Source organism: Ovis canadensis, chromosome 13, assembly GCF_042477335.2.
Source record: "Ovis canadensis isolate MfBH-ARS-UI-01 breed Bighorn chromosome 13, ARS-UI_OviCan_v2, whole genome shotgun sequence".
Lineage (NCBI taxonomy): Eukaryota > Metazoa > Chordata > Mammalia > Artiodactyla > Bovidae > Ovis > Ovis canadensis.
The window spans coordinates 58,752,636-58,896,814 of NC_091257.1; the positions used below are offsets into that span (position 1 = coordinate 58,752,636).

General features: G+C 42.4%; 4 protein-coding genes across 34 annotated transcripts in view; 3 read left to right on the forward strand and 1 right to left on the reverse strand.

Moving 5' to 3' along the window:
• Window positions 1-9,533, forward strand: part of LOC138417528 (dihydrodiol dehydrogenase 3-like) — a 20,698-nt gene extending 11,165 nt beyond the window's left edge. For 8 of the 10 annotated variants that reach the window (XM_069547903.1, XM_069547897.1, XM_069547900.1 and 5 more), the window contains 4 exons: window positions 3,776-3,885; window positions 4,771-4,936; window positions 7,434-7,516; window positions 9,386-9,533. In XM_069547903.1, the coding sequence (XP_069404004.1) occupies window positions 3,776-3,885; window positions 4,771-4,936; window positions 7,434-7,516; window positions 9,386-9,428 (402 nt within the window). In that variant the 3' untranslated portion in view covers window positions 9,429-9,533. The remainder of the gene's footprint in view (window positions 1-3,775; window positions 3,886-4,770; window positions 4,937-7,433; window positions 7,517-9,385) is intronic. The other 2 variants (XR_011248185.1, XM_069547905.1) reach the window with 2 other exon arrangements.
• Window positions 9,534-13,118: 3,585 nt separating this feature from the next.
• On the forward strand, window positions 13,119-59,650 carry LOC138417531 (aldo-keto reductase family 1 member C4-like). Of its 8 annotated transcripts, none has more exons than XM_069547924.1 (9): window positions 13,128-13,268; window positions 37,772-37,911; window positions 39,919-40,086; window positions 42,083-42,199; window positions 43,148-43,225; window positions 47,807-47,972; window positions 48,556-48,638; window positions 52,448-52,554; window positions 58,138-59,650. In XM_069547924.1, the coding sequence occupies exons 2-6, from the start codon at window positions 37,828-37,830 to the stop codon at window positions 47,861-47,863; spliced, it is 504 nt and encodes a 167-aa protein (XP_069404025.1). In that variant the 5' UTR covers window positions 13,128-13,268; window positions 37,772-37,827; the 3' UTR covers window positions 47,864-47,972; window positions 48,556-48,638; window positions 52,448-52,554; window positions 58,138-59,650. The 8 variants fall into 8 exon arrangements, with proteins under 8 accessions (XP_069404024.1, XP_069404019.1, XP_069404025.1 ...); XM_069547925.1 differs by lacking the exon at window positions 58,138-59,650 and adding an exon at window positions 43,969-44,233 and having other exon boundaries at window positions 52,448-52,677; XM_069547926.1 differs by lacking the exon at window positions 58,138-59,650 and adding an exon at window positions 43,969-44,233 and having other exon boundaries at window positions 13,208-13,290; window positions 52,448-52,677.
• On the reverse strand, window positions 58,680-83,539 carry AKR1E2 (aldo-keto reductase family 1 member E2). 11 transcript variants are annotated; one of them, XM_069547912.1, is made up of 12 exons: window positions 83,457-83,539; window positions 72,532-72,657; window positions 72,081-72,173; window positions 66,447-66,614; window positions 65,662-65,778; window positions 64,750-64,827; window positions 63,114-63,236; window positions 61,185-61,282; window positions 60,735-60,807; window positions 60,358-60,442; window positions 59,309-59,390; window positions 58,680-59,036 (listed from the first exon to the last, which is right to left on the reverse strand). In XM_069547912.1, the coding sequence occupies exons 3-12, from the start codon at window positions 72,114-72,116 to the stop codon at window positions 58,994-58,996; spliced, it is 903 nt and encodes a 300-aa protein (XP_069404013.1). In that variant the 5' UTR covers window positions 72,117-72,173; window positions 72,532-72,657; window positions 83,457-83,539; the 3' UTR covers window positions 58,680-58,993. The 11 variants fall into 11 exon arrangements, with proteins under 11 accessions (XP_069404013.1, XP_069404016.1, XP_069404012.1 ...); XM_069547915.1 differs by having other exon boundaries at window positions 59,309-59,391; window positions 60,413-60,442; window positions 83,348-83,494; XM_069547911.1 differs by having other exon boundaries at window positions 83,348-83,494.
• LOC138417532 (malignant T-cell-amplified sequence 1) lies at window positions 69,877-113,320 on the forward strand. Of its 5 annotated transcripts, none has more exons than XR_011248188.1 (6): window positions 69,893-70,098; window positions 74,791-74,873; window positions 79,825-79,928; window positions 106,326-106,385; window positions 107,141-107,288; window positions 108,556-109,389. XR_011248188.1 is itself a non-coding variant. In XM_069547927.1 (3 exons), the coding sequence occupies exon 3, from the start codon at window positions 83,660-83,662 to the stop codon at window positions 84,203-84,205; it is 546 nt and encodes a 181-aa protein (XP_069404028.1). In that variant the 5' UTR covers window positions 69,903-70,098; window positions 74,791-74,873; window positions 79,825-83,659; the 3' UTR covers window positions 84,206-84,349. The 5 variants fall into 5 exon arrangements, 1 of the variants encoding a protein (XP_069404028.1); XR_011248190.1 differs by lacking the exons at window positions 74,791-74,873; window positions 79,825-79,928 and adding exons at window positions 112,745-112,901; window positions 113,266-113,320 and having other exon boundaries at window positions 69,935-70,098; window positions 108,556-108,694; XR_011248187.1 differs by lacking the exons at window positions 74,791-74,873; window positions 79,825-79,928 and having other exon boundaries at window positions 69,877-70,098.
• Window positions 113,321-144,179: the final 30,859 nt, after the last annotated feature.

Here is a 144,179-nt window from a genome sequence, read left to right on the forward strand (position 1 = left end):
GCTGTCTAGAGACATTTTAATGTCTAGCACATTTTAATATGCTGTCTAGATTGGTCATAACTTTCCTTCCAAGGAGTAAGCATATTTTAACTTCATGGCTGCAGTCACCATCTGTAGTGAATTTGGAGCCCAAAAAAATAAAGTCTGACACTGTTTCCATTGTTTCCCCATCTATTTCCCATGAAGTGATGGGGCCGGATGCCACGATCTTCGTTTTCTGAATGTTGAGCTTTAAGCCAACTTTTTCACTCTTCTCTTTCACTTTCATCAGGAGGCTTTTTAGTTCCTCTTCACTTTCTGCCATAAGGTTGGTGTCATCTGCATATCTGAGGTTACTGATATTTCTCCCAGCAATCTTGATTCCAGCTTGTGCTTCCTCCAGCCCAGAGTTTCTCAGGATGTACTCTGTGTATAAGTTAAATAAGCAGGTGACAATATTCAGCCTTGATGTACTCCTTTTCCTATTAGGAACCAGTCTGTTGTCCTATGTCCAGTTCTAACTATTGCTTCCTGATCTGCATACAGGTTTCTCAAGAGGCAGGTCAGGTGGTCTGGTATTCCCATCTCTTTCAGAATCTTCCACAGTTTGTTGTGATCCACACAGTCAAAGGCTTTGGCATAGTCAATAAAGCAGAAATAGATGTTTTTCTGAAGCTCTTTTGCTTTTTTGATGATCCAGCAGATGTTGGCAATTTGATCTCTGGTTCCTCTGCCTTTGCTAAAACCAGCTTGGACATCTGGAGGTTCACGGTTCACGTACTGCTAAAGCCTGGCTTGGAGAATTTTGAGCATTACTTTGCTAGCGTGTGAGATGAGTGCAATTTGCAGTAGTTTGAGCATTCTTTGGCATTGCCTTTCTTTGGGATTGTAATGAAAACTGACCTTTTCCAGTCCTGTGACCACTGTTGAGTTTTCCAGATTTGCTGACATATTGAGTGCAGCACTTTCACAGCATCATCTTTCAGGATTTGAAATAGCTCATCTGGAATTCCATCACCTCCACTAGCTTTGTTCATAGTGATGCTTTCTAAGGCCCACTTGACTTCACATTCCAGGATGTCTGGCTCTAGGTGAGTGATCACACCATCATGATTATCTAGGTCAGAAGCTCTTTTTTTGTACCTTTCTTCTGTGTATTCTTGCCACCTCTTCTTAATATCTTCTGCTTCTGTTAGGTCCAGACCATTTCTGTCCTTTATTGTGCTCATCTTTGCATGAAATATTCCCTTGGTATCTCTGATTTTCCTGAAGTGATCTCTAGTCTTTCCCATTCTGTTGTTTTCCTCTATTTCTTTGCACTGATCGCTGAGGAAGGCTTTCTTATCTCTTCTTGCTATTCTTTGGAACTCTGCATTCAGATGCTTATATCTTTCCTTTTCTCTTTTGCTTTTCATTTTTCTTTTCACAGCTATTTGAAAGGCCTCCTCAGACAACCATTTTGCTTTTTCACATTTCTTTTCCATGGGGATGGTCTTGATCTGTGTCTCCTGTACAATGTCAGAAACCTCTCTCTACAGTTCATCAGGCACTCTGTCTGTCAGATCTAGTCCCTTAAATCTATTTCTCACTTCCACTGTTTAATCATAAGGGATTAAATTTAGGTCATACCTGAATGGTCTTGGCTAACTCAGTGAAACTAAGCCATGCTGTGTGGGGCCACCCAGGATGGGCAGGTCATGGTGGAGAGGTCTGACAGAATGTGGTCCACTGGAGAAGGGAATGGCAAACTACTTCAGTATTCTTGCCTTGAGAACAGTATGAAAAGGCAAAATGATAGGATACTGAAAGAGGAACTCTCCAGGTTGGTAGGTGCCAATATGCTACTGGACATCAGTGGAGAAATAACTGCAGAAAGAAGGAAGGGATGGAACCAAAGCAAAAACAATACCCTGTTGTGGATGTGACTGGTGATAGAAGCAAGGTCCCTGGAGAAAGGATAGGTTACCCACTCCAATATTCTTGGGCTTCCCTGGTGGCTCAGATGGTAAAGAATCTGCCTGCAATGCAGGAGACCTGGGTTTGATCCCTGGTTGGAAAGATCCCCTGGAGGATGGCATGGCAACCCACTCCAGTATTCTTGTCTGGAGAATCCCCATGGACAGGGGATCCTGGCAAGTTACAGTCCGTGGGGTCACAAGGGGTTGGACATGACTGCACAACTAAGCACAGCACAGCATATATGTATAATCAATATTCTAAATTAAAAGGGCTTCAAAACTATTGTGATTTTAGCATTAATTTTGCCTCCAAGTTTTCATTGTGAAAATTTTCAGATATTAGAAAATTAAGGGTACGGTCAAGGACACCCATATTTTCCCTCTTGTATGCAAAATGTTTCACATTTTGCCACATTGGCAGATGTGTATGTGTGTGTGTGTGTTCATATATATGTATATTTACATGTGTAATATTAGGTTGAACTGATCTCATTGTGGCTCACATGTTCACTCTGAGTCATGTATCTCAAGCTCTTTTAATCTGTCATAGTCACTCAATTATAATTTTTAACCATGATATCCAAACAATTTTTTGACAAATATAATAGACTTATCAGACTATCATCTTGTATTGTTAATTTGTTTCTCAATTCCTGTAAATTAACAGATAGACCTGAACCCCTTACTCATGTTCATAAATTTATACATTTTGGGCATATGTCCTTTGCATGCTGTTCCCCTCACATGGCACCCAGCAGGAAGCACGTGATGACCAGCTATCCCACTGTGATGATGGTATTTTTGTTCTCCTAGTAAAGCTACTGGTAGCTAGATTTTTAATTTGGAAATGTGTATTTCCCATGTTGAAATTGCCTAGTCATCTACTGGATAATAATTGTCATCAAAGGAATTTCAGTTTCCCCCAAGTTTTCATATAATGGTTGACAATCCATCAATGATGTTCACCTGAATTAATTATTTTTCTAGGACAATTTTCAATATTTTCAATGTAAGCACTTTTTAATCTTCTTACCTGACATTTTATTGTAAAAATAAAATTCCCTCACTAAGTCAGGATAAAATGCACCTATTCCCATAAGACAGAAGGCAATGGCACCCCACTCCAGTACTCTTGCCTGGAAAATCCCACGGACAGTGGAGCCTGGTGGGCTGCTGTCGATGGGGTTGCATAGAGTCAGACATGACTGAAGCGACTTAGCAGCAGCAGCAGCAGCAGCATTCCTATAAGACAAATCAAAAATGTCCTTTCTTCCCTTTAATTGTCAGTTTCTGAGAAAGGAGTTTTCATAATAATCATCCGTAGACGGAAACGTTTTTGCTCTTTCTCTCTCTCTCAGGGATTTTTGTTGACACTGTGTGCTACATTTGCTCTCATTCATGATTCCCTTTGGTGTTAAAATCTACTCAGATGTTACCAATGGGAACCCATCAATCTGGTTCTTTTGTCCTGCAGACATTTATTCATGTATCTTGGAGCAAATTCTTGCTTTTTGCAAGAATTGATGTCCAAGGCTCAAACAGTTGTTTTCTTGTCCCAGATCTGGAGTTAGGTATGTCCCCTGGTAATGTATTTAGTAACTGAGTTCTGGTCCCTAGGGTTGCTTGTTCTCAGGAATGTTATTACTTTTTCTGCTTTCAGGAATAGAGATATAATATGTATTTCTTAAAAAAATTACCTGATATTGATATTTTCAGTTCCAATTTAGTGTTCCATAGTTTATTTTTTCTTTAGATGTTTTAAACTTTTTGCCTTTCTCTGTCATATTGATATCACCTTCCTACATAACCTGACACTCTTCTATGTTGGCATTCTGCAGGTAGAATGTCACCCTTATCTCAATCAGAACAAACTGTTGGAGTTCTGCAAGTCACATGATATTGTTCTTGTTGCTTATGGTGCTCTGGGATCCCAACGATTGAAAAATTGGTAATGAACACTAATAAGACAACAGAGAGTTTACCTAAAATTCAATTTTTCATGGAATATGTTTTGTTATATTGTACTCAGTGCTCTCAACTGGCAGGCGGTAGAGAGGGGAAATGGAAGAGCCTTCTCTTTTGTCTTCTCATCACCCAGCCAATTATTTTTTACATTATATGTGTCTTGTTGTAGATTAATCAATAACAAGTGACTGCATTAAAATCTATATATAATCCCCCAGTTGAGATCTAAGACATAAGCTTAAGACATGATTTACTTACTAATGAACACATTGCTAGTAAAAGACTCTAAGCTTCCCTTACCTTATGCCGAAAGTCAGGATAATAAACCTCCCAGGTCAATGACGATCAAAAAAAAAAAAAAAAAGACAATTTGAATAATTTTTTTAAACATCTGTACAAGTACTGCACACTGTAAATAGTGATGAAAAGAATAGTTACTATGAGACTACTCAATTTTTATCAATACTGAGAAAGTTAAACTAAAAAGTATCCCAGTCTTTTCCTTCTCCTTTTGTGCTCTTGTACTTACTTTGGGGCTATGATTGGAGAGGAAAACCAACCCCTGAAATGTACAAGAACAAAACCACAGCTGTGGAAGCATTGATCTCATTTCAGTATACACCCAGGTGACCAGGAGAGCTTTGTAAACACAGATTGGGAAGTGACAGAGTCGAGTTTCTGATTCAGTTTGTCTTCAGCTAAGCCATGGGATTTCTAATAAGACTCCGGGTGAAACCGATGCTGCTGGTCCCTGGACCACACTTTGAGAAGCACTGGTCTAGAGTGGACCTACTTGGTCTGTTTGAAAAGCCTCTTAGAAACTGAGTACTCACTCTCAGCTCCTCAGGATTTCTTAATTTCCTTCCAGGGTGAACCCGAACTACCCTATTCTTTTGGAGGACCCGGTTCTTTGTGCCATTGCCAAAAAGCACAAGCAAACCCCAGCTCTGGTTGCCCTTCGCTACCAGATACAACGTGGGGTTGTGGTTCTGGCCAAGAGTTACAGCAGGAAGCGGATCAAAGAGAACATGCAGGTGATGCGTGGGGCTGTGGGCAGAGGGCTCCTAAGCAATATCCTTCATGAGGGTCATTTTTGTCCAGCTCTCAGATTAATTTTGCGTCAAAATGAGTTACCTGTTTTTTCCTGTGCATGAATGCCTTGTGTGTGTTTCCAGTGGTTTTCCCCTCCTGATGTGGCAACAGGAGAGGTGGCATGGCTGGAGAGGGTTAAGGTTGCACAGAAAGTAGAGATTTTAGATCCAGCATTACATCTGGAACTTATTCTGTCAGCTTGTGCAAATGACATCTTATTTTCTTTGTTTTCAATTGACAAAATGGCATTATGTGATTTTCTTAAACTGTTTAGACTGCTCTAACAAAATACCACAGATTGAGTGGCTTAGAAAAAAAATTGAAATGCATTCCTCACAGTTCTAAAGCTGAAAGACTGGAGCCAGGGTGCCTGGGTGATCAGGTGAGGGCTCTCCTCCAGGTCACAGGCTTCTCCTTGTATCTTAACACGGTGGAGTGGGCAACAGAGCTCTCTGAGGTCTCTCATATGAATATGATACTGTTCAAGTCTCGTTCACAAAAGCTCCACTGTCATGAACTAATCACCCCTCAGAAGCTCCCTTTCTAGCACCATCACAGTGGGGGTAAGGTTAACAACATATGAGCTTGGGGACACACGAGTGAGAGCAGCCATCCTGAACCAATTCATCCTGGTTTTATTTTACATTTCTCTGAATATTAATGTAGTTTCATTTTCATGCATTTCAGTTTCTGCCTTTGTGACATTCCTATTTATGACTTTGTACATTTTCATTAGATTGCATGTCTTTTTATTTTTATATTATACCATTAGTCTAGCTGTACAGGAAATCGCCCCCATTTAAGGGTTTAAGGCAGAGATCGTTTACGCATCTCTCTATTCTGTGGTTTCACAATCAACCTGCACTCAGCTAAGCTGTTGTCTTCTTGGCTGAGCTCTTTTGGGCATTTGCAGTTCAGTGCAGAGCTGCTCGGCACTTCTGCTTTAGCAGGTGGATGAGGCTATTGTAAGAGGAGACTGCATGCATCTCTGTATATATATTTTCATATATATTTGGCTAGACTGTTGTCAACCTACTTGGTCTTTATCTCATCACAGTGCTATTAGCCCTGGTCAGTGAGTGGGGAAAAATCCTCTTCCTGTCTGGGCTCAGATCTGACTCACCACTCCAGGGAAATATCACTGTTCAGTGGAAGTTACAGGTCAAACTAACTCAGTGAAAGTGAAGTAGCTCAGTTGTGTCCGACTCTTTGCGACCCCATGGGCTGTAGCCTACCAGGCTCCTCTGCCCATGGGATTTTCCAGGCAATAGTCCTGGAGTGGATTGCCATTTCCTTCTCCAGGGGATCTTCCCAACCCAGGGATTGAACCTGTGTCTCCCACATTGTAGACAGACGCTTTACTGTCTGAGCCACCAGGGAACTCCAAGTCAAGGGTAAGGGAAATGTTCCCTAATAAACTGGTTTTTTGTTTCCACTCAAATGCCGATCTGTAATACACTTAAACTTATTTTTGACTATGACATGAAAAGGTATATACATATTGTTAAACAGAAATCTATGTGTCAGTATTTTCCCACAGATTTTCACTGTCAACTCTGTCATATATCAAATGTCCATAAGTACATTTCTGGCCTCTCTCTGTTCTATTTAACTATTTACTTCTCTATACTACTTTATTATAGTGGAAAATAAGCTTGTTTTAAATAACATTCTTTTTTTCCCTTCAAGTATGTCTTCACTGCTCTTGACTAGCTGTTCTTTGATATAAAATTTAGTATCAATCTACCAACTTCCGCAAAAGAATAGCTGTTTAAGACTTTGATTCACATTGCATTTCTCACTTTGGAGAAAATTGATTTCTCTACAAAACTGACATTTCCATTTTGTGACTATGATATGCATTTTTAATTATTCAAGTATTCTTTAATATTTTAAATGCATTTCATAACTTTCTCACAGAGACATGTACATAATCAATGTTTTAGATATATTCATAGGTAATGAATAAGTTTGCTATCAGATTCTTGATTAGGTTTTCACAGGGGGATCCTCTTTTCCATACTTGCTTAAGCTCTATGCTGTGTCATATTTTAGGGGATGTTAACAAGGAAGAAAGCAGTCTAGTGTTCGGTCAAGTGCACGTATTTTGTCCAGGTTGTCCAACAGTGCCTTTGTTTGCAAAAAAGTTGATTTTTGTTTGCTTGTCTTCTGTCAAAAGAAATTCACGTGGAAAGATAAGGGATTGATGCCTTGCAGCCTGTGTGTGTGTGTCTGTCTGAGAACTGGAGTAGAAAAGTAGAGGTTGTAGAAAGAAGTGAGAACTCTGCAGAGGGTCCCAGGTTGTTCACCTGGATGCTGAAGACAGACACGGCTTCTCTGTCTCCTCTTCTTGTCTCCATCCAGCTGGAAAGTCCTCCAGTCCCCGGGGGAGGCCAGCTTCTTAGGGAAGAAGTCAATGTGATTCTTCCTTTATTCCAGGTTCTCGACTTTGAATTGACTCCGGAAGACATGAAAGCAATTGATGGCCTCAACAGTAACATACGATATTATGATTTAGTCTTGTAAGTGACTTGTGTATATTTCACACATACACTGTTTTTTGTAGCAGGCAGGTCAGTAGGGGAACTAAGCTTTTTAAAAGCTTAATTCTCAGAAGACAGTCCTGGTTTCCAGAGTAGGTGTAAACCTGGGGCTTCATGCAGACCTCAGACCAAAGGTTTCCTCCACGGCTCCATCTCTGACCAACAGAAATGTGACTAGGGCCCAGGACAGCCCATAAATAAAATCCCCAGATTTGACATGGTTTTGAATTCACTACTTTGTGCCCCTAATCCCTGTGACTGATGTATCTCCTCTCAGGGTCCAGGAATCCAGTAGACACAGAGGGAACAGTGCCTGCAGCCCACTATTCTTTTAGGGACCTGTGAACATATTTTATCTTTAAACTTTTTATAAAATTGGGAGGAAATGATTAATAGTGACTATTAATAATGAATCCAGCTTGGACTACATCTGTATTTATCCTAACACAATTGTAAAATATATTGTTGATATTTTTTATGGAGCAAAGTCTCATGAAAGGCAGAATGCATCAGTACTGAGAGGTCACATGGCCCTGCCTCCACTCCCTTCCCTAAGTGTCTGGTGAATTTTCTCCCGAATGGGCCTTTCTTTACCAAGACACCATCCATTTCTTTCAAATAGATCTCTTCTTTGGCCTTTTCCCCCTATTAAAAATCCCATGTCCTCATCCTTATAATCTCACAAAACTGAATTACAAGGCAATCATGAGCTTAACTGACCCTCCAGTGAGCGATGGCCATGTCCTTAGCAGGACACACCCAGGTAAGATCGTCTGGGTCTCTCTGGTTTCTTGAGTAAAGACTCACTCCAGTGTTGCCTTTGTTCATCAGGGATCATCCCCTAGGAAGCCCATAACTCCTTGACTTTGACTTAGTCACTAACATGAAATTCCAGCTGCCTAATTACTGCAGCAAGATGTCAAGATTGAAGACAAAGAAGGGTAATCAAACAGAGATATTAGAAGAGAGTTTAGAGAGAAGGTAATACAGATTATTAGTCAAAGGAAGATTTAGTTTTAAATGAAAGATGTCAAAACTTTGTCTCCTGTTTGTAAAGCTATATCATGATTCTGAAAAAGGATATTACAAATGAAAACAAAAAGATGGAAATTTACTTTTCTGTACTCAAAAACTTTTCAGCATACTTCTCTGTTCATCTTCATCAGGCTGTCAGTGCCTGGCCTTACTCATGTTTGTGGGTTTAAGTCAACAGCATAACTCTTGGCATATGGAATCACTCAGAATGTGCTCTCTAATGAAATAAATTGAAAGGAATGAATTTAGGAAGAAAAGTAAAAACATAGGGAAAAAAAGGAAAGCAGCAGTAATACTAGTTATTAATTAACCACTGTTTTAATCCTTTGTAAATTAAGAAAATAGTCATCTCACTTCATCAGTATTGTTGCTTATACGTCCATGACATCTCAAGAGATCAGAAGTTTCTTAATGGAATGCCTTCTGTTTTGGGGGGTGCTCAGTACTTACTCATTGAATGGATGTGTTAAAAAGATCTGCACAATTGTTACTGAGATCATCATCATCACCACCCAGGACCAAATGTTCCACCTAGGGCTGAAATGACCTTAATATTTTAGCTGTAGTTCTCAGACCTTCTTATAAACTGTAATTCCAATCAAGGTAAATATCACTGTGATGTTTATATTGCTTGTGACTGTGGTAATCACACACGCAGGCACTGTTCACACATGGACCGGGTACCTGGGGTAGAAGGTGGGATGTGATTGTAGACTGAGATGTTTAGGCTATCTTGGCTACATACACAGAGAAGCACTCTCCTTGGCCATGTGATACAGAATTAATAAATTAACATCCCTCCTTCTCTTTCAGCCTTGCTGATCACCCTGACTATCCATTTTCCGAAGAGTACTGATTGTGAGCGATCCATCATGGTTTTATCAGAATTTACTGATTTTCGGGGTATGGAGAGAGTTGTTATGATTGGTGGAGCTAATTAAAAACTGTGTCTCTAGTTTAAGTCTTCTTGCTTTTTGTGTATGTGAAACAATAAAGACTTCAAAGTGAGGATGCTTGGGAGGGGATTAAAAAGCAGAGTTGGAGACTTCCCTGGTGATCCAATGGTTAAGAATCCATGCTTCCACTGCAGGGGGCATAGGTTTGATCCCTGGTTGGGTAACTAGATTCCCCTGCTGGGTTGTGCAACAACAATAACAAATAAAATACCACTATATATAGAGTAACTCTTCCTGCAAAAAATTTGAAGAGTAGCAGAAGAGTAGTGGCTCTTCTACACTTGAGGCCATCAAGAAAGAACTCACACAGTCTAGCTGGCATGTAGGAGAAGAAATCTAGTTAAGACCCACACCCCTAGCAGGTAACACAGAAGAGGAGAAGTACCAACAGGCTCAGAGATTGTCCTTAAAGATCGAGGGGTATAAGACCCATGTTAGGAACCTCAGGTCTGAGGACGGGCCCTGGGAAGATGAGCCCCTTTGACTCATTTGAAACCTTGTGGGGCTTTACCAGAGGGTGCAAGAAGCCAAGACTCTACTTTGCTTGAGTGTGTGCACATGTAACTGCTCTCAAGTCCATGGGGCACTGCCTGATGCTCTGACAAGCCTGCAGGACCACCTCAGTCCAGGCCATCCCCCCTGCACAGGCTCCTCCTCCAGCCGCTCTTGCTTGTCACTGATGCCTCTACTGAGGGGGATATGGCCATCAACCATCACAGGCACTGGGGAAAGTGGGGCCAACTCAGAAGCATGACTATGAACAAAGCTAGTGGAGGCGATGGAATTCCAGTTGAGCTGTTTCAAATCCTGAAAGATGATGTTGTGAAAGCGCTACACTCAATATGCCAGCAAATCTGGAAAACTCAACAGTGGCCACGGGACTGGAAAAGGTCAGTTTTCATTCCAATCCCAAAGAAAGGTAATGTCAAAGAATGCTCAAATTACTGCACAATTGCACTCATCTCACATGCTAGCAAAGTAATCCTCAAAATTCTCCAAGCCAGGCTTCAGCAATACTTGAACCGTGAATATCGAGATGTTCAAGCTGGTCTTCGAAAAGGCAGAGGAACCAGAGATCATACTGTCAACATCTGCTGGATCATCAAAAAAGCAAGAGAGTTCCAGAAAAACATCTATTTCTGCTTTATTGACTATGCCAAAGTCTTTGACTGTGTGGATCACAATAAACTATGGAAAATTCTCAAAGAGACGGGAATACCACACCACCTTGACCTGCTTCTTAAGAAACCTATATGCAGGTTAGGAAGCAAGAGTTAGAACTGGACATGGAACAACAGACTTGTTCCAAATAGGAAAAGGAGTACATCAAAGCTGTATATTGTCACCCTGCTTATTTAACATATGTACAGAGTACATCATGAGAAATGCTGGGCTGAAAGAAGCACAAGCTGGAATCAAGATTGTCGGGAGAAATATCAATAACCTCAGATATGCAGATGACACCACCCTTATGGAAGAAAGTGAGGAGGAACTGAAAAGCCTCTTGATGAAGGTGAAAGAAGAGAGTGAAAAAGTTGGCTTAAAGCTCAACATTCAGAAAACTAAGATCATGACATCTGGTCCCATCACTTCATGGCAAATAGATGGGAAAACAGTGGAAACAGAGTCAGACTTTATTTTGGGGGGCTCCAAAATCACTGCAGATGGTGACTGCAGCCATGAAATTAAAAGACACTTACTCCTTGGAAGGAAAGTTATGACCAACCTACATAGTATATTGAAAAGCAGAGACATTACTTTGCCAACAAAGGTCCATCTAGTCAAGGCTATGGTTTTTCCTGTGGTCATGTATGGATGTGAGAGTTGGACTGTGACGAAAGCTGAGTGCCGAAGAATTGATGATTTTGAACTGTGGTTTTGGAGAAGACTCTTGAGGGTCCCTTGGACTGCAAGGAGATCCAACCAGTCCATCCTAAAGGAGATCAGTCCTGGGTGTTCATTGGAAGGACTGATGTTGAAGCTGAAACTCCAATCCTTTGGCCACCTCATGCAAAGAGTTGACTTATTGGAAAAGACCTTGATGCTGGGAAGGATTGGGGGCAGGAGAAGAAGGGGACGTCAGAGGATGAGATGGCTGGATGGCATTACCTACACGATGGACGTGAGTCTGAGTGAACTCTGGGAGTTGGTGATGGACAGGGAGGCCTGGCGTGCTCTGATTCATGGGGTTGCAAGGAGACGGATATGACTGAGTGACTGAACTGAAATGAATTGAACTTTTTTTTTTTAATTTTCATTTTTACTTTATTTTTCTTTACAATACTTTATTGGTTTTGCCACACATTGACATGAATCCACCACGGGTGTACATGCGTTCCCAAACATGAACCCCCCTCCCACCTCCCTCCCCATAACATCTCTCTGGGTCATCCCTGTGCACCAGCCCCAAGCATGCTGTATCCTGCATCAGACATAGACTGGCAATTTGTTTCTTACATGATAGTATACATGTTTCAATGCCATTCTCCCAAATCATCCCACCCTCTCCCTCTCCCTCTAAGTCCAAAAGTCCACTCTACACATCTGTGTCTCTTTTGCTGTTTCACATACAGGGTTATCATTACCATCTTTCTAAATTCCATATATATGTATTAGTATACTGTATTTGTGTTTTTCTTTCTGGCTTACTTCACTCTGTATAATCAGCTCCAATTTCATCCATCTCATTAGGACTGATTCAAATGTATTCTTTTTAATGGCTGAATAGTACTCCATTGTGTATATGTACCACAGCTTTCTTATCCATTCATCTGCTGATGGACATCTAGGTTGTTTCCATGTCCTGGCTATTATAAACAGTGCTGCAATGAACATTGGGGTACATGTGTCTCTGTCAATTCTGGTTTCCTTGGTGTGTATTAACTGAACTCTTAAGGGGGCCTGTTCTTCTCCAAGGTTGTTCTGAGTAATTATCTCTTAAATGGCTGGGTAAGGAATTCTGGAGATCGGCCAGAGGCTGAATGGGCTGGGAGCTGGGCACAATCAACCTTAATGTCCATTTTTTTGCCTTCCAGTGAAAGAGTTCTTTTTTTTGCATAGAATACTGGGGAGGGCCTGGAGGGGAGTTTTAACTCCAGGCTATTTTGAGCCATGTGGACGACAGAGGATGAGATGGCTGGATGGCATCACTGACTCGATGGACGCGAGTCTGAGTGAACTCCGGGAGTTGGTGATGGACAGGGAGGCCTGGCTTGCTGCGATTCATGGGGTCACAAAGAATCGGACATGACTAAGTGACTGAACTGAACTGAACTGAACTTTCCTTCGTTTCAGACCCTAAGGAATGTATACAAAAAGAGAAAGAGAGGTGGGCATTGCTAATGCTCAGGGCTTCTTGGTGCTGATAAATGAGGGTCAGAGGTTCGTGGTCTGAGAAGAAGTCTAAGGCCTGTAGTGTTGATTTTCTATTCTAGCTGTCAGGGTCTCCAGTAAAAGAACAATCTTGACTTGATCTCAGGAAATGGCTCAGATTCGGTCTTGGAGGAATCCCTGGAAAAGATTAAACAAACAAGGTTCAAAGGTGAGTAGAAGGATGATAAAAATTAATGTTCCGAGAAGGCATAAAACCCAAGGCATCCAGTTCCAATCTGTTAAGCATGACTGCCAGAAGTTGTTTAATCTCTGGCAGATTCATGAGGCTCGATCTGGAAGGTTTTTTGTACCTCCTTGGGCAATAAAGGACTAGTGGCATAGAAACAACAGGATTCATCTGGAAAAAGGTACAGACCTCCCTTCTCTATAGTGAGTAGATCTAATCTCCTTCAATTTTGTAAAACTATGGACACCAAGGAATCAAGTTGATTTTGGATAGTTATTAGGCCTTGAGCTATTTCCTGGAGGCCGTCTGATAGGTCCTTAGAGAGTGTCTGATAGTTTTGGATGGAGGTGGTTAAGCCAGCAGTTCCTTTTCCAATTTCAGCCACTATTCCTATTCCTACTAAGAGGGGATTGAAATGAATGGCTCGTTTTATTCACTTGTGGATGAGAGGAATAGGCAAGGGCTGATCACTGAGGGCTATTAAAATGTTTGGGTTGGCATATACCAGGGTGCAGGTCCCGGTCCAATTAGTAGGTAGAGAGAGGTATGTAGACATCCCACCCAGGAAAAATAGGCCAGGTGTCATAATACAACAGCTGAAGTCAATGGTGAAAAGGAGTCGGGGGGCAGGGGAGGGGGGGGGGTTTATCGTTTGTCCAGGGATGCTTACAGACCCCACTAAAGTGACCCCAATAATGGGAGAAGTGGAGGAATATGTTGAGGGAAACCACCCTGAAAATGTTAAAGAGTGTCCTGTAGTACCAGAAACATTATATATAGCCTTTCCAGTGGCAGAGGTGGAGGTATGGTCGCACATGGAGTTAGGGATTGTGTCCATGGTCATATGAACTGTTTCGGGAATTTCTGGATATGCAAAAAGGAGCTGGTTGTAACAGTGTTACTCTGTGGGCCATAGGGCCTCCTATTGGACATTTCACATTGAAGGAGAAAAGTTCGGTGAGTAAAGATATTAAGAGTATGTCTAAATTTCGGACTTGGTCACTAGTGTGAAGATATTTAAGATATGAGACAAATAAAGGCTCTCCAAAGTATGAGTGGTGTAGGGACATTTTACCTGTGGTCCAGTTAAGGATGGATGTGGAGAAGGATGAATCTCACAGAGGAATTACGAATAAACATATCCAGCAGTCTTTAGCCAATTGTGGGTTAGAAGCATTGAGAAGCTACTGCTGTTGCTAAGTCGCTTCAGTCGTGTCCGACTCTGTGTGACCCCATAGATGGCAGCCCACCAGGCTCCCCTGTCCCTGGGATTCTCCAGGCAAGAACACTGGAGTGGGTTGCCATTTACTTCTCCAATGCATGGCAGTGAAAAATGAAAGTGAAGTTGCTCAGTCGTGTTCGACTCTTAGTGACCCCATGGACTGCAGCCTACCAGGCTCCTCCATCCAAGGGATTTTCCAGGCAGGAGTACTGGAATGGGTTTCCATTGCCTTCTCCGGCATTGAGAAGGGTATAGGTTAAATTAAGGGTTTGGAATAGATAGCTGAGGTTAGGATGTTGAAGGAGTTCGTGGGTCAGAGGAAGAAGGGAGGATAAGAAGAAGATATTAAACAACATTTGGGGAAGTGAGCATAAGATAGATTACTATGGAAAAGAATTGGATTTCAGGGGGAGGGAAAGATGGCGGAGGAATAGGACAGGAAGACCACTTTCTCCCTCACAAATTCCTCAAAAGAACATTTCAACGCCGAGCAAACTCCACAAAACAACTTCTGTAGGCTGTCAGGGGACATCAGGCAACCAGAAAAGCAGACCATTGTCTTCAAAAACAGGTAGGAAAAAATATAAAAGATGAAAAAGGAGACAAAGGAGGTGGGGAGGGAGCTCTGTCCCTGGAAGGGAAGCCCATCCCGGGAAGGGAATTTTAAGAAGAGAGGTTTCCAAACACCAGGAAACACTCTCCCTGCCGAGTCTGTGGCGAGCCTTGGAAACACAGAGGGCAACATAACAGGAAGGAAAAATAGATAAATAATTAAAACCAAGAGATTACAAGCCCAACAGTAACTCCCCCAGCGGAAAAGCAGCACAGACGCCTGCATCCGCCATTGGGAAGTGGGGGCAGGGCAGGGACGCGCGGGAGGCGCGGGCTGCAGTGCTTTGTAAGAATCGGGCAGAAACGCCCCACGCGCAACCAGAACGATCTAACTTGGGCTAGCAAACCAGACTGTGGGATAGCTACCACGCGAAAAGCTCGAACTTAAGACCCCGCCAGGACCGAGCACAGAACAAAGGACGGAACGGGAAAAGCCGGCTGCAGACCATCCCCACCGGGGACAGGCAGCCAGAGCCGTAAGGACTGGAAAGGGGCAATTGCAGACCCGGAGAGACTTTACTTACCTCACTGCAAGCAGGCTCCTTTGCTAAGACTTCTGGGGGTGCTGGACAGTCACAGTCTGCCTCACGGGGTGCGCCAGTGGTCCACCCAGAAAGCTGAGTAGCAGTGGCAGAAAAGGTGACAAGCTGCGGCGATTGCACTCGCCAAACTCCTGAGCTACTCGGACCTGGGAAGGGCACAAAGCGCAGTCCCAGCCGAATCTGTGCCTCTGAGGGCTGCCTGAGCGCCGAACCTGAGCGGCTTGGACCGGGGAAGTGCACGCAGCCTAGGGCCGGCCCCAGACGGTTCCCGGCTGAGCATCGTAGAGCCGGAGCAGTTTGTGCGCCTCGAGAAAGGACAGGTCAAGCGGGGCAGAGATACTAGGTGCACACGACAGTGCTATTTGTTTGCAGCATCCCCCCTCCCCACAGCGCGACTGAACTAGTGAGCCTAAAAAACCAGCAAACAGAAGAAGTTAAACAGAGGGAACCACCTTGGAAGTGATCCCACACGGCCCATAACACCAGAGAAGGGCCAGAAATATTTTTACTATTTTTAAAATCATTCCTTTTTTTTTTTTTGCTTTTTTGTTTTTTGTTTCTTTTTTTTTTTTCTAACTTTTTTTAATTGTTAAGTCTTCTGTTTCTCCTCTAATTTTTATTTCTATAACCTATTACTACTATTTAAAAAAAAAAGACTTTTTTTTTTTTTTTAAGGCAAACACCATATATAGTCCTTGGATGGTTGTTGGTGGTTTTTTTTTTGTTTGTTTGTTTTTTGTTTTTTAATAATTCTTTTTTTTCTTTCTTCCTTTTTCCTTCTGCTTTTCTTTAATATTGTATCTTTGAAAATCCAACCTCTAGTCTAGATTTTTAATCTTTGCTCTTGAGTTTTTGTTGTCAATTTTGTACATTTAAAAACCCAAACTTCACTACCCAAGCTTACCTGACAGCGAGATTACTGGCTTGACCACTCTCCTCCTCTGGACTCTCCTTTTTCTCCACCAGGTGGCCTCTGTCTCTTTTCTCCCCTATCTCTTCTCTATCCAACTCTGTGGATCTCTGTGTGTTCCAGACGGTGAAGAACACCTAAGGAACTGGTTACTGGCAGGATTTGTCTCTCTCCTACTCATTCCTCTCTCTTATCCTCCTGGTCACCTCTGTCTACTTCTTCCCTCTCCTCTTCCCCGTATAACTCTGTAAATACCTCTGAGCGGTCCAGACTATAGAGCGCACATAAGGAAGTGACTACTGGCTAGCTTACTCTCTCCTCTTTTGATCTCACCGCATCTCATTCCAGTTACCTCTAACTACCCCCTCCATCTTCTCTTCTCCTTGTAACTCAGTGAACCTCTCTGAGTGTCCCTCAATGTGGAGAAACTTTTCATCTCTAACCTATATGTTTTATCATGGGTGCTGCATAGATGGAGAAGTCTAGAGGCTACTGTAAAAATAAAACTGAAAACCAGAAGCAGGAGGCTTAAATCCAAAGCCTGAAAACATTAGAGAACTCTTGAATTCAGGGAACATTAAGCAATAGGAGCTCATCAAATGCCTTCATACCTACACCGAAACCAAGCTCCACCCAAGGGCCAACAAGTTCCAAAACAAGACATACCATGCAAATTCTCCAGCAACACAGGAACACTCCCCTGAGCTTCAATATACAGGCAACTCAAAATTATCCCCAAACCTTTGATGTCTCATAACCCATTACGGGTCATTCCACTGCACTCCAGAGAGAAGAAACCCAGCTCCACCCACCGAAACTCCAACACAAGCCTCCCTAACCAGGAAATCTTGACAAGCCACTGATAGAACCCCACCCAAAGTGAGGAAGCTCCATAATAAAGAGAACTCCACAAATTACCAGACTATAAAAAGGCCACCCCAAACGCAGCAATATAACCGAGATGAAGAGACAGAGGAATACTCAGCAGGTAAAGGAACAGGAGAGTTGCCCACCAAACCAAACAAAAGAGGAAGAAGTAGGGAATCTACCGGAGAAGGAATTCTGAATATTGATAGTGAAAATGATCCAAAATCTTGAAATCAAAATGGAATCACAGATAAATAGCCTAGAGACAAGGATTGAGAAGATGCAAGAAAGGTTTAACAAGGACCTAGAAGAAATAAAAAAGAGTCAAAATATAATGAATAATGCAATAAATGAGCTCAGAAACACTCTGGAGGCAACAAATAGTAGAATAACGGAGGCAGAAGATAGGATTAGTGAAATAGAAGATAGAATGGTAGAAATAAATGAATCAGAGAGGAAACAAGAAAAACGAATTAAAAGAAATGAAGACAATCTCAGAGACCTCCAGGACAATATGAAACGCTCCAACATTCGAATTATAGGAGTCCCAGAAGAAGACAGAAAGAAAGATCATGAGAAAATCCTTGAGGAGATAATAGTTGAAAACTTCCCTAAAATGCGGAAGGAAATAATCACCCAAGTCCAAGAAACACAGAGAGTTCCAAATAGGATAAACCCAAGGTGAAACACCCCAAGACACATACTAATCAAATTAACAAAGATCAAACACAAAGAACAAATATTAAAAGCAGCAAGGGAAAAACAACAAATAACACACAAGGAGATTCCCATAAGGATAACAGCTGATCTTTCAATAGAAACTCTTCAGGCCAGGAGGGAATGGCAAGACATACTTAAAGTGATGAAAGACAATAACCTACAGCCCAGATTACTGTACCCAGCAAGGATCTCATTCAAATATGAAGGAGAAATCAAAAGCTTTACAGACAAGCAAAAGCTGAGAGAATTCAGCACCACCAAACCAGCTCTCCAACAAATTCTAAAGGATATCCTCTAGACAGGAAACACGAAAAGGGTGTATAAACCCGAACCCAAAACAATAAAGTAAATGGTAACGGGATCATACTTATCAATAATTACCTTAAACGTAAATGGGTTGAACGCCCCAACCAAAAGACAAAGACTGGCCGAATGGATACAAAAACAAGACCCCTCTATATGCTGCTTACAAGAGACCCACCTCAAAACAAGGGACACATACAGACTGAAAGTGAAGGCCTGGAAAAAGATATACCACGCAAATAGAGACCAAAAGAAAGCAGGAGTGGCAATACTCATATGTGATAAAATAGACTTTAAAACAAAGGCTGTGAAAAGAGACAAAGAAGGCCACTACATAATGATCAAAGGAACAATCCAAGAAGAAGATATAACAATTATAAATATATATGCACCCAATATAGGAGCACCGTAATATGTAAGACAAATGCTAACAAGTATGAAAGGGGAAATCAACAATAACACAATAATAGTGGGAGACTTTAATACCCCACTCACACCTATGGACAGATCAACTAAACAGAAAATTAACAAAGAAACGCAAACTTTAAATGATGCATTAGATCAGTTAGACCTAATTGATATCTATAGGACATTTCACCCCAAAACAATGAATTTCACCTTTTTTTCAAGTGCTCATGGAACCTTCTCCAGGATAGATCACATCATGGGCCATAAATCTAAACTTGATAAATTCAAAAAAATCGAAATCATTCCAAGCATCTTTTCTGACCATAATGCATTAAGATTAGACCTCAATTACAGGAGAAAAACTATTAAAAATTCCAACATATGGAGGTTGAACAACACACTTCTGAATAACCAACAAATCACAGAAGAAATCAAAAAAGAAATCAAAATATGCATAGAAACTAATGAAAATGAAAACACAACAACCCAAAACCTGTGGGACACTATAAAAGCAGTGATAAGGGGAAGGTTCATAGCAATACAGGCATACCTCAAGAAACAAGAAAAAAAGTCAAATAAATAACCTAACTCTACAACTAAAGCAACTAGAAAAGGAAGAAATGGAGAACCCCAGAGTTAGTAGAAGGAAAGAAATATTAAAAATTAGGGCAGAAATTAATGCAAAATAAACAAAAGAGACCATAGCAAAAATCAACAAAGCCAAAAGCTGGTTCTTTGAAAGGATAAATAAAATTGACAAACCATTAGCCAGACTCATCAAGAAGCAAAGAGAGAAAAATCAAATCAATAAAATTAGAAATGAAAATGGAGAGATCACAACAGACAACACAGAAATACAAAGGATCATAAGAGACTACTATCAGCAGTTGTATGCCAATAAAATGGACAATGTGGAAGAAATGGACAAATTCTTATAGAAGTACAACTTTCCAAAACTGAACCAGGAAGAAATAGAAAATCTTAACAGACCATCACAAGCACGGAAATTGAAACTGTAATCAGAAATCTTCCAGTAAACAAAAGCCCAGGTCCAGACGGCTTCACAGCTGAATTCTACCAAAAATTTCGAGAAGAGCTAACACCTATCCTCCTCAAACTCTTCCAGAAAATTGCAAAGGAAGGTAAACTTCCAAACTCATTCTATGAGGCCACCATTACCCTAATACCAAAACCTGACAAAGATGTCACAAAAAAGGAAAATTACAGGCCAATATCACTGATGAACAAAGATGCAAAAATCCTCAACAAAATTCTAGCAATCAGAATCCAACAACACATTAAAAAGATCATACACCATGACCAAGTGGGCTTTATCCCAGGGATGCAAGGATTCTTCAATATCCGCAAATCAATCAATGTAATTCACCACATTAACAAATTGAAAAATAAAAACCATATGATTATCTCAATAGATGCAGAGAAGGCCTTTGACAAAATTCAACATCCATTTATGATAAAAACTCTCCAGAAAGCAGGAATAGAAGGAATATACCTCAACATAATAAAAGCTATATATGACAAACCCACAGCAAACATTATCCTCAATGGTGAAAAATTGAAAGCATTTCCCCTAAAGTCAGGAACAAGACAAGGGTGCCCACTTTCACCGCTACTATTCAACATAGTTCTGGAAGTTTTGGCCACAGCAATCAGAGCAGAAAAAGAAATAAAAGGAATCCAAATTGGAAAAGAAGAAGTAAAACTCTCACTGTTTGCAGATGACATGATCCTCTACATGGAAAACCCTAAAGACTCCACCAGAAAATTACTAGAGCTCATCAATGAATATAGTAAAGTTGCAGGATATAAAATCAACACACAGAAATCCCTTGCATTCCTATACACTAATAATGAGAAAGTAGAAAAAGAAATTAAGGAAACAATTCCATTCACCATTGCAACGAAAAGAATAAAATACTTGGGAATATATCTACCTAAGGAAACTAAAGACCTATATATAGAAAACTATAAAACACTGATGAAAGAAATCAAAGAGGACACTAATAGATGGAGAAATATACCATGTTCGTGGATCAGAAGAATCAATATAGTGAAAATGAGTATACTACCCAAAGCAATTTACAAATTCAATGCAATCCCTATCAAGCTACCAGCCACATTTTTCACAGAACTAGAACAAATAATTTCAGATTTGTATGGAAATACAAAAAACCTCGAATAGCCAAAGCAATCTTGAGAAAGAAGAATGGAACTGGAGGAATCAACTTGCCTGACTTCAGGCTCTACTACAAAGCCACAATCATCAAGACAGTATGGTACTGGCACAAAGACAGACATATAGATCAATGGAACAAAATAAAAAGCCCAGAGATAAATCCACACACATATGGACACCTTATCTTTGACAAAGGAGGCAAGAATATACAATGGAGTAAAGACAATCTCTTTAAACAAGTGGTGCTGGGAAAACTGGTCAACCACTTGTAAAAGAATGAAACTAGATCACTTTCTAACACCGCACACAAAAATAAACTCAAAATGGATTAAAGATCTAAATGTAAGACCAGAAACTATAAAACTCCTAGAGGAGAACATAGGCAAAACACTCTCCGACATAAATCACAGCAGGATCCTCTATGATCCACCTCCCAGAACTCTGGAAATAAAAGCAAAAATAAACAAATGGGATCTAATTAAAATTAAAACTTCTCACAACAAAGGAAAATATAAGCAAGGTGAAAAGACAGCCTTCTGAATGGGAGACAATAATAGCAAATGAAGCAACTGACAAACAACTAATCTCAAAAATATACAAGCAACTTATGCAGCTCAATTCCAGAAAAATAAACGACCCAATCAAAAAATGGGCCAAAGAACTAAATAGACATTTCTCCAAAGAAGACATACGGATGGCTAACAAACACATGAAAAGATGCTCAACATCACTCATTATTAGAGAAATGCAAATCAAAACCACAATGAGGTACCACTTCACACCAGTCGGAATGGCTGCGATCCAAAAATCTGCAAGCAATAAATGCTGGAGAGGGTGTGGAGAAAAGGGAACCCTCCTACACTGTTGGTGGGAATGCAAACTAGTACAGCCCCGATGGAGAACAGTGTGGAGATTCCTTAAAAAATTGCAAATAGGACTGCCTTATGACCCAGCAATCCCACTGCTGGGCATACACACCGAGGAAACCAGAATTGAAAGAGACACATGTACCCCAATGTTCATCGCAGCACTGTTTATAATAGCCAGGACATGGAAACAACCTAGATGTCCATCAGCAGATGAATGGATAAGAAAGCTGTGGTACATATACACAATGGAGTGTTACTCAGCCGTTAAAAAGAATTCATTTGAATCAGTTCTGATGAGATGGATGAAACTGGAGCCAATTATACAGAGTGAAGTAAGCCAGAAAGAAAAGCACCAATACAGTATACTAACACATATATATGGAATTTAGGAAGATGGCAATGACGACCCTGTATGCATGACAGGAAAAAAGACACAGATATGTATAATGGACTTTTGGACTCAGAGGGAGAGGGAGAGGGTGGGATGATTTGGGAGAATGGCATTCTAACACGTATACTATCATGTAAGAATTGAATCGCCAGTCTATGTCTGACGCAGGGTGCAGCATGCTTGGGGCTGGTGCATGGGGATGACCCAGAGAGATGTTGTGGGGAGGGAGGTGGGAGGGGGGTTCATGTTTGGGAACACATGTAAGAATTAAAGATTTTAAATTTTAAAAAATAAAAAAACTAACAAAAATAAACAAAAACAAAACCAAAAAAAGAATTGGATTTCCAAGGGATAAAAGTTATAAAACGTTTCTTGTAGCTACAGGGTGGAGGTGTAATCTTCAATGTGTTCAAGCTTGGATCCTTGAAGGCTCGAGACCCAGATATCTGTTAGAAGTTGCTCCAGGAATAATTGAAGCTGTGAAACCGACAGGCTCATCCATCGCCAGTTGAGGCTGGTGGAAGCCGTGAGAACTTTAGAGTTGTAGGGCCTGTGTGAGAAACTTGATAAGTATTAGTCTGGCAAGCATTTTCATCATTGGGCCGCATAACCATTTTTAACCTGGTGGTGTGTACCCAAGGGGTGATTTCTTTCAATTTTGTAGTGGTAGGGGTCAGCAGAATTACCGTGCAGGGTCCTTGCCATTTTGGGGTTAGATCTGAGTAGGACTGAACTGTCATATAGACCTTGTCTCCTGTTTGAAGGGATGGGTATGGAAGATTGGGTTTCTGTCGAGGGAGTAAGTTATCCATATGTTGCCAAAGGGCATCTCCTATCTGGGCAAGTAAAGGAGAAGGAAGGTGGGAAGGCAGTTTGGGCTGTTCTGGGAATGGGGAAGACCCAAAGGTATTATGGACCTCCCATACATGGCCTTGAATGGACTGATATTTAGGCTTTTTTTTTTTTTTTTTGGTAAGGCCCAGATCTTTAGAGGACTAAAGTGAGGAGTTTAGTCTAGTCTTGATGGAGATGAATCATTAATTTGGTCTGAGGTTTTTTTTAGGACTCGGTTGCCTCTCTCAACCTTACCAGAAGACCAGGGATGATAAGGAATGTGAAACCTCCAAGGAACTTGAAGGGCTTGTGGAATATTTTGGGTGATTTGAGATGTGAACTTGGGCCTGTTGTCAGACCGGAGGGAGGAAGGCACTCCAGGCCTGGGGAGGATTTCAATAAGAATAAGCTGAGCCACAGTAGGAGCTTGTTTGTCAGTAGACAGGAAAGCTTCAATCTATCAAGAAAATGTATGTATGAAGACTAGGAGAAATTTAACCCTTTTTATAGGTGGCATGTGGGTGAAATCTACCTGCCAGTCTTATGCGGGAAGATGTCCACAATTTGGTGGGGGGGGAAAGGAGGGGGGCAAATGTTAGAATTAGGATTTGTCTGCTGACAAATGGTACAAGTTTGAGTCAGATTAATTAAATAAGCCACATCGTCCTTAGTTAATTCAATAAAGTTCTGAAGGAAAGTCTTAAGTACTTTTGTAGAGGGGTGCAAAAGGGAATGCAAATATCAAAGTAATGGGCGGACGTTAGGCTCATCTATTTGGGCCATAGTAAAGACAGGACTAACAGAGGCAGCCTGCTAACAGAGCTGCTTTGTTTGGGATCTGCTATATTGTTATAAAAGGAGATAGGACTATGTCACTGATGTCCCGGGCAATATATTACAGCAGCTTGGTTTGGGAGCTGAGCCGCATGGAGGAGTTCAGAAATAAAAGAAGCATTGAGAATAGTTGTGCCCTTCTGAGTGACGAATCCCCTCTCCCTCCAGATTATAATGTTAAAATGTAATGTGTTATATTTGGAGTCAGTGTAAATGTTTATGTTTTGGTCTTTGGCTAGGGTCAAATCTTGTGTAAAGGCTATCAGTTCAGCCTGTTGTGAGGATGTGTGAGCTGGGAGTGTGGCTGACTTGATGAGGCAAGGAGGGATAACTTTGTCGGGCTGTCCCTGGACTATAGCGTGAAGTGGAGTGAGTGAAGTCGCTCAGTTGTGTCTGACTCTTTGCAACCCCATGGATTGTAGCCTACCAGGTTCCTCCATCCATGGGATTTTCCAGGCAAGAATACTGGAGTGGGTTGCCATTGCCTTCTCCTCTCCCGCATTGTAGGCAGACGCTTTACCGTCTGAGCCACCAGGGAAGCTCGGGCTATAGTGGATCCAGCCCCAAATAGGGCTTGTTTCTGGGCACTGTTTCTAGGATGGGACTGTGGGGTCAGGAAGGGGCTGATCAGTTATATATTCAAATGGATAAGTGTCATATCTAAGGTCTGAACACGGTCATGAGATAGGTGTTCTGCTTCTGGATCTGTTGTAGGGATTAAGCTAGCAGGATTAAGAGGTCTAAAAGGCATAAAAGAAAGGAATGGGTTGAGGAGGTATGCCTGGAGGCTTTGTAGTCAAGCAGGGGGCAGAGGAAAGGAAAGCCCAATGAGAGAATAAATCTTTGAAGGAATGAGGAGAGTATATATTTAGAGGAGAATTTCAGGTTAGCTTTTGGGCCTCAGGTGTTAAGAGGGTGGTTGCAGCTAAGACCTGGAGACAAGGTGGCCATCTGAGCATGATGAGATCTAGTTTTTTAAATAAGTAAGCTAGAGGCCCCCATGTGTCTCCCCCTTTTATGCACAGAATCCCTAAGGCATATCCTTGCAGAGAATACAAAAAGTAAAAAAGGCTTGGTGTAATTGGGTAAGTAAAGAGAAGGGGCCTGTCGTAAATGTTTGATAAGAGTCTGAATTAGGGTGTGGAGAGAGGTGGGGGTCAATAGGGTTCATCTAAGTTTTCTCAAGTAGCTTGGTAGAGAGATTTTGTGTGGAGGGCAAATATTGGGACACATATTTGGAAGAAGTTTAAGAGACCTAATAGAGGAAGAAGTTCTCTTGGTTTGGGCCTGGAGGTCTGTGTCAAGGCTTGAAGTGTCTGAGCTGGGATTATTTTGGGTGTTGGTGTGAGAAGTAACCTCATGTAATTGACAATGTTGGAAGCAATTTGTGCTTTGGAGAGTGAGGCTCTGTAGCCCCAGTTGCCTAGGGCATTTAATACCTTTGCAATGTGGACTAGGCAGTTATGGTGAGAGGAACTACATAACAAAAAATCGTCTCCATATTGGAGTAAGGTAGTAGAGCCTAGGTCTAACGTTTGTCAGTCCCTTTGAAGGGCTTCACCGAAAAAAATGAGGGCTATCTCTAAACACTTGTGGTAAAATAGTCCAAGTTAATTGTTCAGATTGATATGTGTCTGGATCCGTCCAGGTGAAGGCAAATAGGGGCTGTGAGGAATGATGTAGAGGTATAGTAAAGAAAGCATCTTTGAGGTCTAATACCAGGAAATAGAGTTGTCAGGGGGAATATGTGAGAGAAGGGTGTAGGTGTTAGTGACCACGAAGTATATGAGTATAATGGCCTCTGATCTTGCGAAGATCTTGAACTAGATATCAGGAGTGGGGTCCCTTTTTGACTGCCAGTATAGGAGTATTATGAGGAGGATAGATAGGCAGCAAAAGGCCAGCTTTAAGCAGTCGGGAGATTATTGGTTTAAGTCTCCGTCGGGATTCTGCAGTCAGGGTATGTTGAGTTTGGGTAATTTCTTGAGAGGGATTTTTAAGAAAGACCTGTATGGGAGAATGGTGTTGGGCTACCGACAGGGCTTCAGTGTCCCAGACCTGAGGATCTATCAGGGGAAGTTCGGGGGCAGGTTTTGGGAGTGAGGGCTGGCCAGGGGTTTGGGTGCCATTTGGATGCAAAGAATTGATATGGGATCTAAGAATGGGAGGTTTGTAACAGTTTGTAGCTTAGCCAGAAGATCACATCCCATCAATGCCATTGGGCAATGAGGAACTACTATATAAGAATATGTTAGTGTTGTTTTGTCAAAGGAACAAAGGAGAGGAGGGGTTATTTTGGGATAAAAAGGGATGCCTGAGACCCCCTTCGATGGCCACTTCTGAAGGTTGGAGAGGGCCCTTAAAGGAGGTTAAAAGTGAAAAGGCCACTCCAGTGTCTATTAGGAATGAGACTTTGTGTCCAGCCACTGTGCCAATTACCAGAAGCTCTGAGTCCATCTGTATGGGGTGGACTTGGGGTCTGGAGCTTGGGCTCCATCACTGGAATAACTCAGGCACAATTGGATCATCTTTCACTTCATCCGAGGAACCATGGTCTGGGTTGCCGAGGCTTGCTTGAGTCTCTCTCCTGGCCCATTGTTGTTGGGCCTGGGATGGACCCCGAGATTTGGTGGGTAGTGTCTGAAAACAATCTATTTTCCAGTGGCCCCATTGTTTATAGGTGGGGCAGGGTTTGGTGGGTGGCTGGGGATTTGGGCAAGACCTAGCCCAGTGTCTGGTTTGGTTATATCTAAAGTAGGGGCCTGGAGGGTTAGGTCCCATACAGGTGGGCTGAGGTTGATGGGCCAAAGGGGTTGAATTTTTTTCTTGGATAGCTGCAACAAATAAAGCATATTTGGCCTTTCTTTCCTTTTCTTTTTCTTTTTTTCGCTTCTTCCTCCCTATTGTTGAAAACTTTAAAGGTTATTTCTAGGAGATCTCACTGAGGGATTTCAGGGCTCTTCTCTAACTGGCCTAGTTTCAGTGACTATTGGGGGCTGACTGGCTTATGAACTGGACGTGTAGGTACAGAAGTCCAGTGGGGGTGGAAATATCTAGATTAGTGTATTTTTGGACTGCCTCAGTAAGCCATGAAAGAAAAACGGCAGGATTTTGATCTTTTTCTTGAGTCACTTCCCTAATCTTATCGTAGTTAACATGAATGTGAGAGCTTTTTAGCATTCCTTCTAGTAAACAGGTGATCATATGATGCAGGTACTGGATGCCGGCATCACCTGCTTGATGTGTCCACCCTGGCTCAGTTAAGGGGACTGCATCATCAGCCACCGGATTAGTCCTGTCTTGGTTATGGAGCTCATCAGCATGAGTCTGGGCTGCCTGCCATATCCATTTGTTTTCATCAGGGGTTAAAGTGGCATTTAGGATGTAATAAAGATCTTCTAGGTTAAATGATATGCTTGTGTAAGTTGGAGGAATTCTTTTTTGTATCTGGTAGGATTTTCTGAAAAGGATCCCAATTTTTCCTCAATTTGGTTCATATCAGAAATTGAGAAAGGCACATGAACCCGTGCAGGGCCCTCTGGTCCCACTACCACTCTGAGAGGAAACATGTGGTTGCTTCAGGTCCTGGCCAATGGAGGGGGGATGGAAATCTCTTTTGGGGTTTCAGACTGTTTTGGAGGAGGAAGGGCTAGAGGATGGGGTCTCGTCTCTGGAAGCTTTCTCTCTGGGCAGTAGGGAGGAGGCTCATCTGCCAAGTCAAAATCGGGAGCTGGTGGTTTACAGGGCCTTTGGGGGGCTTTAGATTTGGATTCTTTTGTAATGGAGGGGGAGAGAGAGCAGAGGAGGATTTGATAGGTAGAACAGTCCTTGCAGAGAGAAGGACTGCTTCTAAGGTCCCAGAAGGCTTGAATATATGGGACCCCTGACCATTTGCCATTCCATTTGAGGAAGTTAGTGAGATCTGATAAAATATTGAAATCGAAAGTCCTGAACTCAGGCAAGTGGTTTTGGTTATCCAGTTTGTACTGAGACTGAGTTTGAGGGCAAAGTGGCTCAAGTTTATGAACCTTGAGATTGGTCAAGAATAGAGGTTTGAGGTTTCATTTTATGCAGGCCAAGGGAGAGTGGGACGGATTGGCTTGACCCCATAGCAAATGGCTAGCGACTGTCTGGTGGAGAGAAAAGGGTCGTCACCTAATCTTTTAACTAGGCAAAGAAAGAGAGGCTCTGAAGGAGGGAGAGGCATCCTCCACGTACCTCCCCAGAGGGCCTTTTGGCCAGAGGGTTCTTTGGGAACCCAGAAAAGAGGATAGTCTATGGCGCCCTGGAGTACCATCAGAGTTTACTTGGGCTACTGGGTCAGGCGAGAATTCATGGTGGATGGAGTGAGGTCGAATGGCAAAAGGCCTCTGTCCTGGCATTGGTCGGTCTCTTGGAAAAGAAAGTGTAGAGAAAAGAGGGAGGGAGAGAGAGAGAGAGAGAGAGAGAGAGAGAGAGAGAGAGAGAGAGAGAGAGAGAGAGAGGGAGAGACCAGTATTCCTCAGGTTACGTGGAAAACCAATAAAGCCCTCACATAGGACTTGTACCACTCACGAAGGCACAGGGCATCCTCTCGAGGAGATCTTGAAAGTCCGGATGGGAAAGTGAGCTCGGCAGGCTTCCACACTCCAAAGAGCTGGCTGTGGAGAATGAGAAGGACACAACCTCCGTGGTTTCGGCACCAAAAAATGTAGGGTAAGGGAGTTAGAGAAAGTGAGGTTCAGAAAAAGAACCAGACTGGCACTTTACAGAAACAGATCACCTCTAATGAGGCAAGAAGGGGCAGCAGTCAGATTAGTGAGCTGCTGCACTAACCCAAGAAGAGACTAAGTATATATAGGCATATATGTGGAAATCTACTGTCTTAAGGGGGTCTGTTCTTTTCCAAGGTTGTTTGGAGTACTTATCTCTTAAATGTCTGGGCAAGGAATTCTGGAGATCAGCCAGAGGATGGACGGGCTGGGAGCTGGTCACAATCAACCTTAAAGTCCATTTTTTTCCTTTGGGTGAGAGAATTCTTTGTTTTGCATAGAATGGTGAGGAGGACCTGGACGGGAGTTTTAACTCCAGGTGATATTGAGCCGTGTAACTTTCCTTCACAGCTGAGTGCTGGATGAGAAACACTGCACCTGGGTTTTGGCTCATACTCTTGTTACTGCTTGGAAACTTATCTTGAGTAGAAAATATATTATGATTTGTAGGAAAAAGCTGCACTCTTATAGGGCAAGGTCTAAGTTCTTGGTCCTTGTTACTGTATTTTAATGGGAATATAACTTCAGTGCTTGGACTTAAGAGGGGCTAGTGGACAAGTCTCTATACTGGAAGCCAGAAAGTTTTCTGTTCATTGTGACTCTAGAGTGTACAGTTGTATGACCAGGGACTGGTCCTTAATTTTTGAGTCCCACTTTTATCCTCTGGAAATACAAAAAGAAATATTCTTGGACACTTTACCAAAGAAGATACTCAGCTGGAAAATATGCATATGAAAAGTATGTGTCATTTGGACTTGCAAACTAAAAAAAAAAAAAAACAAACTATTAGGTTCTCCTACGTACTTCTCAGAATGGCTAGACTCAAAGCAGTGACGACATTGAATGTTGTGATAGAATCTCCCTTTATGAGTCCTGGGAATGTAAAATGGGGTTTCTTACAAAACTAAACATACTCTTAGTAAGAGATCCAGCGATTGTGCTTTTGGATATTTACACAAATAAGCTGAAAACTTATGTCCACACAAAATCTTGCACATGAATGGTTATGCTAGTCTTACTAATTGCTGTTTAGTCACTAAGTTGTGTCCAACTCTTTGTGACTCCTTGACTGTAGCCAACCAGGCTCCTCTGTCCACAGGATTTCCCAGGCAAGAATACTGGGTGGATTGCCACTTCCTTCTCTAGGGAATCTTCCTGACCCAGGGACTGAACCTGAGTCCTGCTTGGTGGGTGAATTCTTTACCACTGAGCCACCCAAGTTATAAATATAGAGATTCATTGGATACAGAGACATAATTTTATCCATCAGTAAAATCTTATTCAGTGATAAGAAATAAACTATCAGGATATGAAAAGCCATGGAGGAAAATTAAATGCATATTGCTATGTGAAAAAAGCAACCTTAAAAATCTACATGCTATATGTATGATTCCAACTGTATAACATTCTGGAAAAAGCAAAATATAAAGAGAGTAAAAAGATCAATGTTGCCAGGGATTTAGAAGAGGAAAGAAAGGGAAAGATGGCTACTGGAGCACACAATGTTCAGGGTGGTGAAACTATTCTCTATTACGTATACAGTAATGGTGGATTCTTATGTCAATATGCATTTTTTAGAATGCATAAAGCTGCTGTACAACTAAAAGTTTGAATTGTTTTGCACTCTATGGCCCTTGCTTAATAGTAAAGTATCAATATTAGCTTATCAGTTTTAACAAAAGTTGCACAGCAACGCAAAATGCTAATAACAGGGCAAAGTGTGGTGGGGGATGGGGAGGAGAGGAGGGATTTCCCTGTCCAACAACTACTCTAAAAATAGTCTAGTGTTAAGATAAACAATGTAGGGTCCAATTTTTATTCCTTTGAACAGTTTGAAAGTGTTAGTTGCTCAGGGGTCTGACTCTTTGCTACCCCACAAACTGTAACCCTTCTGGCTCCTCTGTCCATGGGATTGTCCAGGCAAGAATACTGAAGTGGGTTGCCATCCCCTTCACCAGGGAATCTTCTGACCCAGGGATCAAACCCAGGTCTCCTGCACTGCAGACAGATTTTTTTTACTCTTTGAGCCACCAGTTTAGGAATCCCTAAACAGAGAGCAGAGTGCAATTTTGATCCCTCAGCTTCTGTGTTATGGGCCCAGCACACCTCTGCTATACCGCTCTGCTGAATCCTCTAACAGTTTATTTCTTTTAACTTTTTAAAGAACTTTTTTGAGGATCTGCTAAGAGTCAGATTTTGTGATTATTTCATGACACCACTGTTAAAGGATTCAACACTCAAATTGTCAGTGTTTCTAATAGTTTTTAGGTCTATGAAGGTGAGCTAGAATGACAGATAGGCTATTTTGTGGTCATCACCTATGTCTTAGCAAAGCAGGTTAGCAGACTTCCAGGTGATCCACATGAAATTGTGTGGAATAGTTTTGGATAGACTAGCTATCAAAGGGCTATTTCCCTCCTAAGGAGAGTGGAATTTGACTTCAAAGGACCTTCCATGTCTGTGAACTGACTTGCCTACCTCTACAAATAGTGGCAGTTTTCCTCATCTAGAAGAGAAGGGATAGGCTGGAGAAGGGATAGGCTACCCACTCCAGTATTCTTGGGCTCCCCTTGTGGCTCAGCTGGTAAAGAATCCACCTGCAGTGTGGGAGACCTGGGTTTGATCCCTGGCTTGGGAAGATCGCCTGGTGAAAGGAAAGGCTACCCACTCCAGAATTCTGGCCTGGAGAATTCCATGGACTATATAGTCCATGGGGTCACAAAGAGTTGGACATGATTGAGCAACTTTCATTTTCCCCATCTGGTCATTTTCTGCCTGCATAGAAGTTGGCGGTGCCAGATTCTTTCATAACTCACACAGCAAAGTAACTACTTCAATCCATGCTGACCTATAGTACCACAAAGATAAAGAACAGATATTCACTGAACTATAGCAAGGTTCAGAGATAAAATCTAAGGTGGTACAGCCTCTGAATGTCACCCATGCCTGAGGCAGACTGAAAGAAGAGCCTCGTAGTTGTAGAACTCAGCCAACTGGGGCAAAATTCCTAGTTTGATAATAATTTCTATGTTTTATTCTTTGGAATCAAAGTCACCAAAAATGGTCTTTGCCAACAAGGACCCATGGAAATTGCAGTGCCAAACACTATGGATTTGAAAAACCATGGGATTCATTCAGAAATTCAGCTAAGATTCTCCCAGCAAAATACTAAAAGGTCATAGTAATAGTGGCCTGTTTGGAATTGATGTTATGAAACTTGACATTCAGACTGAATAATCCTGAAGCTTAACCTAAGATCTGAAACCACAAGAGTTACCATCAAACCCCATGACAAGCAGTCACAGGGTTGTTTCTTAAATTAAAAATAATGGATGCAAATGAGGAAATCTAATACTTCTCCTTTTATAATAAAGTGTTTTTACTTATTTATTTGGCTGCACCCTATGGCAGCATGTGAGACCTTAGTTTCCAGACCAGGGATCAAACCTGCACCTCCTACATTGGAGTCTTAACCAGTGGACTCCAAGGGAAGTCTCTATAATAAAGTGTTTTTTTCAGAAACCTATTTTGATATAAATCTTTAACTTCCTGATTATGTCTGTCATTATCTACTCGAAGTTTTGCCTTTTGTTTCTAGTAGAGGAGGTTCTTTTGACATTTTATGTAACGCAGGAAAAGTTACTGAAACTTGATGAACTTCCTCAACTTTTGTTTGTCTGAGAAAACTCCCTATTTTGCCTTTGTAGCCAAATGATAATTTTGCAGGATAGGGTATTCTTGGCGGACAGGTTTTATCTTTCAGTATCTTGAAAATGATACTTTCATCCTTCTCCCCTCCTTCATGCCTATTAAGTTTCTGTTGAGAAATCTGCTGATAGTCTAATGGAGATTCCTTGGAAGGTGTCATCTGTTGTTCCCTGGCAGCCTTTAAAATTCTTTCTTTGACATTGACTTTTGAAAGTGTTTTCAAAATGTGTTTTGGAGAAAGTCTTTTTGCAAATATAATGTGGGTCAAGTCACTGATTCTTCCATTTATTTTCCCAGAGTCTTGGTGAATCCAGTAGCCTTATACCCCCACCTACCACACACAGTACATTGTTGAAAATGCAAAGGAAAGAGAGAAAAAACAATCTGTGAAGGCTTTTCAGAGGACTTGCTCCCCTTAGTAGTCAGGGGTGAAAAGTTAACCAACATTTTTCTCATTCTTTATTTGCTTTATTCATAGCATGATATCTGTAGGTTTTCTTCCCTTTTCTGTCTTAAGTTTTGTCTGCACTGTGTCTTATTTGCTGCTAGGGCTTTTCTCTAGTTGCACCAAGTGGGGGCTACTCTCTAGTTGTGGTGCCTGGACTTCTCATTATGGCGACTTCTCTTGCTGCAGAGCATGGGCTTTAGGACACACCGTCTTTAGTAGTTGTGGCTCCCTGGCACTAAAGCACAAATTCAGTAGTTGTGGTCCTCAGGCTTTGTTCCTTTAATGACATGTGGAATCTTCCCAGATCAGGGATTGAATTCATGTCTCCTGCATTGGCAGGCAGATTCTTTACCACTGAGCCACCAGGGAAGCCCAGTATCCATAGTTTTAACTCTGCAAAGGATAGCCTGATTGTATCCATATTAGAATAGTCAGTACTCTCCAATGAAATATAGTGTCTGGATAAGTTCTCCTTTTCCAGATCAGACTCAGACCTGTTCCTAAAAGACAGGTTCATGGCAGTTCTCACAGTCTGAGAAGGGCTGGTGTTTGCCATGTGAAACATCATAGATGTTTTTATTTACTCTCTCTAATATTTAAAACTGTGCTTGACTATTTCCTCTTTGATTGTAATACCTAGTTTGCTGTATGACTTTAATTGTACTTAGAATAGAGTCTTAAAAACAGTCTACTGCCAATCAGCACTGACGTGTAAGTTTACACACAAAAGTCAAGGGCAACTGGGCCCATAAATGCCCTCCCAGGGCCCACTGGACAACTGTCTTAGCTTTTACTTCCCCAAAAGTTAAAAGATTTGGTTCTACATTACCAAACTTTTTCATGTTCAAGTTTGAATATATTCTAGATATTCACTTAGAGGTAAATACCAAAATCTTTACATGGAGAAAGCAATATTCTCTCATGTCATGGATTCTCCCTTTCTCAGTGTGAAACTATCTCCAATAATTCACCTGTGGACTATAGTGTGCGTAACTTTCAATCTTTAAAAAAAAAATTTTATTGGGGTATCTTCTCTTCAGTCACTCAGTCATGTCTGACTCTTTTTGACCCCACAAACTCTAGCTCACAAGGCACCTCTATTCATGGAATTGGGGTATAGTTGATTTAAAATGTGCTAGTTTCAGGTGATCTAGTGGTCTCTTCAAGAAAATTAGAGATACCAAGGGAACATTTCATGCAAAGATGAGCTCAATAAAGGACAGAAATGGTATAGACCTCACAGAAACAGGAGATATTAAGAAGAAGTGGCAAGAATACACAGAAGAACTATACAAAAAAGATCTTCATGACCCAGATAACCATGATGGTGTGATCACTCACCTAGAGCCAGACATCCTGTCATGTGAAGTCAAGTGGGCCTTAGGAAGTATCATTAAGAACAAAGCTAGCGGAGGTGATGGAATTCCAGTGGAGCTATTTCAAATCCTAAAAGATGATGCTGTGAAAGTGCTGCACTCAATATGCCAGCAAATTTGGAAAACTCAAACAGCAAAGTGGCCACAGGACTGGAAAAGGTCTGTTTTCGTTCCAACCCCAAAGAAAGGCAATGCCAAAGAATGTTCACACTACCGTACAATTGCACTCATCTCACATGCTAGCAAAGTAATGCTCAAAATTCTCCAGGCCAGGCTTTAGCAGTACATGAATCATAAAATTCCAGATATTCAAGCTGGATTTAGAAAAGGCAGAGGAACCAGAGATCAAATTGCCAACATCCGTTGGATCATTGAAAAAGCAAGAGAGTTCCAGAAAAACATCTACTTCTGCTTTATTGACTATGCCAAAACCTTTGACTGTGTGGATCACAACGAACTGTGGAAAATTCTGAAGGAGAAGGGAATACCAGACCACCTGACCTGCCTCCTGAGAAATCTGTAGGCAGATCAAGAAGCAAAGTTATAACTGGACATGGAACAGACTGGCTCCAAATCGGGAAAGGAGTATGTCAAGTCTGTATATTGTCACCCTGCTTATTTAACTTATATGCAGAGTACATCATGAGAAATGCTGGAATGGATGAAGCACATGCTGGAATCAAGATTTCTGGGGCACATATAAACAATCTCAGATAAGCAGATGATATCACCCTTATGGCAGAAAGAGAAAAAAAACTAAAGAGGCCCTTGATGAAAGTGAAAGAGGAGAGTGAAAGAGTTGGCTTAAAGCTCAACATTCAGAAAACGAAGATCATGGCATCTAGTCCCACCACTTCATGGCAAATAGATGGGGAAACAGTGGAAACAGTGACAGACTTTATTTTGGGGGGGCTCCAAAGTCACTGCAGATGGTGATGCAGCCATGAAATTAAAAGACACTTGCTCCCTAGAAGAAAAGTTATGACCAAGGGCTTCCCTGGTGGTGCAGAGGTTAAAGCGTCTGCCTGCAATGTGGGAGACCTGGGTTCGATCCCTGGGTCGGGAAGATCCTCTGGAGAAGGAAATGGCAACCCACTCCAGTATTCTTGCCTGGAGAATCCCATGGACGGAGGAGCTTGGTGGGCTACAGTCCAGGGGTCGCAAAGAGTCGGACAAGACTGAGAGAGTTCACTTCACTTTAGACAGCATATTAAAAGGCAAAGACATTATTTTGTCAACAAAGGTCTGTCTAGTCAAGGTTATTGTTTTTCCAGTAGTCATGTATGGATGTGAGAGTTGGACCATAAAGAAAGCTGAGCACCGAAGAATTGATGCCTTTGAACTGTGGTGTTGGAGAAGACTCTTGAGAGTCCCTTGGACTGCAACAAGATCCAACCAGTCCATCCTAAAGGAAATCCGTCCTGAATATTCATTGTAAGGAATGATGCTAAAGCTGAAACTCCAATCCTTTGACCACCTGATGCGAAGAACTGACTCATTTGAAAAGACCCTGATGCTGGGAAAGATTGAAGGCGGGAGAAGAAGGGGAAAACAGAGGATGAGATCTTTGGACGGCATTACTGACTCAATGGACATGAGTTTGAGTAAATCTGGGAGTTGGTGATGCACAGGGAAGCCTGCGTACGGTAGTCCATGGGTTCACAAAGAGTCGGACATGACTGAGTGACTGAACTGAACTGAACTTGAACAACACAGGTTTGAAACATGTGGGGCCAAGTGGCATTTTTTTCCAGTAAATATGCACCACACTGGTAAACCCAGCTTGGTTGGAGATGCAGAGACAGAACTGAAAAGGAGACTCTAAAGTTAAATGTGGATTTTCAACTGTGCTTGGGGTAGCACCCCAATGCCTGCATTGTTGGAGGGTCAACTGTATATATATGGAGTATTTATCTCCTATCTGATCAATGACAAAAGTCTCTAGTATATTCCAGTAAACTTCTTTTTTTGCTGTAATTTCTTGTGTTTGTGGATATATTTGCATCCTCCAAGACATTTTTACCTTAGTCAAGTTTGAACTAACATCCTTGTATTATCTAATTTTAATGAGATGACATTAGAAACACAAGCTGGAATCAAGATTGCCGGGAGAAATATCAATAACCTCAGATATGCAGATGACACCACCCTTACGGCAGAAAGTGAGGAGGAACTAAAAAGCCTCTTGATGAAAGTGAAAGAGGAGAGTGAAAAAGTTGGCTTAAAGCTCAAAATTCAGAAAACGAAGATCATGGCATCTGGTCCCATCACTTCATGGGAAATAGATGGGGAAACAGTAGAAACAGTGTCAGACTTCATTTTTTTGGGCTCCAAAATCACCGCAGATGGTCACTACAGCCATGAAGTTAAAAGACGCTTACTCCTTGGAAGAAAAGTTATGACCAGCCTAAAGAGTATATTCAAAAGCAGAGACATTACTTTGCCGACTAAGGTCCATCTAGTCAAGGCTATGGTTTTTCCTGTGGTCATGTATGGATGTGAGAGTTGGACTGTGAAGAATGCTGAGCGCCGAAGAATTGATGCGTTTGAACTGTGGTGTTGGAGAAGACTCTTGAGAGTCCCTTGGACTGCAAGGAGATCCAACCAGTTCATTCTGAAGGAGATCAGCCCTGGGATTTCTTTGGAAGGAATGATGCTAAAGCTGAAACTCCAGCACTTTGGACACCTCATGCGAAGAGTTGACTCATTGGAAAAGACTCTGATGCTGGGAGAGATTGGGGGCAGGAGGAGAAGGGGACAACCCAGGATGAGATGGCTGGATGGCATCACAGACTCGATGGACGTGAGTCTGAGTGAACTCCCGGAGATGGTGATGGACAGGGAGGCCTGGTGTGCTGCGATTCATGGGGTCGCAAAGAGTCGGACACAACTGAGCAACTGAACTGAACTGAACCAGATCTTAAAGTTAAACAATACTTTGAAAGATCAGCCAACAGGGGTTTTAGCATGCAAATTGTTTCTTATTCCTGCAGGAAATGGAGTGGGCTGACCTCAGTGGTGCTGACCAGACAATTTCAACCTGGCTAATCAAAATTACAATTTTGATGAAGCCATTTATCCAAAGAAGACTAACAAATGGCCAATAGGTATAAAAACATGGTCTACATCACTATTCATCAGGAAAATCCAAATCAAACTATAAGATACTGTCATACTTGTCAGAATGGCTATTATTTTAAAAGGCTGATAGACACAATAAGTGTTGGAGAGAATGTAGAGAAATCAGAAGACTTGTACACTGTTAGTAGGAATGCAAATAATGCAGCTACTATGAAAAATAGTATGAATGCTCCTCAAAAAATTGAATATAGATCTGCCATATTCAGCAATCCTTGTTCAGTTACTAAGTTGTGTCCAACTCTTTGCAACAACATGGACTGCAGCATGCCAGGCTTCCCTGTCCTTCGCTATCTCTTGGGGTTTGCTCAAACTCATGTCCATTGAGATCCAACCATCTCATCCTCAGTCACCCACTTCTCCTCTTACCCTCAGTCTTTCCCAGCCTCAGGGTCTTTTCCAATGAGTCAGTTCTTCACATCAGGTGGCTTCAGCTTCAGCTTCAGCATTAGTCCTTCCAATGAATATTCAGGATTGATTTCCTTTAGGATGGACTGCAATCTTACTTCTGTGTTAAAAAAATATATATATATACTATTTTCTTCCCTTTGCAGATTTCTCTTAATAAAGAAGAAAATCACAATTTGTCTAGCCAGAAAAGTGAGAGAAGATGAATCAAGTGAAACTTTTTTCTTTAAAGATGAATGATGGATACTTCATGCCTTTGTTGGGATTGGGCACCTCTGCTCCTAAGGTAATCAGGATGGTGTTAGAGATGGAGGAGTAGCAGACTCGGGTCCTGATCAGAACCAGCCATTGTGTGAATTTGGGAAATCCAGATGGAGCACCCTTTCTTAATTTATATTATGCTTCTCTCCAGGGTAGCTTATTTTGTGCATTAAGTCAGTGCTTTTTGAATTTTCAGGGTGGGTCCACCTTTTTCCTTTATTCTCATCTGCTGTCCAGTTGTAGCCATTTCACAGCAGATTAGAATCAATGGCTTCCCTAACTGGTGTCCCATCATTCCCATCAATGGTGTCCCAGACAATAAAGAGCCTGCCTGCAGTGCAGGAGACATCAGTTCGATCCCAGGATGGGGGAGATCCCCTGGAGAAGGAAATGGCAACCCACTCCAGTATTCTTGACTAGAGAATTCCATGGACAGAAGAGCTTGGCAGGCTATAGTTCATGGAGTTGCAAAGAGATATGACTGAGTGCCTAACACTTTCACAATCAATGAAATCCAGCTGTCGTGATTGGTGGTTTGGTCACTTAGTCGTGTCCGACTCTTGCAAACCCATGGACTTGTAACCTGCCAGGCTCCTCTGTCCATGGATTTCCCAGGCAGGAATACTGGAGTGGGTTGCCATTTCCTTCCTCATGGGATCTTTCCAATCCAGGAATAGAACCCAGGTCTCTTGCATTGCAGGTGGATTCCTTATGGACTGAACTACAAGGGAAGCCCATTTATCATGTATCAGAGACCTTGATGCAAATTTGCTTGTGATGCAGTTTCTCTGAAATTTCTAGCATCCAAGTTGTCCCCTCCTATGTACCCCCAATCGTAGAGCATCCAGAGAAATCTTGGGGATAAAAGGACCTAGAGAAAGAGATTAATCTTTCATCTCAGTGGGAGTTTTTGTGGTCTGAGGTGGAGATAGTCCCTTAGAGGTCAGGCTATGAATACTGAGCTGTGGGAAGAAGAATGTGGCACATGGAAATTCTTTCTCTGTTTGGAAGACTGAACTTCATGTTTGATGCCCCAGCAGGAGAGTCATTCAGTGTATGATGTTGAAGTCTGATACAAGGACACTGGCAGGAACTATTGCTTAATTTTGACTTGGCTTTTTCCTCTGTGAACAGTCAGTTCATCTCCATGGGACTAGTTAACTCATTAGGAGTTTCAAATTAAAAAAAAAACATATATATGTATATGTGTATATATATATGTGTATATATATATATATATATATATATATATATATATATATATATATGTATACCCAAGAGACATTTTTCTACTGAGTAAAGTAACAGGGGTAATGGAGAGGTAAAAATTTTAGATAATTTCAGAAGACCAGCCTGGTGGACCAGCAAACCAGTAGACAGCTAAGAAGAATATCAGTTTTGAAGAAGAAAATGTTAGCTAAGGAAGAACTTAGTAGCCAAAAAAGAAATAAATAATAAGAAATCTTTAAGTGAAAAAAAGTGATTTTTTTTACAGTTTTATTTCTTCCTCAAATGTCATTTGAAGTGTTTCTCCAAGTTTACTTAGGTAATTCACTAATTTATTCCATCTGAAGTTATGTCCTCATTGCACTGATAATTTTTTGCACTGGATATCTGGGTTGAAACCAGTTTAATGATCTCTTACAAAGAGAATTAATTTAGAAAGGTAACTCTATATATTATATAAATCTACACATCATGTAGATAGTGGAAGTCCAGAAATAGAGGGTTAATGATACGATGTGCTGGGACCAGTTCATGAACTCAAAGTTTCCATCATAAGTATCTTTTCCCAACATTGGCTGAATGAAATGAGCCATGGTGGGAGTATTTCCACCATAGAAATTGGCTAATGCTATAAATCAGGACTCCTCTTCTTCAGACTCAGTTGCTAAATATTTACCATGAAATTAAAGTCAATATTACGTTTTGTCACCACTAGCTCTTAACTCTTAGAGTGATGGCTTCTGCTTGTGGAATTGGTCCTCTGTTCCTGATTTAAGTAGATCTTTATCTTGTTATGCTTTTCTAGGTTGTTAAGAGTGAGGCAGAAAAAGCTGTCATGAGAGCGATTGATGTTGGCTACCGCCATATTGACTCAGCATATATTTACCAAAATGAAGAAGAAATTGGGAGGGCCATCCAGATGAAGCTTGCAGATGGTACCGTGAAGAGGGGTGATTTATTCCTCACTACAAAGGTGCTGTGTGCAGCTACATGTGTATCTGTGGGGAGCTCACTCTTTGAGGAATCATTTCTTGGCAAATTCTTCTTCTCACTGGTTTAATTCCTGTTCACTCTCAGACCTTGAACTATGAGAAGGCTGGTTTGGAACAGATGGATAGCAATGTGAATTCTGTGGTCAGATTTCCTGTATTTGAATCCAAGTTCTGTCACTTACTTACTTTGGACAAACTACTTAAATTCTGTCCCGTAGTTTCCCAAGCTGTAGAATAAATAAAATAATATTTACCTTACAGGATTTTTTGAGTATTATTAATACATCAAAAACAGATGTAAAGCTTTACAAATATTTAATGCATTTTAAATGCTCATAATACTAGCTGCTATTATTGTCATAAGGTTTAAAACTCAAAGTGGATTTATCTTTTCCAACTCTGTCATACTCACATTTTGATGTAATGACTTCATCTTTTTTAGCTGTAGTGTGAGAGAGAGCAATTTGTCAGAAAAGATAGGGTTATGGAAACTAAAATCAAATTTTAGCTTTTTAATATCCCATATATTTGACTTTGTGAAATTTCTTTTTTTTTCTCTTTGGTTTTTTTTTTTTTTTTTTTTGACTTTGTGAAATTTCTTAACCAGAAAAAAAAGTCTTTAGACCTCTTTAAACCTTAGTCTTTTTATCTCAGCCTATATAGCATTGTCAATAGACATTTGTTTCTCTTTCCTATAAGATAGGAAAAATAATACCATGGAACTCATATGAGGGTAACATTCATGTTTATAAAAGCATTTCTAATGTATTTTTTTAATCTCTCAACCATTTTTACTCATATAATTTATATCCACTGATGCCATATCTAAAACAAAAGAACTTAATATATGAATCGGATTGGAAAGGGAACCTGAGAGGAATTTTTCCCATCATGTTCCTTGAACTGACTTCTAGAAAAAAAAAGCATTTGAATTGGAGGTAATGCAGCCCAAGAGGAGGGAGACGGTGTTCATGGTAGTGAACCCATCCTGGTCTATGAATGGATATTCATTCCTTCCAGCTCCAGAGGTATCCCTACATCACTAACCCTCTTAACTCTCAATCTTCCATCCTCTTTTCATGGGATCCTTTTGTTTCTGTATCCTTAGTAATTTTGATAGATTTTCCTTATATTATTACATTTAAAATGAAGTGACTAAAACACCCTCTACCCCAAAATTCCTAAGAGACCTAACTTTCTTTGGCAAATCTAACCATTGAATACAGCCGAGATCACAATCACTTGATGTCCTTGTTTAAAATGCAGTTTCCTTGAGCTACCCTGGTGGTCCAGTTGCTAAGACTCTGTACTACCAATGCAGGGGGTTCTGGGTTTGATCCCTGGTGGGGGACCTAGATCCCACATGCCACAACTAAGAGTTCACTTGCCACAGATAAAGATTTGGTGTGCTTTACAATATTATGTTGGTTTCTGCCATATTATCATGCTGTACACCTTAAGCATACAGTGAAAGTGAAGTTGCTCAGTCATGTCACTTTGTGACCCCATGGACTGTAGCCTTCCAGGCTTCTCCATCCATGGGATTTTCCAGGTAAGAGTATTGGAGTGGGTTGCCATTTCCTTCTCCAGGGGATCTTCCTGACACAGGGATTGATACCCGGTCTCCTGCACTGCAGGCAGACGCTTTACCCTCTGAGCCACCAGGGAAGCCCCAAGCGTACAGTGCTATATGTCAATTATCTCAAGAATAAATTAACTTAAAAAAAATTTTTTAATGCAATTTCCCATCCCAGTCTCCAGACATCTTTATGTTTCCAGTTTTGAGAACACCTGTGTAAGACCATATTTTAACTTCCTACACCAGTGTCTTACTTCAGTGAGAAAATAAACTATGATGATAAAGAATCCCGAGCTTCACAAGTGGGTTTCTGGTTGTTTCTGTTTACTCACCATTATATTCATCTCTCCTGAATATTCTTAAATGATCCCATCCAACTTCTCTTTCTGCCACTGCAGCTGTGGACCACTTTTTTCCATCCAGAATTGGTCCAAACCTGCCTGGAAAGCTCGCTGAGAAAACTTCAACTGAGCTATGTGGATCTTTATCTTATTCATTCCCCAACAGCTCTGAAGGTTAGTGAGAGTTATTTTACTTTGGTTATTAATGTCATTAGGAGTGAAACAAAAAGAGGACATAGTTTGTGAAAGTGGGCCATGTCATACGTAATACTTTGACATTCTCTTTGTTTTTTCTTTTTTCTGCACCTATCCCCATTCCAGCTCACTATTCCAGTCCCAGACTGACTGAAGGGTTAGTTGTTCAGTTGCTGAGTCATTTCCAACTCTTTGCAACCCCATGGAAAGCAGCATGCCAGGCTTCCGTGTCCTACACTGTCTCCTGAAGTTTGCTCAAGCTCATGTTCACTGAGTCAGTGATGTCATCCAACCATCTCGTCCTCCGTTGTCCCCTTCTCCTCTTGCCCTCAATCTTTCCCAGCATCAGGGTCTTTTCCAATGAGTCGGCTTTTTGCATCTGGTGCCCAAAGTATTAGATGGATTTACTGGTTTCAGTGTCTTTGCCTCGATCTTGTGGACAAATGTCTAAATTTTCCAGGCCCTGTACTCTTGAATTTCCACCTCGTGCCCACTGGTGTCTGGGGGAACATCCTGATGTGGAAACTAGGGAAGGCACAGAATGTGCAATGAGGATGAGACTCTGCTCTGAGATGCCCACAAGTCCCTTTCTCATACAACCACCTCCAGGTGGAGAGCAGGGACGGAAGAGTCTTACCTCACAAGGATCGGGACCAAGGAGCCCATTTGGCCGTGGCACCACTCTGGGCTCTCACTATGATGGGGGTCTTAGGTATCTCAAGTTGTCCTTACACAAGCAATATTTATTAAATCTTCATGGGTTAAAAACATTTCTATAAGTATACTTTTTTAATGTATTACTTTACCCTCTTCCTTTCAAGAACAAGGCTAGATTGTTTCATTAGTCTCAAGGTCTAAAGGCTCCAAACAGCTTGGCTGAAGCCAGACACAGCCTGATATAACCTCCTCTTCTTTCCTGTGTTCCAGCCTGGGGAGGACCCAATCCCAGAGGACACCCATGGAAACATCACTTTTGACACAGTGGATCTCTGTATCACGTGGGAGGTGAGTGCAGCTCCAAAGAGGCCATATCTTTGCACACTGAGAGAGAGAGAAGACTCACAAGGAACTGGGGAGAGGTGGACAGGGTCCAATTCTGCCTCTTGTATAGATGTGGACAAGGCCATGAATGTCCCTGTACCTCAGTTTCACATTACATCTGTGTAGATTCAGTAAGTAGTTACTGAGTGCCTGTGATGTACTTAGCCCTGGGTACTTCCATGTACTCAGGCTATACCTGTGAACAAAACTAAGGTCTCTGGCCCCATAGTGTGGTAGGTTCTACTGGGCAGGGGAGGGATGCAGTGATATAGGAAAGTGAAGCTGATTCAGGGAACTGAGAATGCCAGGATGGTTTGGGGGCACAGATAGGCAATTAAAAACAAAATGACAGGGGCCCTAGGTTCAATCTGGTCAGGGAACTAGATCCCACATGCTGCAATTAAGAGTTCACAGGAAATATTAGTTTCTCAGTCATGTCTGACTCTTTGCAACTCTATGGACTATAGCCCTCCAGGCTCCTCTGTCCGTGGAATTCTCCAGGCAAGAACACTGGAATGGATAGTCATTCCCTTCTCCAGGGGATTTATCCAACCCAGGGATTGAACCTGTGTCTCCCACATTTCAGGCAGATTCGTTACCATCTTAGCCAGTAGGGAAGCCCCAAGAATACTAGGGTATGTTGCCATTCCTTTCTCCAGGGGAATCTTCCTGACCCTGGAATCAAACCTGGGTCTTCTGCATTGCAGGCATATTCTTTATGATCTGAGCCACCAGGGAAGCCAAGAGTTCGCATGCTATTGCCAAAGATCCCACATGCTACAACTAAGAACTGGCACAGCCAAATAAACAAACTGAATAATTTGTTTAGAAAAAGAAAAACAGAAGGGACATTGCAGTCCTCTTTGAGAAGGTGACATTTGACCAAAGACTTTCAGGAGATGAAATTTATTAAGCGAGCATCTGGAGGAAGACTGATGTAGGCATAAAGAAAATCAAGGCAAAGATTTTAAGGTAGGAGAAAGTCTGTGTGTGTGTGCTAAGTCGCTTCAGTCATATCCAACTCTGCGACCCTATGGACTATAGCCCATCAGGCTCCTCTGTCCATGGGATTCTCCAAGCAAGAATCCTGGAGTGGGTTGCCATGCCCTCCTCCAGGAGATCTTCCTAAACCAGGGATTGAACCCAGTTCTCTTGCATGTCTCCCATTGGCAAGTTTACTACTTTCTTTACTACTAACACCACCTAGGAAGGCCAGGAGAAAGCTCACCATGTTCAGAAAACATCAAGGAACAGGTGGGGCTGGAGCCCAATGAGTTTGATGTCAATCATAGGAAAGGAGGTCAAAGAGAAAATAGGAAGCCAGTGGTCTGGGAGGCAAGCATGGTAGCTTCCTGTTTCCCAGGCTACGCCTAGCTCAAGCTCCTTTCTCCTAGCCCTTGCTCTGCTAGTGCTCTACCAGATTTTTCTAGGTAATCAGCTAGAGATCGTACTGGTTCTCTTAACCCTGCCTGGGCTGCTTTCATCCTTTTCTTTTTCTATCTTCTTAGCCAATTAAAAAACTATTTTTAAATTTTTAAAAATACTTCTCATTCTCCTATTTCTCATCCTCTTCCTATTGGCCAACTCCTGTCTCATTTATTGCAATCTGCATCTTGGATTCTCCCTCACCCAGAGCCACTCATGCTACCATTTAGTATGCTTCTCTAGCCAGTTACCCCTCACCACCCCTCCCACCCCAGGCCCTGGAGAAGTGTAAGGACGCAGGGCTGACCAAGTCCATCAGGGTGTCCAACTTTAACCACAAGCAGCTGGAAAAGATCCTGAACAAGCCGGGACTCAAGTACAAGCCCGTTTGCAACCAGGTAATCCCCTCATCAATCTGCCCCCACTCTCTTCTCCCTCCTCACCAGCTTACTCTTCCTTCATTTCAGCAAAGTCACCAAATGGCACTTCCTTCTTTTCCACTGACCTTGGGACATCAGCTGATCCAACAGAACAGAATGTATTTTAAGTTAATGAAGATATTGCTAAAGATTGCATCCATTTATTTTTATTTCTTTTATTTGTTTTTGTTCCCATGTCATTTTACAAGAAACATCCAGGAGTCAGGTTGAAGTATAATCTACTAAGTGTTACGGTAGTTGGCCCTAGAAATTCAGAGCTAGCAGATGATTGACTTTTTGCATAAAAGGTCAGAAATATTGGAACACTCATGCATCAGAGAGAATGAGTAATTCATCTTTTAACAGCTCTTTTGAGTTCTTTGTCATGAGATAACCACTGGGGTTCTCTTTTGAAGTTTTTATTTTATCTTGGAGAACAGTCAATGAACAATGCTGTGTTTGTTTCAGGTGTACAGCAAAGTGATTCAGTTACACATATACATGTACCTAGTCCATTTCAGATTATTTTACCAATTGTTGTTGTTGTTCAGTGGCTCAATCACATATGACTCTTTGTGACCCCATGGACTGCAGCACGCTCAACTTCCTTGTCCTTTGCTATTTCCTGGAGTTTCCTCAAACTCATGCTCATGTGATGCCATCCAACCATCTCATCCTCTGTCCCCCCCTTTTCCTCCTGCTCTCAATCTTTCCCAGCATCAGGGTCTTTTCCAATGAGTCAGTTCTTTGCATCAGGTGGCCAAAGTATTGGAGCTTCAGCTTCAGCATCAGTCCTTGCTGATGTTTTTTCCAATTAAGTTGCTACATAATGTTGAACAGAGTTCCCTGTGCCAGAGAGTAATTCCTTGTTGGTTATCCATTTTAAATATAGTAGTGGGTACATAGCATGAAATCACTCCCAAATGACATGAATGTACTTAATGCCTTTGAACTGTATACTTAAAAATGGGTAAAATGGTAAAAGTTTGTAATGTAGCTTTTACTCCCATAAAAAAATTGAAAGTTAAAAAAGTTTAGAAGTCTATTTGTTAAGATAAACTCACATTAATGAGCAACACATGCACTTCCTTATCTTGGAGAATAGGGAAGGAAACCATGAGTATAAAAATATTAATAACTGGCAGCACTTCTTCCTGGCAGAGGGCCTACATTTCTACATGATCTCATCTCCTTTTAGATATCTCACATCTAAAGGCAATCCATATATTAGATATTAGTAAGGCTTAGTGTTTTCTTCCTTGTAGATAAAAATAAAAACAGAAGTTCTAAAAAATGTTTATTTTTTGTCCTTTGGGAGATTTACCTTTGCTTTGGAGATCACTGATTTGAGAAAGGAAAGAAAATTGGCTGCTAAGCGTTCTTTCTTGGGGAGGGAATGAGGGATGAATAGATAAAGCACAGATAAAGCCTAAATAGATTTTTAGGCAGGAAAACTGTTGGGGTCTTGTGCACCAAGGTCACAGCTGTAGATGACAGTTATGTGCTGGCCCTTGTTGCTGGTATTTCTAAATAATTCCGACACCGTGACTATAGCTCTGTGTGTTCCTTGTATAATTGGGGATGGTGATCCTGCTGACCCCACACTCTAGTACTTCTGCTTGGCAATATACAGGTGGAATGTCACCCTTACCTCAACCAAAGCAAACTACTAGAGTTCTGCGAGTCCAAGGACATTCTCCTCATTGCCTATGCTCCCTTGGGGTCTGACTTAAGGAAGAAATGGTAACGATCTCTATAAAGGTATTCTGATCCTAGATGCTGCGTCTTCTGGAGCCGTCTCTCAACTGTCTGGGGGAAATTAAGGATAATTAGCAGGAATGATCCATCTTTGCAAATCCTTTCCCTAGCCTACATTTTGAGAACTCAATAAAGTGTTATTGAATAAAAAGTAATTATTGTGTGAGTGCTAAGTCACTTCAGTCGTGTCTGATTCTTCGCAACTCTATGGACTATAGCCCAGCAGGCTCATCTGTCAATGGGATTCTCCAGGAAAAAATACTGGAGTGGGTTGTTATTTCCTCCTCCAGGGGATCTTGCTGACCCAGGGATCGAATCTGCATCTCTTATGTCTCCTGCATTGGCTGGTGGATTCTTTACCACCAACGCCACCTGGGAAGCACAAATTATTACTAATTAAAATGTTCATCCAGTTCAAAAGTTTTGGCTTTAAAGATTGACAAGGTTTCCAAGTCATGATTCTGACACTTAGCAGTTGAGTGATATGAGACAAATAACAATTTCTGTAAGTTTTAATTTCTTAATATCTTGAAGAGGAATTTGGATGTGTACCTTTTACCACTTGAGTACAGAACAGACAGTTAGTCAAGTGCATCTTTTGAAACAGCAAATTCTTATAAAATTCTTGATTATTTGTTACAATGGTGATCATTGGGTCTTACTTGGAACAACAATTTTGCCTTCTTGACTTATTCCATATTTTGCTAAGTTTCTCAAAAATGTTTAAAAGATGAAAAAAAACCCAAACCTGATTTTTCCTTCTCATCGTGCTTTCTCTTATCTTTCTTCTTTGACTTTACCAAAAGAGGCAAAAGAGCTATTGAGACAGCCAGAGTGTCATGAGGAAGATTCCAGCAAATTAACCACCCCTAACCTGATTAAACTAACCCAGGTAGAATGGATGTGCAACCTCAGAAAGAGAGCGTCTCTGTCTCCTTCCCAGGGTGAAAAAGGAAAATCTGGTTCTCCTGCAGGATCCAGTACTCAATGCCATTGCTGAAAAGCACCGGCAAACTCCAGCCCAGGTAGCCCTGCGCTACCAGCTATAGCAGGGTGTGGTGGCTCTGGCCAAGAGCTTCAGTGAGAAGAGGATCAAGGAGAACTTCCAGGTACCTGTAGGACTGTGGGCAGCAAGAGGCTGACAGAGGCACATTGTCTGTCCTCTGGGACGGATTGTTTGGGAGGTTCCCAACGTGTATTTGGATAAAGCTTATCTCCCTATGTTCTCTATGGGTATATGTGCTGTGTTTAACTCTCCTGTCCTCCAAACCTACAAGGCAGGAAGCATAGTGTTTGGAAAGAACAGTCTACAGAGGGTTTGAGTCAAGTTTAAGTCTCAAACCTGATTTTCACTCCACAGTATGGCCCTGAATAAATCATCTTTTGATTTCTTCAGATGAAAAAAATTAAGGAGTTTGTCAAGATGAGATCTGGGCTCAGAAATCTCTAAGATTCCTTGGCTATCACCACAGTCACCCAAAGTCTCTGAGGGTGACCAGAATCACCAACCTCAACTCTTGAAATGGACAAATTTCTGTGACTTTTGCTGGGGATGAACCCCAGGTTCATGAAAACTATACAAGTTCCTATATAAATGTGTGTGTCTGTATCTGCATGCTGGGGGTGGGGGCGTGCAGGGGTGGCAGTACTTGCCTCTGGGAAATTGAACTGATCGTCTCATATTTCTGATAGGTTTTTGAATTCCAGCTGACCCCAGAGGATATGGAGTGTCTGGATGGCCTAAATAGAAACATACACTATTTTGACTATGGCGAGTAAGTAGCTGGTTCCACTGTAGATGCTGTGGGAGCAGGGTAGGGAGGGAATTCCATTTATTCTAGTCCACAAAGGACAGGGTCCTCTGTTGCCTCTTCTTTTAGGGAAGTGGATGGAAAACCTCTTTCCTTCAAGCTCTCATAACCTCGTTGCTCCATGCCCCTCAGTCCATACTCTTCCTGAATTCCAGACTCCATCAACACGTTGACATCCTTTGCACGTACTTTCAGGTCTCCTCGCTCTTTGCCTTACTCCTTGGTCTAAAACCTGGCTACATCCTGCTCTCCACCTGCGTCATCAGTTTCTTCCTCCCTGGGAGAATATATATATATAACTGAATCACTTTGCTGTACACCTGAAACTAACACAGCATTGTTAATCAACTATACTCTAGTAGAATATAAAAATTAAATTGAATAAAATAAAGATACTACTATTTTCTAGGGAAAAAACAAAGGTCTGATCAGGAACCCCTCTTCTTGGCATCTGGTGGCCTGCCTTCTCACTTGGAGCAAAGGCCAAAGTCCGCTCAGTGGCTACAGAGGCAGCAGGACCACCCCTCCGTGTCTCGGCCTCCACGTTGGTCCTGCTGCCCGGCCCCTCTGACTCAGTGTAGCCCAGTGGCCTCCATGCTGCCCCACGTGTCAGGCCCAACTCAGGGCCTCTGCCCAGGCTGTTCTCTCTATCCAGAATGCTCTTTCTCCAGATACCCAGGTGTTCCCTCTCTCACCAATGTCAGTCTTAACTCAGATGGCACCTCCAGGACACCTTCTCTGTCATTTCATCTAAAAAGGCGACCCAGCCCACACAACACTTCCTCCCTCTGGGTCCTGCTCTGTCTCTCTCTTGGCACATCTCCCTCATTAACATAGCACATGGTTTGCTAACCTATTTTGTATACTTTCTGCTTATCATAGAACAGTAGATTCCTAGGGAAGGAATTTTAAGAAACTATTTTCTCCCTGAGTAATTAGTGAATACTGGTTGAATGAATAATAAAGTAATAGGGTAGAGTAACAGACAGTGAAGAAGCAGGCAGTAATTTTTAGCAATTAATACCAGTCATTTTAATCAATAATAATTATCCAGTGATTTAGCACCACCTATCTCAAAAATGATGACTTTATATATACAAAGAGAGTTCAACTTCTTTGCCAAAATGGAAACCCTTGTTGAAGTGGCTTATAGTATAATCACCCTATCCATTTCTAGATCTAATACATAATTTTTCACCCAATGAAGTCATAGGTAAATTATTTCTTAGTGCTTTGAAGAGACTGAACAGCAGTATTATTCTTGTCACCTTCCTCACCATCACCTTGAAATATTTGTTAACTTCAGATATTAAGCCAGAATGACACTGTTTTAAAAGAGGAAGAACTCATTTCTGCCCTCTTGGGAGTTTATAATAGCAACACAAATTGTTTATCTCCTTACGCTGTAGAATAACAAACCTACAAAAATGTAATATATTGGTTTATTTTTGCGCATGTGCCCAAGTGCATGTAAGCATATTTTTTTCTACAATGTGTTGATTACACTGCAACGCAATTGAACATAGTGGTTATAAAACTGGATGGGCTTGTACTTGTCCAAAAGGAAAATTACATCAATTCTTTTGCTTCAGTTCAGTTCAGTTCATTTGCTCAGTCATGTCCGACTCTTTGCAATCCCATGGACTGCAGCAGGCCAGGCCTCCCTGTCCATCACCAACTCCCAGAGTTTATTCAAATTCATGTCCATTGAGTCAGTGATGCCATCCAACCATATCATCTGCCAGCCCCTTCTTCTCCCACCTTCAATCTTTCCCAGTATCAGGGTCTTTTCAAATGTCAGTTCTTCACATGAGGAGGCCAAAGTATTGGAGTTTCAGTTTCAACATCAGTCCTTCCAATGAACACTCATTTAGGATGGAATGGTTGCATCTCCTTGCAGTCCAAGGGACTCTCCAACACCATAGTTCAAAAGCATCAATATTTCGGTGCTCAGCTTTCTTTATAGTCCAACTATCACATCCATACATATCTACTGGAAAAACCATAGCTTTGACTAAACAGATCTTTGTTGGCAAAGTGGTATCTCTGCTTTGTAATATGCTGTCTAGGTTGGTCATGACTTTCCTTCCAATGAGTAAGCATCTTCTAATGTCATGGCTGCAGTCACCACATGCAGTCATTTTGGAGCCCCCCAAAATAAAGTCTGTCATTGTTTCCACTGTTTCCCCATCTATTTGCCACAAAGTGATGAGACCAGATGCCATGATCTTATTTTTCTGAATGTTGAGTTTAAGCCAACCCTTTCACTCTCTTCTTTCACTTTCATCAAGAGGCTTTCTAGTTCTTCTTTGCTTTCTGCCATAAGGCTGGTGTCATCTGCATATCTGAGGTTATTGATATTTCTCCTGGCAATCTTGATCCCAGCTTATACTTCATCCAGCCCAGTGTTTCTCATTATATACTTTGCATAGAAGTTAAATAAGCAGGGTGACAACATACAGCCTCGACGTACTCCTTTCCCAGTGTGGAACCAGTCTGTTGTTTCATGTCCAGTTCTAACTGTTGCTTCCTGACCTGCATACAGATTTCTCAAGAGGCAGGTCAGGTGGGCTGGTATTCCCATCTCTTTCAGAATTTTCCACAGTTTATTGTGATCCACACAGTCAAAGGCATTGGCATAGTCAATAAAGCAGAAATAGATGTTTTTCTGAAACTCTCTTGCTTTTTTGATGATCCAGTGAATTTTGGCAGTTTGATCTCTGATTCCTTTGCCTTTTCTAAATCCAGCTTGAACATCTGAAATTTTGTAATTCATGTACTGCTGAAGCCTAGCTTGGAGAATTTTGAACACTACCTTGCCAGTGTGTGAGATGAGTGCAATTGTGCAGTAGTTTGAGCATTCTTTGGCATTGCCTTTCTTTGGGATTGGAATGAAAACTGACCTTTTCCAGTTCTGTGGCCACTGCTGAGTTTTCCAAATTTGCTGGCATATTGAGTGCAGCACTTTCACAGCATCATCTTTAAGGATTTGAAACAGCTCAACTGGAATTCCATCACCTCTAATAGCTTTGTTCGTAGTGATGCTTTGTAAGGCCCACTTGACTTTGCATTCCAGGATGTCTGGCTCTAGAAGAGTGATCACACTATTGTGATTATCTGGGTCGTGAAGATCTCTTTTGTACAGTTCTTCTGTGTATTCTTGCCACCTCTTCTTAATATCTTCTGCTTCTGTTAGGTCCACACCATTTCTGTCCTTTATTGAGCTCATCTTTGCATAAAATGTTCCCTTGGTATCCAATTTTCTTGAGGAGATCTCTAGTCTTTCCCATTCTATTGTTTTCCTCTATTCTTTGCACTGATCATTGAGGAGGGCTTTCTTATCTCTCCTTGCTATTCTTTGAAACTCTGCATTCAAATGGATATATCTTTCCTTTTCTCCTTTGCTTTTTCCTTCTCTTCACAGCTATTTGTAAGGCCTCCTCAGACAGCCATGTTGCTTTTTCACATTTCTTTTTCTTGGGGATGGTCTCGATCCCTGTCTCCTATACAGTGTCACGAATCTCCATCCATAGTTCTTCAGGCACTCTGTCTATCAGACCCAACCCCTTGAACCTATTTTTCACTTCCACTGTATAATCGCAAGGGCTTTGATTTAAGTCACACGTGAATGGTCTAGTGGTTTTTCCCTACTTTCAATTTAAGTCTGAATTTGGCAATAAGGAGTTAGTTCATGATCTCTTGCTTAAGTCAGTTTAAATGAAACCTCTCTACCCAGCCCAGAAACAGACTAAAACTTTCCCTTTATCTCTTAGGTTTGCTCATCATCCAGATTATCCATTTCACGAGGAATATTAACAACTGTGTCTATGGTTGCTCCAGAGTTCTTGCATTGGGGTTGATGATCAAACCACATCTCAAGGTGCCTGCTTTATTAGACATCACTTAGCCTGGTCAGTTATGCTGCTAGAGTAGGAAATAAAAATCTCTGAACCCAGTCTTTTTCCCCAAAAGTAAATAAAGACACAATCCAAACAATCCAACATACCACTTGTTTAGCTTTCTCATCTTTTCCCCCTGTGTAACTGAGATTGAAATGCTGATGTCCCTGGAAGTGATTGTACAAGATGGAGCCCTCAGAAAAAGCTAACCATAGTATATTTTTCAAATATTTCATGTGTGGCTTTTCACCTGTCTATAGTTCTTATGTGTTTTTTCCTCTTCCGTTCAATGAATTTCCCACAGTATGCAATTTTATGAGACGTTTTAAAGGGATCTAAAGCTTAATGAGAAATAGATTTAAGGGGCTAGATCTGATAGACAGAGTGCCTGATGAACTATGGATGAAGGTTCATGACATTGTGCAGGAGACAGGGATCAAGACCATCCCCATGGAAAAGAAATGCAAAAAAAGCAAAATGGCTGTCTGAGGAGGTCTGACAAATAGCTGTGAAAAGAAGAGAAGTGAAAAGCAAAGGAGAAAAGGAAAGATATAAGCATATGAATGCAGAGTTCCAAAGAATAGCAAGGAGAGATAAGAAAGCCTTCCTTTGCTATCAGTGCAAAGAAATAGAGGAAAACAACAGAATGGAAAAGACTAGAGAACTCTTCAAGAAAATTACAGTTACCAAGGGAATATTTCATGCAAAGATGAGCTCAATAAAGGACAGAAATGGTCTGGACCTAACAGAAGCAGAAGATATTAAGAAGAGGTGGCAAGAATACACAGAAGAACTGTACAAAAAAAGAGTTCATGACCCAGATAATCACAATGGTGTGATCACTCACCTAAAGCCAGACATCCTGGAATGTGAAGTCAAGTGGGCCTTAGAAAGCATCAGTATGAACAAAGGTAGTGGAGGTGATGGAATTCCAGCTGAGCTATTTCAAATCCTGAAAGATGATGCTGTGAAAGTGCTGCACTCAATATGCCAGCAAACTTGGAAAACTCAGCAGTGGCCACAGGATTAGAAAAGGTCAGTTTTCATTCCAATCCCAAAGAAAGGCAATGCCAAAGAATGCTCAAACTACTGCACAATTGCACTCATCTCACACGCTAGTAATGTTCAAAATTCTGCAAGACAGGCTTCAGCAGTATGTGAACCGTGAATATCCAGATGTTCAAGCTGGTCTTCAAAAAGGCAGAGGAACCAGAGTTCAAATTGCCAACATCTGCTGGACCATCGAAAAAGCAAGAGAGTTTCAGAAAAACATCTATTTCTGCTTTATTGACTATGCCAACGCCTTTGACTGTGTGGATCACAATAAACTGTGGAAAATTCTGAAAGAGAAGGGAATACTAGACCACCTGACCTGCCTCTTGAGAGACTTATATGCAAGTCAGGAAGCAACAGTTAGAACTGGACATGGAACAACAGACTGGTTCCAAATAGGAAAAGGAGTACATCAAGGCTGTATATTGTCACCCTGCTTATTTAACTTATAGGCAGAGTACATCATGAGAAGAAGTACAAGCTGTAATCAAGATTGCTGGGAGAAATATCAATAACCTCAGATACGCAGGTGACACCACCCTTATGGCAGAAAGTGAAGAGGAACTCAAAAGCCTCTTGATGAAAGTGAAAGAGGAAAGTGAAAAAGTTGGCTTAAAGCTCAACATTCAGAAAACGAAGATCATGGCATCCAGTCCCATCACTCCATGGGAAATAGATGGGGAAACAGTGGAAACAGAGTCAGATTTTATTTTGGGGGGCTCCAAAATCACTGCAGATAGTGATTGCAGCCATGAAATTAAAAGACGCTTACTCCTTGGAAGGAAAGTTATGACCAACCTAGATAGTATACTGAAAAAGCAGAGATATTACTTTGCCAACAAAGGTCCATCTAGTCAAGGCTATGGTTTTTCCAGTGGTCATGTATGGATGTGAGAGTTGGATTGTGAAGAAATCTGAGTGCTGAAGAATTGATGCTTTTGAACTGTGGTGTTGGAGAAGACTCTTGAGAGTCCCTTGGACTGCAAGGAGATCCAACCAGTCCATCCTAAAGGAGATCAATCCTGGGTGTTCATTGAAAGGACTGATGCTGAAGCTGAAACTCCAATACTTTGGCCACCTCATGGGAAGAGTTGACTCATTGGAAAAGACCCTGATGCTGGGAGGGATTGGGGGCAGGAGGAGAAGGGGACGACAGAGGATGAGATGACTGGATAGCATCACCAACTCCATGGACATGAGTTTGAGTGAACTCCAGGAGTTGGTGATGGACAGGAAAGCCTGTGCTGGGATTCATGGGGTCGGAAAGATTCGGACATGACTGAGAGACTGAACTAAACTGAACTGAAAACTTAATGAACACACAATACCCTCATTGTCTAGATTTCAATTAAAAATTACTCATTATTCCCCAAACAAAGAAGTCATCAAATTGAATTTAAAAATACAAGCTACTGATGCCTACACCAAGACAACTGAGATGTTAGAATTATTTGACCAAGATTTTAGAGTATCCATCATGAAAACGGTTCAATAAGCCATTACAAACATACTCGTAACAAATGAAAGAGTAGAAAGTTTCAGTGAGGAAACAGGGTCTTAGCAAAGGAACAGAAGACATTAAGAAAAACCAAATGAAAATTTTAGAAGTAAAATATATAGTAATGAGAATTAAAACCTCTTAGAAGGACTCAATAGACCTGAAGGAAAAGAATAAATACAGTGTTCTGGAGATAAAACAATATGAATTACTCAGAGAGAATAAGAAAAACTAGGTTTTTTAAAAAAGGGACAGTGCCTTGGGGACCAGAGGAGCAATAACAAAAGATATAACATTCATGTGATTAGAGTAGGGAAACAGGGAGATGTTCTTCAAAAGGGTATCAACTTTCATTCGTAAGATGAGTAAGTTCTGAGGATGTAATATACACCGAGGTGACTGTAGTTAATAATATTGTATGTATAATTGAATTTGCTTATAGATCCTAAGGGTTCCCAACAAAACAAAAACAAACAAACAAGTAATGGGAGAGTTGATGGATGTGTTAATTAGCTTGACTGTATGTGGGGACCATTTCACAATGTATATGCATAGCAGGCCATCATTATATTTAAAATTTCAATTGTCAATTATACATCAATAAATATGAAAAAAAAAAGTGATGAATCCCATCAAATGTCCTCTCATGGAATCAAACAATAGAGCTGACAATGAGGAGAATACTTTGAGTTTATAACTATTCTAATTTTAAAAATTGATTTTTATATTTATTGTGCTAGTGTCTACTATCTACTAGGGTAAATCACAAGCCTTCTCAGCACTCAGAAGGGAACTATGTTAGGTGATGGGAGTTAACTCATATCATTTCACAATGCGCCTGGATAGCAGAACAGAATCTGCCTGCAATGTTGGAGACCAGGGTTCCATCCTTGGGTCGGGAAGATTCCTGGAGAAGGGAATGGCTACTTGCTTCAGTATTTTTGCCTGGATAATTCCATGGACAGAGGAGCCTGGCAGGCTACAGTCCATGAGGTCACAAAGAGTCGGACACAACTGAATGAGTAATACTTTCACTTCATAGCAGATCACCATGCCATGTGCTTAAAAGACGTGGTTTATTGATTATACCTCAAGAAAGCTGGAGAACCAGAGGAGGGAGTGGGGCAGAAGTGGGGAGGACAGTTATAAAAGGGATGCCTGTGATGATGGCAAAGTCCTGTGACCTGACTGTGGTCACGACTCATGAAATAAACGTGTGAAAAAATTGCACAGGACTAAATGCTCGTGTGTCGCTAAGTTACTTCAGTCATATCTGACTGTTTGTGACTCTATGGACTGTAGCCTGTCAGGCTCCTCTGTCCATGGGGACTCTCCAACAAGAATACTGGAGTGGGTTGCCATGTCCTCCTCCAGGGGATTTTCCTCACCCAGGGATCGAATCTGGATCTCCTGCATGGCAGGCAGTCTTTACCCCTGAGTCACAGGTCAAGCCCAGCTAAATGCACAACCAGCACAAATCTAGGAAAATCTGAACATGGTCAGTGGGTTGCATGGATGTTGATATTCTGGTTGTGACACGTGCCTGTTGGTTTTGCAAGACAGTAATGTTGGGGGAATAGACGAGACACAAGCTTGCTCTGTATTCTTTTTGAACTGCAAGTGAATCCATGATCATCTCAAACTAAAAGTTTACTTAAAAGACTGCACTGGAGGGCCAGTGGTTAAGACTGTGTTCTCCTACTGCAGGGGGCACAGGTTTGATCCCTGGTCAGGGAACTAAGATCCCAGATGCTGCAATGTGGCCAAAAAAGAAAACGTTTCCTTTAAAAAGAGCCACTGAAAACTTGGCACCAGCTCCACAAGTTCTCCTCACTTTTGCATTCCTTTCTAGTCAGAAGAATTTTGATGTGGCTCTAGCTTCGGGCCCTCCCTACTTACTATGAAATCCAAAACTAAAATTCTGCCCAGAGCACAGGCTGGAGGAAATGGGAATAGAAGTCTGGGCCATGAAAACCAGAAGCTGAACGAATACACAACCTGTTCTATGGAAATGAACTTTGGAAACTGGATGCCAGTCCTGAGATCTGGCACTGCTATCACCAAAACAGTGGGCTTCCCTGGTGGCTCAGTTGGTAAAGAATCCACCTGCAATGCGGGAGACCTGGGTTTGATTTCTGGGTCAGGAAGATCCGCTGGAGAAGGGATCAGCTACCTACTCCAGTATTCTTGGGCTTCCCTGGTGGTAAAGAATCTGCCTGCAATGTGGGAGACCTGGGTTTAATCAATGGGGTGGGAAGATCCCCTAGAGAAGGGAAAGGCTAACCACTCCAGTATTCTGGCCTGGAAAATTCCATGGACTGTGGAGTCCATGGGGTCACAAAGAGTCAGACATGACTGAGCAACTTTCACTTTCATTTTGTTACCAAAACAAGATTATTGAGGGGGGTGGGAGGCGGAATTTAAAAAGAGGGGGTTGAGACCAGGAGAAAAATAGTCCTTTCTGGGAAGTGATTTTAAATTCAAATTTTAATTTTTTCCCACAACTGCAAATGATTAACCATAAGTACAACTTTTCTATAGCAACATATTCTAACTTGATAATTTGGGGGAAACCCCTCTTTTTTCCTAAAGTTCAATGCTTAAAGGCTCAAATGCCATCAATTAATATGCACATTTTTAATGATTTAAAAATATAATACCAAATTGCTTCCAGGAGCATCTACATAAATTTATAATCCTACCCAAAGTTACTGAAAGTGCTATTTTTTTCAAAATACTTCAAGTGTTTTGGAGGTTGATTTTTTTGTTTTACTTTGGGTGGAGAAACTGGAAAATCACTGTCAATTCAGTTTTTATTTCTCTTATAATTAATTTGCTCACTGGTTTTTGGGTATTCAAATCCTAGCTTCAGCCTTCACAGCCAGGTAATCTTTGGGAATTCTTCAGCCACCTTGTGCCCGTCTTCTTAAGAGTACTCAGCCCGTTCTGCAAATTAAAGGCCTAGTGGGCTTCCCAGGTGGCTCTAGTGGTAAAGAATCTGCTTACCATGCAGGAGACGCAGGAGACCCAGGTTCAGTCCTTGAGTTGGGAAGATCTCCTAGAGGAGGGCATGCAACCCACTCCAGTATTCTTGCCTGGAAAATCCGGACAGAGGAGCCTGGTGGGCTCGTCCATAGGGTCACAAAGAGCCGGACACAACCACACAGCACAACGTGGTAAGTAATCGGTAACTGTTAGTTACTGTGCTCCTCCAATATCATCCTTTAAAACTGGGAATTCATCATTTCCTTATTTATAAGAACTGCATTATGGTTTTATTACATTGTCTTTTAGACAGGTTAGAAATCATTTTTCCCAGGCTATGGAAAACCTGTTCCCTACGGCAGCATGTTAGCATCAGTGAGGGATGGGACAGTGGCAGGAGGCTGAGCACACCCTTTTGTTGCGTGTTGTGTAAGAATTTTGCTTTAAAACCGTCTGGGGGGATTGGCAGGGAACAGAGGATCAGAGACAAAGCAAGAAGGGCCAGGGACTGACAATGGCTGAAGCTGAGTGATGGGGGTAGAGGTTCCTTATACTGTAGACATTCCAACATTTCCATAGCAAGATTCTTTTTTTTTTTAATGTGAAGGCAAATTATTCACGAGTCATCGAATATCCTTGTTTGAGGGTGCAGGCCGCCCCACGCACTTGTGAGAACCCAGTGCACTGTGGGCTCCTCGGATTCTAAAACCTGAATGGGTCTCGGTGGAGAGCAATCGCTGCTCTCATGAAGCCTCCACCTTCAGGAACAGACCATATTCAGTTCTTGGGACTTCTCAGGGAGCCCACCCAAATCAATCTGTGTCCCCTGCCCTGTCCAGGGCTGCCCTGCATTGGCAAGGATTCATCTGGGCTGAGCAGGATCCTCAGAACTCTGCTCTGAAGGGATAGTCCTTGTGATTTTCAGTTCTGAAAAAGAGAAAAACAGATCAAAGATAGAAGCAGAGAATGGTTAATATTTTCAAGAGAAATGTTGAAAAAATACACTTAACATATTGTTTAAACTCCTGAGTGTACGGACTCAGTCTTATAATTTACCTCCAAAGTGGCCTGTCCTTAGGAGAGAATTATGAAAAGGTTAACTTAACCCCAAAGGTGGTAAAGCCCTCTGCAGGGAGCAGTCACGCAATCTGGACCTTGCTCCCCCACCTTGGGAAGGAGGATAAAGGAGTTGTACTTACATGGGGAACGTGGACAAACGGAGATTCCTGTCCAAGCCGAGGAGGTCAGTCATATCCTCTTCTGATAATTCAAAATCAAATACCTGGAAGCCAGAAGGAAACAATCACTGGGAACTTAGTCTGGTAGATCTTCAGCTGAGCCACCTCAGCTGCAAAACACAGGTGGGGATCAGGCTTCCTGTGACACTGGACCAAACCAGGCAGATTCAGCCTCTGCTGCTTAGGAATCCCTGGGAAGACAGGTATACCCTGCGTGTGGCCCACATGGTAAGGGATGTTCCAGAATAGAAATTTTCCCAACGTGCAAACCAAAACAACACCACAAGATGAAACAAAACAAAACACCATCACAACAACAAAACCAACAAAACCTCCCAAGAAACACAGACCAAAAACACTTCTTCCACACACCCCCTTGGTGAGGGAGACTCCTGGTCCCTGGAGGCACTGATGCTCACTGTGTAGTTTTTCTTTTTAGTCCTTCAAAGGTAGTATTCTAAGCAGCTCTCCCCTCTTCCTATCCCTAACACATGTGCAGACTATGACCCTTGCCTGCATTAAGAGCTGGTTCACTCAGGGACAGCCAACCCTGAGCCCACAGCTGAGGAGCTGGGGCCGGGGGAGGGACAGAGCCTGGCCTAACCTCTACCTGCAGGGTAGAAATCAGAGACTTAGTGGCAACCAAAGCAGAAATCAGAGACTCAGTGGCAACCAAAGTTCTGCCTGGAGAGACAGCTGGAGCCCCGACACGTCAGGGCTGGGGCAGCCTGGGTGCAGTGGCTGGCACTGGGGTGAGGGTCAGCCTCGAGAGAACTCTGGCTGCAGCCCTGCCTGCCCACCCCCACCCCCTGTTCCATCCAGTCTAGTTCCGACAGCTCGGGCTGGGAAGAGTCTGTCTCTACTCCAGAGGCCTCACACTGACACCCCTGCAGTGTTAAAGACACAGGGAGTGTGGCTGCTGGCTCTCAACATCAGCACACTCCTTCCCCAAGCTAAGAGGTGACCCCAGAGCCTCCGATGCCATATGATTCAAAAGGAGGAAGCACTTTCCTGGAAGTTCTCAAGAATCCGCTTGGGGTTGACAGATTTGGGAATCACTCTTACGTTTCTCTGGATCTGAAATCGGATCAAAATCTGCAGGGAAAGAAACGTCCAACATCAGACACAGGGCATTACCGGGGTCAGAGCTCATCACTTTCCCCGACGGTCATGCTTAATTGTGCAGTGAAAGTCCAGAAGCCCTTGGTGGGAGCATGTACTGCAAGTGCTTTCATTCTGAGTCATTCAGAAACCCAACTAGGATTCTCTGAGCAGTTCTAGCGGGAGAAGCTCAGAGGACCTGCATGCACCTTAAGGAGAAATCACTGACATGCCCCATCCCTAAACGATGAGACAGTGTAGCCAGGACGTGGCGACCCCCGCCTACCTGGGCTGCGGACTTCCTGTGCTTCTGAGCGATCGTCTGGATAGTAGGGTCTTCCATCAGGTGCATCCCCCCACTGGAGAGAAGAGTACAGGGCAGAGGCCATGAGGGCAAATGAACATACTTCCTTCTTTAGGAAAACCTCACACTTCCTCCAAACACAAAATCTTGACGTATTTTTGTCATGATACTTGTTCATCATAGGAAACTTAAATGATGCAGAGAAGCTGCCACTCAAATCCTCTCACTCACACAAACCACTGGTAATGTTTTAGGGGAGGCAACTAGACACACAGCTTTTCACATACACTTGGTGCTTTTTCTCAAGAACCAGGTGGCAGTGTTGGAGGCCATGGGCAGTAGGTCTCCGTGCTTTGGCCCCTCTGACCTCTTAGCTTGGGTACAGCCATTCCCTGCTTGGGCCTCAACTCAGGGCCCCTGGAGCATCCCTACCTGGAGCCACCAAAGGGCAGGTAAGCTGTCACGGACACATTTCTCGATTGGCAGAAACTGATCAGGTTCTTCTGAGTGAGATACGGGTGGCACTCGATCTACAAGATGACAGCTCACCAGGAAAACAGTCCACCGGAAAAGGGGCCCACATTCCTTCCTGGACCCTGTCACTGCTGAGCTAGGACCCACTTCTAGTGTCTCCACTGGGAAGTGGAAAAGCCTGGACTGGTTCCCAAGACACCAGCCCACTGGGAAGACCTACATCAGGAGCACTTAAACCTCCCCTGCTCTGCGAGGCCATCCTCAGCACTTTAGGTAAAAACCTCGGGCTCCCATCTGCTCTATGCACACAGAGAAGAATGGCAACCCATGTCACAGGCGGGTGTGGAGCCCACGAGGCACAGGGCTGAGTGAAGGACCAGGACACAGACACCATGAGTGGGAGGCAGCATGGTGTCCACACCAGGTGCTAACACTCCTCACACTGCTGGAGACCAGAGGAGTGGCTGCCCTTCCTGAGGGAGGGGACTGAAAGCAGCACCAAGGGGCTTCCGGTGGGCAGTGGGGCTGGTCCACATGCTGGTCAGAGCCAGGCTCAGCTTATGAGATGGTCTCAAGCTCTTTCTTACGTGAGCACTTTTTTGTATGGACTTAACACTTGAAAGTGAAAGAGGAGAGTGAAAAAGTTGGCTTAAAGCCCAACATTCAGAAAACGAAGATCATGGCATCTGGTCCCATCACTTCATAACAAATAGATGGGGAAACAGTGGAAACAGTGTCAGACTTTATGTTTGGGGGCTCCAAAATCACTGCAGATGGTGACTGCAGACATGAAATTAAAAGACGCTTACTCCTTGGAAGGAAAGTTATGACCAACCTAGACAGCATATTGAAAAGCAGAGACATTACTTTGCCAACAAAGGTCCATCTAGTCAAGGCTATGGTTTTTCCAGTGGTCGTGTATGGATGTGAGAGTTGGACTGTGAAGAAAGCTGAATGCCAAAGAATTGATGCTTTTGAACTGCGGTATTGGAGAAGTCTCCTGAGAGTCCCATGGACTGCAAGGAGATCCAACCAGTCCATTCTGAAGGAGATCAGCCCTGGGTGTTCTTTGGAAGGAATGATGCTAAAGCTGAAACTCCAATACTTTGGCCACCTCATGCAAAGAGTTGACTCATTGGAAAAGACTCTGATGCTGGGAGGGATTGGGGGCAGGAGGAGAAGGGGACAACAGAAGATGAGATGGCTGGATGGCATCACTGACTCGATGGATGTGAATTTGAGTGAACTCCAGGAGTTGGTGATGGACAGGGAGGCTTGGCGTGCTGCGATGCATGGGGTCGCAAGGAGTTGGACATGACTGAGAGACTGAACTGAACTGAACATTTTAACAAAAAGTTTAAAATAAAGTACTGCAAGAATGCCCTTTCTACTTGCAGTGCCAGCCCACCTAGAGAACTCAACACTCCTACTGGCACTAGTCATTTCTCTGCATTAACCTCTTGGCAGTCTGTGACCTGGGCTGAAGGATGTCCATTTGTCCAAGCCTTTCAGGCTGCAACGTGCCAGGCTGGAGAGCAGGGGGGTCCCAGTGCTTTCCCGTGAAGCCCACTCACCTTGGAGCATCACCACCGGTGAAGGGTCAGGGCAGCTGGGACCGCTCCATTTTTGAATGCCCACAGCTGCGTACAGGAACTAAGCTCAGCTCAGGCCCTCGCTCTGAGGGCACCACCTCACCAGACCAGACTTTTGGGGATCTTCTGCCCCCTCACCCACCGCCTGCCTGACTGCTCCCAGTTCGCGATGCTGACAGCCCTGGGGAAGACACCTACACCTCTCGATCCACCCTTTCTTCCATGGACCCTGCAGCCTCCTGGAGGTAATGGCTGAAAAGCTGATCCAAAGCCTCTGAGCTGGCCCCATGCTCACTTGGTTGGTCACCGGCTTGAACCTCAAGTTGGGTTTATTCAGAAGTCTCTCGAGCTGCTGATGATTGAAGTTTGACACCCCGATGGCTCTCACTAGGCCTGCGGCCACCAGGTTCTCCATGGCCTAGGGGGGAGAAAGAACCATGGGGCATCCGGGCTGGGTTGGCCCCATGGGTAACCCACACAGGGTCCGAATAACGGCCCCGCCTGCTGTTCGACAGTATTTCCCTCAAGGCTTCTCCAGCGCTTCCATCCTCCAGGTCTGTCCCTGTTGCACCACTAGGAGCTGGGGACCGTGGGCACACCACAGAACCTCACCAAGCCTGTTTCCTCACTCGCACACTGGGGACCACCCCGTCCAGGTCATGGGGCTGTTTAAGGGCCATGTGAGCAGATGTATACAGAGTTCTTCGTTGAGGGCTGTAGTCGAGCAAACACAGCAGGTCGGGCCGCCATTACCAAGTCCCTGTCACCTGGTGTCTGCAGGGCTTCCACAACGGCCTCACCTGCTCACTCCTCTTCGCCTGGATCACAAGCTGCTTCAGCACCACAACCTATGCTCAGTTCCTGTCCCAGTGCCAGTTAACGTCTTCAGGGACAAGGGCAGAACAGCTCCGCTGTTCACTGACTACGAGCTGGGCCGCCCTTGGCTTCAAAGGAACGTGGCCTGCTGCCAGGCGTGGGCAGCTGTAAGTCTGAGCAGCCACGGCTGGTGACCAGGGTCCCTGTGTCCCTGTGACTCCCTGAAGTGGCAACAGCTGCCCAGACCCTCACTTGGGCCACACAAACAGCCCAGGGTTTGACCTGGATCCTTGAGAACAGGCCACGCAGTGGACAGACGGGCCAGGTGAGCTCAGTTTCGCTGATTTGGTTGTTTGATGAAAGGGGAGGAGAGGCTGGCCTGGCCCCGCACGCCTTCCCATCTGTGCCCCCTCCCCACTCTGCCTAGATGAACCCGCACCCCACGCCTGCACCCCTCACCCCACACGAAGAGCTCACACTTCGTCTCCCTGAACTCTGCAAGCTCCGGTGTGAACCTCCCCTTCTGGCCTCCACCCCTCCCTGCCCGTGTGGGGGTCACAGGCACCCGCTGGCCTGACTGGACACCCTGCAGGCAGGAGCCCTCCTCCCAGGCCGGCTGCCCACTGCCCAGCGCCCCACGCCCACTGCCCTGACTGGCACGCTCCCGCCTTGCTTCCACCTCAGCACTTTTCATCTGGACTCTGGTTTGAAGTAAGCTACCCCTTCCTCCACTTCTCCCTGCCCACCCCGAGACGTCCCCTGCCGCTGAAGTTATGGTTCCGAAATGCTGACAAAGCACTAAGGGGAACTACAGGACGGCAGCGTGGTCACCACCAGGACATGGAGAAGCAGGTTTTCAAATTTTCCTTCTTTCTGTATGTTTTACACTTTCTATGTTTTCTGTAAAGACCATGTGATCTTTGTTTTACTCAAACCATTCTGAATTAGTTTGAATTAGCTATCCCTAAAATAAGTGCTTCAGAAAGATGACCGACCGGCGCTGAGGTCCTTAGTCAGGTGCTCATCCGCAGTTCGTGCTGCAAACCAGGGGCCTCTGAATGGGCAGCTGCAGGCCTCACGGTTCCCTCCGGAGATGGTCAGCAGGGCTGGCTTACCTCCCACGTGTTCAGGAAGTCCGTGTCGCTGGGGATGATCATGCCATTGTGGTCCACCGGCAAGTCTGCCTCTCCGGACTGCAAGAGCCAGAAGGAAGGAAAGGCACTCACTGGGGCTCATGGTGACCCCCGGAGAGGACCGGGAGGAAGGGAAGGAAGAACGCTGGACCAGAGGGCAGGAAGCCTGGGCTCTGCTCCAACACACAGCTAACCTTCTCCAGTACTCTGAACTCGCTGCCCACCACTCACCCAACAGGGAAGGAAGACCTGGAATCCTTGCCAGCAGCCATAAAACTGTAGCAATTTCAGGCAAAAAAAAAAAAAAAAAAAAAGAGTCTTTCATGTCCTAAGGGCCCCATCTCCCAAGTCCACTGGTAGGATCGTCCCTCTTTTCTTAGAATCCCCATCATGGTGAGAGATAGTGAATCAACTAGTACAAGGGTGCTGGGAGGTGCAAGGCAGAGAAAGATGGCTACAATACTGAAGTGGGTTGCCACCTCCTCCTCGAGGGGATCTTCCTGGCTCAGGGATGGAAGCAACACCTCTTGTGTCTCCTGCACTGAGAGGTGGATTCTTTACCACTAGTGTCACCTAGGAAGTGCCAGAGAAGGATGGCAGGAAATTTTTAAAAATCTAAAGCCAGACCTCAGCGCAGCCTCAGGGGTTGGTCTGCAACCCCTCTACCCCGCCAGGTATAGCCCCCCGAAGCAGGTCAAAGGGGAGGCCTGTGTGTGAAATGAAAGGATGGGCTGAGAGGCAGGACCTGTAGGGCACTAGAGCCTGGGGGCTCTGAGGTCCTCCAGCCCATGCCTCCCCAGAGCTGAGCCCCAAGGGAACTGTGTGCTCAGTGAATGATGATAGGATGCAGCCAGGAAGGGAGGTGTGGCCTATGGGGGTCTCGTCGTCCTGTACCTTGAAGCCCATGGGCCAATGCATGAGGTAGAGGTCCAAGTAGTCCAGCTTCAAGGTCTTCAGACTCCGGGTGCAGGCTGCTTTCACCAGGGACTTCTTATGGCAGGTGCACCAGAGCTGCAGGGGCAGGGAGGAGGCACAGACACATGGCCATGGAGCCCGTGGGAGCTGTGAGTGCACACCTGCCTGCTGGCCCAGGATCTGCAAGATGCACAATGTCCAGGACCCCCTTGTAGTAAATTCAATGGGGCAGTGACACGTCCTTTGGGCACCCCGGGATCCTCCATGGCTGCCCTTGTTCAGGCTGTCAACGTCTCCCATCTCCTATACAAACACAGTGTCTACAATCTCCTCGACACCATACTGGCTTCGCTTCTATACAACATAGTTCCCTATGTAACAACTTTCAACTGTCAACCGTGCTTTCTAAGGGGAAAAGAGTGAACTTCTTCCACAGTCCGGCCCGTCTACTTCCCCAACCTGGCAGCTCTCTGCTGCAAAGCAGTTTTTCATCTGGGAACGCCAGCCAAGCTTCTTAGGGGGTCCCTGCACCTGTGATGTCCCATGCCCCGTGCCTTTGCTCATGTCACCCTGTCCCTGACCCCCCTGACCTGCAATGCTCCCAGCCTGTGCATGGAGCTGCACAAGTCCTGTCCCGCGGGTTCAAGATCGAGTCATCAGCTCCTACAAAGGAGACTGGAAAACCCTCCCCGTGCTGTTCCCACCGTCTGGTAGCCCGGCCCTGAGTGGTCGGTGGCCCTCTCTATATATACAGGAAATCCTACCTTGCTGACAATAAACAGGTTCTCCCGTCTCACCGCACCCTCCTTGATCTTGGACTGGATTCCCACTCCGACCTCATTCTCGTTGTGGTACACATAGGCGCAGTCCAAGTGCCGGTAGCCCACGTCTATCGCCACTTTTACAGCCTCAGTTACCTCCCCTGGAGCTGCCTGCAAGACAAGAAGTCAGCCACCTGCACTCAGGAGAGCCCGACCCCAACAACCCCTGTTCACTCTAGAATACAGAGTCAACAAGCCATAAAAAGTGAAGTTACTGAGTTGGTACTCATAATCATCCATCGTAAAATTAGGGACATCAGCGTCAGAAAGAATTTATAGATAATCTAATTTCAAATTCCTTTACTTATTTGGGGAAAATGCTTTAGGCATGTTTGGTGACTGCAAATGACTGAGCTAGAGGCTGTGCTACTGGAATGAAGGTGCGTAAATAAATTTAGGATGAATAATGATGACAGGTGTGATGCAAGGAGGTACAGACTCACCCACTCCCCACAAAGGCCATCAGCCCAAGTGTAAAAGCAGATAGGTGTACACAAAGAGAATCCACCACACAGAGCATTGCCAGAAGCCAAAGGAATTCAATGGATGCTATCAGCAATGTTCAAGTTCAGAAAAGAAACATTCTCTGTAAAGCAGGCTGCTCGAGCAGGCAAGGGGCCTGGGGTGGGGGAAAAGGCTCATGCAACCACTAAACCCCAAGAGGTCTCAGCTCACAAGGCGCTTTCTCCCTTGAACGTCACCTCACTCTGTGAAATGCATCTGTCATAATGATCTTCGTTGAATGAGAACAGATTCAGAGTGGATGACAGCTAATGAACCAAGCATCCACTTCAGAGTTGGGAGGACCACCAAGAAATCAGAAGGAAGAGAAAATGAATATAATAATGAACATCAAATACAAATTGATAGAAAAGACCAACACGGCCTGTGGTTGGTATTTTGAAAAATATTAATAGACTCTCTCTCTCTTTTTTTTTTTTTTTAAATTTTTGGCCACACAGCACAGCATATGGGATCTCAGTGCCCCAACCAGGGACTGAGCCAGGGCCCCCAGTAGTAGGAGCATGGAGACCTAACCACTGGACCTCAAAGGGATTCCCTAAAGTAGACAAACTTTGGACGAGACTGGGGAGACCAAGATTTTTTTTTAAATGACATGAAAGAAAAGCAGTATATACAGATAAACAATACATATTTAAAAACCTAAGAAACTATTATCAATGACTAGAAGCCAACAATTTGGAAAAGTGAAATGAAATGGAAAAATTCCTAGAAAAACTTAAGAAGAAATAAAGCTCAATTGTTCTATAACTATTTTTTAAAATAAAGCAATTAAACACAATACACAGAGTTTTACAAAAATTTCCAGTTAGAATTCATACCAATTAAAGTTCTTCTCACAAGAGGAAAAGAGGAAACACTTTCAACTTATTTTTAGTTCAGTTCAGTTCAGTCGCTCAGTCGTGTCCGACTCTTTGCGACCCCATGAATCGCAGCATGCCAGGCCTCCCTGTCCATCACCATCTCAACTTATTTTACTCGACCACAGTAAATTAAACTATTAATACATCCCTGACCTCTACCAGTTGGTAAGTGGATAGAAGAAATAATTTAAATAATATTTTGATGAGTAAGGGTGATCATTCTAATTTCTGTGTGTGCTCATTGGTGTCTGACTCTTTTGCTACCCCATGAACCGTAACCTGCCATTCTCCTCTGTCCATGGGATACTCCAGGCAAGAATGTTGGAGTGGGTTGCCATTTCCTATTCCAGGTGATATTCCTGACCCGAGGATAGAACTCCTGTCTCACGTCTCCTGCATTGGTAGGCAGATTCTTTACCACTTGCACCAGCAACCAATAATTTTCTATGTGAATTCTTAAACAAGTATTTTTTTATTAAAGACTGTTTTAAAAAGAAAGCAAATTTGAAAGGCTTTATAATTAGTGCTGTCTAAACCATTGACAGGGATTAGAAAAAGACAAAGTAGAGGAAGGTCCAAAGTACTTCCACTAAAGACTGAAGGCAGAAGGAAAAGGGGATGACAGAGGATGAGATGGTTTGATGGCATCACCAACCAACTCAATGGACATGTTTGAGCAAGCTCTGGGAGTTGATGATGGATAGGGAAGCCTGGAGGGCTGCAGTCTATGGGGTTGCAAAGAGTTGGACATGACTGAACTACTTAACTGAACTTCCACTATCAGGTTTTTACACTGGGAAGAAAAAGTTTGAAAGTTTCTTTTTAAAACCAAGTTGGCAATGATAGCACTTTCCTGTCTCTTTGGTACAGACACTTCCCCATCTCCCTGTTGGCTGCTGCTCTGATCTGTCAGGTGACAGTTCCCTGCTCTTATCCAAGCCTGACAATCTTTTCTTCTGGGCGTTCTCAGACTTTTTTTTTTTCCTGAACAGTTATAATGGAGCGGGGTGGAGGGGGCCGCTTCTTTGGTGGCTCAGTGGCAAAAAAAGCCTCCTGCCAATGCAGGAGACACGGGCTTGACCCCAGATGGTAAAGATCCCATATGCCTCGGGGCAACTAAGCCTGTGTGCCACAACTAGGGAGCCTGTGCGCTAGAGCCCAGGGAGCTGCAACTGCTGAAGACCACACACCCTAGAGCTCTGGCTCCCCAACAAGAGAAGCCACCTCAATGAGAAGCCCAGCTAGAGCAACTAGAGAAAGCCTGGGCAGTGAGGAAGACCCAGCGTAGACATAAATAAACAAACAAACAAATAAATAGTCTCTGCTTATTAAAAAGCAGAGACAATACTTTGTCAACAAAGGTCCTTCTAGTCAAGGCTATGGTTTTTCCAGTGGTCATGTATGCATGTGAGAGTTGGACTGTGAAGAAAGATGAGCACCAAAGAATTGATGCTTTTGAAGTGTGGTGTTGGAGAAGACTCTTGAGAGTCCCTTGGACTGCAAGGAGATCCAACCAGTCCATCCTAAAGGAGATCAGTCCTGGGTGTTCACTGAAAGGACTGACGTTGAAGCTGAAACTCCAATACTTTGGCCACCTGATGTGAAGAGCCGACTCATTTGAAAAGACTCTGGTGCTGGGAAAGATTGAGGGCAGGAGGAGAAGGGAACGACAGAGGATTAGATGGTTCGATGGCATCACTGACTCGATGGACATGGGTTTGGGTGGACTTCCGGAGTTGGTGATGGACAGGGAGGCCTGGCGTGCTGCAGTTCATGGGGTCGCAAAGAGTCGGACACGACTGAGCGACTGAACTGAACCGAAATAAATAGTGATTGGGAAGGACAACCCCCAGTTCTAGAAAACATAATGACTAAACACTCCATTTCCAAAAGACAGAGGCGGGCCCCCGGCAGGTGCCAGCGACCAGCTGGACCTGCGGAGGCTGCTGCAGGTGTCCCCAGGTAGGTGGTTCTCCACGCAGGGGCGTGTCGAAGGAAGGCGCCGCCCCTCCTCGACCAAGACTCCGCCTCACCTTCCAGGTGCCCAGGCCCAAGACAGGTATCTCCTCCATGGCTTGGAGCGCGTCCCCGCCTGCCCGCGCGGCTCCCTAGGGCCGCTACCCGAGTGGACGCCGGACTAGCTGCCGGCAGCAACAGAGGCCACCCGGGTTGGCTGACGGCGCGGAGGCGGCGGAAGAAGCCAAAGCACGGTAGGCCGCGGACACGCCCAGCTGTCGGGGCCAAGGGTGGGGCTTCGGGGAAACTGACGCGCGCCGGCACGGGGCGAGACAGCCCTGGAGGGACGTGGCCCCGGTCCTCGGTCTCCTAGCAACGCCTCCCCCCAATCCCGGCGGCTCTCGGCATCCGGATCTTGGCGGAGATCCCTAGGTTCGCAGGGGCGGCTGGGCCAGGCCACCCCCAGGGCAGCAGGGAGAGGCTTGGTGTTCCGCTCTCTGAGCCCTGGGAGGAGGCTAGGCCCCTGAGACTCGTCCCTGGGCGTGGGGCCTGGGGGACGGCTTCAGGATGCCAGAGGGAAGTTCTTTTCCCTCCTTTACAAGTTGATGTGCTTGGGCGGGACCCTAAGGGTCTGCGGTACCATACAAGAGTTGGTGGCCTTAGCTCCCCGTTGGTGACCCGGTGCTCCGAGTCCTGGGAATGTTTTCTAACTCCCGGAGTCCATGGGAGCAGAGCGCAACCTGGGGACCCGGGGAGCCGGGACGCGGTTGGTATGGTGCCTGGAGGTGGGAGTGGGCGGAGCCACTGCGGGAGTCCCGGCTTGCGGTGCCCCTCCTCATGCTCCAGCACCCAAGACGGACTCCTCTCCAAGGTTGGGACTCCTCTCCAAGGTTGGGCTCGGGGAACACCTCTTGGGCGTGGCCTTTGGGGTCAGTCACAGGCAAGGTTCGTCATTATGTCTCTTAGTTTGACTGGACTTGGTCACTTAAAGCTGAGTGACCCTGAGCACCCATGCCTGGCTCATCAAGAAACTGGGGTGATCTAAGTGTCAAGGAGAGCTCCCTAATAACAGTAATTACTCCTAACACTCGGGCCTCATTGTGGAGCTCCCTGCTCTCAGGGCTCCCTCCAGCCCCTTACACGAGCCAGGGGAGCAGCCAGGGCCAGGCTGGGCCTGATGCAGGTCCCAGGTCCTGCCAGAGAAGATGGGAGAGGCTGGAGAAGAGATGAGGAGGGGAAAGGACAGCCTGACCTTCCCCTGCCCAGGCCCGTGTCTACACCACCTCCAGGCCTCCTGACCTAGCGGTGCAGGGAGCTGGCCGCTGCTGGTAGGAGGAGGGATAGAGTGGGACCAGGACAGCAGATCTGTGGGAGATTACTCTATGACTTCATGTCCCCTGGTCTTCAGCCAGGTTGACTGATGTGGGGTGGTTCGTGGGTCCCTGGGGTCGTGGGGTCGCAGTACGGTGGCCATTGGCGCTGGGCGGTAACCGCTGGGATGGGAGCCGTTGGTACATTGGACACGGGTTCGCCCAGGCGGGGTCTCCTTCGCGCGCTGCTAGATGTGTGCACGTGCACTAGACAAGCTAGATTAGGCTGCCCCACCACCCCTCGCTGAGTCCGCATGTGGGAGGGAGGCCCTTTGACTTGGAGCTCATCCTGCTGCATCCACCCACAGAACTGGGGGCCAGGAGCCTGGGGCCATCCCCACACCGAGTGGGGCCCATGCAGTTGAGTGCCCATCCCCTCCTGGGACAATGTGGGAAGTGAGACCACAATTAGAGCCAGAGAGGTGGGCGGAGTCCAGAGAAGGGAGGGTTCAATACCCTGAGGTCAAGGTCAAAGCCTCTCTTTGGGTGTGCTTTGGAAATGAGAACCCCTAACCAGTCCATTCTGAAGATCAGCCCTGGGATTTCTTTGGAAGGAATGATGCTGAAGCTGAAACTCCAGTACTTTGGCCACCTCATGCAAAGAGTTGACTCACTGGAAAAGACTGATGCTGGGAGGGATTGGGGGCAGGAGAAGGGGATGACAGAGGATGAGATGGCTGGATGGCATCACTGACTCCATGGACGTGAGTCTGAGTGAACTCCGGGAGTTAGTGATGGGCAGGGAGGCTTGGCGTGCTGCGATTCATGGGGTCGCAGAGAGTCGGACATGACTGGGAGACTAAACTGAACTGAAGCCCCTGGGCGCCCCTCCCATGTGCAGCCCTTTCCTCTGGGCATCCCCATACCGTGTGCACGTGACTTCCGGTCTCCTCCCTATCCATCTATATGCGCGGTGTGCAGAGACCATTTTTACAGTATGAGAAACTTGGCAGTGTTACCTGTGCAATGAAGCAATGAGATAGATAACGACGTTATTAAAAACTGGCTGCTGTGAGATTACTTTTACAATAATGTGTTTTAAATTTTCAAAAATAGTTTATACTTTGAAGCAATGTGAGAAAAGGAATTTTTCATATTTATTTCAACAGGTCAAAAATGGACGGTTAATTTTTTAATAACATTTCAGAAGGAATTATTATCTGTAGATGCAGAGAAAACCCACAAATTGTAAATCAAGTAGATTCTATTTATAATGTGCTTCACCTGAGCTTGGGAAATATTTTCTGACTCTGCAGAGATGGGTTTATTTAGGAAATACAACTGAGGTAAAACAACTGCATGATAAAAAACTGTTACCTATTTAGTTGAAGATACTCCTAAAACAGAGAACTTCATTCTTGAGCTGTATGTAAACTTCGTTTGAGTCTTCTGCCCTCTAGTGGTCATTTCTCAAAATGCAGACAAAGCTGTATGCGGTGAACTCTGAAATGAACACAACCCGAGTTTGAGCAAGCTCTGGAAGTTGATGATGAACAGGGAAGCCTCGCGTGCTGCGGTCTATGGGGCCTCAAAGAGTCGGACACGACTGAGCGACTGAACTGAAATGTAGGAATCCAGTTCCAAATTTGAATACATTTGAGGAAGCTGAGAGTTTTCTAACTTGGTTTCCTAATTTTCACAACATAATCACCAAGTCGCTATTATATACTCCCTTGAGATTACTGATATAAAACTGAATTTGGGCATCTCTTGACCATTTGACTTAATTTCCTGTAAAACTGGTACATATCTAGTATAGTCTTATCACTATTGCATAAAGGTTGTTTTGAAAATAAATACTTTAAAATATACTACACTGTTTCCTATTATTAAGTCCATTACATGCTATCTTTTATTCCTCTTACTACCCCCATATACCTTGTGAAGCACACACTGTATTATTCCAATTTCATGCGAAAATAAAGTGATACTGAACAGGGGTTGATAAGACTTGGGAAGTGACACACCCTGGCCTGAAAGACTGAGTTTTGTGTCATGATTTTCATTCTTCTAACAATTCATAATTAATTTTGAGTTAATTTTTAAATTATCAATATTTAGCCATAAGTGTTACCCTCCAGCTGAGCTATTTAAAATCCTCAGAGATGATGCTGTTAAAGTGCTGCACTCAATATTTCAGTAAATTTGGAAAACTCAGCAATGGCCACAGGATTGGAAAAGGTCAGTTTTCATTCCAATCCCAAGGGAAGGCAATGCCCAGGAATGTACAAACTAGCGTTCAATTATGCTCATTTCACCTGCTAGCAAAGTAATACTCAAAATCCTTCAAGCTAGGCTTCAGAAGCAAGTGAAGATATTAAGAAGAGGTGGCAAGAATACACAGAAGAACTATACAAAAAAGATCTTCATGACCCAGATAATCACGATGGTATGATCACTCACCTAGAGCAAGACATCCTGGAATGCGAAGTCAAGTGGGCCTTAGAAAGCATCACTATGAACAAAGTTAGTGGAGGTGATGGAATTCCAGTTGAGCTATTTCAAATCCTAAAAGATGACGCTGTGAAAGTGCTGCATTCAATATGCCAGCAAATTTGGAAAACTCAGCAGTGGCCACAGGACTGGAAAAGGTGTTTTCATTCCAATCCCGAAGAAAGGCAATGCCAAAGAATGTTCAAACTACTGCACAATTGTACTCATCTCACACTCTAGTAAAGTAATGCTCAAAATTCTCCAAGCCAGGCTTCAACAATATGTGAGCTGGGAACGTCCAGATGTTCAAGGTGGTTTTAGAAAAGGGAGAGGAACCAGAGATCAAATTGCCAACATCTGCTGGATCATCGAGAAAGCAAAACAGTTTCAGAAAAAATTTATTTATGCTTTATTGACAATGCCAAAGCCTTTGACTGTGTGAATCACGATAAACTGTGGAAAATTCAGAAAGAGATGGGATTACCAGTAAAGGAAAGTTACCTGACTCAAAATAGCCTGGAGTTAAAACTCCCCTCCAGGTCCTCCCTACCAGTCTATGTAAAACAAAGAACTCTCACCCAAAGGAAAAAAAAAAAATGGACATTAAGGTTGATTACCCCCAACTCCAAGCTGGTCCCAGCCTCTGGCCAACCTCCAGAATTCCTTGCCCCAGCCATTTAAGAGATAACTACTCCGAACAATCTTGGAGAACAGGCCCCCTTAAGACAGTAGATCTCCATATATATGCCTGTATATACTTTTTTCTTGGGTTATTGCAGCAACTCACTAATCTGACTGCTGCCCCTTCTCACCACATTAAAGGTGATCTGTTCCTGTAAAGTGCTGTTCTTGTTCTTTTTCCAAACTTAACCTTCTCTAATTCCCTTACCCTACATTTTTTGGTGCCGAAACCCAGGAAGTTGAGATTCCTTTTCGTTCTCCACGACCAGCTCTTCAGAGCGTGGAAGCCTGCTGAGCTCACTTTCCCGCCCAGACTTTCAAGAGCTCCTCGAGAGGACACCCTGTGCCTTTGTGAGTGGTACAAGTCCTGTGTAAGGGCTTTATTGGTTTTTCACGTAACCCAAGGAATATTGCTCTCTCTCTCTCTCTCTTCCTCTTTTCTCTACACTTTCTTTTCCACAGACCGACCAACTCCAGGAAAGAGGCCTTTTGCCATTCAACCTCCCTCCATCCACCACGAATTCTCACCTGACCCAGTAGCCCAGGTAAGCTCGGACGGTACTCTAGGGTGCCATGGACTATCCTTTCTGGGTTCCCAGAGAACCCTCTGGCCAAAAGGCCCTCTGGGGAGGTATGTGGAGGACGCCCCTCCCTCCTTCAGAGCCTCTCTCTCTTTGCCTAGTTAAAAGATTAGGTGACGACCCTTTTCTCTCCACCAGACAGTCGCTAGCCATTTGCTATGGGGTCAAGCTAATCTGTCCCACGGGACTCTCCCTTGGCCTGCATAAAATGAAACCTCAAACCTCTATTCTTGACCGATCTCAAGGTTCATAAATTTGGCCTCAATACAAATTGGATGACCAAAACTGCTGGCCTGAGTTCAAGACTTTCAATTTCAATATTTTATCAGATCTCACAAACTTCCTCAAACGAAATGGCAAATGGTCTGAGGTCCCGTATATTCAAGTCTTCTGGGACCTTAGAAGTCATCATTCTCTCTGCAAGAACTGTTCTACCTATCAAATCCTCTGCTCTCTCTCCCCTTCCATTACAAAAGAATCCAAATCTAAAGCCCCTAAAAGGTCCCCTAAACCCCCAGGCCCTGATTTTGACACAGTAGATGAGCCTCCTCCCTACCCCTAGCCCTTCCTCCTTCAAAACAGGAAGCGATGACTCCGAAACCCCAAAAGAGATTTCCACCCCACCTCCCCATCGGCCAGGACCTGAAGCAACCACATGCTTCCCCTCAGACAGGTAGCGGGACAGGAGGACCCTACACGGGTTCATGTGCCTTTCTCAATTTCTGCTATGAGCCAAACTGAAGAAAAACTGGTATCTTTCTGAGAAAATCCTACTAGGTATAGAGAAGAATTCCTCTACCTTACACAAGCATATCATTTGACCTGGAATGATCTTTATTACATCCTAAATGCCACATTAACCCCTGATGAAAAGGAATGGATATGACAGGCAGCCTGGACTTATGCTGATCAGCTCCATAACCAAGACAAGACTAACCCAGTGGCTGATGATGCAATCCCTTTAACTGAGCCACGATGGACACATCAAGGTGATGCCAGCATCTGGTACCTACATCATATGATCACCTGTTTACTACAAGGAATGCTAAAAAACTCTCTCACTCATGTTAACTATGATAAGATTAGCACAGTGACTCGAGCAAAAGATGAAAACCCTGTCCTTTTTCTTTCATGGCTTACTGAGGCAGTCCAAAAACACACTAATCTAGATATTTCCACCCCTGCCGGACTGACTACAGGTTCAGTTCATAAGCCAGTCAGCCCCTGATATTCGTTGAAAATGATGCCAGTTGGAGAAGGGCCCTGAAAACCCTCAGCAAGATCTCCTAGAAATAGCCTTTAAAGTTTTCAATAATACAGAGAAAGAAGCAAAAAAAGAAAAAGAAAAGGAACGAAAGGCCAAATATGCTTTATTTGCTGCAGCTATCCAAGAAAAAAATTCAACCCCTGTGAGATAAGAGATGATCCAATTGTGCCTGAGTTACTCCACTGATGGAGCCCAAGCTCCAGACCCCAAGTCTGTCCCATAAGGATGGACTCGGAGCTTTGGGTAATTGGCACGGTGGCCGGACACAAAGTCTCATTCCTAATAGACACTGGGACTTTTCACTTTTATCCTCCTTTAAGGGCCCTCTCCAACCTTCAGAAGTGGCCATCAAAGGGGGTCTCAGGCATCCCTTTTTATCCCAAAATGACCCCTTCTCTCCACTAACACATTCTCATATAGTAGTTCCTCAATGCCCAATGGCATTGATGGGATGTGATCTTCTGGCTAAGCTACAAACTTCTATAAACTGCCCATCCTTAGATCCCCTATCAATTCTTTGCATCCAAATGGCACCCGAACCCTTGGCCAGCCCTCACTCCCAAAATCTTCCCCTGATAAGATTCTCAGGTCTGGGACTGAAGCCTCGATGGTAGCCCATTCCCCTGAACAGGTTTTTCTTAAAAATCCCTCAGGTAATAACCCAAACTCAATATACCCTGACCACAGAATCCCAACAAAGATTAAACCAATAATCTCCCGACTGCTCAAAGCCAGCTTTTTGCGGCCTATCGTTCTCCTCATAATAATCCTATGCTGCTGCTAAGTCGCTTCAGTCGTGTCCGACTCTGTGCGACCCCATAGACGGCAGCCCACCAGGCTCCCCCGTTCCTAGGATTCTCCAGGCGAGAGTACTGGAGTGGGGTGCCATTGCCTTCTCTGATACTGGCAGCCAAAATGGGACCCACTCCTGGCATCTAGTTCAAGATCTTCCCAAGACCAATGAGGCAAAAATACCCATATACCCCGTGGTCACTAATCCCTACCCCTTCTCTCACATAGTCCCCCTGACACTTTACTTCACAGTATTGGACCTCAAAGGTGCTTTCTTTACTATACCCCTACACCACTCCTCACAGCTCCTATTTGCCTTCACCTGGACGGATCCAGACACAAATCAATGTCAACAATTAACTTGGACCGTTTTACCACAAAGGTTTAGAGATAGCCCTCATTTTTTGGGTCAAGCCCTCCAAAGAAACCTACAAACTTCAGACCTAGGCTCTACTACCTTACTCCAATATGTAGACAATTTATTGTTATGTAGTTCCTCCCGCCATAACTGCCTAGTCCACACTGCAAAGGTATTAAATGCCCCAGGCAACTGGGGCTAGTCTCACTCTCCAAAGCACAAACTGCTTCCACCACTGTCAATTATATGGAATTGCTTCTCACTCCCAAATCAAAATAATTCCAGCTCAGAGACTTCAAGCCTTGACACAGATCCCCAGGCCCCAAACCAAAAGGGAACTTCTTTCTCTAGTAGGTCTATTAAACTTCTTCTGAATATGGGTCCCAAATTTTGCCCTCCATGCAAAACCTCTCTACCAAGCTACTCGAAGAAACGTAGATGAACCCTTATTGGCCCCTACCTCTCTCCACACTCCAATACAGACTCTTATCAAACATTTACTACAGATCCCTTCTCTCTACTTACCCGATTACACCAAGCATTTTTCCCTTTTTGTACACTCTCGACAAGGACATGCCTTAAGCATTCTGTGCCAAAAAAGCGGGGACATATGAGGGCCGAGCTTATCTAAACAACTCGATCTCGTCACACTCGGATGGCTACCTTGTCTCCAGGCCTTAACTACAACCACCGTCTTAATACCTGAAGCCCAGAAACTAACCTGAAATGCTCCTCTAAATGTATGCTCACCTCATTCCATCTTAGATTTACTCTCTCATCGGGTTTTCCTTTCTCTGCCCCATGCTTAACTACAGATCCTTCACAGACACCTCTTTGACCCATCCCTTTCTTTTATGCCTTGTAAACCTCTTAATCCTGCTAGCTAGCTTAGTCCCTACACCAGATCCAGAACACCTATCTCATGACTGTGTTCAGGCCTTAGATATGACACTTAATCCATTTGAACATATAACCGATCAGCCCCTTACTGACCCCATAGTCCTATCCTGGTTCACAGATGATAGTGCCCAGAAACAAGCCCCATTTAGGGCTGGATACACTATAGTCCAGGGACAGCCCGACAAAGTTATCCCTCCTCGCCTCATCACGTCACTCCCAGCTCACACATCCTCACAACAGACTGAACTGACAGCTCTTACACAAGCTTTGACCCTAGCCAAAGACCAAAAGATAAACATTTACACTGACTCCAAATATGTCTATAACATATTACATTCTAACATTATAATCTGGAGGGAGAGGGGATTCCTCACTCAGAAGGGCACACCTATTCTCAGTGCTTCTTTTATTTCTGAACTCCTCCATGCGTCTCAGCTCCCAAACCAAGCTGCTGTAATATATTGCCCGGGACATCAGTGACATAGTCCTATCTCCTTTTATAACAATATAGCAGATCCCAAACAAAGTGACAGGCTGCCTCTGTTAGTCCTGTCTTTACTATAACCCAAATTGATGAGCCTAACATCTGCACATTACTTTGATATCTGCATTCCCTTTTCCACCCCTTTGCAAAAGTACTTAAGGCTTTCCTTCAGAACTTTATTGAACTAAGGACCATATGACTTATTTAAATAATCTGACCCAAACTTGTACCATTTGTCAACAGACAAATCCTAATTGTAACATTTGCCTCCCTTCTTTCTTCACCCACCAAATTGCAGACATCTTCCGCACAAGACCGGCAGGTAGATTTCACCCACATGCCACCCATAAAAAGGGTTAAATTTCTCCTAATCTTTGTATATACATTTTCTGGATGGATCGAAGCTCTCCTGACTACTAACAAACCAGTCCCTACTATGGCTCAGCTTATTCTTATTGAAATCCTCCCCAGGTCTGGAATGCCTTCCTCCCTCCAGTCTGACAACAGGCCCAAGTTCACATCCCAAATCACCCAAAATACTGCACGAGCCCTTCAAGTTCCTTGGAGGTTTCACATTCCTAATCATCCCTGGTCTTAGGCAACTGAGTCCTAAAAAAACCCTCAGACCAAATTAACAATCGAACTTCATCACGATTGGACTAAACTCCCTTTAGCCCTCTTAAAGGTCAGGGCCTTACCAAAAAAACCCTTAAATATCAGTCCATCCGAAGCTATGTGTATGGGAGGCCCATAATACCTTTGGGTTTTTCCCCCTCCCAGGACGGTCCCAAACTGCCTTCCCACCTTCCTTTTCCTTTACTTGCCCAGATACGAGATGCCCTTTAGCAACATATGGATGACTTACTCCCTCGACCACACCCCAATTTTCCATACCCATCCCTTCAAATAGGAGATAATAAAGTTTGTATGACAACTCAGTCCCACTCAGATCTAACCCCAAAATGGCAACGTCCCTACACGGTAATTCTGCTGATCCCTACCCCTACAAAATTAAAAGAAATTACCCCTTGGGTCACATCACCCAGTTAAAAAGCTTATGCAGCCCAATGATGAAAATGCTTGCCAGACTAATACTTACAAGTTTCTCACACAGGCCCTACAACTCTAAAGTTCTCACGGCTTCCACCGGCCTCAGCTAGAGATGGATGAGCCTGTCGGTTTCACAGCTTCAATTATTCCTGGAACAACTTCTGGCAGGTATCTGCGTCTCGAGTCCTCAAGGATCCACGTTCAAACTTGCTGAAGATTACATCTCCACCCTGTGGCTACAGGGAACCTTTTATAACTTTTACCCCTTCGAAATCCAATTCTTTTCCATAGTAATCTATCTTACACTCACTTCCCCAAATGTTGTTTAACATCTTCTTATCCTCCTTTCTTCCTCTGACCCAGGAATTCCTTCAAAATCCTAACCTCAACTATCTATTCCGGACCCTTAATTTAACCCATACACTTCTTAATGCTTCTAACTCACAATTGGATAAAGACTGCTAGATATGTCTATCCATAACTCCTCTGTGAGATTCAGCCCTCCCCACATCCATCCTCAACTGGACCACAGGTAACATGTCCCTACACCACTCATACTGTGGAGAGCCTTTATTCGTCTCATTATCTTAAATAGCTTCACACAAGTGACCAAATCCGAAATTCAGACATACTCTTAGAATCTTTACTCACTGAACTTCCCTCCTTCAATGAAAAACCTCCAATAGGAGGCCCTACTACCTAGAGAGTAACACTGTTACAACCAACTCCTTTTTGCATACCCAGAAATTCCCAAAACAGTTCATATGACCAACCCATGGGCACAAATCCCTAACTCCATGTGCAACCATACCTCCACCTTACTGTTTGCCACTGGAAAGGCTATATATAATGTTTCTGGTACTACAGGATACTCTTTAACCTTTTCAGGGTGGTTTCCCTCAGATATTCCTCCACTTCTCCGACTGTTGGGGCCACCTTAGCAGGGTCTCTGACCATCCTTGAATGAACGATCAAACCCTTCCCCACCAACTCCTCTTCGCCATCAACTTCAGCTGTTGTATTACGACGCCTGGCCTATTTTTCCTGTGTGGGGCGTCTACATACCTCTGTCTATCTACTAACTGCACTGGGACCTGCACCCTGGTATATGCCAATCCAAACATTTTAATAGCCCTCAGTGATCAGCCCTTGCCTATTCCTCTCATCCACAAGTGAATAAAACGAGCCATTCATTTCAATCCCCTCTTAGTAGGAATAGGAATAGTGGCTGAAATTGGAAAAGGAACTGCTGGCTTAACCACCTCCATCCAAAACTACCAGACACTCTCTAAGGACCTATCAGACAGCCTCCAGGAAATAGCTCAAGGGCTAATAACTATCCAAAATCAACTTGATTCCTTGGCAGCCATAGTATTACAAAACAGGAGATTAGATCACCACAGAGAAGGCAGTTCTGTGCCTTTTTCTAGACGAATCCTGCTGTTTCTACGCCAACTAGTCCGGTATTGTCCAACGAGCTGCAAAAAACCTCAAAGATCAAGCCTCACGAATTCGCCAGAGATTAAGCAACTCCTGGCAGTCATGGTTAACAGTTTGGAACTGGATGCTTTGGGTTTTACGCCTTTTCGGACCATTCATTGTTATCATCCTCCTACTCACCTTTGGGCCTTGTTTAATCTTTTCCAGGGATTCCTCCAAGACCAAATAGGAACCATTTCCCAAGACCAAGTCAAGTCTGTTCTTTTGCTTTAGACCCTGAGGGCTAGAATAGAAAATCAACACTACAGGCCTGAGACTTCATTCCTCCCAGACCACAATCCCCTGAACCTCATTTATCAGCATGAAGAAGCCCTGAACATTAGCAACACCCACCTCTCTTTTTACATATATTCCCTAGGGCCTGGAATGAAGGAAAGTTACAGGCCTCAAAATGGCCTGGAGTTAAAACCCCCCTCCAGGTCCTCCTACCATTCTATGAAAACAACTCTCTCACCAGAAGGGAAAAACCGTTGAGATTGATTACGCCCAGCTCTCAGCCTGTCCCAGCCTCTGGTCAATCTCCAGAATTCTTTGCCTCAGCCATTTAAGAGATAACTACTGGGAACAACCTTGGAGAAGAGGCCCCCGTAACACAGTAGCTTTCCACATATATACCTATATATACTTACTTTTTTCTTGAGTTAGTGCAGCAGCTCACTAATCTGACTGCTGCCCCTTCTCATTAAAGGTGATCTGTTCTTGTAAAGTGCCAGTCTCCTTCTTTTTCCAAACCTCTCCTTCTCTCTTACCCTACAACCAGACCACCTGACCTGCCTCTTGAGAAATTTGTATGCGGGACAGGAACCAACAGTTAGAAATGGACATAGAACAACAGACTGGTTCCAAATAGGAAAAGGAGTATGTCAAAGCTGTATATTGTCACCCTGCTGATTTAACTTATATGCAGAGTACATCATGAGAAACACTGGGCTGGATGAAGCACATGCTGGAATCAAGATTGCCAGGAGAAATATCAATAACTTCAGATATGCAGATGACACCACCCTTATGGTAGAACAAGAAGAACTAAAGAGTCTCTTGATGAACATGAAAGAGAAGAGTGAAAAAGTTGGCTTAAAGCTCAACATTCAGGAAACTAAGATTATGGCCTCCGCTCCCATCACTCAACGGCAGATAGATGTGGAAACAGCGACAGACTTTATTTTTGGAGCTCCAATATTACCGCAGATGGTGACTGCAGCCATGAAATTAAGATGCTTACTCCTTGGAAGGAAAGTTATGACCAACCTAGACAGCATATTAAAAAGCAGAGGCATTATTTTGCCAACAAAGGTCCGTCTAGTCACAGCTATGCTTTTTCCAGTGGTCATGTATGGATATGAGAGTTAGACTATAAAGAAAGCTGAGCGAGGAAAAAGTGATGCTTTTGAACTGTGATGTTGGAAAAGACTCTTGTGAGTCCCTTGGACTACAAGGAGATCCACCCAGTCCATCCTAAAGGAAATCAGTCCTGATTGTTCATTGAAAGGTCTGATGCTGAAGCTGAAACTCCAATACTCTGGCCACTTGATGTTAAGAACTGACTCATTTGAAAAGACCCTGATACTGGGAAAGACTGAAGGCAGGAGTAGAAGGGGACGACAGAGAAGGAGATGGCTGGATGGCATCACCGACTCAATGGACTTGAGTTTGAGTAAACTCCAGGAGTTGGTGATGGACTGGGACGCCTGGTGTGCTGCAGTCCATGGGGTCGCAGAGAGTTGGACACGAATGAGCAACTGAACGGAAGTGAACTGAAAAAGGACCGAAATCCTAACTATAACATTCGCATTCCTCCTGGGCACAGAGCCCCTTCTCTCCGAGTGCAGGTGGAGAGAGAGGGGAAGGTGACGAACAGCAATTGTAAACAAGTATTCGGGCCTGCGCTAGACGAAATCGGCGAGCGTGAGAGACCGCGAAGAGGAGTAACCGCCAGGGCGCGACTCCTCGCCGCGACCGGGAGGAGCGGGAGGGCTTACCGCTCCGGATTCCTCCGGTTCCCGGCCGGGTTAACTGGACGGGAACAGTTTCAGAATGGAAACCAGCCCCCGCCTCCCCCCCACCCCCCGCCCCTAATCTCTTCTTACAGCAAGAATAACCGCTCTTCCTCCGCTCCCTCAAGTCCCGCCCGTTCACCCGCCAGGCTCCGGAGAAGAACCCACGACCCCCAGAAAGCCGCCGAGCGCGCGGCCGTACTGGGTGGTGGAAGTAGACATGCCGGAAAGTCGTGTGCCGGAAGGTCGTAAAGCGCGCGCCTCTTCCGGTTAACGACAGCCGTGCCTAGCGTCCCCTCCGGCAGCCGATCCCCGGTAAGCGTCTCCGCCGGACTCCTGGTAGTTCAGTTTTCTCCCCGCTTCCCGGCCACGATTTTCTGTGGTCGCCCTCTTTACCCCTGCATCATGTTCAAGAAATTTGATGAAAAAGAAAACGTGTCGAACTGTATCCAGTTGAAAACTTCCGTTATTAAGGGCATTAAGAACCAGTTGCTGGAGCAGTTTCCCGGCATCGAACCGTGGCTGAACCAAATCATGCCAAAGAAGGATCCGGTCAAAATAGTGCGATGCCACGAGCACATAGAAATCCTCACGGTGAACGGGGAGCTGCTGTTCTTCAGGCAAAGGGAAGGGCCCTTCTACCCAACGCTGAGGCTGCTGCACAAGTATCCGTTCATCCTGCCCCGCCAGCAGGTGGACAAGGGAGCCATCAAATTCGTGCTCAGCGGAGCCAACATCATGTGCCCAGGCCTGACCTCGCCGGGGGCACGACTCTTCCCCGCCGCAGTGGACACGGTGGTGGCGATCATGGCGGAGGGAAAGCAGCACGCTCTGTGCGTGGGCGTCATGAAGATGTCCGCGGACGAGATCGAGAAAGTCAACAAAGGAATCGGCATCGAGAACATCCATTACCTCAATGACGGTCTGTGGCACATGAAGACATACAAGTGAGCCTGGGAGGACGCGCGCCTGGTGCCCCGCGGACCTCGTGCCCAGCCTGTGTCTTTGCGACGCCAGGGAGGCAGCTCCTCAGTGCTTAAGACATTCAGGGGACACTAGAAAAGGAGAAAGGCCAAGTAAAAGTTTTGGAACGAACCCCTCTGTCTGTGTGTGTGTCATTTGTCTGTGTGCCTGTGAGTGTGTTTGTGTCCACGGCAGTGGTCAGTTTAGATTTCCTGTCTTGTTGGTCTGAGCAGGTATTCATTGGAACAGGCTCATTATCTCCCTCAGAAAAGTGGATTTCAAAGTCAAGAGCGTGCACTTGATAGACGGACCCTAGTGAGTGAAAAGGTAGGGGAAAATGGCGAGGGACTTCCCTGGTGGTCTAGGAATTAACACTGCCGCTTCCACTGCAGGGGGCTCAGATTCCATCCCTGGTGGGGGAAGCTAAGAACATACCCTGAGGTATGAGTGGAGAGAGGCCCGAAACAACTCTGTTCATGACTGCTTTAACGGGTGAATACTAGATAACAAAATCCGGTACAAAGTAAACGTCAGACTTTGTTGGTTGTCCACCCAGCGAACATTATTCCTGCTCTTCCCTTCTTGGTGGCGGAAACGTGGGTCCATCCCTTGTCTACAGGAGTCTGGAAAATGGTCATTAGTCCAGGCCTATCATGGTGGGTGGTCTATTTCCCTAGGAGATGGACTCATTTGTGGGTTGGCATGGGGCCTAAGGCCAAGCAGGATCTTACGTTTAGGAAAAATAGGGTCCCTCCTCCCCTGGTTTTGAGTCATTTATAGCTGGGTGTGTGACCTGCGTTAGGAGGGGCGACTGAAAAAAAAAAAAAATGCTTGGGGAGAAACTCTCCCTAGCTTGGATGGCAAATGATTTTGTTCTTGCTAAACACACACCCACACACCCTTGATAATAGTCTGAAGGTGGTTATGTTGAAAATAGAAAATAATAGTGCCCTTGTTGACTTATGAACTGATGATTAATCAACTATGCAGACTCCTTGAGACTTCTTAAGGGATGTGACTAAATTCTGTGAAATGAAAAAATTTTTCTTGTAGATTGATTCATTTTTACTTAAGTTTTCTGAAATTTAAATCTATAAAGAGCTCAATTTTTATAGGGAGGCATCATAGACCCCTAACTGAAAAAATAGTTTAAGTGGGGATAAAATAAGTCAGCTGAAAAATTCATTGATGTCCTTCATATGAGCAGTTTCAGTGAAATGCACATGAATGCCAGATAAATTGCAGTAGATTTAGGGGTGAAAGGGGAAGAGTAGGTTAAGATGTGGGAGTCCACACTTAATGTTATTACTTAGAAAACTTGGGGAATTGAAAGGTGGGTGAAAGAAGGTTGTAGTCAAGATACTCTGTTTTGGAGCTTATTTGCTGTTGTTATTTTAATTGTGTTTTTTTCTTTTTTCTCTCTTGTGGCATGTTTGTTAGTGGGCTGAGTATATTTGTATGCTGAGGGGAGAGACTGACTAAATGAGGAATGCTTGGTGGGGATGTAGTCAGTGGAATAGGAGAGCAGGAAGGAGTAGCCCAGAAGCAGGGTTCTAGGATGACCGCTGTCCTCAGAGATCTGCATGTTCTGGTTGCCTCCTTTCAACACAGGCTTGTCACCGAACAGCTCTTAAACACTCCTCTTCAAAACACTGTTTTTCTCCTCAAAGGAGTAGGGCTTTTACCCCTATTAATTCTCCACCCCTGTCAGCAACATTAACTCTGGTCACTGGTGGATCACTGTGGAGGGTCTCTAAACTCATGATGATCCTCTGGAGCGCTCACAGCTCCGATGAACACCAATGAAGACAGTCAAGCCAGCAACCTCACAGTTGTTTTTTTTTTTTTAACATACTCTGACGATCTCCACCAAACGCTGAACACGGACTTTGTGGATCTGCTCTAAGCTGCCTTCTTTCAGGTCTCTTCAATTCTTTTTCTTCTCTGCCCCTCTGGCTCATCTGATCCTATTGGATGCTAATGATATCCTTTTGAACAACTCAGGATGGAAAGCCTATATACACAGTGGAAATCAGATGGAGGTCAAGAATTCTATGAACTTCATGAAATTTCAGGAAAATTTGGTGTGTGTGTGTGTGTGTGTGTGTGTGTGTGTGTGTGTGTAGATAACTGTGCTTGGGAAATTATTGTCTGCATTGATCATGTGTTTAAGGTGATCTGTGAGCCTAAAGGATATTGTGCGTGATTAGAAGAGGATCCCCTCTACTTCCTTTCTGCTACTGCCAGGGCCTCATTCAATGACAGGGATGCTGGATAATGATATACAAATTATAGTCACATCTTAACACAATAATCTACCCACCACAGTGCTCTGTAACCCAGAATAGTTCAACAAACATTACTGGGTATTCCTTTAGGTTCAGACACTGGGCTAGAAGTAAGGGACTGAAATAGAAACATAATATTACTTTAACTGTTTTCTAGAAGCTTGGCCTTGTTAGGGAGGCAAACTTAGATAATTTCACTTTCCTATGTTTGTATATGTATTTAACCTTCCCTGGTGTCTCAGAGGTAAAGAATCTGCCTGCAATGCAGGAGACATGGGTTCAATCCCTGGGTTAGGAAGATCCCCTGGAGGAGGGAATGGCAACCCACTTCAGTATTCTTGCCTGAGAAATCCCATGGACAGGAGCCTGGCAGTCCACAGGGTCGCAAGAGTCAGGCATGACTTAAGAGACTAAACCATCACCACCATCTAAACTAATATTGTAAATGCCTGAATTACCTATGATGAAACAGCATGAGTGAATGAGGAAAAATTGTCTCTCCCTAGAGAATCAAAGGGAGAAGGCGATGGCACCCCACTCCAGTACTCTTGCCTGTAAAATCCCATGGATGGTGGAGCCTGGTAGGCTGCAGTCTATGGGGTTGCTAAGAGTCGGACACGACTGAGCGACTTCCCTTTCACTTTTCACTTTCATGCACTGGAGAAGGAAATGGCAACCCACTCCAGTATTCTTGCCTGGAGAATCCCAGGGACGGGGGAGCCTGGTAGGCTGCCATCTGTGGGGTCGTACAGAGTCGGACACGACTGAAGTGACTTAGCAGCAGCAGAAGCAGAGAATCAAAGAAGGTTTCTGAATGAGAGGATATATGTGAGTGGGGATAGAGAAAATGCTTAAGACTGTTTTCATAGTAAGTATGGTTAGAAAGTTACAATAAAAGCTATAGTGTGAGCAATGCAGTTGAGTCACAGAAGCACAAGCAGTCTGGCTTCTGTAGGCCATGATTTTCACCTTAGGAAAAGACGAGTGGAGATTATGCTGGAGGCTTTTGGTAGAGATCCATTTTTAATGTGCTGGGAAGAATTTTATATACTCAGCAATTTGAATGGGTCTTTAAAAGACTGCTAAGAAAGAGTGCAGAGAAGGCAATGGTAACCCACTCCAGTACTCTTGCTTGGAAAATCCCATGGATGGAGGAGCCTGGTAGGCTGCAATCCATGGGGTTGCTAAGAGTCAGACATGACTGAGCGACTTCCTTTCACTTTTCACTTTCATGCATTGGAGAAGGAAATGGCAACCCACTCCAGTGTTCTTGCCTGGAGAATCCCAGGGACGTGGGAGCCTGGTGGGCTGCCCTCTATGGGGTCGCACAGAGTCGGACACGACTGAAGCAACTTACCAGCAGTAGCAGCAAGAAAGAGTGAGACATGAACAATATTACATTTTGGGTAGATGATAAAGGTAAAAATAGATCCGGGGGAATGAGACTGGAAAAACTAATATTGCAGTGTGGCAGATATAAAAGGCAAAAAATGATTTGGCACTGGTGAAAAGGATTTGAGTTATTCTTAAAATATTTGCAGAGGAAATTTTCCTAGGACGTGAAAGGAACTGCCAGCCACTTGAGAAGAAATGGATAATAGTGTTATATCTATTAAAGTACATAACTGTTTGCGCTTAAGTTTTTTCAAACAGGATCTTCACTGGTGGTCCAGTCATTAAGACTCTAGGCTTCCTCTGCAGAGGGCACTGGTTCCATCCCTGATGGGGAGCAAAGATCCCACATGCCCCACAGTGTGGCAAAAAAAAAAAAAAAAAAAATCTTCCAGATCCAGAACGTTTCAGTAGTGAGTTCTACCAAACATTTCAGGAAGAAATCATTAAAAATTTACATAATTTCTTCTACAATAAAGAGGTTTGGGAGACAACTTCCAACTCATTTTATGAGGCCAGCATTACCGAAAAATCCAAAGACAGCAAACCTCCCTGTGAAACTATGGACCAACATCCTTCTCTCAGTTCAGTTCAATTCAGTCGCTCAGTCGTGTCCAACTCTTTGGGACCCCATGAACCGCAGCACACCAGGCCTCCCTGTCCATCACCAACTCCCGGAGTCCACCCAAACCCATGTCCATCGAGTCAGTGATGCCATCCAACCATCTCATCCTCTGTCGTCCCCTTCTCCTTCTGCCCTCAATCTTTCTCAGCATCAGGGTCTTTTCCAGTGAGTCAGCTCTTCGCATCAGGTGGCCAAAGGATTGGAGTTTCAGCTTCAGCATCAGTCCTTCCAATGAACACCCAGGACTGATCTCCTTTAGGATGGACTGGTTGGATCTCCTTGCAGTCCAAGGGACTCTCAAGAGTCTTCTCCAACTCCACAGTTCAAAAGCATCAATTATTTGGCACTCAGCTTTCTTTATAGTCCAACTCTCACATCCATACATGACCACTGGAAAAACCATAGCCTTGACAACATCCTTCTTTATATAAATGCAAATACTGTTTACAAAATGAGCAAACTGTGCCCAGAAATATGTAAAAACTGCAAAATGTGTTTATTCAGGACATGGAAGGCTGATTAAATATTTGAAATCAATGTAATGTATCATATTAATAGATTAAAGAAGAAAACAAGATGCAGGGAAAAAAAATTGACATAGTTCACTATTAATTCATTCACTAAAAGAAATCTTCCTTAACCTAGTGAAGTGGATGTATAAAATACCTGTAGCTCACATGTATTGGTGAAAGACTGAATGCTCTTTTCCTAAAATCAGAAACAGGACAGAAATCTATATCAGTCATCTTAGATATGAAACAAAGGAATAAAATGCTTATAATAGTAGGCTTATATCTTGTGTAGATATTACACGTATATATGTGTGTAATTAGAATATATGTCTATTCACAGACAATTGAGTAGAAAATCCAAAGGAATGAAGAAAATAAACTGCTAGGACAGATGTGTGAGGTTAGCAAATCAGTATTGTAAAATCAATTGCATGTCTACAGGCTAACAATGAACAATTGTTGAAGTTTAAAAAAAAGCCAGTTTCACTAGCACAAAATAACTCGAGATCCTTAAGTATCAATCTAATAGTATATGCTTGATCTGTATGCCCAAGCCACAAAACACGAATGAAACACTGAAAGGGCGCTTTCATAAACTGGTTTGATCTGTTCAGGAACAGGAATGCTGAATAAGGTGATAACTCAATTTTCCCCAAGTTAATAAAGAAATTTAATACAAGTTGAGTTAAAATCACACAGGTTTTTCATAAGAATTGACAAACTATTTCTAAAATTTTAATGGCAATTCAAAAGGACAGGACTGTTAGCCCAAACCATTTTGAAAAAGGAGAACAAAGTTGGAGAGCTCACATGTCCAGATGGTAAGGATTCCTATGAATCTGCTGTAGATGGTGTGGTGTTAGCAAAAGGATAGGCTCATGAATCGAAGGAGCTGAGAAGTGTCCAGAAATGCACCTGCTAAATATTGTTAGTTGATTTTCTACAGTTTCAGAGGTAATTCCATTGAGGAAGAATAGTCTTCTCAACAAATGCTACTAGGGACATCCATATGCAAAAATATTGAACTTTGGCCCTTACTTTGCAATGTATACAAAAGTTAACTCAAAATGCATTGTAGACCTAAACATTAAAGCATATCAAATTTCTGGAAATAAACATAGGAGAAAAGCTTTGTGACGTTGTGAAAGTTGCTCAGTAGTGTCCGACCCTTTGCATGGGCTATAATCCTGCCAGGTTCCTCTGTCCATGGAATATTCCAGTCAAGAATACTGGAGTGGGTAGCCATTCCCTTGGTCAAGGGATCTTCCTGACTCAGGGGCTGAACCCAGGTCTTCTGGGTTGCAGGAGTTTCTTTGCAGGAAACTGCCAGGAAATTGTAGGCAGTTTCTTTACTGTCTGAGCCACCAGGGAAGCCCTTGTGACCTCAAGTTTAGCAAAGATTTCCTAGATATAAAACCAAAAATCCTTTGCCTAAATGAAGAAATAGAATTAACCAAAATTAAAAACTGAGTTTGTAAAGACACTGTTAAGACAAGGAAAAGGCAAACCATATTCTACATATGTGTTTCTTATCAACGCGTATATTTAATAAGCTGTGAGCGTTCAGAATTCAATGATGAAAAAGCAGAAGCAATAAAAAACAGGCAAAATGTTTGAACAGACACTTCGCCAAATTAGATATATGAATAGCAAATAAGCACGTGAAAGGATGCTCACCATCTTTAATCATTAGAGAAATTCAAATTAAACCACAGTGAGATCCACTACATTTGAACAACAACAACAGAAAAAGCCGACTGTGTAAATGTTGACAGAAATACTGAGCAAACAAAACTCATCCATTGCTGCTGGGGACACAAGTGGTGCAGCCAGCCATGGAAAGATACGTTAACAGTGTCTGTAGCTGTAATCCCCCCCAAACTTGAAACACATAAAGGAATGTTCTTATCATCGTCATACACTTACCCATTCTCAATCTTCATTTGACTAGGATTTTTTTTTTAACAACAAACATATTACAAATAATGATCAATACAGATTTTGAATATTATATTTCAGATCCTAAAGATTAATGATAACAAGCATGTTGGCACATTTTTTCACCTCTGTGCACTTTCTCATTCTTTTGAAGATCGAGTCTGCTTTAATCCCAGGACCACAGTTCTTCAGTTCATCCTCACGTGATAAACTCCAGGAAAACTTTAAAACACGTATAAAAAGCATGATTGCAGTTCTTGTATGCTTTTTCAGCAGAGCCAAATTCAGGGTATAATTATTTTCTTTAAAAATTCAGTTGACTCAACATATTTTCAAAGGAGGAAATTCCAAGACTCTGAAAAGCACATCTGTGTTACAGAGGAAACATTTTCTAAGCAGGAAAAGTCTTTCTAACTCTGCAAAGCATCACAATTTCAATCCAATGTTTTGGGGTTATCTTCGTTGAAAGACTTTCTCCTTCAGTCCAAATGATGTAAGAAGGGAGGCAAACAAGTCATGGTCATGTCAGAAGCTCAGCCAAACAAACGTGGAAACTAGATGTGATATTAAATGGCTTTCCTCAGGCAAAATAATGCTTTTAAAAGTAAGCCCTGCTTTTCTGGTGTGTTGAAGACTTGCACTGATGATGACCAAAGCTTTCAGAACAATGAAGTAAGCAGATCCTCTACAGACACACCGACTATTGGTAATTATGTCTCTATTCTTTTGAGGTCAAATGACAGTCGATCCTTTTAAATTTGTATTTATCTGTACATCTCAATAAAAAATCTATGATGATGAAAAAGGAATAACAACATGAGTGACCGTCAAGAGAATTATGCTAAGTGGGACACAGTCTTAAAACTGTTGCAGATTCTCAGGCCAAAGAGAACTGTGGTCTGTTTGCTGTGTTTATCAATTATGTGGTCTTTTTTTTTTTTTTTCTTTCTGATGAACCTTCCAAGTTGTACTAGGTGTCAACGAAATATTAGTAACAACGTCAAAGTTGAGAGTTTTTTTATTTGGTGGGAATGTTTAGGACCCCGAGATGGGGGACGGGGAAACAGTATCTCAGTAGCTCTGAGAAAACTGCTCCAAGGAGGCAGGAAGGGGAGTCAGGCTGTATATAAATTTTCAACAAAGGGAGCCGTCAGTCTGAACATTAAAGATCAGATATCAAGTTAAGGAACTTAGTGTTCTAGGTATGGGAAGATGCCAGACTTTGGACTCACTGAATCCATTCCTTTCATCACACCTCGGCTATCTGGGGCCAAATTCTGTTTCCTTGTTCACCTTAAGGAGTGGCAGGTGTGGCAGATGGCTGATTCGTGCATTCCCCCAGCTCCTCAGCAGTCACTGTAGGGGCTGGAGGCATCTGCTGGATCCCACTTTGGTGAGCCCTCATTCACATTTGAAGGCCAGAAATCCCTGTTGGCTGTGACATTTCTTGTCTATTGATATGTCAGGAGACATTTTCATTCACATAGGACACTTTTGAGAAGCTGCAGGAAGGTTTTCAGTATCACTCTTAATTACAGATCAAGCACCACTACAGGAATGTGATTTGAAAATGAGCCCTTAACCAAGTGATGCCATCATTCTGGTGATGCACCAAAGAGGCTTTGGTTTATCGCTTTGGTAGCAATTCAGTTAACGTACTCTTACTTGCAATTAAAGGATGCTATTTCAGACTAGCTATTTGTAGATGGATGCAGAGAAATTCCCTGAGCTGTGGGTACTTCCCCACAGGGTCAGGTGGGGACTAATCTGTAGCTGCTAACAATTTTTATTCCATCCATCTTTTCCTAGTGCTATTCGCACAAATCCATGTCCCCAAGGCACAGTGAGGCCAAACACATGGAAACATCACGGTCTGGAACATAAAAGGTGTTACTGCAGGGCCTTGCAGGGAGATGAGTGGCTCCTGACCTAAAAAGCCCTGAGCTCCCTGAAGGGTTTCCTCAAAGCACTTTCAAAAGCCCCGTGAGGGAGAGGGTGTCTCAGGGTTTGAGATCAGCTCTGTGCACAGTTCTCTGATTGACTGATAGTGAGATAGCAGGGTGGTGTCACCAGGGTTAACATTGTCAGTCCTCAGGGTCCAGGAGGCTTGGGGCAGTGTGCTCATGGTCGTCAAACAGTTGTTCAGTTGCTCAGTCGTGTCCAACTCTTTGCGACCCCATGGACTGCAGGTTTCCCTATCCATCACCTTCTCCCAGAGTTTGCTCAAACTCATGTCCATTGAGTCGGTGATGCCATCCAACCATCTCATCCTCTGTCACCCTCTTCTCCTCCTGCCCTCAGTCTTTCCCAGCTTCAGGATTTTCCAGTGAGTTGGCTCTTCACATCAGGTGGCCAAAGTATTGAAGCTTCAGCTTCAGCATCAGTCCTTCCACTGAAAATTCAGGGTTGATTTCCTTTAGGATTGACTAGTTTGATCTCCTTGCAATCCAAGGGACTCTCAAGAGTCTTCTCCAACACCACGATTTGAAAGCATCAATTCTTCAGTGCTCAGCTTTCTTTATGGTCCAACTCTCACATCTGTACATGACTACGGCAAAAACCATAGCTTTGACTAGACAGACCTTTGTCGTCAAGCAGTTAACATTTATCATTTGGTGGAGGGTTTTCACATCTGTAAAACAACTCAGGAAATGTGCATCAGATACCATTATCTATTCACTAGGTATTTTTCAGAGAGGAGCTAAAGCAGAGGATACGGGGAAGGCCTGTTCCGGGAAGGTCCGTGGAGTCCTGCTCAGTTCCAGTTCCTCTTTTCCTAAACCTTCACAGCCCTTTCTCTGCAACCTCCCCCTCTCTCCATATAACCTTTAACATATCCATAATTTATGAGACCAACTGAGATAGGATTATAACCTCCTTTTTGGTGTTGACAACTTGAGGCACAGAGAGGCTAGGCTAATTACCCAAATCACAGAGCCCCTGAATGATGGAGCTGGGGTGGGTTTGAAACATCTGACTCCAGAATCTGGGCACTCACCTGTAGAAGACACGACAGTATTTCCCCACAAGATCTGACCTGCCTTTTCACTTGTTACCTCACCCCCAGGGACATGCAAGAACCTCTGTTAGTTTCCTCTTACTGAGAAAAAAAAAGTCACAGGCTCTCAATTTTTGTCTCCAAAAGCTGACCATCCCATCTCTCCAGTCCAGCCAACCTGGTTTTCTCACTCTCTCACACTTTTTGTGGACATTTTGGAGTCAAGCTTAGGTTCGAATTATTTATTCCCTTATCTTGAGTTTTCTCTTCCCTGTTGACTTAATTATATTATCGCTTTTCTTCAGAATTTAATGAAGGCTCTGCATTTCCTCTATTAGATTCTCTTTTATTCTTCCCTTCACCTAAAACTATATCTTCTGAAATCTTAAGAGAACATAATGTCTGTACATCTCATTTTGCCATTTTATCACTAAGGCCTCAGGGAATCAAATAAGAGCTTTATCGGTTGTCATCTACTAGCAAAAACAATGCTGTGCATGTTAGGATGGCAACACTGCATAAAACAGGGATTTTTACAATGAACTTATTGGGTTGGCCCCAAAGTTCATCCGAATTTTCCATAACATCTTAGGTAAACATCTTAAAAAACACTTTATTATAGGGACTAGCCTGGTAGTCCAGTGGTTAAGACTCTGCACTTCCATTGCAGAGGGCATGGGTTCAAAGCCTGCTTGGGGAACTAAGAGTCCATATGTTGTGTAGTGTGGCCCCCCGAAAATGGATGTTGTAATTCAGGTAAGATAAAATCAGTGCAAAAATTTAGCTTTACAAGAAACTCACCCCCCACCATAAAAAGAAAAGAAAAAGAAACACCAAAAAAGAATAAAATGTGAGGTGTATAATTTTTCACATCAAACTGTAGTTCAGGGATAGATTATATATGTTCATGTATTTGAATACCTAAAAATTAACAAATATGTGATATACAATATGCAAAAAATCTAAAGTGTGAACTTATAGTAAAATGGGTCTTTGGTATATTCTATTAGAATATTATAATGTAATAATAAACAATGAACAAAAAACACTTTTATGAAACTCATTCCTCAATTTTAATACACAACCCAATTATCAGTAATAATGGAGGAAACCTTGATATTTCTTGTAGCTTAAAAAAAATTATGGTTCTTCCTTTTAGACCTACAGCCTGAACTCTAAATAAGAATCAGCTATTTTTAACATTATAAAATGCTCTTTTAATTAAGGGCTGCACACTGGATATTTCTTGTTCAGAGAGTTTACATAGGAAAGGACCCCTCCCCACTGCTCCAGTCCTTCACCACACTACACACATCATGTCTTTTCATTTAAAACAAATATTTCAAGCAAGGTAATAATATTGGAATAGAGGAGAGTCTATTTTGACTCCATGCTGGATCTGTTTCTTTGACTTTAAACCTTATTTTTCTGTCATTTTTGTTATTATAATCATACACAATGTTGTTGTTGTTCAGTCATTAAGTTGTTTCCAATTCTTTGCAACCCCATGGACTGCAGCACGCCAGGCTTCCCTGTCTTACACTGTCTCCCAGAGCTTGCTCAAACTCATGTCCATTGAGTTGATGATGTCACCCAACCATCTCATCCTGTCACCCCTTTCTCCTGCCCTCAATCTTTCCTAACATCACCGTCTTTTCCAATGAGTTGGCTCTTCACATCAGGTGGCCAAAGTATTGGAGCTTCAGCTTCAGCATCAGTCCTTCAGTTGAAAATTCAGGGTTGATTTCCTTTAGAATTTCCTGGTTTGATCTCCTTGCAGTCCAAGGGACTCTCAAGAATCTTCTCCAACACCACAGCTCAAAAGCATCAATTCTTTAGTGCTCAGCCTTCTTTATGGTCCAAGTTTCACATCCATACATGACTACTGGAAAAACCATAGCTTTGACTATATAGATAGTTATAGATAGTAAGACACAAAGTTATAGATAGTAAGACACAATGTTATAGATAGTAAGACACAATAGTTAACTATAAGAGGCTTATATGTAGTTGAGGAGTCAGACTGTATGTACTTACATACAATAATAACACTGGAATGTTATGGAAATGCTAAATGCATGGCACAGACTAGTTAACTAAGATCCGTCTAGTCAAGGTTTTTCCTGTGGTCATATATGGATGTGAGAGTTGGACTGTGAAGAAGGCTGAGCACCGAAGAATTGATGCTTTTGAACTGTGGTGTTGGAGAAGACTCTTGAGAGTCCCTTGGACTGCAAGGAGATCCAACCAGTCCATTCTGAAGGAGATCAGCCCTGGGATTTCTTTGGAAGGAATGATGCTAAAGCTGAAACTCTAGTACTTTGGCCACCTCATGCGAAGAGTTGACTCACTGGAAAAGACTCTGATGCTGGGAGGGATTGGGGGCAGGAGGATAAGGGGACGACAGAGGATGAGATGGCTGGATGGCATCACTGACTCGATGGACGTGAATGTGAGTGAACTCCGGGAGTTGGTGATAGACAGGGAGGCCTGGTGTGCTGCGATGCATGGGGTCACAAAGAGTCGGACACGACTGAGCGACTGAACCGAACTGAACCAGACTGAATGGGGCTGTCTATAATTAAAAATTTAGCAAGCTTGTGGAATTCTTGGCATATGATAAACTCTCAGTAGTAATCATTAAAGTTACTAATATAGTTAAAGCTATGGTTTTTGCAATAGTCATGTATGGATGTGAGAGTTGGACCATAAAGAGGGCTGAGCACCAGAAAACTGATGCTCTCAAATTGTGCTAGAGAAGACCCTTGAGAGTCCCTTGAACAGCAAGGAAAACAAACCAGTTAACCCTAATGGAAACCAACCCTAAAATATTCATTGAAAGGACTGATGCTAAAGCTGAAGCTCCAATACTTTGGCCACCTGATGTGAAGAGCCAACTCATTGGAAAAGACCCTGATGCTGGGAAAGACTGAGGGCAAGAGGAGAAAGGGGCGACAGAGGATGAAATGGTTAGATAGCATCACTGGCTCAATAGACATGAGTCTGAGCAAACTCCAGAAGATAATGAAGGACATTCATGGGTTCGCAGAGAATCATGTATGACTCAGTAACTGAACAAGTAAAAAAAGAAATGAAGTGTGTGTGATTTTCTCCATAGACTTACATTGAGAGAAAGAAACAATAGGTAGAAACATCAGAATGAAGGTTTTTCTGGTGCTATTGTTGTTGCAATTAAGACAAGAAAATAGGAAAACTTTGCATTAGTAAAATGGAAACAAAAGCAGAAGATTCAAGGATTTTACTTACAATGGCCATGGATTAGGTGTGTTTGGCAAAAGAAAAAAAAAAAGGAACAGGAGAAGAGGAAGGAGGTGATGGAAAGGACGGAGCTCCTGTGCTAGCTTAGGTCTCTGGCTGCATCACCACTAGCAACAGTAACCATAGTGCCTAGAGGTCATAGGCGCAGTGTGAGTCAGAGGTCAGGTTGAGGATGGAGGCTTTGAGCAGCCCCTTGTGGTCCAGGAGGCCTCCTGGTTTCAGCGGGGTGGGTTAAACCTCATAGCACACACCTCTTGATGGGGTGCCATGCAACGAGGGCCACCCACGTGTGCAGCTCTTCCTGTTTCCATGGTTCCTGAGGATTTATTTCCTCTCTGAACATGCATCGCTCATTATGAATGTGGAGATCACATTCCTGACATGAATGTGAATTCTAGGAAGTAAAGGTAAGCCACTTTAAAATCAAGGTGAACCAGTCTGACATTGGCCCGAGGCCCGAAGCCAAGGTACTCGCATTGGTGCTGGGAGAGGGACTTGAAACCGTGCTTGACATTCACATAATGAGCTAGAAATGTCAATTGCTGCTCGAGGTAAACATTTATTTTCCAGAGTAAATGTTACAGCCCCTGCTTTTTATGACCCCGTGTCATTTGAGCACTTGTCTAAAAGGGTTGAAATACAGCTTGAAGTAGCTTTCATTCCTAAACACAATCCACACACACAAATTTGTGTTTAACTACGAAACCATTTGCTCCACCAGCTCATTGTAATCATCAAAACAGAGAACAGCACACACTTCCTTCATTATTAAAATAAAACAAAACCAGGCACTTCTCTCTGCCTTAGATTCCTTTTGAATACTAATGTATAAAAGCCCTGATTAAATTAATCTTGGCTGTCACAGTCACACTTGGCAAATGAATCATAAAATAGTTTCCTCTTCATATGACAAGTTGTCCTTGATAGCAAATTAAAATCTTAATGAGGGTTTCTGAAATGCACATGCATATATACATGCCTAATCTCTTTTATTGGAGGGCAATGTCAGAATACAGAGTGTTTTTCTTTGTTTTGTTTTTTTTTCTTTTCAAATGGTGAATTTTAAAGAACATCTTCCAGATCTCTTTGTCTGGTAGTTTCAACCAATACCCTTGAATACGTTTAGCTTGCCTACAAAATAAATGTTTTGGAAATTTTGCCAGAGCTGCTGGATAATGATTTTTTTAATCACATAAAATTATTCATTAACTAGTTAAATGATAAAAATATTAATGATATGAGTCTTTCTACCTCTTAGCTTTCCTCAACAGCAGTGTTCCCTCAGGGCTGTGATTTCACATGTCAACTGAAAAAAAAAACCACACAACTTGAAAGCTGTGAGTTGTTTTATTTGGGGCAAAATGAGGACTGCAGCCTGGGAGACAGTACCTCAGATAGCTTGGAGAGACTGCTCCAAAGAGGTAGTGGAGGAAGGTCAATATGTAAGATTTTGGTGAAGGAGGAGTTCAATGCAAGCAAGCACTTACTTTACGAAAGGTTTTCTGTTAGTCACGAGGAGCTGATGTCACCATTAAGGGATTTAGTGATTTTCTAGATATGAATAGATATAAGGATTGAGATAATGAAAGAAGTCCCTCAAAATATGTAACTAAAGACCTGTTCCACCAGTTTCCCTGGAGCACAAATTTCCTCACTCTCCACCCTGAATTCCCTTCTGGGGGTGTTGAAGGTTGGCAGCTGCAGCAACACAGGGTTCAATCTCCAGAAGTGGATTAAAAATGCCCTCGTTATTATTCACTCAGTGGCAGATGCTCTTGGCAAGTGCCAATTTGTAGTTGACACACATGAAGAAATCAGAGACCAATTGCCAGACCAGATTCCCGCTAGCTGTCCAGATCTGGAGATGCAGCTGTCAAGATGGGGAGACGTTGGTAGAAAGACACATTGGGAAACAGGCAGAGACTTATAGATTCAACTCTGACAAGTGAAGAGCTTGAAAGTTGTCATTAGCATCTTCAGATCAGGAAAAAAGATGAACTAACTGGAAAAAAAAACAAAACAAAAAAACAAAAAACCTTGATGAAGTCTCAGGTGTAGGTACCACTCCAAACTCTGAAGAAAAAGGTGAACTTGGAGAATGAGAGTCCAGACCTGCTTACCTGGAATAGAACCCTCTGGAACCATAAACTGGTAGCGATACTTAAATTATATTTTTGTTGAATTTCTGGAAGCAGAGGGTGGACTAGCTTGAGAATGAGAGGTTGATGGAGACCACAGAAAAGGGCTTTTCCTCCAGGAGCTCTGTGAAGAGCCGAGGAAGAGCCCCTTGTGGCTCTGGTGGGGAGAAGGGTGTTTGAGAAAGACACTCAAGTGTTCTCAAGAACAGAAGCCTGTTCTGTGGGGAGCAGATTGTCCCAGGGCCTTTTCCCCCTTGGGGAAAGCCAGCTGCCCTGACTCCAGCCCCCGCTTCCAGAAGCTGAGCAGCACATGTGAAAGGCACAGCCCAAGGACACAGGCCCAGCAAGAGACTAGGGTTTAACCAGAATGTAAAAGAGCACATCCCTGCCCCCACAGTCCCATCAGGGGGGCTCCCGAATGGTAGCAGTAGATTGTAGGGAGCTCAGACTCTATCTAAGGAAGAATTCTAGGGGAGCCACGAAGACAGCAGGGGAGAAAAACTGACAGAAGTAGAGGACTTTGACGTCTCTGGCATGTACAGCTACAACAAACAGCCCGAACCCCATAGGGAAGATCTCTTTAGCTTGGTTCCTATTACCCAGCACATCACGTCTGGCTTTCAATTAAAAAAAAAAAAAAATCACACGGTGTGCTAAAAGGAAGGAAAATTACAGTCTGGAAAGACAAAATGAGCATCAGAGATATACTTAGCTATGGGACAGATTCTGGAATGCTTTGAAATCACTACAATTAAGCTCTAATGGAAAAGGTAGACAGCACAGAAGAAGGCATGAATGATGCAAGCAGGGAGGTGGGAACTATCCCATGGGCTCGTGATTAGATTAGACACAGACAGGGAAAGAATCACTGAGCTTGAAGATGCGTCAGCTGAAATGTTCCAAATGAAAATGCAAAGAGGAAAAAAGAAAAAATAAGGATGGGAGGGAAGGAGGAAGTGAAGGAGGAAGCAGAACAGGCTCTCTCTTGAAAGCAGGACTCCATCTTGGGCTGGACTGTGGACTTTGAGCTAAATGCCCAGTATCTATGGAAAAGACATACCAACTGGAAAACCAGGCCCCCAGAAGGAAGAGCCCCAGGGCTCTCCATCACCTAAAAGAATACCCTAATTATCTGTGGAACCGGATAGAATCATACATTCTATTATGCTTACTGGGGTATGACCACAGGCTTATTGATAATTGTCCACTGTTAACTACAGTTAGTTCAGTTCAGTTCAGTCGCTCAGACGTGTCTGACTCTTTGCGACCCCATGAATCGCAGCACGCCAGGCCTCCCTGTCCATCACCAACTCCCGAAGTTCACTCAGACTCATATCCATTGAGTCAGTGATGCTATCCAGCCATCTCATCCTCTGTCGTCCCCTTCTCCTCCTGACCCCAATCCTTCCCAGCATCAGAGTCTTTTCCAGTGAGTCAACTCTTTGCATGAGGTGGCCAAAGTACTGAAACTAATCTGAACAAAGGAAAAAGGATGCAATCAAAGTTAACCCGTAATTCATATGCCTTGAAGAAACACAAGCTGGAATCAAGATTGCCGGGAGAAATATCAATAACCTCAGATATGCAGATATGCCATAAGATATACACCCTTATGGCAGAAAGTGAAGAGGAACTAAAAGAAGTTTCAGCTTCAGCATCATTCCCTCCAAGGAAATCCCAGGGCTGATCTCCTTCAGAATGGATTGGTTGGATCTCCTTGCAGTCCAAGGGACTCTCAAGAGTCTTCTCCAACACCACAGTTCAAAAGCATCAATTCTTCGGCGCTCAGCCTTCTTCACAGTCCAACTCTCACATCCGTACATGACCACAGGAAAAACCATAGCCTTGACTAGACAGACCTCAGTCGGCAAGGTAATGTCTCTGCTTTTGAATATACTATCTAGGTTGATCACAACTTTTCTTCCAAGGAGTAAGCATCTTTTAATTTCATGGCTGCAGTCACCATCTGCAGTGATTTTGGAGCCCAAAAAAATGAAGTCTGACACTGTTTCCACTGTTTCCTCATCTATTTCCCATGAAGTGATGGGACCGGATGACATGATCTTCATTTTCTGAATGTTGAGCTTTAAGCCAACTTTTTCACTCTCCTCTTTCACTTTCATCAAGAGGCTTTTTAGTTCCTCTTCACTTTCTGCCATAATGGTGGTGTCATCTGCATATCTGAGGTTATTGATATTTCTCCCAGCAATCTTGATTCTAGGTTGTGTTTCTTCAAGGCATATGAATTACGGGTTAACTTTGATTGTATCCTTTTTCCTTTGTTCAGATTAGTTTCAGGGAATTTTGGGAGGTGGGTTTGGGCACATAAACTTAGGGTATATAAGGTTTTCACAAAAACTGGTCAGGGTCCTTGGCTAAGAGGAGACTCTGCCTTGGGCCCACCTGTGTAATAAACTGCTCTCCACCATCTGCACTGTCCTTCTGAGTGAGTTTGTTTCCTGGAAAACGTGGCTACAACAAAAGGACCACAGAAGCTAGGATCTGGGTAATTTAAGCCCAGCTCAGAGGCGTTTTTTAAAAAAAATTGTATTGTTTTTAAATTGGAGGATAACTTCTTTACAATGTTGTGTTGGTTACTTCTTTACAATGTTGTGTTGGTTTCTGCTTTACAATGATGTGAATCTGACATAAGTATATATATACATACATATATGTATGTGTATATATATATCCTTTTCTCTCTCCTGGGCCTCCCTCCTCTCCATCCCACCCCTCTAGGTCTTCACAGAGCACTGGGCTGGGCTCCCTGTCATACAGCATCTTCAAAGAGGCATATTTTAACTGAAGGTTTACATCGCAGATTGCTTTCTCCCGATGCCACATCTTCCCTGCGCGTCCAGTCTCAATCCTGTCCTGTGGGCCTTGGAGGGAACAATAGGTGCTAGCAAACATGAAGTGCAGTACAACTCGGGCTTCTCTGTTTCCTGGCACTGGCATCCTATCACACGAGTGTATGTTCCTCGATTCTTTGTCTCGCCACAACAAAGATTTGGAGTGACGGACATTAAAGCCCCCTCGGCATGTCTCAGCTCTCAGGTCTTGGATAGACCGTGTTATAGCTCTCAGGTCTTGAATGGACCATGTTATAGCTCTTAGACAAATCAGTGTTACAGCTCTATTTTATTTAGAAGATAGCAGGAAAATCCATCTTCGAGGCGTGAGGGCACGTCGATCCAAAGACCCGAGGAGAAGAGCGCCCCAGCGCGCGGGAGAAAGAGAGAGAGAGCTGGCTTTGGCTCCTCTATTTATACGTTTATGTCTCCCTGGGCCTGTCCTATGTAAATTGGGCCAGCCAGGAGTGTTGTTTGTTTTACCTGAGGTCCTCACTCCTGTCCCCGGACCTTCTTTTGTCTCATTTTCGCGGGCTTTTCCCTTCCTTTTCTTGCAGCCACCGCCATCTTGGACTCCCTTTCCCTGTTCTACCTGCCTAACACATCCCAACTTTGAATCCATGCGTGCGAGATGGCAAGCAGTGCTCCAGTAGTTATAACGGCCACATTATACCTGGGCATCTGACGCAACTGAAAGCAGACTGGAAATTGTTCTCAGACCCATTTTTCTCCATTTCAGTATTCCAGTGTCTTTATAGATTTTTAGATAAAACATCATTCAAATACGGACTTTATAGATGAGAAATGGTCAAAGTTGCCTGTGTTTCTAATAATAAATATGGTAGTTTGCAAGCTCATGTTTTGATTTACATAAATTAACGCCTTATATTTTTCCATAATACTTCCTGATGAAATTTCATTTGGTACTTGATGACGAAGCTTACTTGGAGAGCCATGAATCCAGTTCCATAATTATTGATTTTCTAAATAGAACTGTTGGCAGCTCTTTCTTAGCATTGATGACATTTGGGTGATCCTAAATCAATCAGGATATAAATACTAACCTATAAACAATAGAGGTGTGACTATAATTTTATATCAAAGAATGTTTGGTTTAATTGAAACACTGAAATATTAGATGGTCTTTGCTGAGCGGCAAAATATACTGTAGGGTTTGAGGTCATCAGTTCTGAAATAAATTTCCTGGGTTGAGATCCTGTTTCTGTCGTACAGGCTCTGTGACTTTGGGGATGTAACTCAATCTCTATATTCCTCAGTATTTTCATATGCAAAATAGAGATTAAAATACCTCCCTTGTTTAGGTCTCATGAGAGTAAAGGTTATTACTATACACAAGTCACTCCTAAAGTGACTAAATAAGTTAATGAGTATTTGCTGTTATTTTAAAAGTTTCTCTGGTCCTAAAAATTAAACTGCCCAGAGACTCCCTACTAATGTCAAAGCCAACTGAAGATAAACTATTTGTAGTCCTGAAAAACACGTTAATGTTTGACTAAATGGTATTTTACTTGCCACCTGATGATGCAAAATTTGATCATATGGTCAATACATCCTCCCATAATTAAGGACAGAAAACATCGAAAAGAACCATATTTTCCTAAGCCTGATGTAAGGATGAATACTTCTTGCTTTGAATGGGCTCCACCTGAGGTTCTTTTTGTTTTAAAAGATAATATATTTAAAAGCAGTTTCAGTTTTGCAACTAAATTGAGAAGAAGATAGAGATTTCCCATATACCCTCAGCTCCACAAATTCTTAGACCTCACCATCAACATTGCCACTGCAGAATGGTCCTTTTCATGGCTCAGAGGTTAAAGCGTCTGCCTGCAATGCAGGAGACCTGGGTTCGATCCCTGGGTCGGGAAGATCCCCTGGAGAAGGAAATGGCAACCCACTCTAGTACTCTTGCCTGGAGAATCCCATGGACAGAGGAGCTTGGTAGGCTACAGTCCACGGGCTCGCAAAGAGTTGGACACGACTGAGCGACTTCACTTCATTCTTTTAAAACCGAGGATGAACCTACTTTTCTTTTTTTAATGTACTAGGGAAAGACAAAACAAAATTAAAGTCCCCTCGTGGTGTTGTAGACACTTGTTCCGGGAAACAAACTCACTCAGAAGGACAATGCAGACAGTGGAGTGCAGTTTATTACACCAGCGGGTCCAAGGCAGAATCTTCTCTTAGCCAAGGACCCCGACCAGCATTTGCAAAAATCTTTTATACCCCATGTGTACGTGTCTGAACCCACCACTCCAAATTCCTTGAGACTTACATAAACCAAGGAAAATACAATCCCAATACCCCCATCATTCACATGCTACGTGCTCATGTGCTCAAACAGTCAAACAATTAGCCAATAATCAATAAACCCGAGGTTACACACTGATTGATACAGAAAAAATTATGGCCTGCCTCGAGGAAGGGGTGATTAGTGTATGTTTTCTCTTAGGCGATGAGTAACCTAGATACGATCTTCAAGGTTCCCCTGTCTGGAGGGGGTCTTATCCTTCTGTTGTTATTTTCATAGGCACTAAACACAGAATTGGTGATGGACAGGGAGGCCTGGCATGCTGCGATTCATGGGGTCGCAAAGAGTCAGACACGACTGAGCGACTGAACTGAACTGAACTGAAACAGAGTTCAGAGTCCATTGGAAAGGTGGCTGAGCATGATCAGCATGAACAGGCCTAAAATGGAGTACAGGCCCTATGAATTCCTTCTTCAGCATCACCGACTCGATGGACAAGAGTTTGAGTAAGCTCCAGGAGTTGGTGATGGACAGGGAGGCCTGGCGTGATGCAGTCTCTGGGGTCGCAAAGAGTCGGACACGACTGAGCTACTGAACTGAACTGAAAGTCCATTCAATGCCCCTGTAATGCACGTAGCTCCTCTTCTCACTTTCTTTTCTGCTCTTGAACGTTCTCAGTGGAAAAACATCCTTTATCAGAAGCAAAAACAGTCTTAATATTTGGGTGCGGGCTGTGAGAACTGTTTACAAAGAATTTGTTTTACTTCCCGCTTCCTGTAGATGGAGCTAAATCCTCAAGTATGTGTTCTGTGTTTGCACATCTAAATTCCTGAGGAGGAACTCTTTGGAAGGCAATGTTGTCTGAAGATTCCTCATCGCTTTTACTGGAAGTAGTTCTACAATGTGCAAATTCAGTGCTTTTTAAAAAAAAGCATTTTTGAGACACAAGCCCTGTGCCTCCTTCCTCTTTGCAGGGAGCCAGTCTTAAATAGCAATGGCCAGACCTTTCCCTCCAAGGAGCAAGTGTCTTTTAGTTTTATGGCTGCAGTCACCGTCTGCAGTGATTTTGGAGCCTCCCAAAGTAAAATCTGTCACCGCTTTCATTTTTTTCCCCATCATGATAGTAGCTTGTTGCTACTGTTTTATATTTCTGTGTTTTGAGAAAAATTAAACTGCCCATTATTCATTGTCCTTTTCTACGGGTGTTTCCTATGTCCTGGTCTCCTCACTTGCTCTGTGTGGTTGAATGACCATATATAACAAGTTGTGGTGACCTCTCAGTATTTCAATCAGTTAATAAACATTGCATATCTGGGGACAGAGAGATGCACTTGATTACTTTCTCACATGGTTTCAAAAGGATGTGAGAACACAATGTGTCAGACCAACAGGAAACTTAAAAAAGGAAACAGAAAAAAATGTTTTAAAGGATCTGATTGTGTCCATACCAAGTTCATAGCCCTGTATTTGTTCATTGATTCCAAAACCAGGAAGAGAAACGTTATACCTTAAAAAGGAAAAGAAAAAGCCTCATAATATTGAAAGGATTTTAAATATCATTATTAAGATAGAAAATATTTTGATTAAATGAATTTTCCCATGTCTTAAATGTTTTTTTAATTTACCCAACAGGTCATTGAGTACAGTTTAAGAACCTTTCAAAAAGTTTTTAAGATGTTTTAGTATTTTTTTCTTATTAGTGTCCAGATTTGTAGCTAGGCTAAGTCAGAGGCAGAATAAAAAATGAACCAATGCTTTTAATTGTAACCTAAAATGTTATCTTGAACTTAAGACATTGTAATTATTTTGAATTTCAGGAAAATGCTGACAGAATTAAAGGCTACACAAGAGCCATAACGTTTTTAACATGTAACAAGGTAAATTTCATGCTCCACATTTTAAAGCTACCTGTTAAAGACTTTACCTTCTTATATACCTTTTAATTCTCTAAAGCTAGGACATTTTCAATAATCAAACATAGTTTTTTGGGGAGATTAATATGTGAATTTGCAGGTTGGGTTAATTTCACTAATATCTGAGTTTAAAGTTTATGTCTCAAATAATTCTCAAAATATTGGCTTACTCAATTTCATATATTTGTTAGCATTCAGATGTATCATTTACTATAGTTTTCAGAGTTTAGAGGATTAAAGAAAAGAAATGATACTAAAGAGGTAAATTATAAAATTAGTGGTTCTCAAAACAATATCCATGTTTATTCCTTTAAAAAATGATATAACTTTTCTCAAAGTTACATTTACTACTATACAAGCTATCTCTTGTTTTGATTTATTAGGAGGATATTAAAGGCATTTTCTTTTTTATGCAGTTTTCTTAAGACGCCTTTAAAACAAATGACTTTCTGGTCTGTGCCTCTTTCCAAGTCAGATACTGATTTAATATTGATTTGCAGAAGGGACTCCATTACAAAAACCTTTTGTAATTGTCCAAATTCCCTGTGTTTAGGAAGCTTTTGAGACAACCAGGAATAAGCAGTTTCTGTAATGGTTGGAGAGAATTGCATGGTGCAGAAAATAAAGGCTTGTCTGTTGACTCAGGCTTGTGTATGAGTTAGTATATAATTTACTAATTAAAAAAGATGTTAACCATGAGTTGTATTGTTGCTTTCTAGATTAAAAAGAAAACAAACTGCCAGCAACTCTAGTTCTTTTTTTCCCTGTGAGAACACTGTCAGCCCACTGTGGAACTGAAATTCCATAAGATGAAGAAATTTAAGTTGATTTTATGTGCCATAAAGTTTATGAAAAAACTCTTCACAGGTAAACATTATACTGGATTCTGAAACATTGAAAGGATGCCAACTGACAGAGATTTGTAAAGATAGTTGAACATGTTATCTTTGCATAGGTAGCAATAGTATATTTACATTTTTAAATGGGTGCCAGAAACTAGGGGTGGAGGGTGGTGGAAGAAATGGGGAAGTACTGGTCAAAGGGTAAAACATTTCCAGTTAAAAGATGGGCGAGTTCTGGATCCAGTATACAGCATGGTGACTGTAGTTACTTATACTGTGTGGTGTACTTGAAAGTTGCTAAGAGAGTAAATTTTAGATGCTCTCCTCTCTCACACACACAATGGTAACTGTGTGATGTGATGGAGGTGTTCCTTGTTGATAAGGTGGTCATTTTGCAACAACATTCAAGTGTATCAGGTCATCACATTGTACACCTTAGACTTGTAGAGTGTTATATCTCAATTATATCTCCATAAAGCTGGAAAAAGAGAAGAATAATTTGAATATATACTTTCTTATGGGTTAGGTGTTTTACAGTTGGTCATGCTCAAGTCTGTTGTTTCCAGCTCTCCCCTGGCTTAAGACCCTCTGCGGGCAAAGGGGAATAACTGAGTTAGGGTAATGGGTTTCCAGGGTCGTCTTGCCTGTTACCTTATTTAATAAGGTTTGGCTGTGCAGTCACTAGTTGGATTCAATTACGTCTCTTCCTGACATTTTCATTCATTTGATTGCCTAGACCTAGTATGTCAGGGAAGACGAGGTCTGGGGCCAGGACTATTTTCCTTTGAAAGCATCAGTGCTGATCAGATTTAAATATTTGCTTTCCCCCTCTCCTGCTACCAACCCCACCACCTTGGCCATATCTAAGTCAACCAAATATGCTCTCAAAAATTTTTTTAAAGGTTTTTTTTTGATATGGGCCATTTTAAAAGTCTTAGTTAAATTTGCTATGATATTGCTGGTTTTTTTTTTTTTTTTAATGTTTTGGGTTTTTGGCTCTGAGGCATGCAGGAGCTTAGCTTCCTGACCTGGGATAGAAGCAGCACCTCTTGCACTGGAAGGCGAAGTCTCAACCACTGGACCACCAGGGAAGTCCCTCTTTCCCGTAAAATTCGTGAAAGCCCCCAAATAATTAAGAAAGGCACACGTTCAAACCTACTGACTCATCTATAAATTGTTCAGGTAGAAAAGCGTCTTTTATTCATTCAGAAAGCATGGAAGGCAGTTCTAGCAAGGAAGCCACCTTGATCCTAAGGGGCCCCTCGATGCATTTCTCTCTTTTCCTTATCTAGGTTCTATAGCTGTCAACGGAAAACTGTCACCTGCCAGAACAGATGTTACAGCCATCAAGCCACTGCAGACACTCCAGCGGGGCACCCTGAGGGGACTCAGGAGGAGAAAGAACCAGACGCTGGCCCCAGATGGCTGAGGGTACATCAAAGGAATGACTTCCGTGAGGCCAGACTCTTGCAACTTCCTGTACACAGAAAAATGCAAAATGCCTTTCCTTGAAATGTCCGGTTTTCTTTACTTAACAGTAATCCCTTGATGTTCTAACTACCTGGTCTTTGTTGCAAAAACTCCTATGTGTCCTGGCTTCTCCCTTACCTCTTTGGGGCAGTTCTTTAGGATAGCTGTCCCCAACCATTTTGGTCCCAGTGACTCGTTGTGTGGAAGACAATTTTTCCATGGCCCAGGGCTGGGGGGATGATTTTGCAATGATTCAAGTGCATTATATTTGTTATGTGTGTGAGCGTGCTACGTCGATTCAGTTGTGTCCAACTCTTTGCAACCTCATGGACTGTAGCCCACCAGGCTCTTCTGTCCGTGGGATTCTAAGGCAAGGATCCTGGAGTGGGTTGTCATGCCCTCCTCCAGGGGATTTTCCCAACCCAGGGATTTAACCTGCATCTCCTTCACTGCAGGCAGGTTCTTTACCACTAGCACCACCTGGAAAGCCCACATGTATCATGCACTTTATTTCTGTTATTATCACATCAGCTCTATCTCAGATCATCAGGCATTAGATCCCAGAGGTTGAGTACCCTTGCCTTAGAGTTATCTGAAGGGCTGCTTCAGGGGCTTAAGTCCTCAGCTTTGCTTGCCAAATAAAACATGTATCTCAACTTTTAGGTCATGTATTTTTTTTTTCCAGTTGACATAGTGCCCACTATGCCCAGGCAGGAGGCTGGTGGGAGAATGAAGGAAAAAATAAAGCAGATCACAGGCCTAATCATGCAACCAATCTGAACTGCATAACCTGACAGACACTCACTGTTTTACAGGCACATGAAACAATAAGCCTGCATTTCCTGGGTAGGTCCTACCTCATCTGTGTTGTGATTAAATCACAGACTGTTATGGATCTGAGAGTTCAGGGCAGTGAGGCTGGTATTTAGTGGAAGCCCCTGAGTCTTTCAGCAGAACTCTGCCATGGATGTCGGTGATGGCACCAGCCCCTTATGAACTAAACTAAATGTGGATTTCATTTTAAAACAGTCTTGTTTTGCATGTCATGCTCTTTTAGTCCCATCTTATCTATCAGCGGTTCCAGTAATTAGCTGCCTGCTTACTCCAAGCATTGCAATATGATTATACAACATTTATAAAATTTGGAACCCATCCTGTCCTCCACTCAAAGCAAGACTTCAGGATTTAAAGATGCCTTCTTGTGTATCATATCATCTTTGGTGTGTGCAATGGGCAGGTCCTTGTGTGGTTTCTATAAATTCACCTAAATGGGGGACTTTTCTAGAAGAGTTTCCTTCACGCTGCCTTCTGTGAAGAGTGATGGAAGAATACAGTTAATTTTGTGAGTACAAGAATCATAAAAATGTCACTGACATGAAATTGACTTTTTGTTTACATTAAAAGGGACAAATATTCTTCCCTCTCTAGAAACTTAATTAGAACATCTTCAAAGACCCTGAAAGAGACATAATTTCAGGAACTTTCAAGTAGTGAGTAATGGAGGTTTCCTTTATTTATTCCTTTGATTAATTCTACCCAAAGTGCATCCCCCCCCCCAGAAGATATTTTCTTTGTTCTTTGTTCATTAGCAAATCTTTATTCATCGTGACTCGGAATCCAGTCACTCCTCTTGCAGAGCTGTCTGTGTTCCCTCAGTTTCCTTGGCACAGTGGATGCACACACGTGTGTAACACTCATAGTGTCATTCTAGGAATGGCCTCTTACTCTATAAGTGGCAAGAAACAGAGTAAGGCTATGTAGCCACGGAACCCACTTTATTTTATAGCCTTTAGCTTCCTGAAAAAAGTCCAGAAATGAGGCTGGGACTTCATTTGGAACACTAGGTAAGTAGAGTTCAAATGGTCCACTTATTTATATCAACAAATTCAATCCAGGCATCTCAAAAAATCTCCAAACAATAAATGCTTGAGAGGATGTGGAGAAGAGGGAGCCCTTCCTGCGCTATTGGTGGGAATGTCAGTTGGTACGGTGACTATGGAGAACAGTGTGATGGTTCTTTAACAGACTGAAAACAGAGCTACTGTATGATCCAGCAGTCCCACTCCTGGGTGTGAAAGTGAAAGTTGCTCAGTTGTGTCTGACTCTTTGTGACCCCATGGGCTGTACAGTCCATGGAATTCTTCCAGGCCAGAATACTGGAGTGGGTAGCCTTTTCCTTCTCCAAGGGGATCTTCCCAACCCAGGATCAAACCCAGGTCTCCCGCATTGCAGGCGGATTCTTTACCAGCTGAGCCACAAGGGAAGCCCAAGAATGCTGGAGTGGGTAGCCTATCCCTTCTTCAGCGGATCTTCTCAACCCAGGAATCAAACCAGGGTCACCTGCATTGCAGGTAGATTCTTTACCAACTGAGCTAGGAGGGAAGCCCTATACCTGGAGAAATCCATAATTAAAAAACTACATGCACCCCAGTGTTCACTGAAGCGCTATTTACAATAGCCTCTTTGGAGAAACGTGAATATGTACCATTAAATGCTCACAACTTTACTTCCAGACCAGCATAGCTATCTTGGCATTTCTATTTACTGTAAATAGAGATCAGAAAACAATTTTGAAAGCTATTGGGAACAACAGGAGGAAAAAAGCACAGATATCCTTAAAACGGGAAAATTAATGCAGTCACCTGATAGGCAACCTCAGAAATACCAGCAGAGGGCGCAACAGCCTGTTTTATAATGAGGGAGAAGCAATGCTCCGAAAACAACCTAAAATGGCATTTTCTCTCCTTGCTTATTAGTTCCTAATACACTAAAAAATGTAATGACTTTATTGACAGCAACATTTGAAACTAAAATCTCAGAAGTTGTAATAATTGTATTTGAGTCGTGAGAGGATTATTGTACGTAATATCTGACTTTTGGAACTAAAAGGGACTCTAGATCTTTCTGGTCCAATTTCTCTGTTTAAGGCCAGGGAGACTGAGGTTCTTAATCTTGAAGTTAAGATTCAAGGCAAGAGTTTTGATGGGAATTCTGGTCGTATTACAGGGTCCAAGACTGTGATTTGGCAACTCTGCTACTCAGCCAACTGTGGTTTTAGCCTAATAACTGCAGTTCGCCTGGATAGGGAACTGGATGGGTGGGTGGGATATGGGATCACTGAAGTCAAGAATATTTTTCAGCTGATGTTTATCTGTAGAATCTCCTTGTCTCTCTTATAAGAACATTTATATTTTCAGAGAAGTGGCATTTTCAGGGAGAACCTGCCATCCTCCTGTAACCTCTTCACCATTTTTTAAAGTATCTCTGTTTCCAGCTGTGACCGAGCAAAGTTGTTTTATCAAATGCTGTCTTTCCAGCCTCTGGTTATTTCTGCAGTAGTGGGGGAGGGATATTTCACACATTTGGTTTATACTAAGAAGATACTTCCTACAGCATCAACAAATATCCCGTAACAGGAATGAGCATGGAGACCAGGCTTCGGTTCTGTAGCAAGAATTCTCATGAAAGTTACGCTGCTATTCAGGAAGTGGAGGCTGACATAAAGCTACATTATTAACTCACAGAAGTAATGAAAGCTTGCATTCAAAAGCTTTGAATCATCTCCGAATCATCACTTGACCCCAAAACAAAAAAGAAAACTGACATGACAATCATGGACATTAAAATATTGAAAATTTATTTTGTAATTTACATTGTTTCTTCTTGCTAAAATTGTGAAGTGGCTTGAAAACTGTCTAAAGGACCATAAATGGTTCACACTGGGAATTATAGATTAGAAATTTTTGTTGAGAAGGTGAGAAGAGAAAGAATTTCTGGGAACCTGGCTATACTACAAGATCTGTCCATATTTGTTTCCTTTTATCGCAAAGAGTCGGACATGACTGAGCAACTGAACTGAACTGAACTGATCAGCAGGTTAGAGAAGGTGATGGCACCCCACTCCAGTACTCTTGCCTGGCAAATCCCTTGGATGGAAAAGCCTAGTGGGCTGCAGTCCATGGGGTCACGAAGAGTCGGACACGACTGAGCCACTTCCCTTTCACTTTTCAGTTTCCTGCATTGGAGAAGGAAATGGCAACGCACTCCAGTGTTCTTGCCTGGAGAATCCCAGGGACAGGGGAGCCTGATGGGCTACTGTCTATGGGGTCGCACAGAGTCGAACACGACTGAAGCGACTTAGCAGCAGCAGCAGCAGCAGCAGCAGCAGGTATTACTTTCCATCAACCATTTAAAACGGGGATAATAGTTTAACAAAAAAATGACTTTCAATGTGTTATAGAAAATACAAGGTAAATAAAACTTCAATCAAATATCTGATTGGAAAACTTTACAGAGACTCTTCTAAACATGATTTAAAAATACGGTTTCCTTTTGAAAGTATCTGAAAATCAAATTACCCAGATCATTACACATTTAACTTTAAGTTTCAGTTTGACAAAGTTTCTCTATTGGAATACATATTTTAGAAGTAAGATTAAATCAGTAAACAGATTAAATGAGTAAGCACTTTCCCCTTTGCCTGGCTCAGACAGCTTGTTACTATTATTTTAAAAATTTCCATTACACTGCAGCAAAATGACCATCCAGTTTTCAGCGTGTGCAACTTTTGAGCAGAAGGTTTTTTAGGTAAGAACTGAATGTCCTTTTTCTTATAAAAAGTAAGTGGTTTAATCACATGTTCTTTTGGAGACATCCAAGGTTTAGCATTTCATGGTTTTACCATCTTTGTCCAAATAAAGGAAATAAGGAACCTCTCTGGTTTCATTGTGAGAACTCTGGGTGAACAGCTATATATAACAACTTGACAACATTATTCGAAATTTCCGGAATTTTATTATAATATCTCTTTGAATTGGTGATGATCCCTGAGGACAGGACTATCCCTATGCTTATTCATTAGAAACTTTTCTGGATTAAATGCTGGCAAAAGTCTTCTTGGGAGCAGGGTCTGCATTATTTAAAAGGTCTCATAATCTATCCTCATGTCCAAATTTACACTGTTTTGTGAATCACATGCTTTCCTTTGGGTCAAGTTTAACTAGCCTTTTTTCTTTTTAAATGAATAGAAACCTAACAAGTAGAAAATCTGATGATGATTTTCATTGTATGAACCAAGAAAGTAATTTGAACCAAGTAGTATTAATAACTACAACAATTAATGCTCATTAATTATTATCTTTTTTCTTTTAGTGTCGACCTGTACTCAAAAGTTGCCAGATTTTCTAATTTATGGATTGAGATACATAAAAATGTGTCACAGCTAGTTGTGAGAAGCCCTCTGGGTTATAGTGTCCCCATTCAGGATAGGAGCTAGGCTGAATGAGAGGTGGGTTATTTTACCAGGTTGGATGGGGTGGACTGTCTAGAATGGTTCTGCTGGAGCCCAAAGGGGTAGTGAGCAAATCCAGGGCCCTAGCGTCCAGCAGGCAGGTTCACAAGGCCCCACCCCAAACACACAGGGTCTGATGTGAATTTTGATCTGAATTCAAAATTCAGATTTGGGTTATCTTTTCGAATTTTAGAAAGGAAAAACGTGGTGGATACAATGGATCATATGGTGTCCTGACCACTTTCCTACAGTCAGGTACATTAAGGATTCTGGAGCTAACTAAGGACAGTATACAGTTTATCCTCCCCTCGGGCCACCTGATGAGACTAGAGGAATTATGAAGGGTTTTTTTTTTTTTTTTCCTGTTGTTATTGTTGTTTGTTTGTTTGGTTGGTTGGTTTTGGCTACACAAAGTATAGGTGGATTCTTAGATCCCTGACCAGGGATGGAATTCATGCCCCGTGCAGTGGAAGTTGGAATTCTTGAGTTGTTTTTAAATCTTTATTCAATTTTTCACAATATTTCTCTATGTTTTGGTTTTTTCGCCCTGAGGCACATGGGATCTCAGCTCCTAGACCAAGGATCAAGCCTGCATCTCCTGCATTGGAAGGCAAAGTCTTAACCATTAGACTGCCAGTTTCTGTTTGTTTGTTTGTTTTTAACGCATTATGGATTTTGAATTATGGATAGAAGATCATGGACCTGGATCCATGTGAAGCCTACTGATTAAATACAAACACTGAGAAAGTAAAACTTGTGATAACTCTTCCTGCAGTGGAGATGTGGGTATCAGGTAGGACCTGACAAGCACGCATCTCCACTCTGGGGAAGGCGTGTGCTTTGGGTGATGATGGGGCATTGCTGTCAGTAGTTATTTCCTTCAGTTCAGTTGAGTTCAGTCACTCAGTCGTGTCCGACTCTTTGTGACCCCATGAACTGCAGCATGCCAGGCCTCCCTGTTCATCACCAATTCCCGGAGTCCACCCAAACCCGTGTCCATTGAGTTGGTGATGCCATCCAACCATCTCATCCTCTGTCGTCCCCTTCTCCTCCTGCCCTCGATCTTTCCCAGCATCAGGGTCTTTTCCAATGAGTCAGCTCTTTGCGTCAGGTGGCCAAATTATTGGAGTTTCAGCTTCAACATCAGTCCTTGCAATGAACACCTGGGATTGATCTTTAGGATGGACTGGTTGGATCTCCTTGCAGTCCAAGGGACTCTCAAGAGTCTTCTCCAACACCACAGTTCAAAAGCATCAATTCTTTGGTGCTCAGCTTTCTTTATAGTCCAACTCTCACATCCATACATGACCACTGGAAAAACCATAGCCTTGATGAGACGGACCTTTGTTGTTAAAGTAATGTCTCTGCTTTTTAATATGCTGTCTGAAAGTAAAAGTGAAGTCACTCAGTCATTTCTGGCTTTTTGTGGACCCCATGGACTGTAGCCCACCAGGCTCCTCCGTCCATGGGATTCTCCAGGCAAGAGTACTGGAGTGGGTTGACATTTCCTTCTCCAATATGCTGTCTAGGTGGATCATAACTTTCCTTCCAAAGAGTAAGCGTCTTATGATTTCATGGCTGTGATCACCATCTGCAGTGATTTGGGAACCCATAAAAGTAAAATCAGCCACTGTTTCCCCATCTATTTGCCATGGTTCCATATAATTTTCACTATCTTTTTTGTGCCTTTTTTTTTTTTTGGTGGTAATACAAACATACAAACTAACTGAAAAATAAAAAGCTAACTTTTATTAACTTTGCAATTCAGTAACTGAAGGATTTTATTATGGAACCATTGACCTTTTACAGACTTTTTCTAATACATTACTTGTAAATATATGAAGACCATACGGATGGGAACAAGCAAAGGCTATTCATTCTGAGCTTCCTGGAGTGAAGGCAGGCAGCTACCCTCAGTTGCTTTTGTCAGGGGACTCGTAGGCAGGCAGGGGAGCTGGGCAGCTTCCTTGTGGACAAAAGGGAGGGCTTCAGGGGACCCCAGATTGAGGCTGTCGGGGTGGTGAAATCTACAGGCAGGCTAATATTACCATGGGGCCCCTAGGTGACTTTCTCTGGTCAGTTCTGTGTTAGGAATATGAACAGGGGCCAACATCAGAGAAGCTGACAGTTATTGGCCCAGTCCTGGCCATTTGGGGCTGATGGCTATAGGGACTGTGGTTTAGCCTCCTGGGCTGGCTGCTGCAGAGGTTGTGGTCAGAGTTCTGCTGCCACAGTGGTGGTGGTGGCTTGGTCGCCAAGTTGTGTCTGACCCTTTGCAACCCCATGGACTGTAGCCTGCCAAGTTCCTCTGTCCATGGGATTTCCCAGGCAAGAATACTGGAGTGGGTAGCCATTTCCTCCTCCAGGAGATCTTCCTGACCCAGAGGTTGAACCCATGTCTACTATACTGCAAACTGATTCTTTACAGCTGAGCCACTGGGAAAGACTCAGTTTAGCTACTGTTGTCTTCTCCATTCTGTCTCTCAGTAGAAGAGAGATCCAGAGGGAGTCCCAGAGTTTCTCAAAAGGAGAGATTTACAGGGATAACTTGATGGATGGGGAGTCTAGAAGACTTGTGGCAGGCTTTCCTTAGATTATCTGCTTATTGGAGTGGCTTTGGAGTCAGGACATGCTGCATACAGAGGGGCTTCTCAAGTCCCCACCGCTTCCTGCAGCTTTGCAGCTGGGGGTGCCTCCCTGTTTTAGGCTCCTTTCATTTCATCAAGCACCTAACGTTCACTTTCTAACTGTGTTCTAATAGCAAGATTGCCTCTAGGAACAAGCGCAACGTTCAAATCTTAAAGCAAAACATTCCCTTTCTGTGCAAAATTCCACTCTAATGCAGCACATTAAGCAAATAATCTGCTTAGCAGATCCCAGGGAACTCACTGAGAAAATGATGAATGGGAAGAAGAGTGAAAGAACAAAAAGAATGAAAAAGAGAGATGGGCCCATGAACTTCTGAGTCACTTGAACAAAATCGAATACTAACTATGAAAATTAACCATTAGTCAAACTAATTGACTTATAAGATGAATAGTCCTCTCAGAATCAAAATAATGATGTTAAATGGCAGAATAACTGCATTTGAGGTTATTGAAAGGGAAGACAATCTCTGGAGTGACTAAAGTTAATGGCCTGCTTTCACCCTGCTGTCAACTTTCTGTCTTCAGAATATATATATTCTCTCTGTCTTCCTCCCATCCATGGATTACTAACACCCATATCACACATCACAATAAAACAAAATGATGATGTGAATATCACTCCCATATTTTGAATACTCCCTGAAGTGCTTTCTTTGGGGGTGATTAGGGTGATTTTTCATTTAGAACATGAAGATACTGATTTTTTAAATGAATCATTTCTGATACACATGGCACCTAAAGGCACAGTATCATTTTACATTTTTATATAGATGTTCATCTGAGGCGCCCAAAGCCCCTGGTTAACTTCAGTTTGTCTTATGTCGAGTTTTGTGAGTGCTCTGAAAATGCAAACACCGTGTGGCTTCCTGTCCCAACTGCCGCGAGTGGTGAAGCATGTAGGATATCACCCAACTTGCAACCAGCAAGTTAGGCTGTCAGTTCCATGGATGGTCTCAGAAGACAGGAGGCTCCAGGTCAGAGACAAAGCAGAAATTTGATTCTGCCAACTGGGATACTAAAGTTTGCCCTTTGTGATCTTCTCTTAATAAAATATAAGTTGATCATCACGTGGATGATCATTCGTGGATCATCATGGCGAGCAGGACCTTGATCCCAGAGGAAGGTCTTCCTGCAGACACTCAGCCTTATATGGCTGTGAACGTGGTAGTGGTTTTCAGAGAGCAGTGCTGGCTATAAATCTGCCACTCAGAGCAGGTCAGGCTACGCACCTCCAGCCTTTACTGCCGTGTTCGCTTGACCTCTTTATCCGATTTTTCCACCCACTTTCCAATATCACCTTGTTCTGGTGTGGGTTGTGCTTCAAGTTAGCATCAACCTACTAACAAATGAGGTGAAATCCACAATGCAAAATGTTACCTCTTGTAGGGAGGCAGAAGGAAGACATCAGAGAGAACACAGGTAAATACGAATATAAATGCAAATATAAATATTGTTAATGATCCAGATTTGCGGCTGAGTGATTGCTTCATGAAAGTATATTTACTTTGCTTTATTTTAGTATTTATTTATTGGTTGTACTGGTTCTTCACTGATGGGCGGGCTTTCTCTAGTTGCGACAAGTGGGGGCTACTCTTGGTTGTGGTGACTGAGGTGGCTTCTCTTACTGTGGAGCACAGGCTCTAGGGTGTGTGGGCTTCAGTAGTTTTGGCACTCAGGCTCAGTTGCCCCAAAGCATGTGGAATCTTCCCAGACCAGGGATTGAACCCATGTTACTGCACTGGCAGGTAGGTTTCTAACCACTGGACCACCAGGGAAGTCCTTGTGCTCTATGTTGAAAAAGACACAGCACAAACATTCGTTTATGTATATTTCATATGTAATATTTGGATATTAAATAACATTTAAAAATGTGAAGGGGGGGAAATAACCTGATAGACTTACTATGAAGCAAAGCTCAGATTCCTCCTTCCAGAGGTTTGATTCAGTAGATCCGAACAGGGTCTGTGAATCTGCATTTTAAAAAAATAGACTGAGGTGAGATCTGTATAAGGAGAAATCAGAACCCTGTTGAACAGAGAGTTTGCCTCAGGAGCAGCAAATCAGGTGTGCAACAGGAAAGAGCTCCAGACTGCACATTTCCAGTCACTGGCTGCAGCCTGGGGGCCAGCACCCTTCAACAAATCAATCAACATTCACTTCTGCATTCCCTGCAGCAGCTTTGCAAACTGTTTTCAAAAATCATTGAACCACTCACAGTTTATCCACTCTGCAAAATAAACACAGCTTCTCATCTCCACCATGGCTACTCCCCTCTTGGCTATATTCAGTTCTTTCAATAAGCAGCAAATATACACACCTTCCCAGGGAGATGACTCTTACCACAAAATTGCCTCATATTTAAATGTCAATGAGACTCTCCAAAAAAGCGAGCAAGAGAGCTGAAGTGAGGGTCTTCCCCTAACTTAAACAGATCTGTCTTGGCAATGGCCAACATTGCTTCACCCTTAGGCGTGAACTTCACCACCTCCAGCCCCAAGGAAATCACCAGCAAAAATGTTATCCTAAACTTTGCCTTCTATCAATATTCCAGTGCCTCAGATGCATATGGAGTCCCAAAGGGTAATCTGTGCTCCACCGTCAAATTCTTCCTCCAGCACTGTGACCATCATTCACACGACTGTCAGGAGTATGGATTTTGACCGATCACTGCTGAGTCTGCCTCAAGCCGCTGTGTCTCCACTGGGGACATCTCTGGAGGCTGGGGATGACCCCAGGTCCATCTAGAGGTCCATACATCAGCATTTCTGTTGTTTGTTTAGTTCTGGTATTCATGCTGCACTTGTATTTCAATTCTTTGGTGTGTATTATTATGTTGCTTGATTCATTCTGTATCAGTGAATAATCACAGTGAAAAGTCAATCTGGAGGAAAATTTTAGCCCCCAGAGTCTTAGGCAATGGCAACCTACTCCAGTACTCTTGCCTGGAAAATCCCATGAATGGAGGAGCCTGGTAGGCAGCAGTCCATGGGGTTGCGAAGAGTCGGACACGACTGAGCTACTTCCCTTTCACTTTTCACTTTCATGCATTGGAAAAGGAAATGGCAATCCACTCCAGCATTCTTGCCTGAAGAGTCCCAGGGACGGCAGAGCCAGGTGGGCTGCCGTCTATGGGGTCACACAGAGTCCGACACGACTGAAGAGACTTAGCAGCGGCAGCAGCAGCAGAGTCTTATGGTCACAGAAATTTTTGCCCACATTTTTATTGAAGTGAAAAAAATATGATCAACAAAGCATTTTCTGAAATAAAAACATTTACACTAACATAAAATTTAATGGGAGAAAAGGAGTGAAATTTACATTCAGGAAAGAAAAATCATGTAAAATACCTGACGGTTATTTGAGCTTGTTTGTGTGTACTGTTCAATGGCTAATCCAAAATATAAAATGATTACAATTTTTGGATTTCATTAGGTAAATTTAACAACAGTTTTCTAAATTTTAGTTAACTTATTTTTTTTAATTTATATAATTTAGAATGCCATTCTCCCAAATCATCCCACCCTCTCCCTCTCCCTCTGAGTCCAAAAGTCCGTTATACACAGCTGTGTCTTTTTTCCTGTCTTGCATACAGGGTCGTCATTGCCATCTTTCTAAATTCCATATATATGTGTTAGTATACTGTATTGGTGTTTTTCTTTCTGGCTTACTTCACTCTGTATAATCGGCTCCAGTTTCATCCATCTCATCAGAACTGATTCAAATGAATTCTTTTGGTTAACTTATTTTTTAAACTTCAATATTTATTGATCTGGAAATTACACTCTTTACAACTATTTCAACTTATGATAAATTTTTTTTTTTTTTGTGGCCACTTAACATTGTGTGAAGGGGTATATAGTTTTTTAAAATTCTTCTGGCTGTTATGCAGGCAAAAATTTCCACCAAACTAGATGACTCACACTGTCTTTTGACTATAAATTCAGTCATGCTTTCTTTTCTTGTTTTCTAGAGATAGTCAATCTAATCTAATCTTTTGGGAGTAATCACTCATCCACAGGGAAAAAAGAATTATTAACAATGGGAGAGTAAACATCATCAGAAAAACAAAAGCAAGAGATAATTTAAGATGGTATAAACTTTGCAAGAAGCATGGTAAGCTAAAAAAAAAAAAAAGGCAAAGAAGAAAGAAATCTGTGGGATTACAGATGTTATTCTCTGCTCACAAACCACACATTCTCATCAGGACTTGCAACGCCCTCATTTCAAAGCCTTAGACTCACATCTCCTTGCTGTTGGTCTCTCTAAAGGAAAAGGAGACAGAAGGATTTCTGCCTTCCTCCCTTGCCCTCTGATGACTACCGTGAAGGATGGAGAAGTGCTTTCCAGCAGAAGGAAGCTCCCTGTCCAGTGGATACATCCCAAGAGTCTGCATAACATGACCTTTCAGGTACCCAAGCATCCATGCGATGCTCATGAAAACAGACAAGCTGGCTTCTAGTGTCCTCGTAACTGACCTGCTTAGAAAAATGTACCTTTGTCACGGGTAAGATGTGCTGCTGCTTCAGGAATCTTACTGCTCTCTTCGTAGCTGACCTCATGCATTTGTGCTATGTGCTAAGTCACTTCAGTTGTGTTCGACTCTATGTGGCCCTGTGGACTGTACGTAGCCTTCCAGGCTCGTCTGTTCATGGGATTCTCCAGGCAAGAATATCTGGAGTGGGTTGCTGTTTACTCCTCCAGGGGCTCTTCCTGACCCAGGGATCAAACCCAGACATCGATCTTACATCTACCTGCATTGGCAGGCATTCTTTACCACTAGAGCCACCGGTGCATTTGTGGTACTGATCTATCCTCCTTAATTACACTACAATTATTATCAGAATAAAAATCCACTATTTTCATACAATTCTTTTTATATTTCTCTAAGATGAAATATTTCAATGGCATCTGACATTTTAGATGACATCGTTATAAGATAAATGTAAACTGCTTGATACATTCCCTGAATATATATTTCATGACTGAGAAAAATAAATTTCTTCCCACAAAATGGAAAGTTACTAGAAGCAAAGATGAAATGGAGTTATAGTCAGGGATGAAGAAAGAGGCAGAGAGGAAAGGGGAGTAAAAAATAATAATTCTGTTCCTCTGCAGGACAACTGGAATCAGCACTTCAGGTGTCTTCCCAGTCATTCTGTGGTCCGACTGGTAAAACGGCTTTCTTCCCTGGAAGGAACTATCCTGATGGATTGGAACTTATTCCTTTGCAAAGTGCTAGAAAATCCACTTACTGCTAGCAGAAGGGCAGTGACCTACTGAAAAACTGACAGGATTGTAGAGTTCCATCGATTAACTGTTACATGAGGCACTAAACACTTGAAACATTATCACAAGACTATTTACAGACCCTTTCCTTTCACTTTTCACTTTCATGCATTGGAGAAGGAAATGGCAACCCACTCCAGTGTTCTTGCCTGGAGAATCCCAGGGACAGGGGAATCTGGTGGGCTTCCGTCTGTGGGGTCGCACAGAGTCAGACACGACTGAAGCGACTTAGCAGCAGCAGCAGCATTTATAGACCTATGCATTTCCTACACTTTTAAATGATAATGTTTCTTTCCACCTCAGCTCTGTAATTTTATATGGCCAAATGTTAAAGACAAACAGACTTTATGTTTTTCTTCTGTCTTCTCTTGCTGGAATCATTGCAGGAGTTTTCCTCATACGCCAACACTTGAATCAGCAGCTTCATCTTGTCAAGAGAGAAGCATAATAAGAATCACATCCAGAATAATAGGAAGAGCAATGACTCATACTTAATTATTCTAATGACGTTCTTAAGAGCTAGTCAATATCCGCATGCACGAAAAGCTGAAAAGACAGGTGGGATCTGACAAGTGTGTAGAAGTACCTTCCATCTCTGGAAGAGACACGCCTTCCTTTCTATAGGAAAAGATGGAAGGTCTTCATCTTACTTAAGCCGGTCTAGACACAAACACGAGCATTTAGAACAAACCCATGGCAGAAAGAGGTAAATAAGACCAATACGAAATTGTTAATGAAAGAAGATAGCTGATCATCAAACCTCAGGGGAAGGTAATTAATGGTGATAAAAATAGTCTGGTCTCTTTACTCCTTAACTCTCTTCTTAACATAATTTTATTTGTTTATTTTTGGCTGTGCTGGGTCTTCATTGCTGGGCATGGGCTTTCTCTAGTGGCGGCGAGCAGGGGCTGTTTTCTAGTTGTGATGTGTGGGCTTCTCACTGCAGCGGCTTCTCTTGTGGCAGAGTATGGGCTCTAGGGTCCCTGGGCTCAGTAGCTGTGGCGCATGGGTTTAACTGCCTCGAGGCATGTGGAATCTTCCCAGACTAGAGATCAAATCCCTGTCTTCAGAATCAGCAGGCAGATTCTTAACCACTGGACCACCAAGGGAATCCTACTCCTTAACTCTCTTACCAAAATAAAAATGAATTCAGTTGTAAGTGATTCCAAAAATTCAGAAAGCAAGCTCTTATATTAAATGGGTGAAGATAATATACGCCAGTTGAAAATATGGTCTGGGTTCATGAGGGGCTTCCCTGGTGGCTCAAAGAGCAAATAATCTGCCTGAAATGCAGGAGACCCAGGTTCAGTCCCTGGTTAGGGATTCCCCAGAGAAGGGAGTGGTAACCCACTCCAGTATTCCTACCTGGAAAATTCCATGGACAGAGAAGCCAGGTGGCTATAGTTAATGGGGTCACAAAGGGTCAGACACAACTAAGCAACTAACACTTTCACTGGGTTCATCAAGGAGTTTCTATTTAGAATGGAAAGAATGAGAGCATTTACTAACACAATCAGATTTTCCCTTAGGTAAGGCCAGATTTGAATGTGCTATTTTATCTGGAAAGGCTGCAAAACCTTGAAATTTCCTCACTTTCTGTTAGAAAGTGCATATCCAACCTTGCTTTGAAAGGAACGCTGATGCCTTTAGCAAGGTCTTTAAAAAACAGTTGGAAGTTTGAGAAGAGTTTTTCAAAATTACTAAAGATTCATCTCTATACAAGATTTTCCACTTTTCTAGCAAACATGAATTAGAGTTATAACATTTTCCAAAAGTTAATTATATTAGTGGATATAGCTATAAATAACCCAAGGTCATAGGGTTGTGTATACATCACATAACAAGATTTTGTTGTTGTTCATTTTTCTTCTTATATCCCTATAATTAGTGATAAATTATGAATGTACTAAATAATGAGTTAGAATGATTTTTCTAAAGTGGAATGTTCAGCCTGTTCAAGGTTTCAAAATAGCACATTGTGCAAGTGGAAAGCAAGCATCCTGGAAATACTTACTGTTATGTAATTATTTTTACCATGACTGACACGTCTTAAGCAAAGCATATTTCCATGAGAACTCATTCTTGCAAAGTGACTTAAAATGATCACATACAAAATACCACACTTTTGTTTTTCACATTTTTTTCCATGTCAAATACATAATATCAACATCCAAGCTGGTTGCTCATTGGCAATGCAAAAATAATAAGACTGACCCAGGTGATAGAAAAATGAATTTGCCTCTGATCAGAGGAAGGCTTGGTTTGTCTTCTCTGCACACTTACATCCACCCTGTGGAGAATTCTGTAATCACTCTTGTTTAGGAAGATCTCATTCTCAAGGTTCTTTCCCTGTACCATTCAATGAACACTCTGTACACAGTGGCTAATCTATCAATTATTTTTACCCAATAATTTAACCCTTGATAATAAACTATTTTGTTCTCTAATTTTTCTTGAATATGTTACTTGTCCCACTCAATCATATTATAAAATTAAGTCCAGATTCCAAACTGCCTGAGATCCAATCTTGGGTCTTTCACCAAAAAGTGTTTGTAACTTTGAGAAAATCACTTAAGTAATTTTTGTGCCTCAATTTTTTTCGTGCAAAGTAGAAACAATGATAAGCAGTACAGTTTATGGTAGTAAATAATAAACATAAAAAATGTAGAATAGTTTCTTTTTTTTAAACTTTGTTCAAGTACAGTTGATTTACAATGTTGTGTAAATTTCTGCTATATAGCAAAATGATTCCATTATACATGGGTAGACTTTCTTTTTCAGATTCTTTTCCATGATGGTTTATCACAGGATATTGAATATAATTCTTTGTGCTATACAGTAGGACCTTGTTGTTTATCCACTATGTATATAATACTCTGCATCTGCTAATCCCAAACTTCTAATCTTTCCCTCCCCTAACCTCCTCCTCCTTGACAACCACAGGTTTGTTCTTGGTGTCTGTGAGTCTGTTTAGTGGATAAGTTCATGTGTGTCATATTTTAGATTCCACATATAAGTGATACCCTATGGTGTCTTTCTCTTTCTGACCTACTTCACTTTGTATGATAGTGGTAGGTCCAGCCATGTTGCTGCAAATGGCATTATTCCATTCTTTCTTACTGCTGAGTGGTATTTCATTGTGTATATGTGCCATGTCTTCTTTATCCATTCATCTATCAGTGGACATTTAGGTTGCTTCTATATGTAGGAAGGTTTCTGATATGTGTGTTATATAACATTCTCTATCATCACTACTATTTTATTGTTATTGGTACTCTCAATTCCAGGGACTTCATACCATACCTTTGGCATAATGCCTTGCACAAGACTGGTCATACAATGACTTCTCCATCAATTTTGATGATTAAATAGTAAGACTAGAGGGCAGAAGAAAATCCATAGACCAGTGTACAGTGTCTGCATATGCATGAGTCTGGGTGTAGCTAATGATGAAACCATCACTGCTTTTGAATAACTGAGTAGGGCTATACAGCCATAAAGCATAATTGTGAGATGCTGATGAAACAGCAGCAGAGAGGTTCATTCATAACACGTCAATCAAAAAATGGTGTGGATTTTCATGTAAAGCTTTTTTGGAGTTTATGGTGATACCAAATAGAAGCAGATGTTTTGAAATAAGCTCATGGTAGCTCTAAGGACAACATAAATGTACCAGTGGGAAAGGTGTCTAATTTTCAGTTCCACTTATTCATCTTGATGAATTCAACATCATCTTCTTTGAAAACTGGAAGGGCAGATTTTAATAATTGGAAAGGGTTAAATTAGATTTAGATAGAATATGACATAATCATTCAAATATGATTGTGGAAAATTGAATGTAAGGAAAATTGTTCATGTTGTTAAGAGAGAAAAGATCAGTGTAACTGAAGCTTGGAGGATGAGGATGAGAAAAAGGAATAGAAGGAGGGGAGGAGTTTGCTTTCCACACTGCTGAGTTTTAAGCTAAGACATTTCTGAATGAAGAGACAGTCTAGCCTTTTTACAGAGTGCAACCCAAGAGGGGGCTCCTTATTCCTGAGAAGGAAGAAGTAACAACACATGAGCAAAATGAATGTCACTTATAGAACAGTTCTTCTTTCTCTAAAAATAGAGCGGAAGGCTGGGATACTACGCATAGCTTGGAAATATCATATATGTATTCCTTTGTTCAAAAAACCAGATAAAAATGATTACTTGGAAATAAATTTAGGATGTAGGGAATCTTAGGATATCCAGGGCAGATGGAAAGATAAAAGGAAAATAAAAATCTCTGTGTGTAAACATTTTAACACTTACTTTATTTTGTTTTATTCAAAATTAAAAAATAATTTTTTTGCCATCTTATTTCCCTACCAAGGATTGAACCTGCACGCCTGGCATTGAGAGCGTGGAGTCTTAGCCACTAGACTGCCAAGGAAGTCCCAGCTCAATTTTATTTTTAACTTAAATTTATTCTAATTTGAAATTCTACTAAAAAACAAGTAACTGTATAATGTGTATGTAGACCCAAAAGCTGATTTATTTCATTAAAAACAAACCTGTAACATAAGCCATACATGCAGCTTCTCATTTCGTCCACAGGAATTTTTTCTTAGAAAAACACAAAGTACTCTGGAATAACTTGTACATATTTGCACTGTTATGAGTCCTATTTTGAGTTATAAATGATAGTTAATAATTTTTATTTCATTAGTCGTATTTAATCTTTTCTAATTAAACACTTTATTTGAAAGAGAGTCATGAGCTCCTCTTAAAATAAAACGAGATCTTTAATCTGACTTGGCTACATACAAAGGGCTGGAAGGCTGCTGTTTCAAGATTCCTACTAGGAGACAGTTTAGGTTTTAATCTAGCGATACGTCCTGGCAAAAATGGAAACTCAAACTGGATTTAAGCAGTAAAAACTCCAGGAGCATGTGGTCAGCAATGACTATCTTGGTTTTAATGTTATAGATTTCTTCATTCATATACCAGGGTGACTAATATGTGTAATATGTGGGTACAATTACAATTAATCATTATTATAGTCAGGTGGCATGAAACCATACTTATTGTAAGGATATATACTGATAATACACATGTATTTTCACTAATGCTTATAACAATCTTTCTACATAGAGATATTATTCTCTTCAGTTCACAGGTTTAGGGCCTTATACCAGTTTGCTGACAATATAAGTGTCTTCGTGAACTGAATCAAAAGCTTAGGCACTGTGACTATTCTCAGTTTCCAAAAGAAAACATTTCATGGTGTCATTCCAAATCTTTATTATATATATGTGTGTGGCTCATACAAAATCGTCTTTATTTGGAGGGTTATTTTCTGAAGGAATGGAAATTTAGAGAACAATGCGACTTCTGAAATAAAGACTATATTTATGATCAATGAGTCAAGAAAGGAACTAAAAGAAGTCTTAAATCTGGCACTAATATTGTGAACAAAAGTACATTAGGTGAAAATCCATAATACAGTCATAATATTTATGACAGTAGCCAAAAAAAAAAAAAACCCAACCCAGAAATACAATAGCCTTTTAAAGTCCATAGACAGAATATTATCTGGAAACAGTAACTTTCCATTCTTTAGTAGTGAAGTGCCATTCAAAGATATCAAAAATATTGCAGACACAATGCAGTGTTTTTCCTGCTCTCTAAATATCATTGTCCTTACAACCTGGCATAATATGGTACCACCCTCACAAAGAGTGATTGAAAAGTTGTCAATAGATCAAAACCTTGCAAAGGTCTAGGTAGAGTTGATGGCAGCAAACAGCAGATGTAGATGGAGGCGGAGGCTAAGAATTTCAGGGAGTTATCACTACCTTTGTACCTGCTGCTGCTGGTGCTTGCTGCTGCTAAGTTGCTTCAGTTGTGTCCGACTCTGTGCGACCCCATAGACGGCAGCCCACCAGGCTTCCCCGCTCCTGGAATTCTCCAGGCAAGCACACTGGAGTGGGTTGCCATTTCCTTCCGCAATGCATGAAAGTGAAAAGTGAAAGTGAAGTTGCTTTTGTACCTAACGGGGCAAAAAAGAGAAAACTGGTTGCTGCAGCCCAGCAAAGGGCTCTTGTAGGCGAGGGTCGTTAGATGAGAGTTGTGCCCTCTCTGTCACTTGGACTTCCAAGCCCGCTAAGCCCTGGATTGGAGGAATGGGATGCAACATTTTTCAAATGTTTTATAAAGTATAGCAACAAAAGGGTCCTTCCCCCACCTCCATCCTTCCCTTGGTTTCGAGACCCCGTGCTTTCAGGTTTGATGGGGGCTGCACCGAGCTCCACTTGCTTGTGTAAAAGGTGCACTGCGCCTTTGTGGGATGGCAACCTAAAGGGGCCTAAAGGAGAGCTCCGCTGAGTTAGAGGGCTAGGGATGGGCTCGCTCCAAGCCCAGAGTTCACATTTCTCGCTCTGCATGGGATTTTCTGGGCAGGCTGGAAACTCTGCTGGAGTGGTACGCGGTGATCACGGGTGGGCAGACTCTGTCATCCCTGCATGAGAGGGCTAGGAGCTGGCTGGTCTGCTGTGGGCTCAGCGGAGCCATCTGAGCCCTCCTGCATCTGCGGCATCCTCCAGTGGCTGGTTCAGAACACTCTCTCAGCCGGCCTGGGCTCCAGGAAAGAGTGTGACAGCCACATGCCCTTTCCTCTTCCTGCAGTACATTTGGAGCTGTCCGTCGACCAAAGTGAATCTATGGCCAAACCCAGCGTCTGTGGGAAGAAATTAACTGTGGGAATGGATATGGGGAGATAAGGGAAATTAACTGTCAGTGCAGTCGCCTGTAGGTATGTTGGCCTCAAAAAACAAACTCAGAATTGTTCCTTTTCAAATATTCTCTGGGTGAGTCTATTGAATAGTTACCATCTATTTCTTTCTTTAATTTTTTTAATATTTATTTTTAGCTGAAGGCTAATTGCTCTACAATATTGTGCTGGTTTCTGCCATATATCAACAGTTATCATCTATTTCTTGAAAGCTGGGAAGACTTCCTCAGTGAAGGTATTTAAATCTGGGGTTTTCATTTCTGGAATGTTTTGAATAGCATTTAATTAATAAGGAATCACTTCCTTTCATAGACAAAGAACAATTTTAAGTTTTTATTGCTGCTCAATTTCGATGAAGTTTTGTTTTTAAATAAAAGTTGTTACATGCTTTTCAAGTATTTGTCATAAAGTTATCTTTTTAAATGTGTAGGATTTGTGGTGGTAAGCCCTGTATCCTTTTCACACGTTTCGTTTACATTTTTGGGTTATTATTAACACTAGATCAATCTTGCTAAGACTTTATCAGTACATAGAATTCACTATCTTAACCAGTTTTTTTAAATTTATTTATTTTTAATTGAAGGATAATTGGTTTACAGTATTGTATTGGTTTCTGCCAAACATCAATATGAATCAGCCATAGTATCTTAACCAGTTTTAAGTGCACTGTTTAATTGCATTAGCCTTTCCCTTCTCCAGGGCGTCTTCCCAATCCAGGGATCAAACCCAGGTCTCCTGCATTGCTGGCAGATTCTTTAACAGCTGAGCCACAAGGGAAGCCCAAGAATACTGGAGTGGGTAGCCTATCCCTTCTCCAGCGGATCTTCCTGACCCAGGAATCAAACTGGGGTCTCCTGGATTGCGGGGGATTCTTTACCAACTGAGCTTTGAAGGGAGCCCAATTGCATTAAGTACATTCATATTTTTGTGTAACCATTACAATCATCCACCTCCAGAAACTTTTTAATACTGAAAAAGTGAAACTCTAACCATTAAACAATAACTTCCCATCTGCTCTCCCCACTGTCCCTGGCAACCACCATTCTACTTCTATCTCAATGAATTTCCCTACTCTAGGTAGCTCATATAAGTGGAATCATACAATATTTGTGTGTGTGTATGTGACTGGCTTGTTTCACTTACCATTAGTCCTCAAGGTTCACTCATATAACAGAGTACAAAATGCTTATTGATAAGGTTTCTGATCCCACATTATAGTTTTTACATTGAAAGAAACTCCCACTTGTCCGATTTTGGTATGGCATCAAAAAATATAACAATGATCTGAAAGGGGTATTGCAATATTCCTCTTTTCCAGGTATATATTTTGTATGATGCTGAATTTTTTGCAATATCCTTTATTTCAATACATATTTCAATGCAGTTAATGTAAATGCAGACATTCAGATATTCAGAATTCAGAAACTCTATGACATCTCTAATATTTATATCTATTAGTTTAATATTACTAATAGTTTGATATTTACTAATTCAGATAATAAAGAGATTTTCAAAAAGGTAACACAATGTCTCGTTGCTTTTTTTTTTCTATTTTTTTTTTCTTTTTACCATATAGTTACTCTTCTTAGAAAATAATGTAACAGGGTATGGGTTTATTATTGATAAATAACTGTTTCCAATATTCCTGTGGCCTGTGAGCTTTGTAATAGCATATAAAATGGAAACATCAAATCAGTACTTAAGAAAAATCCCAATATCTCTAAATCACCTAGAGAAGTACAAAACTGAGAAACAATGTCAGTTTGTTATGCCATTAGAAGCAATTTGAACAATCAGTGCATTTGAAGTAATTTCCTGGCATTACTGGCTAAATGACTCAATTATTCCTCTCATTCCTGTACAGATCTATTACTGGGATCAGTATTTATAAGCAAGGGGCAATGTGAAAAATACAGAAAGTGAGGAAGTAAGTCTATAAAGCTGAGGGCTGACGATGAGTCATGTCAAACTTGAACTGAATGATGATTGGAATGATGATTGTGATGTAGACCTGGGCTGCCCAGTAGAGTAGCCACTAACTCGCTGTGACTGTGAGCACTTACAATGTGGCTAATCCTATTGAGATATGTTTCAGATGTAAGATACACGCCGGATCTCAAAAACATAGTAGGAATAAAATAGTGTGCTATGTTTCATTTATAATACTTATGTTGATCACACTTTGAAATGATATTTCCTGAATATATTGGTTTAAATAATATATAGTTAAGTTAATATGCCTGGAGAAGGGACAGCAACCCACTCCAGTATTCTTGCCTGGAGAATCCCATGGACAGAGGAATCTGGTGGGCTACAATCCATGGGGTTGCAAAGAGTCAGGCACGACTGAGCAGCTAACACACACACACAAGTTAATATGCAGTGTAGTTCTCAGTTACAGCCAATATTTTCTACCCCGAGGGCTGTAGCCTGCCGGCTTCCACTGTCCATGGGATTCTCCAGGCGAGAATACTGGAGTGGATGACCATTTCCTACTCTAGGGTATTTTCCTGACCCAGGGATTGAACCTGTGTCTCCTGTGTCTATTGCATTGGGAGGTGGATTCTCTACCACTGTGCTACCTGGGAAACCCAAAGTTAATATAGCCTGTTTTCATTTGTTTAATGTGGCTCCTGGAAAATCTTAAATTGCCTGTGTGCCCTCATTTTATTTCTATTGGGCAGCATGGAAACAGGCAACTGAAGAGTGCAATGTATGGTTTTAAAAAATCCACACATCCATATTAAAGGATTGCTTCTAAATTATGTCAGCAACATCCCTGGAATAAATTTTTTAAAATCCTATTAATGTGTTAGCCAACTAACCTAGATTTTTGTTCTATTCAACTGGATTAATTTCCAAATTAAAACAACTTAAAGTTTGCAATATCTATTATTCAGTAGGTAGATAATAGATTTATATTATTCCAATAAAAATTAAAGAGAAACATATATCTTCATTAATTTTATTTTGGCAGTCAAAATGATTATTCTTTGATAAATATTAGGAACCTTCCTTGATGGATGCTGACTTGAAAATATAAAGAAAATTTAAAGCATAACTTAAGACCACATGGAAACACACTGACAAATAAGTAGGCTGTATTTAAAATCTGCAAAATGTATAGGATATCAATAATGCTATTCTTGGTGCCAAGAATGATCATAAAGGTCATCAATACTTTGGGTAGATTGAAACATCATTTTTTTCTATAAACTGATAATGGTTAGTTTCTTACTTGGAATTGGTCCCCGCCTCTTAAATATCTAGCTCTGTTTTTCCTCAGTATCAGGACCACTTTGCTGTACTGGTGACTGAAGGCGTTAAAGATGAAAGCCAAAAGATGAGTAAATTATATCCCAGGGCAACAGGAGGGAAGTCTAGCCAGACTTTGGTGATGACTCAGTGATTGGGGAAGGAAGAAAATCAACCATAAAATGGAGAATGAAAAGAACTCTCTCTCTCTCTCCATCCCCTTCTTCCTCTGCTACAGGTTATGAACTCAGATTTTAGGCTATTTGCCTTTCATTGTCCTTCCAGATTGCTTTTTCTGGCCCCAGCAAAATCCCTTTGCAGTTCCAGCAACTATAAAATAGTCTGAGTTTCTCATTTCTCTTGCTTCATACCTTTCCTTCTCTTTGGCCCATCTTATTTCTCTTTTAAACCTCATTTTCAACCTGAACCCTTGTGCAAATCCATAATGAATTCAGTGCTCTTGAAATGCTCCATTCAAAACCGCCTGCCCTAACAATGTTCTGTTCTATGGGTCTTCCTTGATTCCATCCCATAATAGCAACTCGTGCAACCTGAGCACAGCTGTGGAAAATGTCTCAGACAACCAATGTAAGGAAGTGGTTTGTATGAATGTAATAATAGATGCAGATGGCATTGTGGATTTTGCCTCCAGGTAACACAGTTTAACAGTGACCTGCTCAGATATACTACTTTAATAACAATACAGAAGATTTATGACACAATATGGGTATGGAATATTTGGTATAAGTCTGACCTCTTAGAATCCCTTTAATAAGTCATAATTAATCCATTCTGTTTTGTTTTTTCCTATATAAAATTTATAGTGCTATCATTTTTTCTGTCATTTTTAAGATTCCTTGTCATCCTTTGCATTATACAGGTCTTATTCAGTCCAGAAAAACAGAAGAGAGGCCTTAGTTAATGGTGATAGGTTTTGTTATTATTTAAATATTTTACTACTTAAAGTAAATTGTATTTATTTAAACATCATTTCTGTATATGTGCATGTTAGTCATATAAATATTTATATATATAAATATAAATAAAACATTTTTTGTGCTATATATATATATATGCATATATATATTTGTGTATGCTATATATAAACAGATAGAAAATTGTCCCCAAGTTCACATAGACTAGGAAATAAAACAGAAAGACAATCCTAACTCAAGCTTCATGGGACTGTGTTACTTTTGTATTCTTAAACCCAGCCCTTAGAGCAAAACAAATAAATAAAAGAGAAATCAGTAAAGCTCCCAAATTTTAGTTTGGTACCAAATCACTGAAAAATTGGCAGAGCTCCACCATGTTTGGAATGATCTGTCTTAGAGTAAAAGCCATAGGACTAACAGAAGTTTTCACATTCCACTTTTAGTAATTATTTATCAAAATGTTCCCTTTAAAAATAGTCTTTCATATGAGGGAAAGTCCCTGATGCTGGGAAAGATTGAGGGCAGAAGAAGAAGAGGACATCAGAGGATGAGATGGCTGGATGGCATCACTGATGCAATGGACATGAACTTAGGCAAACTCCAGGAGATGGTGAGAGACAGGGAGGCCTGGCATGCTGTAGTCCATGGGGTCGCAAGGAGTTGGACATGACTCGATGACTGAACAACAGCAACATGAGTAGAATACCGGACATTTTAAAGTACCTTAAAGACTCTCACTGCAGATGGTGATTGCCATCTAGTCAAGGCTATGGTTTTTCCAGTGGTGATGTTGGACTGTGAAGAAAGCTGAGCACTGAAGCATTGATGCGTTTGAACTGTGGTATTGGAGAAGACTCTTGAGGGTCCCTTGGACTGCAAGGAGATCCAACCAGTCCATCCTAAAGGAGATCAGTCCTGGGTGTTCATTGGAAGGACTGATGTTGAAGCTGAAACTCCAGTACTTTGGCCACCTCACACAAAGAGTTGACTCATTGGAAAAGACTGTGATGCTGGGAGAGATTGGAGGCAGGAGCAGAAGGGGACAACAGAGGATGAGATGGCTGGATGGCATCACCGACTCGATGGACATGAGTTTGATTGAACTCCGGGAGTTGGTGATGGACAGGGAGGCCTGGCGTGCGCAATTCATGGGGTCACAAAGAGTCGGACATGACTGAGTGACTGAACTGAACTGAAAGACTCTCACAGAATGTTTTATTCCTCATTTTTATCACTTAGTTATACTTACTGCAATCTGCTTTATGCAACCACATTACTTCTTAGGAGTGAAACTGATTGTGACATACTGTTTGAAGACATACATGATGTTTCTATTTTTGTTGAATAGCTCAGAAAGAAGAGACATATTTGAATACCTACTCTAAGTATAAAAGTAATATTTTGAGCTGAAACCCCTACTTTTAAAATGCTAACACTTTCTGACTTACTTCAGTCAGAGAAAGACAAATACTGTATACTAACACATATATACGGGATTTAGAAAGATGGGACCAACAATCCTACGTGTCGGGCAGCAAAGGAGACACAGATGTAAAGAAAAGACTTTCGGACTCAGTGGGAGAAGGTGAGGGTGGGGCGATTTGAGAGAATAGCACTGAAACATGTACATTAGCTTGTGTAAAATAGATGACCCGTGCAAGTTTGATGCATGAAGCAGGGCACCCAAAGCCAGGGCTCTAGGATAACCCAGAGGGAGGGGGTCCAGGGGAGGTGGGAGGGGAGTTCAGGATGGGGGGTACGCATGTATACCCATGGCAGATTCATGTCAGTGTATGACAAAAGCCATCACAATACTGTAAAGTAATTATCCTCCCATTAAAATAAATACATTGATTTAAAAATTAAATACTAGCACTACATTTGCTCTTTAAATAAAATAATGTCTTTTCAAATCAATGAAATATTTTAAATTGGAACAATTGTAATTTCTCCTCTTCTTGTACCACTATTGTTTTCTATATCTACTCCATATACTCTTTAATTATTGTCTGTACAATTCTTGTCTCACCCTGGTGTGTATTTCTTTTCTTTTTTTTCTTTTGGAAATTCAGTTGCTATATTTGTGAAGTGTGTGAAGGTCAGATTTCAAATGCAAGTTCTTCATTAATTATTTTGCAAAAGTATTACTTTTCTGGTATCTCCTCTGAAAGGCAGTGTTTGCTCCTGAATTTACATGGATAGTGTGTCTCGCCACTGGCATTATAGCCTTCTAGCATCTGTTTTTTGGAATGTTCTAGGTCTATAGCCATTTTTGGTTCCTCTTCTATGAATTCAAGATAAAACCAAGTCTCCTACTGAATACAAATGTGAATGTCAGTAAACTCCCTGCCTAACTGCAAGACATGTCCTCTCTGAAGTAGCTCCAGGGTTTTACCATTTCATCATTTCACTCTTAGTATTGTGTGGGCCACAGTATTTACTAGGAATACTTTTGAATGCCAAAACAGGACACCATGGAAGAACGGATCTGTATGTGTCTGTGCTTAGTCACGTGATCCCATGGACTGTAGCAAGCCAGCTCCTCTGTCCATAAAATTTTCTGGGCAAGATTACTTGAATGGGTTGCCATTCCCTGCTCCAGGGGATCTTCCCAACCTAGTAATAGAACTCCGGTCTCCTGCATTTCAAGCAGATTATTCTTTATCATCTGAGCCACAGGGAAGCCCTAACAAGGAATATTTCTTACTTGATACAAAACTTAGAGTTAATTTCAAAAAATATAATCATCCAAATATTATAAAACTCTTTTCTCAAAAACCTGTGTCCTTTCTCTCTCCATGTCCCTCTCATCTCTGCCTCCGTCTCTCTCCACATACTCCAGGTTTCCTCTACATCTTTATTTGAAATTGCCTTTTGCCTCCATGTTCCTCTCTAACGCATCATCTCTGACTACGTGTTCTTATTCACTAATCCCCACCCTGGAAACCATCTCTGAATATTTTCTGATCCAAGCATCCAGTAGTTGTTAATGAATGCCTAATTTGTCTGCAATCCACATATATTTATAATTTGTATTCTGCCCATACATTAGAAACTCTTCCAGAGGTCCTAATGAAGAGTGGTTTGAAATTCAGCCTGGTTAAAATAATACCTTAAGAATGTAGGCATATTCACAATACACGTGCATGTGGTCTTTCCCCTACATGCTATTTTTATTTACGATTTTACTATTACAGCTTTCTTGTCAAAGCTTTTTTTGTATCATAATTTTGATTGGCTGGGCAATATTTGTGTACTAGGTCACATTCCAATTTATGAAACCATTTTCTCACTGTTCAGTTGCATTCATATGTGTTCTTCTCTGGCAAATGTTTACTTCTTTACTGTTTACTGTTTGTAAACAAAAGAACTAACATTTGAACCCATGAAGTCTGGCTCCAGAGTTCCTGCTCTTGATCACTGCACTTCACTTACTTTGGAGGTTATACTTCTCATCACTCAATTGTCAAGTCAAAGGATATGGCAATCAGTCTTTTTGTCCAGACTCACAGATTTATTAATAATTTTAAAAGCCAAAAATGTTATAAACTCTAGCCACTTACAGAAAAAATTTTTAATGAAAATATCTTTTACTGATTTATAGAAAGTCATACCTTAAATTGTTTTAATTTGCAATCTATTTTTCTTACAAAAATCAAAGATGTTTCATATGTTTGTATTTATTAGCATTTTCACTCTGAGAATGATCTATATTCCTGAAAGATATGTTGCTTGGTGCCATGATTGCTTTGTTTTGAAATCAAGATACATGTTAAAATGCATCTGGGATAACACATGAAAATATATTTTCTAGCTTGTCTTCATGTTTTTATTCTAACTTTGTTATTTGTTTTAGTGTTTAAATTTTTTAAGTATTTTAGCTGTAAATTTTAGTTTTTAATTTTTAAATCATTTAGCTTTGTCCTTTAAAACTATATTTTTATTTTATTTACTTATTTTTGGCCATGCTAGGTCTTCATTGTTGATCAGGCTTTCTCTGTTTTCAGTGTGCAGGCTTCTCATTGCAGTTCAGTTTAGTTCAGTTCAGTTGCTCAGTCATGTCCGACTCCCTGTAACCCCATGAACTACAGCATGCCAGGCCTCCCTGTGCATCACCAACTCCTGGAGCTTACTCAAACTCATGTCCATTGAGTTGGTGATGCCATCCAACCATCTCATCCTCTGTCGTCCCCTTCTCCCGCCTTCAATCTTTCCCAGCTTCAGGGTCTTTTCAAATAAGTCAGTTCCTTGCATCAGGTGGCCAAAGTATTGGAGTTTCAGCTTCAGCATCAGTCCTTTCAATGAGTATTCAGGACTGATTTCCTTTAGGATTGGCTGGTTGCATCTCCCTGCTGTCCAAGGGACTCTCAAGAGTCTTTTCCAACACCACAGTTCAAAAGCATCAATTCTTTGACGCTCAGCTGTCTTTATAGTCCAACTCTCACATCCATACATGACTACTGGAAAAACTATAGCTTTGACTAGACAGACCTTTGTTGGTAAAGTAATGTCTCTGCTTTTTAATATGCTCTCTAGGGTGATCCTAGCTTTTCTTCCAAGGAACAAGCGTCTTTTAATGTCATGGGTGCAGACACCATCTGTGGTGATTTTGGAGCCTCATAAAATAAAGTCTGTCACTATCTTCATTGTTTCCCCATCTTTAGCCATGAAGCGATGGGACTGCATGTCGTGATGTTAGCTTCTCTTATGCACAGCATGGGCTCTAGGCACCCAGGCTTCAGTAGATGTGGTGTGTGGATTCAGTAGTTGCAACTCACAGGCTCTAGAGTGAGTGCTCAGTAGTCCTGGCACTCAGGCTCAGTTGCCCTGTGGCATATGGGATCTTTCCGGACCAGGGATCAATGGTGTGCCCTGCATTGGCAGGCAGATTCTTATCCACTATGCCACCAGGGAAGTCTTCATTTTAGTTTTCAAACATAGTCTTTGTTTCTGTTACACCAAAGATGGAGGCATCATTATTGCTCCTCATATCTATTTAATTTTCAGTTCAGTTCAGTTCAGTCGCTCAGTCATGTCCTACTCTTTGTGACCCCATGGACTGCAGCACGCCAGGCTTCCTTGTCCATCACCAATTCCTGGAGTTTACTCAAACTCATGTCCATTGAGTTGGTGATGCCATCCAATGATGTCATTCTCTGTCGTCTCCTTCTCCTCCCACCTTCAATCTTTCCCAGCATCAGGGTCTTTTCAAATGAGTCAGTTCTTCACATTAGGTGGCTAAAGGATTGGAGTTTCAGCTTCAGCATCAGTCCTTCCAATGAATATTCAGGGCTGATTTCCTTTAGGATTGACTGGTTGGATTTTCTTGCTGTCCAAGGGACTCTCAAGAGTCTTCTCCAATACCACAGTTCAAAAGTATCAATTCTTCGGCGCTCAGCTTTCTTTATAGTCCAGCTCTCACATCCATACATGACTACTGGAAAAACCAAAGCCTTGACTAGACGGACCTTTGTTGGCAAAGCAATGTCTCTGCTTTTTAATATGCTGCCTAGGTGGGGAGTAACTTTCCTTCCAAGGAGTAAGCGTCTCTTAATTTCATGGCTGCAGTCACCATCTGCAGTGATTTTGGAGCCCCCCCAAATAAAGTCTGCCACTGTTTCCCCATCTATTTGCCATGAAGTGATGGGACTGAATGTCATAATCTTAGGTTTTTGAAAGTTTAGTTTGAAGCCAATTTTTTCACTCTCCTCTTTCGCTTTCATCAAGAAGCTCTTTAGTTCCTCTTCACTTTCTGCCATAATGGTGGTGTCATCTGCATATCTGAGGTTATTGATATTTCTCCCAGCAATCTTGATTCCAGCTTGTGCTTCATCCAGCCCAGTGTTTCTCATGATGTACTCTGCATATAAGTTAAATAAGCAGGGTGACAATATACAGCCTTGATTTAGTTTTAGCTTTTTGATATTCCACTCTTTAGCCTACTCAAGAGTTTATTTTGATATATGGTATAAGTTTTGTTCCAACGTGTTGCTGTTTCAACAATAGCTATTCAAACGCTATTTATTTTTTTCTTCCCTGATGAAATGCCATGAAACCCATCTTGTAGAATTAGTTGTGGTTCATGAAGTTTGCTCCCCTGCGTATCCAAGGCTCTGGACCCTGAGTGAAATCTTGTCATCCATGTCATATTTTAGGTCATAGTTAAAGCTGATACTTATTTACTTAAAAGAAAATGAAGTATGCCTGTTTTGGGGCCAACCTACCTGATCAATATGATATTTACCTGCAGCCCAATGCCAATCAGTCTTTGTTAGGTTGTTTATAAGCACAGGATTCTGAGCCTGTTAGCAACCATTCTGTGTGTGGGGAGCAAGATAGCACTTCAGGAATATGACTCCAGAAAACCCCTCCAGGGAGTGAGGGTCCAGGAAGGTACTGTAAGCATCAGCAGGAGGCAGGATGACCACTCTCCTCGGCTTTTGTCTCCATGAAGGAACTCCTCCCAGAGCAGGACTCCTGGCCCCTCAGCATGCTGTTTTCCCTAGCTGGGAAGGAAGAGTGATTACCTGAGTAGTAGGTTTCAGAAAGAAGGAGCTGGGTGTGAAGGCTCCATCTTCTCTCTCTTTTCTGTCTCTGGTGCTTCCTGTTGATTCCTGGCTTCTGTGCACTTAGCAAGAGAGCCCAGCCTTGAGGGTGGGGGCCATGAGATCTTAGAAATACATGTAGTTGGAAGGGTAAATCCACCTAGCTGTTGAGTTTATTGTTAAGAAGAAGCCTTTGTGCTATGCTCCTCAGCCGCATCTTCCCACTTAGCATATATTTTGATTTCCAATTACCAAACTCCTGGATCTCTCTCTTAATTGGTTGCAAGCATGGATGGATATCAAAGTGTCATCAATTTTCTTCAAGCTCCACAGTAATCCAAGATCAAGAATTAACATATTGAAAAGAATTAAAGTAATTCGCTTCTTAATTGCATGAAGATTCATTTCATTGACTTCATTGGATATTAGTAAAAATAAAAGACACTTTCTGATTTTTCTTTTCTTGAGATTTCATGCATTGCAAACAAGAGTACTTAGGAAGTGACAACATACTTAATGTTCATATCTAATTATATGTATATATATATTTCAAATCTTAAAAGATGATGCTGTGAAAGTGCTGCACTCAATATGCCAGCAAATTTGGAAAACTCAGCAGTGGCCACAGGACTGGAAAAGGACAGTTTTCACTCCAATTCCAATGAACGGCAATGTCAAAGAATGTTCACACTACCACACAATTGCACTCATCTCACAGGCTAGCAAAGCAATGCTCAAAATTCTCCAGGCCAGGCTTCAACAGTGTGTGAACCATGAAATTCCAGATGTTCAAGCTGGATTTAGAAAAGGCAGAGGAAGCAGAGATCAAATTGCCAACATCCGTTGGATCATTGAAAAAGCAAGAGTTCCAGAAAAACATCTACTTCTGCTTTATTGACTACACCAAAGCCTTTGACTGTGTGGATCACAACACACAGTGGAAAATTCTGAAAGAGATGGGAATACCAGACCACCTGACCTGCCTCCTGAGAAATCTGTATGCCAGTCAGGAAGCAACAGTTAGAACTGGACATGGAACAACAGACTGGTTCCAAATGGGAAAAGGAGTATGTCAAGCCTGTATATTGTTATCTGCTTATTTAACTTCTATTCAGAGTACATCATGTGAAATGCTGGGGTGGATTAAGCACAAGCTGGAATCAAGATTGCTGGGAGAAATATCAATAACTTCAGATATGCAGATGACACCACGCTTATGGCAGAAAGAGAAGAACTAAAAGTCCTCTTGATGAAAGTGAAAGAGGAGAGTGAAAAGGTTGGCTTAAAACTGAACATTCAGAAAACTAAGATCACGGCATCCCGTCCCATCACTTCATGGCAAATAGATGGGGAGACAATGGAAACAGTGAGAGGCTTTATTTTTTGTGGAGGGAGTGCTTCCAAATCACTGCAGATTGTGACTACAGCCATGAAATTAAAAGACACTTGCTCCTTGGAAGAAAAGTTATGACCACCTTAGATAGATATTAAAAAGCAGAGGCATTACTTTGCTAACAAAGATCTGTGTAGTCAAAGCTACAGTTTTTCCAGTAGTCATGTATGGATGTGAGAGTTGGACTATAAAGAAAGCTGAGCATCAAAGAATTGATGCTTTTGAACTGCGGTATTGGAGACAACTCTTGAGAGTCCCTTGGATAGCAAAGAGATGCAACCAGTCCATCCTAAAGGAAATCAGTCCTGACTATTCATTGGAAGGACTGATGCTGAAACTGAAACTCCAATCCTTTGACCACCTGATGGGAATAATTGACTCATTTGAAAAGACCCTGAAGCTGGGAAAGATTGAGGGCAGGAGGAGAAGGAGACGACAGAGGATGAGATGGTTGGATGGTATCACAATTCGATGGACATGAGTTTGAGCAAGCTTTAAGAGTTGGTGATGGAAAAGGAAGCCTGGTGTGCTGCAGTCCATGGGGTCTCAAAGAGTCAGACATGACTGAGCGACTGAACTGATACTGATAATATTCTAGATAGATTGGAGAAGGAAATGGCATCCCACTCCAGTATTCTTGCCTGAGAAATCCTATAGCCAGAGGTACCTGGTGGACTACAGTCCAAGGGGTCGCAGAGTTAGACACAACTGAGTGGCTGATGACATTTTAGATAGCTAGATAGATGTGATTGATGTATTGATGGCTGGTTGGATAGATAGATGGATATATAGAGAGCAATACTTCTGATCTTGAAGACATACACACACACACATAAGTCTTTAGATCTATATTATCTATTTCTCTTCAATTTCCACAAAGCATGTTAAAACAACTCTTATACAGTGGGAGTGAGAAATAGATTTAAGGGCCTAGATCTGATAGATAGAGTGCCTGATGAACTATGGACTGAGGTTCGTGACATTGTACAGGAGACAGGGATCAAAACCATCTCCATGGAAAAGAAATGTGAAAAAGCAAAATGGCTGTCTGGGGAGGCCTTACAAATAGCTGTGAAAAGAAGAGAAGCAAAAAGCAAAGGAGAGAAGGAAAGATATAAGCATCTGAATGCAGAGTTCCAAAGAATAGCAAGGAGAGATAAGAAAGCCTTCATCAGCAATCAATGCAAAGAAATAGAGGAAAACATCAGAATGGGAAAGACTAGAGATCTCTTCAAGAAAATCAGAGATACCAAGGGAACATTTCATGCAAAGATGGGCTCAATAAAGGACAGAAATGGTATGGACTTAACAGAAGCAGAAGATATTAAGAAGAGGTGGCAAGAATACACAGAAGAACTATACAAAAAAGATCTTCATGACCAAGGTAATCACGATGGTGTGATCACTTACCTAGAGCCAGACATCCTGGAATGTGAAGTCAAGTGGGCCTTAGAAAGCATCAGTATGAACAAAGGTAGTGGAGGTGATGGAATTCCAGTTGAGCTGTTTCAAATCCTGAAAGATGATGCTGTGAAAGTGCTGCACTCAATATGCCAGCAAATGTGGAAAACTCAGCAGTGGCCACAGGACTGGAAAAGGTCAGTTTTCATTTCAATCCCAAAGAAAGGCAATGCCAAAGAATGCTCAAACTACTGCACAATTCACTCATCTCACATGCTAGTAAAGTAATGCTCACAATTCTCCAAGACAGGCTTCAGCAATACTTGAACCGTGAACTTCTAGTTGTTCAAGCTGTTTTCAGAAAAGGCAGAGGAATCAGAGATCAAATTGCCAACATCCGTTGGATCATAGAAAGAAAGAGAGTTCCAGAAATAGTTCTATTTCTGTTTCTATTTCTGTTTTATTGACTATGCCAAAGCCTTTGACTGTGTGAATCACAATAAAATGCAGAAAATTCTGAAAGAGATGGGAATACCAGACCATCTGACCTGCCTCTTGAGAAACCTATATTCAGGTCAGGAAGCAACAGTTAGAACTGGACATGGAACAACAGACTGGTTCCAAATAGGAAAAGGAGTACGTCAAGGCTGTATATTGTCACTCTGCTTATTTAACCTATATGCAGAGTACATCATGAGAAATGCTGGACTGGAGGAAAAACAAGCTGGAATCAAGATTGCTGGGAGAAATATCAATAACCTCAGATATGCAGATGACACCACCCTTATGGCAGAAAGTGAAGAGGAACTCAAAAGCCTCTTGATGAAAGTGAAAGAGGAGAGTGAAAAAGTTGGCTTAAAGCTCAACATTCAGAAAACGAAGATCATGGCATCTGGTCCCATCACTTCATGGGAAATAGATGGGGAAACAGTGGAAACAGTGTCAGACTTTATTTTGGGGGGCTCCAAAATCACTGCGGATATTGACTGCAGCCATGAAATTAAAAGACCCTTACTCCTTGGAAGAAAAGTTATGACCAACCTAGATAGCATATTCAAAAGCAGAGACATTACTTGCCGACTAAGGTCTGTCTAGTCAAGGCTATGGTTTTTCCTGTGGTCATGTATGGAAGTGAGAGTTGGACTGTGAATAAGGCTGAGCACCGAAGAATTGATGCTTTTGAACTGTGTTGTTGGAGAAGACTCTTGAGGGTCCCTTGGACTGCAAGGAGATCCAGCCAGTCCATTCTGAAGGAGATCAGCCCTGGGATTTCTTTGGAGGGAATGATGCTAAAGCTGAAACTCCAGTACTTTGGCCACCTCATGCGACGAGTTGACTCATTGGAAAAGACTCTGATGCTGGGAGGGATTGGGGGCAGGAGGAGAAGGGGACAACAGAGGATGAGATGGCTGGATGGCATCACGGACTCGATGGACGTGAGTGTGAGTGAACTCCGGGAGATGGTGATGGACAGGGAAGCCTGGCATGGGGCGATTCATGGGGTCGCAAAGAGTCGGACATGACTGAGCGACTGAACTGAATTGAACTGAACTGAACTGAATCTTATAAACAACAGTACCTGGTTTTCCCTTTATGTTTTGAAGACTCCAAACTTCCAAAGAGGCTGACGTCACCTGTGTGGTGTTACTGCCCTTGGACTGAAGGAGCATCTGTCATCGTTGGTTGCAGGGAGTTGTTTCAGTGGCTCTGGCTCTCTCAGGGCCTGTGAGCATTCACCTAACCTCATCTGATGGAAGTATTTGACAGAACTTGTCAAGTGCCTCTGGTTCTTTTCTGCAATAATAGTGAAGTGATGAATGAATGGTCAAAGAGTAGATTCTAAAATAAGAATGTTCATGCCTGCTGAACTCATCTGGGGGATTATCCCCCTCCAACCAGACTATGAGGTGATGGAGGTAAAAGCATGCCTCATGGG

Bases quoted from the DNA above. Each gene is read 5' to 3' on its own strand.
- LOC138417531 (XM_069547918.1), top strand. From the start codon at position 37,828: ATGAATCAAGTGAAACTTTTTTCTTTAAAGATGAATGATGGATACTTC. The intron at 37,912-39,918 runs GTAATCAGGATG...ATGCTTTTCTAG, and splicing joins TGGGCACCTCTGCTCCTAAG to GTTGTTAAGAGTGAGGCAGA. The intron at 43,226-58,137 runs GTGAGTGCAGCT...CTTACCATGCAG, and splicing joins ATCTCTGTATCACGTGGGAG to GAGACGCAGGAGACCCAGGT.
- AKR1E2 (XM_069547906.1), bottom strand. From the start codon at position 69,960: ATGGAGGAGATACCTGTCTTGGGCCTGGGCACCTGGAAG. The intron at 60,808-61,184 runs GTAGGGATGCTC...TCTTCTCTCCAG, and splicing joins CTGCCCTTTGGTGGCTCCAG to TGGGGGGATGCACCTGATGG. The intron at 60,443-60,734 runs GTAGGCGGGGGT...CTTTCCCTGCAG, and splicing joins ACAGGAAGTCCGCAGCCCAG to ATTTTGATCCGATTTCAGAT.
- LOC138417532 (XM_069547927.1), top strand. From the start codon at position 83,660: ATGTTCAAGAAATTTGATGAAAAAGAAAACGTGTCGAACTGTATCCAG.